General features: G+C 35.2%; 11 protein-coding genes, 1 non-coding gene and 3 pseudogenes across 18 annotated transcripts in view; 8 read left to right on the forward strand and 7 right to left on the reverse strand.

Annotated features, from left to right (window-relative positions):
* Positions 1–1,229: 1,229 nt before the first annotated feature.
* On the forward strand, positions 1,230–5,640 carry LOC132167114 (transthyretin-like protein). 2 transcript variants are annotated; one of them, XM_059578010.2, is made up of 5 exons: positions 1,230–1,598; positions 3,193–3,250; positions 3,593–3,694; positions 4,246–4,402; positions 5,015–5,640. In XM_059578010.2, the coding sequence occupies exons 1-5, from the start codon at positions 1,366–1,368 to the stop codon at positions 5,470–5,472; spliced, it is 1,008 nt and encodes a 335-aa protein (XP_059433993.2). In that variant the 5' UTR covers positions 1,230–1,365; the 3' UTR covers positions 5,473–5,640. The 2 variants fall into 2 exon arrangements, with proteins under 2 accessions (XP_059433993.2, XP_059433994.2); XM_059578011.2 differs by having other exon boundaries at positions 5,018–5,640.
* A 4,969-nt stretch (positions 5,641–10,609) lies between these two features.
* On the forward strand, positions 10,610–11,657 carry LOC132174703 (uncharacterized). The gene is made up of 2 exons (XM_059586349.2): positions 10,610–10,687; positions 11,424–11,657. The coding sequence occupies exons 1-2, from the start codon at positions 10,610–10,612 to the stop codon at positions 11,655–11,657; spliced, it is 312 nt and encodes a 103-aa protein (XP_059442332.2).
* A 2,170-nt stretch (positions 11,658–13,827) lies between these two features.
* On the forward strand, positions 13,828–14,595 carry LOC132172766 (agamous-like MADS-box protein AGL80 pseudogene; annotated as a pseudogene).
* Positions 14,596–15,882: 1,287 nt separating this feature from the next.
* LOC132168177 (putative F-box protein At4g22030) lies at positions 15,883–17,222 on the reverse strand. The gene is made up of 2 exons (XM_059579292.2): positions 16,705–17,222; positions 15,883–16,618 (listed from the first exon to the last, which is right to left on the reverse strand). Exons 1-2 carry the CDS (start codon positions 17,220–17,222, stop codon positions 15,883–15,885), a joined length of 1,254 nt encoding a protein of 417 aa, XP_059435275.2.
* Positions 17,223–19,791: 2,569 nt separating this feature from the next.
* LOC132167994 (Heavy metal transport/detoxification superfamily protein) lies at positions 19,792–21,728 on the forward strand. The gene is made up of 4 exons (XM_059579053.2): positions 19,792–19,918; positions 20,029–20,213; positions 21,113–21,200; positions 21,286–21,728. The coding sequence occupies exons 1-4, from the start codon at positions 19,792–19,794 to the stop codon at positions 21,711–21,713; spliced, it is 828 nt and encodes a 275-aa protein (XP_059435036.1). The 3' UTR covers positions 21,714–21,728.
* A 2,876-nt stretch (positions 21,729–24,604) lies between these two features.
* Positions 24,605–25,531, reverse strand: LOC132166800 (AT-hook motif nuclear-localized protein 23 pseudogene; annotated as a pseudogene).
* Positions 25,532–31,950: 6,419 nt separating this feature from the next.
* LOC132162550 (Phosphoribosyltransferase family protein) lies at positions 31,951–40,183 on the reverse strand. The gene is made up of 9 exons (XM_059572797.2): positions 39,997–40,183; positions 39,724–39,909; positions 38,899–39,147; positions 38,126–38,269; positions 37,422–37,589; positions 36,123–36,192; positions 34,239–34,320; positions 33,664–33,823; positions 31,951–32,292 (listed from the first exon to the last, which is right to left on the reverse strand). The coding sequence occupies exons 1-9, from the start codon at positions 40,108–40,110 to the stop codon at positions 32,254–32,256; spliced, it is 1,212 nt and encodes a 403-aa protein (XP_059428780.2). The 5' UTR covers positions 40,111–40,183; the 3' UTR covers positions 31,951–32,253.
* A 1,101-nt stretch (positions 40,184–41,284) lies between these two features.
* LOC132161686 (NADH dehydrogenase ubiquinone 1 alpha subcomplex assembly factor-like protein (DUF498/DUF598)) lies at positions 41,285–44,381 on the reverse strand. Its single transcript, XM_059571865.2, has 5 exons — positions 44,161–44,381; positions 43,886–44,002; positions 42,732–42,766; positions 42,094–42,194; positions 41,285–41,582 (listed from the first exon to the last, which is right to left on the reverse strand). The coding sequence occupies exons 1-5, from the start codon at positions 44,334–44,336 to the stop codon at positions 41,496–41,498; spliced, it is 516 nt and encodes a 171-aa protein (XP_059427848.2). The 5' UTR covers positions 44,337–44,381; the 3' UTR covers positions 41,285–41,495.
* Positions 44,382–44,849: 468 nt separating this feature from the next.
* COX10 (cytochrome c oxidase 10) lies at positions 44,850–54,257 on the reverse strand. Its single transcript, XM_059577910.2, has 7 exons — positions 53,860–54,257; positions 52,875–53,004; positions 51,411–51,548; positions 51,153–51,286; positions 46,746–46,871; positions 46,153–46,256; positions 44,850–45,466 (listed from the first exon to the last, which is right to left on the reverse strand). Exons 1-7 carry the CDS (start codon positions 54,132–54,134, stop codon positions 45,081–45,083), a joined length of 1,293 nt encoding a protein of 430 aa, XP_059433893.2. The 5' UTR covers positions 54,135–54,257; the 3' UTR covers positions 44,850–45,080.
* A 1,637-nt stretch (positions 54,258–55,894) lies between these two features.
* Positions 55,895–62,401, reverse strand: LOC132191089 (protein NRT1/ PTR FAMILY 7.3). Its single transcript, XM_059606105.2, has 6 exons — positions 62,314–62,401; positions 60,353–60,479; positions 59,213–59,430; positions 58,049–58,611; positions 57,178–57,606; positions 55,895–56,714 (listed from the first exon to the last, which is right to left on the reverse strand). Exons 1-6 carry the CDS (start codon positions 62,338–62,340, stop codon positions 56,288–56,290), a joined length of 1,791 nt encoding a protein of 596 aa, XP_059462088.2. The 5' UTR covers positions 62,341–62,401; the 3' UTR covers positions 55,895–56,287.
* Positions 62,402–75,912: 13,511 nt separating this feature from the next.
* Positions 75,913–80,743, forward strand: LOC132168005 (serine/threonine-protein kinase BSK2). Of its 2 annotated transcripts, XM_059579065.2 has the most exons (10): positions 75,914–76,372; positions 76,445–76,671; positions 76,827–76,962; positions 77,491–77,624; positions 77,919–78,024; positions 78,802–78,887; positions 79,104–79,292; positions 79,476–79,634; positions 79,912–80,025; positions 80,290–80,743. In XM_059579065.2, exons 1-10 carry the CDS (start codon positions 76,291–76,293, stop codon positions 80,539–80,541), a joined length of 1,485 nt encoding a protein of 494 aa, XP_059435048.1. In that variant the 5' UTR covers positions 75,914–76,290; the 3' UTR covers positions 80,542–80,743. The 2 variants fall into 2 exon arrangements, with proteins under 2 accessions (XP_059435047.1, XP_059435048.1); XM_059579064.2 differs by having other exon boundaries at positions 75,913–76,671.
* A 2,862-nt stretch (positions 80,744–83,605) lies between these two features.
* On the reverse strand, positions 83,606–84,157 carry LOC132172759 (uncharacterized). Its single transcript, XM_059584326.1, has one exon. The coding sequence runs from the start codon at positions 84,155–84,157 to the stop codon at positions 83,606–83,608; it is 552 nt and encodes a 183-aa protein (XP_059440309.1).
* Positions 84,158–86,915: 2,758 nt separating this feature from the next.
* On the forward strand, positions 86,916–89,155 carry LOC132168006 (uncharacterized). The gene is made up of 2 exons (XR_015911546.1): positions 86,916–87,023; positions 88,704–89,155. It is a non-coding gene; the product is annotated as an uncharacterized LOC132168006 (transcript).
* A 28,283-nt stretch (positions 89,156–117,438) lies between these two features.
* On the forward strand, positions 117,439–132,281 carry LOC132168004 (ent-kaurenoic acid oxidase 1). 4 transcript variants are annotated; one of them, XM_059579063.2, is made up of 9 exons: positions 117,447–117,760; positions 121,703–122,180; positions 122,277–122,540; positions 123,761–123,850; positions 123,964–124,042; positions 124,315–124,421; positions 124,576–124,697; positions 125,059–125,208; positions 132,194–132,281. In XM_059579063.2, the coding sequence occupies exons 1-8, from the start codon at positions 117,528–117,530 to the stop codon at positions 125,201–125,203; spliced, it is 1,518 nt and encodes a 505-aa protein (XP_059435046.1). In that variant the 5' UTR covers positions 117,447–117,527; the 3' UTR covers positions 125,204–125,208; positions 132,194–132,281. The 4 variants fall into 4 exon arrangements, with proteins under 4 accessions (XP_059435044.1, XP_059435046.1, XP_059435045.1 ...); XM_059579062.2 differs by lacking the exon at positions 132,194–132,281 and adding an exon at positions 125,335–125,496; XM_059579061.2 differs by lacking the exon at positions 132,194–132,281 and having other exon boundaries at positions 117,439–117,760; positions 125,059–125,496.
* Positions 132,282–138,386: 6,105 nt separating this feature from the next.
* The window catches only part of LOC132172744 (ent-kaurenoic acid oxidase 1-like), a 6,207-nt pseudogene continuing 871 nt past the window's right edge, over positions 138,387–143,722 (forward strand). The window contains exons 1-8 of the transcript XR_015911593.1: positions 138,387–138,782; positions 138,950–139,368; positions 139,508–141,272; positions 141,369–141,632; positions 142,642–142,645; positions 142,904–142,989; positions 143,107–143,185; positions 143,462–143,568. The product of XR_015911593.1 is annotated as an ent-kaurenoic acid oxidase 1-like (transcript). The remainder of the gene's footprint in view (positions 138,783–138,949; positions 139,369–139,507; positions 141,273–141,368; positions 141,633–142,641; positions 142,646–142,903; positions 142,990–143,106; positions 143,186–143,461; positions 143,569–143,722) is intronic.

Here is a 143,722-nt window from a genome sequence, read left to right on the forward strand (position 1 = left end):
CGTGATTCTCGTCTTTTCCATGTGGAGTTTTAGATGGCCGTCTTCCCCGAAATACCCCTCCTCCATGTTCTTCCCCACCGGCTGTCTTCTGTCTTCTTTTCCGGCCGTTGTAACCTCCTCTATCAAAGTGTTCATCATCTGGTTTCCATTCCTCTGGTGCAGGTTGAGCATATCTTGGGACATCTGAATGGCCTGCATGCTTTTCAAAGTATTTTTCTGGTCGTCGGGTTGGAGAACCGGCTCTCATCCATGGGCCGAACTGAAGATTCTCCTGATTTCTCTTGGTGCTTCTTTTTAGACAGCCTTCTACTCCATGACACACTACCCCACAGTGGAAGCAAAATTTAGGCATGCGCTCATACTTAAAGCCAATCAATTGCGATTTCCCATCAAACTTTAACATTCTTCCCCGTGAGAGAGGTTTGTAAAGATCGATCAAAATCTTTACTCGTAGAGACTCCCCCCATCCGATTCCATCCTTATCGGTGTCCACCTCCTCCACTGTCCCGATGGCGGTTCCCAGTTTAAAACCTACCTCCCGTCCCATACAAGCCAATGGTAGATTCGTCATCCGCACCCAGAAGGATGCTTTGTCAAAAGCATATTCCGACGGTGCAGTACGTCCATCAAAGTCTTCGATCAAGAACAGATTACTCTCAAACACCCATGGACGGCCCTCCAATACTTTGATCTTGTCCTTGGCTAATTCAAACTCAATGAGGAAAAGATTTTCACCCAAAATTTTAAAAGTGAAAGTTCCCTTCAATCTCCACCACCGTATGAGCGTGGCTTTGATTGTTTCCTTGCTTACGGTCCTCTCCGATAGCAATTTGCCAATCACGCAAGATTGCCCTCGCTTGACTGCTCCTTCCACTTCAATCGCCTGAATCTCCACCTCGTCACCTTCGTTTTCTGCTAAGGAGAAGGTCGCCCATAGGTTGGACAATTCATCCATCATTGTTGGAATCTCACTGTACTCTCAATAATCAATCGAAAGATTATGAGAAACTAAATACTTCTCATCTATGTCGCTAGAGCGAGTAGAGAGAAAACTAGGAATGCTTTCTATCTGATATTTTTCTTAAATGAATAAAGAAGTAGCGTTGTTAAAAATAAATAAATAAATAAATAAAGGGTAAAAAAAAAAAAAAAAAAAAAAAACTAGATCGATTTTAATATTTATTGAAGAAACTTTAAATAATCTTTTATCTACAAATCTCTTACTTTTTTGTCATTGTTTTTTTGGGGTGAGCACTCGAATCTCTCTCGGCACCATTACTCTGCAACTCAATCCAACAGAGTATAGTAAATCGCTCTCGGCGATCAACCCCTCCTTTCTTACATACACAGACGGATTAAAAAGCAATGGAATTTGGGTTTGAAGAGAAGGACTTCCTAGCGTGCTGCGGAAGCACCAAGTTCGCGAAAGAAATGGCGTTGGCCTCCCCTTTCGCTTCACTGGAAGAAGCCGTGTCTGCCGCCAGAGACTTATGGTTCAACAAGGTTGACGTCCACGCTTGGCTTCAAGCCTTCTCTGCTCATCCCCAGATCGGAGATTCCACCCCTTCTTCCCACCACGCAACTCCCACCAGTGCCCGGTTGAGTTCCTCATCATTTTTTTAGTCGAAATTCCCTTAATTCATTATTCTTTGAGTGAATGAAGACTAGTACGATTGGCTAATGTTATTACGAGATTACCCACAAAGTGAACCTTTCTCTTTGATGCATGAGCAATTTTATAGAAGATTATCAGTGGAAGTTTCAGATAATCTTAGCTAACATGGACCAAAAAGTGGGTTTATTTGTCTGAAATGAAAGTGATTTTGTTGATATTTGCTATAATATGTCCAATAAAGTTAGTGTAATACGTTTATGTGTAATACCCTTATTTTGTTACTCTTTGAAGTTTTGGTATTGTTGACTATTGTGTATTTCTAAGATCACTAGAAAGTGAACCTTATTAAAAGAAGATTATAATTGAGGCTTGCGATAATCGTAGGTAACAAGCACCCAAAAAGGGTTTTATTTGTTTGAAATGAACGTGAATTATTTGATAATTGCCACTGTATGTCTAAATAAACTTAATGGAATCTGTTTATTTATAATACCCAGACGAGCTTTGGCATTGAAATGGGTTTGGGTTTTTGAAATTTGGAGGAGGAATAAAGTGAAATAGCTTAAATTGATGCGTTTGTGAAGAGTATGCCTGGGCTTGATATTCTAAATAAGTTAAAAACCAATACTCACTTAAGTTGTGGAGGGAGAGAATCTTAATATCATTTTGTAAAATCAATACTGTCTGGAGATTATGGTGACTAAGAAGGTTTATATCCTGTAGCCTTGTTCTCTGCTCTACTTTTGAATTCCACTGGGTTTCTTCTTTCAACTTCTTCTTCTCTTCAGGGAGGGTTAGTAAATGCTTAATAAATGCTTGTTCTGTGTCTTACGGATGGGCTTTTTTCTGTTCAATAGGATATATGTCATGCACTGTAGATCTGATTATCAGTTTCAAGTTAATTGATCTTATACAAAATGACGGATCATAGTAACTTCTTTAATATTTCATTGTTAATTATGAGTGGGATATATGTTTCCTTGAACTTTTTGGTTGGGAGGTTATGTACTTCATTGATTTTATATGATATCATGTTATATTTCATCAATATAGGGTATATGGGTGACATTGTTTGCTCATTTATCTGACCTTTATCTGCAATCTGGATTTATATTTTAATTTTCATTGAGTCCTTACAATTTTGAAATACTATTAAACACTGGTTTCTTTTTTCTCTTATGTTATCATCAAATTCAGGGAGCACCAATTTCTTCTTTGTTTAGCATACATTTGGTTGTTTTAACCAAATAGGTGGCTGAGCTTCAGCTTTGACGTAGTTTAGCCAAGTTATGTTTGAATTCTTTTGTGCACAAAATTATTCCATGGGAAGGGTTCAGGTGAGGCATTAAAGTTCATTGTGTACCAGAAGGGGCATCATTGCCCAGCTGAACTGCTACCAGCTCAAACATTGGTGGGGGAAAAAAGGCAACAAGAGGGGCAACCTTGTTTTCTAGTTCTTGATTACATCGATGTCATATCAGCCCCTTAACCCTTTCCTCCTTTTTGTGGCATAGCCTTGATTGTTCTCTTTATATGCCTTTGCATTGTGAGTAACTTGTCAAGAAATCTTTTTGTAGGTGGAGTAAGGGAGAGCAGTCAACTGCTTTAGCAACTGCTACTGGTTCTACCTTACAGGTTAGTATACTGCTGCAACAAGTATAGTCTCTCACCTATTAAATTCAAAGCTACCAATGGTCCACCTCAGCTGACATGGTACTTTGGGGTTTGGGGGGAAGAGAAAAAGGTACTGGCAGAATAGTGTGTTCTAAAAGAATATATTGGCAACTTCACTTTCTACATTCTTGTAGCCTTGACCTCCTTCATGATAAAGTTTGTATAAACAAACCAATTTATTTAATTCTTTTATTGCTATATTCCAAGAGCCCACCATAAAGAAAAACGAAAAGATGTTTATGCTTAATTGACCTGTGTGTGCTCTAATGTCTTTGCATTAATATTCCCCCTTGGCCTGTGCAGGAACTGTCTGAATGGAATGCTCGGTATAGGCAAAAGTTTGGTTTTGTATTTCTTATATGTGCATCTGGGAGAAGTTCTGGTGAAATTCTTGCTGAATTGAAGGTAATGAAATTAGAGTTTGCTTTTCAAGCTGACATTAACATAAATAATTGTATTTCGTGGAAATACAATAACTTTTAAGAGGAGAAGTCTTTGTTAGATTACTTTGTTTTGTCAACATTTAGTGCCAGAATCTGTGCCTATCTCTAGAGTGTCTAAAACATTATCATCTGGTTTTATGAAATAAGTAAACTATTGTAGTTCCTTTTTGAACGGAACAAACTCCAATTTGCCTCTATTTTAATTGTCTTAACAGGAATAATAACCAATCAATGTAGAGCACTTCTAAGGCAGGTTGGCATGGCTAATTATACGTGATAAACTTTTGCTCCATAGTATAGATTTGATATCCTTGGGAGATATTTACCTTTCAACTATATTTTCGTTAGATAACCATGCAATGATGAAAGATACTGTTTGTTTAAGACCTATATTGTACCAACTTCGCATAATCATTTATCGTGTTATAGACTTCATGTTAAGTATCAGGTGACAATTTCATTATAATGGGGGCAGAAGTTTGATGTTGATATTTTTCATTTTGCTCATTGCAGAATCGGTACCCTAATAGGCCCATAGTCGAGCTTGATATTGCAGCTCAGGAACAAATGAAAGTAACGGAACTACGTCTTGCGAAACTCTTTTCAAGCAAAGCTAAAGTAGCATCGACAACTAACCAGTATCCTGCAGTTGTAGCAAAGAAAGTAGAAGGTATTTTTGTTTTTGGTTTTGCTTCTAGAACAAATTTTCCAGTGTCCGAAGTTATTAATACTCAGGTTTAGGTATATTTCTTTTTACCCAACATATCTTGCTTCCTCATAAGTCAATTTTTTGCTTGCCTGATGAGTTTATTCAATTTCTTCTGTTCCAGTTCCCTAGCATAAGGAAAATGTCCTAGTTAGAAATAGATTTAGTGGGGATAAAATAAATTTACAATCAGGTGATATTTCTACCAACTACAACTGGTTCTACACTCTAGCAAGTTCCCTAAAATTTCTGGTCCAGAACTGGACAGGGCTTCTTCCTAAATCTACACAGTTTGTGTTATATCTAGAAAAGAAAAATTAAACAGAGTTCTTGTCACTTGTTATCAAACATTTTCCTCATTGCTTTTCCCCTCTTGAAATTCATTCTTAACTTAGTTTTAGTTACGCCAAAAATTCTTGTGTATTAGTCTTTCTGAAGTTTCTGTGGTATGTTCTTTTGCCTCCAACTCTTTCCCAACCATTCCCTAAAATAGTTATTCCTGAGACAGGTCTCTTATCCTTGCATGTTTTGCTACTGTTCTAATTAATGTCAACTTGTTCCTTTTTTTATCTCTAGAAGATCGTGTGAGTATTATTGGAGGCCATTTAAGTGCCACTTCTGAAGCCACGGCTGGGAAAACATCTCAAATTTCAACCAGAACCCGTCCGCCCATTACAACCCATGTCTTGGATGTTTCCCGAGGATCTCCGGGTGCTGGCATCGAGGTACGTTTGGAAATTTGGAAGGGCACTCAACCCCGTCCATCATTTGGTGGGACGGAAATAGGTGGTTGGGTACTCCAAGGTTCTTCAACTACGGATAATGATGGACGAAGTGGTCAATTGATGAGCATAGTTGATGCAGTGGATGCAGGCATATACAGGATAAGTTTCAACACTGGTAAGTACTGCCCAGCTGGGTTCTTTCCCTATGTCTCTATTGTGTTCGAAATCAGAGAGTCACAGGATAGGGAACATTTTCATGTTCCTCTGCTGTTTTCACCATTCTCATTCACTACTTACCGTGGAAGCTAGAACTCTATGGTCGATCAGTTGAGTAATAAATCAGTTGTATTTCTGCTGCAAATCATCTAGAATGAATAAAGTAGTAAATATTTAAAGACTAATGCTTCCCATGTGAAACAAGTTCTAAAGAACGTGACAATGATATATATATAAAAATGCCATGTTTTGTTGCTGTAATATTGGTGCTCTGTATTGCAGTGCATGTGAAACATGTATAGGTTTTTTTTTGTATTTTTTTATTTTTTAATATAATGAAAAAGATTATAAAGGGAGATCTTTTCCACTTCTAAAACATAAAGAACATAAAATGAGAGAGTGATTGGGAATGCTACCAAACACTTGGTTTGAAGCGGCTCATTTAGGGATATAATGTGCACGAATTTGTACATCTAGATGACTTTAAGGCAGTCCAGCTGGGGAAGAGGAGGAGCTGTTGGTTGACGTCGGCAAGAGCTTGGGCAGAGGCCCATTCAATGGCAATGTGCGGCGAGTTTATTGTAAGGACAATGATCAGAGAATCCCCTTCAAGTATGAGAGGGGGGAAAGTAGTTAGTGTTACTATAATGTTGTTCTTATTTAAGAATATGTGACAAGTGAGACATGTAAAGAGGGGATATTTTTTTATTTTATAACTATTTCACAGTTCTTTGTTAAAAAATATATATATATATATCAAAAGTTGGTTAGACTACCACGATAGCATTGTGAGATAGTTCTAAGGGTAAAAATATAATTTCTAGTATTACTTATATACTAAAGCTCTCACAAAAAAGATAACAATTCTATTTTCATCAATTAATGGAAAGCTAAGCAAGCAATGCATTACCTCTTTTCAATTAAAAAGAGTTGGGTGGTTAAATTGCTAAGCAAGCTAAACTCCTTACCAAATTAAAAGTTGGAACTCAAGGATTCTGCGTGTAGATGCCGTCTCGGTGTTTCTTGACATGCGCAAAACATGCTAATAAACATTTCACATAATCGCCATTGAAATGTGAAGCGATCAGTTCTACAGCTTTTGGTCTTGAATAGCAATTGAGTCTGATGCAATTTCTAATGGGAGGGCCCATAGCTGGGTCATGAACAATATGATCATCCATGCAGTGAAGAAAACCAACACGAATACATGAAATATGTTCAAATTCGAAAAGTGTCCCTGTTTCTTTAATACTTTCACAAGCTTTCACTTTTTCTGCGAGGCAAGTTCTCATTGATCCTATAACTTCATCAAGTTCCGAGGAATAAGATAGCCGAATGGGAGATGAAGATAGACAAAATGAGATAGGAGAAAGGTTATTGGCTTGCACATCAAGGAGAATAAGGGTAAGCAATTTCATCATCACAAACGCAAGTTTTCTAACATATTTGGTAACCATTGTTTTTTTTTTTTTTTTTTTTTCACACTTAAGAAACTTTCTTATTTTGAGGTGTAATTCAAATGAGAATTAAGGCTTAAACACTTGCACTTATATGTAAGTGAAATAACTTTTAGTTAGAGCAAAAGGTTTAATAGTTCTTAATTGACTTATTCTTAAAGTAATTTTATTCAAAAAAGTGTTTTTTAACCTTTCGGATTTTTAGAAGTATAAATTTTGTATACAACAAAGTGACTTTCGGTTAGAGCATACAGGTTCTTTCCCTGTGCCTCTATTGTGTTCGAAATCAAAGTCACAAAAGAGAGAACATTTTCATATATATATATATATGAAAAGTTTCCATTCGTAAATGTCAATTCAAATAGAACCCTCTTTAGAAAATATTCATGAAAACAACTATTGACCCTTTTGAGTTTAGGAAAATTCTTATAAATCTTACTAATTTGGAAGCTTATAAACCTAACCATGAGACAGTATTTTCTTTCCTAATTAAGGGAAAAAAAAAAAAAAAAAAAAAAAAAAAAAAAAGGCCACCAAACTTATTTTTTATTTTTTGACATGTCCGCACAAGAGGGAGGAGGGGGATTCAAAGAAAGTACATGATTATCTTGACTCAAAGCCACTTCACATGAAAGTATAACTTCTATATACAATAAAGTGACTTTCGGTTAGAGCATACGGGCTCTTTCCCTATGCCTCTAATCGTACATGATTATTTTTTTATTTTGACATGTCCGCACAATGATATAAAAAAGCCACCTAACTTATAATTTATCATACTCATCAAAAGTTATTATTTTACAACTACTCTCCATTTAAATCAAACTTCCTTTAAGGCAATGTACATTGCTCAATAAAGCATTTTTTGTTGCTTAAGCATTGAATCAATACATTTTTTAACATCCCAAAGAACATACATCTTGCTATGATAAGACATCTATTCTATTTACCCCAATTGTCTCTCTTCATAGTTTGCAAAATTCCATTGACTTCTGTAATTTTTCTTTTCTATGAACTTAGGCTTTTGAGTAGTATCTCTATTATAAAATGTCTTTTCACATACCTCACATTTTATATATTCTCATATGACATGTGTCCCATGCTTTCTGATCTAATATTTCAAAACCTTTTAAATGGGTGCATTGATATAATATATCAAAATTATTTGAATATAATTTCACTCTTACAAGTATTCTTTAAGTTTGCTAAAAGTCACACGTTAACATAAATATTATATTGAAACCATATCCTCTAAGCAAAAGTCACTCTATTAATGTAGAAAGGTCATACTTCTAAAACTACTTTAAGAATAAGCCAATTAAGAAATATTAAGCATTTCACTTTAATCAAAAGCCACTTCACTTGCATGTAAGTGTAAGTGTTTAATTAAGTTTGAATTATCATTTGAATTACACTTCAAATAAGAAAATTAATGTGAAAAAACGATGGTTACCAAATTTGTTAGAAAACTTGCTTTTGTGATGATGGAATTGCTTACACTTATTATCCTTGATGTGCAAGCCAATGGCCTTGTCCCTACCTCATTATGTTCAAGTTTGTGAAAGTTATAAAGAACCATGGCCACATCGTGAAGTTGAATATGAATTGTGTATTTATCATGGTTATCTTGACTGTGTGCATCGTATTGTTGATCCAGTTATGGTTTCTCTCATTAGAAATTGCATCACAACCAAATGCATGCAAGTCAAGAGTAAAAATTACACCCCTTCATCTTATAAAACTCGATTATGTGAACTGTTTATTAGAATGTTTTGAAGAGAATATCTAGAAGCACACCCAATTCCAAACACCATCTACGTACCTTGAATTACAGCTTTTGATTTGGTAAGGAGTTCCTAACTACTCTGTGTCTCTGAGATTTTCTTAATCGAAGCATGCATATCAACATCCTCTAGAATTCTTGGGTTTTTTCTACCATTTAGATTTCCTCAATTTCAACTATTGTTTTCAAATTAAATGGTTTAGATTTGATCATATTAGCATTTGTTTTTAAAATATAATAAGTACTCATATGATAAATATTGAGTTGATAGAGATGATAAATATTGTTGATATGACAAATTCTAAACCATTTTATTTGAAAATAATTGTTGAAATTTGAAGAAAGTACATGATAGATTCCTAAGAATATCAAGCTAGATTATGAATTATATATTTTCATTCACCACCAAACATTGAAATAGTGATTCTTTTCCACAAATATTAAAGTGTATTAAAAATTGATATTCGTACATCTTTGCTAATTTATAGAATACTTATTTAGTAATTTCAAAACCTAATAAATTTGATAAATTTTTACCCTTAATCATAACACATGATTGTCACAATTTCTCTTTCACTTTTTTTTTTTTTTTTTTTGAAGGATTTTACGGTATTTGTATTTATCTAGTTTTCTATGATAACTATGTATAAATTGACAAATAATGGACCAAATATGGTGCTAAACAAAACCAGATAGAGCGATTCATTTGAATTGGAGCAATAATTACTTTTGAATTAATGCATGATAATGATTAATTTAAAAGAAATTACTTTTTTTTTTTTTTTTACATGTCTACACAAAGGAAGATAGAGGGGAGATTCGAACTAGTGATATCCGCTTCATGAGGCGTGGTTCACAGCCGATTGAGCTACCCTTTAGGGACTAAAAGAAATTACTTGTTTCTTCCTCCTAGGGAACTAAAACCCTAGCTTTAAAAACATCATATTTGACCGATGCCTCATATATATTTCTCTCACTTTTTCATTCGATCTCTCAAGATTTTCTAAGAACAAGAACCCTAAACCCCATATATATATATATATGACCACCCCTTTTCTCTTCAAATATCTTCATACTTTCCTTCAAGAATACTAATACTATCACATGGCCAAGTAGGAGTTTTAACAACCAAGGTTTTCACGTGGCATGTGTAACTAGCATTTCATTCTCTTTGTTGATTTCATGCAAAGTTCAATATGTTTTGAGGAGATGACCTGCGACAAGATGCTTTCAAATGATGATGACACTCTCACTATGATCAATCTTTTTGCCACACCGTTTTTTATGCTTTTTTTTTTTTTTTGTCGTATGGTCTCTTCTGGTTGTAACATTTGAAATAGATTCGTAGAAGAGAAATGCCAAGACTTTTTCCAAACGTACATTTGGTTCCAGATCGATTGACGTGTCACGATCCCATGGGATGTTTTGCCTAGGTAATATTAGATGTGTCATTTGCCAGCTTGGGTTTGGATGTTGAATATATATACTAGTATGTATAAAGTGATGGAAATCGAATAGCTATTTTTAATTTGTAAATAAATTTAATTAAGTAATGTTACCGTATCAATAATATATATATATAAAGATTAAAAAAAAAAAAATTGAAAGAAGGAAGAATCACAATTATCATAAGAAAAGGGCCGACAATTTCACAGATTTTGTAATGTTCCGAAAATCTTTGAAGTCATATGGGTGAGAAAACTTCTCATTTATTTAATCGTTATATTCGGCTTAGATGGAGTGCATGAGATTAGTTTCCTCAAGTCTCATCCACAATTTGGTACTAAACGCTGCATGTATGACACGTGTCAAGTATACCGCCATAACAGAGAGAAAGAGAGAGAGAGAGAAGAAGAAGAAGATGATGATGATGATGTGAATTAATGTATATATATGTGTGGCATATGTGTGGTGTTTTTTGGGCATTGTGTTTACTTGCAATTCATTGAGTTTTAGGTTTTGAAGAAGACTAGCTTGGACATTGGAAAAAATGCAGGCTGTGAGGGAGAAGCTACATGATATGAACGCCATGCGCAAGGCCAAGGCCGAAGCCAGGGCCGAAGAGCAGGTAAGAAGGATAGAGTCTGTCGGTTGGCGCTGGCAGGAGATAACTTCGATGCTTAATTAAGTCAATCTTGTGTCTAACAAGAAAAATTAAAAGCAATAAGTGTGAGTTTTGAGCTGAGGGCCAAAAAGTCTCTCTTGCCTGATCGGAGCTTCCTTTCTATGGCATGTCCCACTTAACCGTTTGAGCCATTATCTCAAGCCAATCATATCGTGGGATTACCTCCACGTTGGCCTAGCTAGGTATCAGGATTCTTCTTCCTCTAAATTTGGAGTGCATGTGATCTTGTCGGATTGGATTTAATTCGGTTGCCATCATAGTAGATTCTTTGCTATGCATGAATTATTAAGTTTTGAGTCTTTCGACCCACGTACTAATGGGCTTTGCATGTAGAACTCATTTTGGTTATTATTATTATTATTATTATTTGTACTAGTGATTATATAAGTTGTGTTAATTTGATTTATAATAATGTTTTGGGAATAAATTCACACACTGCACGACCATCTTGTCTAGGGTCATGGATTGAGTTTTTGAATCTCCAAGTGAAACATATTAATAATATATCACCTTAATTAATACAAATTTTAAATTTATAGGTATGTTTATATTAAATTATATTATATTAATCATTCACTTTTGAGACTATTATTTAATATAACATAGAGAGAGCTAGCTAGCTTAATCACTTAAACTCAAACGTTTAATTATATTATCTTATCAATTTTCACTTATGCAGACGGAGAAAGAGATGGCAAACACCAGGATGGAGGTTGCTCGTGAGGTTAGACTGGCAAAAGAGGCTGATGCCGCGGCGGATTTGCATGTGGCGAGGGCTCGCCAGAAGATAGAAAGAGAAGAAGCCAAGCATGCACCCAATTACCACCCAAATGCAATTGCCATCGTCGATCCGCCGGAGTCGGACCGTTGTCTTTTGGCTGCAGAAAAAACCAGCCCTGCCAACAAACCCTAGGGCTACAACGATCAATTAATATTGAAGAACAAGTTGAATATCGTGTTTTTTTTTTGTTTTTTTTTTTTAATTTTCATTTGCTAATGATATTTGAAAGATGGTTGTGTAACATGCCTTATTAATCAAACCTAAATGAGAAATATTCTTATAAAAATTAGATAAACCAACTTAATATGGTATCTATTAATTTAAGTGACAACATTGAAATATGATTATGTAATTATGTCTTAATTACGCGAACATAAATTTAGTGCTTAAAATATATTTATTTCATTACAGACGTACATGATCAAGTCATTTGTGAGAATATCTCCGTATATAGGACATAATTAAATCATTTCGATTTATTCATTAGTTCTACTTAATTAATTCCTAAATATCTTCTAGATATATAGTAAGTATATTATTTTATATAATTTCACCGTAAAATATCTTCTTTTTTTTTTTTTTCCTATCTCTTTTAATTAATTAATAGATTTTGAACTAATCTATGACACCCCTCCTTCTAGATTTGCCACACCTTCAATATTGTTGTCTTGAAATGTAAAATAAGAAGCCAATTATATATATGTGCAAATAATAAGGAAAGAAAGAGAAGAAAAGGGCACAGAAATTGATTGTCAAAAACTCAATATGGAATCAAATTGATTTGTACACTTAATTGGCCAAGTGGATATATATAGGGGGTGAGTTATAATCTATTTGTCAAGCTTTTAGCTGACAATTGTTTGGAAAATTCTCTCTCCCCAGTATTAATTTGTGATATATTTTGTGGTGACAAAAAAAAAACAAAAAAAAAAAACCACCAACCGTTATTTTTTGTCATTCAATCTTAGGATAATCCCTCATTTATATTAGAATAAGAACATGTGTTAGTTGATTAAATTCACCATATCATTAATTTAAGGTTTTAGATAAGCAATGATTTAACAAAATAAACATATTGAATTGTCCCACTTAAATAGTTCAAGTGAGCAGATGGAAAGAATTCATTTACGGTCAAGATTTTGTTTTGTTGCATCTAACTTTGCACAAGATGCAACGTCATTTAAATGGCATATATATATATATACACTATTAAATTTGTGATATTTAATCTGGATCATGAAATTGATGCTATGCACTTTAAGTAAAATGACATGTATTAATTCTTCAACATCAGCATGCATCTCCACTCCAGATTTCTTAGCTGTAGTATTAGTAAAGCATTAATTAAGGTTAATTCAATTCCTAATTTCTTGGCTGGCGCTAGCTCTATCTGCTCTACATGCTTTGCTCCTTGAATTTCATTGAAAGTTCAAGAGAGGACCTTTTTGACATTTCACAGACTATCATATATATGATCAATTGCACCATTGCTTGTGAGATTTATAGTCAATCTATATATCATGAGTAATGCTATATACTGCACTTTCATCATATTGGGCTGATGTGATAGTGTGCACCCATCAGTCTTTGATTTTTTTTTTTTTTTTTTTTTTTTTTTTTTTAAAAAAAAGGTTTATCCAAAGGCTAATGGACGATATTGCCATTGAAATGAAGGTGGGATAAGGTGGGATGAGGAAGTAGTATGTAGCATCACTCCATCTATCAACACAAATGCGCAAAATTAGTGCCACTTGGTATACCAAATATGGCCACTTTAGATTTTCTAATCTTGAAATTAAGCTAGTGAAATCTGACCTCCATAAATTAATTGTTGGGCTCAACTATTGCAGACAACTTAGGGTGCAAGGGCTCACTTGCCAATTAAGGCAATTAATGAGCCTCTTTTCAAATACTCTAATTGTAGGCGACCCCGATCTACATGTTGTATGGTGATAAGGTCAAGTTCGGTCGACATTACAACTTTGTAGGATTCACAACTCTCCAAATTCGACTTTAATTGGACCCGAATATTAGCCAGATCTAGTTATAATGTCTACAATAAATTCAGAAAACCCAAATACATGTCCATTATGAGAATCTTACAAAATAATCAATTCTCCAACCAGTCCATATCTCTAGCTATTCAAGTACACAATCTTCCACATTAACAAAGGCATCTCTTTAACCTATATATACATGCCTTTTTGGAGGCAAAAAAAATTACCAGAAGAGTCTCCCAAACAGCCATCTAAGCCCATATTTCCTTGTGAAATCATCTCTGTCTAGCTATAGCTAGCTAGCCATGACAAGAAAGAAAGTTAAGCTTGCATACATCACAAATGATAGTGCAAGGAAGGCCACCTTTAAGAAAAGGAAGAAAGGGCTGTTGAAGAAGGTGAGTGAGCTTAGCACCCTTTGTGGAATTGAAACATGTGCAATTATTTACAGTCCTTATGAAGCACAGCCTGAGGTTTGGCCTTCCCCCTTGGGAGCTCAACGTGCGATCGCGAGGTTGAAGACGATGCCGGAGGCGGATCAAAGCAAGAAAATGGTGAACCAGGAGAGTTTCCTGAGGCAAAGGATAACCAAAGCTCAAGAGCAGCTGAAGAAACAGCAGAAAGAGAACCGAGAGAAGGAAATGACACAAGTCATGTATAGGGGGTTGGTTGGTGAAGGGTTGGAAAATCTGAGTATTGTTGACTTGAATGACATGGGGTGGCTTATTGACAAAAACATAGCTGAAATTGACGAGAAGATTAAGTCACTCCAACAAAAGCCTCCTCCCCATGCAATGCCTTCAGTGGCAAGCCAAGCCATTAAGACTGAGAAGATTAATATCAATGATCATCATCATCATCAGGAAGCAAAGAATAACACGATTGATCATCAGCAATTGTTAATGGAGTTTCTGAAACCGAATGAAGACATGGGAATTACACAGAATCATGAATGGCTAATGGAGTTGCTGAAATCATCAAATGATCAGAATGTGGGGTTTGGCAGGAACGAAGATGTGCTGCAGCCATATGCATTTAATAGCAATAGTTTGTGGTACTCTAGTTTTCCTTAATTTCCCTTAAAATAGTGCATGCTTTCCTGTGAAAAAAATGCACGTTGTTGGAATAAAGGAGCAAGGCTACGCAATCTTTTGTTTTGTTTTGTTTTTGTTTTTTTTTCAATTTTCATTATTTTTCCACTCCATTAATATAGTTTTTTCTCTCGTTCTATATTTTTCCTGTTGTTTGGTGCGTTAGAATATCTCTCAAGTGTTATCCTATCCTTCATGTCCAGAATATAATATTCTTATTAATTTCACTGTACTAAGACTTGAGATATATTCTAGAAAATGAGGAAAGCTACATATAGTTTAATCCTGACATGAATGCTCATTTAAATTTACTTAGCAGTCATATGTCGAAAAGCATTATCTCCATTTCAAAAGAAATTGAGAAGAACCCGTTAGGCAAAATAAGAGGATAAAATAGTCTTAAAATTTTTGAAAAGACCATTTTACCCTCTATATTGCACTAACCGGTTCCTCTCGATTTCTTTGAAATGGAGAGAATCTCAATTCGTAATATGTAAAGGTATTAAAATCTTCTAGATTTTTTGTAGTAAAGGATGGAATTCAATCTTAAAACCCTAATTATTATTATTTTTAATTCAATATATAATTTCAATTTTTTTTTTCATTTATTATATATATCTCACTAAGTTGTATGGTAAGTAGACAAAATTTAAATTATTTAATAAAAAATAATAATGGTTAAGATTAATTTAAAAATTCTATCCTAGCCTTAATTTTTTTTTTTAAAAAAAAAAAAAAATCACTTGATTCAGATTTTATCACCTCAATCAGTAAATACTGTATTTACTAATTCAGTGTTTACCATATATCATGAATTCAAACTATTTTAAAATCCTTTGAATTCTTCTTGTGCAGGAAAATTCAAATTTTTAAATAATCTAAGCCGTACAATTGGACCACACTTTTTTGAATAGTCTGCTATATATATATATATAATCACTCAATAATTTTCTCGTGGACCGCAGAAATATTGTCTCAATCAGCCGGCCAGCGCGTAAAACTTTTATAATTGCAACTTGACTGCAACTTGTAATAGGAAATTCTAATTATGTGATTATGAAAATACATTAATTCATCTTTGATTATTACTTTAATTATTTAATTAATATTCTAACAAGCAACAACTAAGACATTTTTGTATTGTATGTTTTGGGGGTTATACAAAGAGTTTGTCGTAATTAAAAAGAATCATAGAGTATAAGTTAATATTTTTCTAATTAATTACATCCATGGTCTAAAAGAATCAATTAAAGAAATGAAATGAAATATTCAGAAAAGCTTGCTTGCAAACTCATCTACTTGAGTTCCATCGCAATGGGTAGAAGCAGATTTTTTGGCAAGTTCTCTGAGCTGTGACAAGCTTCTTCCCAGCTTCAAAGCCACCTTCATCTCAAACAACTCCCCATTTTCTCTTTTCTCTAAATCTCCTTCTTCAAGTTCACCTTCAATGGTCTCTTCCAATAGGTGAAAGAAGCCGGCACAATTTCTATACATCTCAAACACCATCCCAACTTGCCCGCCATGCTCAAAAGCAGTGACCGCGCTAGCTAAAGCGCCGGCAGCCACTGCTACTACCGCCGCTGCCGATCCATTCCCCACAAAAGCAGAGCCAATGGCTGCAATGCCGGTGAGCACCGGGCCAGAGATGGCCAAAATCTTGTTGATCTTCAATGCCAAGTTACCTAGCCTTACATAATCCTCAATGTCTTTTCTCTGCACAACTTCAATGATGTTTTTCATTTCCACTTCCAGCTCCTCACTCCATCCATTCTTCTCCATCTTCCCGTCGAGCCGTTTCCCTTCATTTGATTTGTTTTTCTTTTTCGGCCACCAAACGGCATGCGCAAAGGTTGCTGGGAACTTGTCAAGCATTGCTCCAAGCAAGGGAAGTGGGTAGGCTTTGTCAAGAGCCAACATCTTTTCCATAACATTTTCCACATCCTCCTCGGTCGGAGTACGAAGCGCGAGCATAGCTTGGATTTGGCTCCGAAGTTGCCTGAACAACCTGTCAGATAATAGATTAAATGATTAAATAATAATTTTTTTATAAACTAATTATCATTTTAATTAAATATTTTACGTGTTACCAACCTTGCAGCGTTGCGTTGCTCCTCAGCAAGCTGTGAAGGCTGAATCTTGTTCATTATAAGCAGCATCCCCGTGGCTGCAAAATACAAGAGTGTTGAAGATAATTTGAGAGCCAAAAGAGGCAATCCAACACCTCCAATGGCTGCAACACCAGCCATTGTTGCAGCACTAAGAGTTATCATGTTGATGGAGCTCAAAAGAAGGGTGTTCCAATTGTCACGCTGCTCTCCAACGTTGATGTGCATGCCTTCTCTGTCAGCTACAGCCTCTAGGATGGCATAGAGCTGCGTCTGCACAATACTATTACTGGAGTTGGTTGTAGAGATATTTTTCTCTATTGGCACGTCTCTCAAGATCAATTCCTCTACCATATTATTTCTTATTGGCTTTTTTGGAGCTGAGTAAAGGAATCTTGGAAGCTTTGGGCCATGGATAGCAGCATTAATGGCTTTCTTTGAAGAAGAAGAAGATGAAGAAGGTGGGGTGGAGAATAGGAGAAGTGAAGCTTGCAGGGAAGCCATTAATTGGTTGGTGCAGGAGGAAAAAGGTTGAGGATGGAGATAATTAATTAAGAGCGGTCTTATGATATATTTATAGTAAAGAACTCAAAAGTGGTCAGCTGTGGAAAATTTTGACTGGCTCAATGGTTGACCTGGCACAAAAGATGACCTTGAATTTTTTTAAAAAGAAATTTATCCCAGAAATGAAATAATTTTTAAACTATTTTACATTTTCAAAACTGTTTTTTTATATATATATATATATATATATATATATATATATATATATAATAAAGCCCCAAATAAAACACTTTTAATAATTTTATTTAAAAATATTGCCCAAGTCAAAGAACATATTTACCATTAGTAAAGTAGCTAGTACTACCCTTTCATTCAGACCAGAGATTCAGTCCTATATAAATTCAGCATTTTGAGAAGGAAAAAAATAATAATAATGTTTGTTACAATTAGGCCAGCCGTCAATTTTTCATAAGAACTCAACAAAAAATTAGTAGGTTATAGTATGTTAAAGGTCTGATCCATTTAATTAAATACGTCGAGTTATGATTGACCTATATAATCTTATATATATTCATACATTGACATGACCCGAATCTGACATGCAACATTTAAGATTGACAATTTCTTACACAATTTACGAATCTAACATAAACTAAAAACAAAATTAACAAATTAAGGTTAAGAAGTCTGACATATTTAATTAAATTTGCTGAATTATAATTGATTTATATAATTTAACTTTTATATATATATATACCCCGATACGGCTCAAATCGTACACGTACATAATTTGACGTATATGTCTTTAAAATTAGGCTAGTAAAATTTTGTTGGAAAAGGAGTAAGTTTCAATTTTGAACATTATTTAGATACTATATATATATTCTATCTCGGGGAGAATAATTATATATCGCTGTCATAACTAATCCACTCGATCAGGTGAAGTCGATTTGCGGATGTGAAACGCTGTCGCGAGGGAAGATGGCGGTAGTTGGTCAATTAAAAAACAAGGAAAACTTTGGGTTTTTAAAAAACGTTATCCTAGGAGTTGTTTGGCCCAGATTCAGCCTTGTCAACGTCCAATTCAACCAATTTGCCTACTTCACCATAGATTGTCTCAAACCTGACTTTTTCTTTCTTTTTCCATGTCGTTTTGTGCTTTTTATTTTCTTTCCTATTTTTTTACAATAATTTACCTCCAACCCAATTATTAAAAAACAAATAAAATGCTGTCGCTCAAGTTGGATCGTAACTTTTTCTAATTTAATCTATTAAACTAACATTTGTTTAAAATATATGTGATCAGAATCATATATATACCATATTTTTATCTTACTAATATATTAAACCCGTTGATTTTTTTTTTTTTTTTTAACGACGACATACTTAACAAAAGGTTTGTTGGGACTCACGGCATTATGGAATATAAATGTAATTTTAGTATTACTCTTAAAAGTATATGTGAGAATATTTAAAAATTTACGTTATTCTCATATGCATTTTAGATGCAAGTCGATTTAATATAAACTTTATTTATAATAAGTGGACCAAAAAAAAATGCAGAAAAATCAAAATTAATTATAAGAGAAGTTTGAATTAAACTCATTTCTTCAAGTTGATCACCACCATGAAACGTACGCAATGGAATCTGTCAAAAGAGGACTTAGTACTCCGAATGGAATTGAGGTTTAATATTTACGACAGGGACATTTGAACTTTGAACATTTTTCCTGAGAGACAAGATCAGCTCCCACGTCAAATTTTATTGGTAGACATTGTAATAATAGTCACAAGATTACCTTAGTTTTTGCCAAAAGGAAGAAAAAAATAATTACCTTAGTTTTCGCTAGAATGTAGCCTTTTTCAATCGTTTTTACTGTTTAAACTAAAGAAATTCGTGGGCCTAACTCATTTCATAAAACTAGTTCAATAAGAGAGGGTTGTCCATTCCTTATAAATATGCTCAAGATGCACCCCCCTCACGTGCATGCCAGAATTTTTCTAGGTCCTTATTACACGGTAAGTAGTGTGGATTCCATTCGTCCTGTGGTAGCTAGGCTCTGATACCATGAAAAATTTGTGGGCTTAACTCATCTTATAAAACCGATTTAATAAGAGAGGGTTATCCATTCCTTATAAATATGCTTAAAATCTTGTCCACAAGTAATGTGAGATTATTACTCAACACAAACGACTTTAATCCAAATTTCAGTCTATGCACTTGTTGTCATTTTGAAAAAAGTCACTATTTGAACGTCACGTTTTTTGGGCAAAAACCGTCATTATTTGTGAGTCATTAAATTTCAAAATTTTTGTAGTGTAATAATCATCTAATTCTACAAAGAACTTAATCAATCACCTACACATTCTTTTTCTTATCTTATACGTGCAAGTTTTCAAGTAGCCGGTGAAAGATAGCTATTACTGTTAATTTCTCCATATATTAGAGTTTCAAAAGCTGCTCAACTACCCTCAGCAAATCCCACACCAACATCTTGCCTTAATTTGAAGCAAACGAAAACTTCTACTTCGTTGCCCTTAATTTCTTGAGCTTTGAGTTGCAGCAAAAATGGCAGGAGAAGATGGAAAGAAAGAAAAGGAAAAGGTGGAGGAAGTGATCACTGCTGTTTACAAAGTTAACCTGCATTGCCCGCAATGTGCACGTGATATCAAGAAGCCTCTTACACGTACACAAGGTATATATATTAATGCATTCATTCTTAATCTCTTTTCCCTTGTGCTTGGCTTCAAAGAAAATGGAAGAAAAAGAGTTTCCCTTTTTGATTAATTCTTTCATTGTGAGCAGGGGTTCAAAGTGTGGATGCTGACTTCGACAAGAGTGAACTGAAGGTTAAAGGTGTTATCGACCCAATTAAGATTCATAAACGGATAGAGAAACTGAGCAAGAAAAAGGTTGAGTTGCTATCACCTAAACCCAAGATCAAGGAAAGTGTTGCGGCAGAGAAAATAGTGGTGAAAGAAATTAAACAGGTAAGTGTTCATTTCCACAGTAAATCTTAGTGGCAATTTATATAAATATATATTTTCCAAAGAAAATTTAATAATTATTATTTGGTTTGTTTGGATGTGCATGGATGGATGGTTGAAACTAGAACTGGAGCTCTTGCACATACACCTTAGTATTAATTATCATTATTAGATGAAATTAATTAATTAGCTCATGTTTTGAATCTTAGCCCATTTTGCATTAATTCCATAGCATTTCAACACAAAATCCCATCCTCCGGCCAGAATCAAGTAATTTCACCAGCAAATCCATTAATATTGTAGACATGCACCTAATAATTGCCAGGTTCATTTTTGAAACAAACATGCATATATATATATATGATACCCTCCATGGCTCCATTTTGATGGGCACTATTATAATTGTCCTTCATGCATTATATCCAACCAAATAGGATTATTCGAATCAATCTGAAGAAGGAAGCATAGCAATTTAAATCACTATTACATGTACATCAGAGAACCGACTGCTGCTAGATGTACTGTAGCTTTTACTACAAATCCCTTATAAATTGATATGACAATTCACACAACACTTGCTATTCTAACCACCAAACAATTGAATTTACCAGACAAATTTTGTTTCTTAGTTTTCTTCACCACATGTATTTGTAAAAGGTTGTACCAAAACCTGTAATACCTCAAACATTTTCCTAGGAGAACCATATCTAAATCCACTTTATAAGTACAAGCATTATAATCATCATCAAACCTGATCATGTTTCCGGCTAGTTGTCATAAACATTTCCAAGAAACCCTAGGTAAATGCATGCACCCACTAAAAGTACGTTTGTTTAGTTTGTACATATATACTTAAACAAATGCAAAAACTGACCTATAAATATTTATATGATAATTACAAGCCAATTTTGCGCACAACATCAGTGAAAGTTAACATGCACTGCGGCAAATGTGAGCAAGACCTGAAGAAGAGGCTACTAATGCACAAAGGTAATTAATTAAAAGCCAAAAAATTAATTAAAACCTATTAATCCATATATGTTCGCCTCACGAAGTTTCTCAACAACATGTGCAGGTGTTCACAGTGTTAAAACAGACATGAAAGCACAAACTCTGATAGTTGATGGAACCATTGAGCCTGACAAACTACTGTCCTACTTAAAGAAGAAGGTCCACAAACATGCAGAGATTATAACCTCAAAACCAGAGAAAAAGGAGGAGAAAAAGGAGGAGAAAAAAGAGGAGAAAAAAGAGGAGAAAAAGGAGGAGAAAAAAGAGGAGAAAAAAGAGAAGGAGAAAGGTGGTGAAGGAAAATCCACTGAGAAACCAGGAGGAGGTAAAACCATCGAGAAAACCATTGAATCCACCAAGGATATAGAAGTTAAGGAAGAGCTAAAGATTGTGGAGGTTAAAAGTAAAGAGAATGCTCCATATTTTATTCATTATGTGTATGCTCCCCAGATGTTTAGTGATGAAAATCCAAATGCTTGTTCTGTAATGTAGATGGGAGTCTTCCAAATTTTTATCATACAACTGAACTATATATATGAAACAATAACAATATATATATATAACCTTTACATTTATGAGCAGCCTTTTGTTACATTCCGAGCGGAAACCGATTCTCTCTATTTCAAATGAAATGCAGAAGATCATTTTTCATTCCGAACAACTTAATTTCATCAAGAGGTGCTGAAGCACGTACAAGGACCTAGTGACATATTTTCCCTCAAATAAAACAAAAAAAAATGTGGGCGAGCTATATTATGTATATGGAGAGTGTTAAAATAAGGCGTTAGAATATCACTCAACTCAAAATTTTAAACTTATGGGGTTTAATTCAATTACTCACTCTTCGACTACTTATTTGACATGGCATTTACAAGTATATATATAGTACTCCAGCAACATATTTAGGGTCAACTAATAAGGTTGCAGAAGTCATGCTTTTTAAAGATATATAAACAGAAAGAATAATGACACGTACACTTATTCCTATTTTTTTACACAATTTTTTCACATTCATAGATGGCTTTTAAAACTACTATTATAAATGAGATATATGAATCTTTATTGGATTTTGATCCAATAATAGTTTTAAAAGCTACTTATGAATGTAAAAAAATTGAAGTGTAGGCTGTGCGTGTAGCATTCCTCAAACAGAAATTATAGGTAATTAATAAATTTTTAGGAGAAAGTAAAGGGGTGAATTCTAGAAAAACCATCTTAATTAACATCTACCAAACTTTTCTTTCTTTTCAAAGCACTATCTTAATTAACATCTTAGAAAGTTTTCTTTCTTTTTGAGATATTGATCATTATAGCAAGGTTACACCCATTTTTAAAACTACCTAAAGTTATTTTTCGTGTATCACATAATAAAATGTCCCACTGGCAACAAAACCTACAAGCCGACTGAATGTTTATCGTTCTAGGCCAACCCAACATGACCTATATATTTTAGGCTGGCCAGGTCCAATTCAACTTAGATAAACAGGCAAACGGGGCATAAAGAAAAGTTGTATCTACAGTATCTTAGCCCTTGCCGGCCACCTAGACTATTCACATTCTATTACAATAGGGAAATATTAAGAGAGTGGGGCCATATAATCAAATTTCGTTAGCTCCTAATTAAACTTCTCCTCCCAACCAATTTTGCGCCGTACTTTAGAGGCACTTTCATTCTTCTAACCAAACACTTTTACTTTTTGCACTTACATTCCTTCTCGGACACATTTATTGACTTAGGCATCAAAATGATCACTCCCCGCTAGCTAGACCACCAACGGGTCACTTTGATCTTCCTTTCCTCCCAACAGGTGGACTTGGTGTACCATCAACTGACTTCTTCAATTTTGAACATATGGGGCTTCATAGAAGAGTGGAAACTTTAGATGTTGATCATCAAATCAGACAAATCTGAATTTTGTAGATCTCCTTGGGTAACTCTATGATAACGTTCTAAAAAATCTAACTATTATTTTTTAAAAAAATTGACCAGATTTTATAATCACATCATTTACCACCCTTAAAATATCATTAATTTTTCTTTGATTCAATATATCTCACTTAATTGTATGTCTATATGGTAAAATTCCAAACTTTTTAACCTAAAAAAAATAGTTTTTATCTGTAGAGGGTGAAGTGTATATATATATATATATATATAGAGAGAGAGAGAGAGAGAGAGAGAGAGGATATGCTGAGAGAAGATTAAGGTATAGATATCAAATTCATCAACCATCGCTCTCAAGGTTGAAAATGTCAAACAGATGGATGCCTTGTAGAACTGTTCATGTCTACCTCTATTCGTTCTTAATAATTAGCACTTATCCATTTTGGTAGGTTAAACAAATTTGAACTTAGCTTTGTCCACCCTCTAAGAAACTTGGACAACTTATCTCATAAGAGATTGAATACGATCAATCCAATCATCAAAGTTAGCTCATCCACTAAAGGCCATTAATTCTACACAACATTTCTTCTTAGCTTCCTATCATTTGAATCTGTCTAAGATCCAATTCTCACACACCATGCATAAGTCCTTATGATGGGTAAGCCATCATCATTAATATTAGATGAAAAATGGCATGACAGGCTGAGTAAAAACTCCTTTAAATAAGATTAAAGATAGCAAATAGTTCATCTTGTATGATTTGGTATCCCTTGAAAGGTAAAATGCCCTAAAAATAGCTCATCTTTTACTTAAGAAATTGAAGTAAAAAGATTAATTAATTAAACTGATTTTATCAAGAAATTTTTTCTTCTTTGGTTCATCCAACAGGTCTGATAGTTTTTCTTTTATTTTTGAGATTATTTCTTGTTCAATAACAGAAGAGAAAACTCTCAGATCTAAGTGAGTTTATCAAAGAAACCATCAATATAATCCAAATCATCACAAGAACTGTTCTAACAGCAAACCCTAGTCTATTTGTGGAATATATATATATAAACTTTGTGCGAAAAGTAAACAAATAAATAAGCTTCCTAAATATTAGTAACCTTCCTAGATTTGCTCTCTTGATCAGGGATTTAAGAGAGAGAGAGAGAGAGAGAGAGAGATAGATCAATTGGTCAGCTATGTGGTTTTATTATTATTATTATTATGACGTTTTCAATAATCTCGCTGGACCACCAAGATCACATGATAACATTTATCCTTCGATCAAATTGAAACCATAGTTTATTTACACACTCTTTATTAATTTAAGCACAAGTTTAAATCAACAGGACCCTTCAATATTCTATAGATATATACATAAATACTTCACTCATTTCAATAGATTATATATATAGATATATATGAAGACAACGATGATCATCTTTAGAGTTAATGTTCTTGAAAGCTGAATACTCAAACCACGTACTTGTAATGTTCAAATTAAAGGAGTTCCACAAACGATCAAATACATCAGAAATTAAGCAAAGTTACAACATTAACAAACACAAAGCAATTAGGAAGTAATTGTACAAAGATTGAGGTCTAAGGATACCCTAACCTTTCTGACCAAAAAAGGTCAATAAGGCGTTCGCCCACCTGAGTTCCCAGCCCAACCATCAACAGGTAACTGACCATTCAAGGGAAGACTAAAGAAAGGCAGCCCTGAAGACGGATCCGCCGGGAACGGTTTTCCGACTCCATCACCACCGCCACCACCAGATGACTGTGAAAGTTGTTGGTGAATCTGCAATGGTTCCTCCTCCTCCAAAGGCAGCCTCTCATACGCCACGTTAGTGAATGAAGAAGCTATAACAATCACTGGCCCTGAAGCAATCAAAGCTCCCATAACGTTCCCTCCAATGACCTGTCCTTGCCCACCTGCAAGGAATATGTTAAGGCTGGTCGCGCCGGGAGGTGCCGGCGGGGGAAGAAACGAGCCCGAAAGAGATAATATCTCGAAGCGGCCTTGTAGGGTGACGACGGAGCCGGCCGCCGAGGGCTGCCGCACGCTCACGTTGGTGACGGTGCCGGTGCCGCTCAACACGCAGATCCCGCGCTGACGCCTCCGCGCATACATGGCCACAGACTCAAACACGTCGCAGCCACTGCTGACCTCCAAGATATGTGCTCGAAGTGCGTTAGCGCTTTCTCTAGTGATGATCACCGGTGGTTTCGGCTTGTTCTTGGAGCCGGGCGGACGACCCCTTGGGCGACGAGCCACGGCATCACCGGAAACTAGTTCATGAGGGATGTCATCGTCGTCGTGATCCGGTGTGGTGTTGTCATGATAGTCGTCGGCATCGGGTGGCCTTTGGAGGTGAAGGTCAGGGCGCTGGAGGTGTTGAACAAAGCGAGATGAACCCAAATCTAAGCCAGCCATACACGGAGAGCTAAAGCAAACAGAAAACAAAGAGAAATATAGTAAAATAAGGGAAACTAATAATAGCTCATTATTTTATGATTCTTTAAGGAAATGAGAGACCATAATTCAAACCCTAGAACGAATAGAAAACAGATGGTGGAATCGAGTGCAGAGAAAGAGAAGGGAGGAAGGGAAGAGGAAAGAGACAAAGGTAGCAGATGCAGCCATTGTCTCAAATCAAAAAAAGTAAACTTGCGTATAAAATATTCAAAAGTTTACAAAGTATTTTAATGGGGTTTTAGTTTTCTAATGAACTTTTAAGAAAGTAAAACAAACATGGGGGGATAAAGTTTGATGTATAATATGTCATGTCCGAGGTCGATTCATGGATTCTTGGATGAGTCTTATTAAGGCTACTACAACTTTTACTACAAGTTCTTTCTTATAACTTGACCTATTAGTTCCGTTCAAAAAAAAAAAAAAAACTTGATGTATCAGTCTTTAAATGGTAAAATAATCAAACAAAACATATGACATCAATTTAATTAGTTAGTGACAAACTTATTGACTAATTATGAACTAACACACCAATTTTTTTTTTTTAAAAAAAAGAAATTATAGTAAAAGTTGTACTCAAAGCATTTTCTTCTATATATATATATATATATATATATATGATGGGGTAGAGATGTTCATGGCCCCCAAGAAAAAGAAAAGGAAAAGTTATCCTTTTAGATTTTTTTTTATAGGGCAATGAGAGTGAGAGAGAGAGAGAGAGAGAGAGAGAGAGGTTAATGTTGGTTTAATATATGATTCCGAGCTGATGAAGGACATTGAGGTGAAAGATGATTTACCTGGTTTTGATACACTACTAGTACTAGATCGAGGAATGAATTAGTAATTAATGAGTTGGCCTTGTCAATTATAAAACTAATTAATTAAACTAATAATTAATAAAGCCCAAACGTGCGCAAGCTTTGTGGCCCACCCAATGGGTCATTTTACAACAACTATAAAAGATAAGACTTTGAATTTATCAAAGAATATACTTGTGTTTCAAACTTTGTTGAGCTTCATCATTTCTACTGGGATAGGTGTTATTAGGGCTCTTCAAGAAGCTAAAATATATATTGTTTAATTATTAATTAACACAAATTAATATATCATAAAAATTAAAAAAATAAAATATAAAACAGTAGAATATTCATGGTCCCCATTCAGCAGCACTGTTTTTTTGTTTAAGTTGGACTATAGCCTTTCATAATACATTTGATGCCCCAACAGTTGGTTGGTTCAATGATATGTATAGGTTGGTGCTCGCATATATATATATATATATACCACAACCAGAGGAAAGTGACTAATTAATTGCTTTAATTTCTATTATTTGTTTGATAAATATATAGCTCGAAAGACACCCCAAAGGACAAGCATGGAACAAGGGCACTAATTAAGCGATCGACCAACATTTCCCAAATAAATAAATAGACAAAAGAATAAGAATCTTCCATCCAATTGGGATTTAAACCTCCCATGATTTCTTTCTTCCCCTTACTAAATGGAAGGATGCCACACGTATAAAAACCACACGATTAAATTTATTCATTCTTATAATTAGCTTAATCTTTTAAGACAAGTGATGATTTAATAGAACAAAGATTGTGGAACCTATGTTTCTTCTTATTCGGTTATCAGTACACCACTTTCCACTTCGGTTAATTTGCTCCTTTGCAAATCATCCTCTATCTCTTTACATACGGCAGTGATCAGACTCAGTCATTGAATCAACACTTGTAAAAAAAGAAAAAACTCATTTTCATTGCCACATCACCCAAATTATATGAGAATTATATAATAGTATACTAAATAGCTAGTATTACTCTTTGTAATCACATAATTACTATCCCTGCTGCCTGAAATGCTTATAATTGTAATATGAAGATTGCCTTACGTTAGTACATACCCAAAAATGGTTGAAAGAACCTAGACGATCGATATACCTTTTGATTATCAGCAACGGCATAATTAATGATAGAAAATCTGAATTCTGCGTTCCTATTGTGGCACTTGATGCTTCCTGAGTGCAACCAATAATGGATACATAAAATATTTGGTTGGCACATGAGTTGCCTGCTAACATTAGAATATAAGATATTATAATTAATAATTAAGGAATATTACAATAGATTAATTAGAATAAGGAACTTTGAGGTTTGTCAAACATTCCATGCATGTACATTTTGAAATAAATTGCATAAATTCAAGACTTCGTCGATTGCTATCAGATTATCCATTCATTTCACAAATGTTTACTAGAAGTTTTTTTTAAAACCCACCCCCCCCCAAAAAAAAAAAAAAAAAAAAAAAAAAAAAAAAAAGAAAGAAAGAAAGAAAATTAACATATTTCATCATTGGTGATTGTTGAGATGCAACAATTAATGTCGCTCTTCTTACGTTGACAGCTCTTAGAACAAGGTGCAATTTCAAATGCCATAAAAAGACTTTGGCTTCCCCATTGAACGCCAATTGATTTTCAAATTAGATAATCAAAGGCTTGATCTAACAGTGACGATAAATGGAGTCAATTAGAGTAAAGCATACAAATATTGGTGATTGTTGAGGTGCAACAATTAATGTCGCTCTTCTTATGTTGATAGCTATTAGAACATGATAGGTTGTGATTTCAAATGCCATAAAAAAGGTTTTGGCTTTCTCACTGAACACCAATTGATTTTCAGATTAGATGATCAAAGACTCGACGATAAACGAGGTTAATTAGAGTGGAGCATACAAATATTGAGTTCTTGGTTTGATCCTCATTAAACACCAAAAAGAAGTAATTAAATGAAAAATTATTTTTCATAAAAGTAAGATGGGGGTATCTCGTATTTTCTTTTTGGGACTAGATAGTGTGCAAGTGGGATTCATATCTTCTATCCCCATTATAAAGATTCATGGGTTAGATCACAACAATGATTATGTTTTAGACATGAGAGAGAGAGAGAGAGAGAGCGGTTGTAGTTAAGGATCATGTTTTGCGTACGATGTCATGTTTGGCAAATGATTGATGTTAAGACATTTTCTTATAAATTGATTTATGTAATATTTACTATGCTAGTTATTAAAATATAAATTATTATGTAATAGTTAAAATTATATTAATTTTATAAAATATAAACTATTACGTCAGTTTTTTTTTTTTTTAATAATAATTATAATGGAAATAGTAATATATCATACATTTTTCTTGGCAAATGGGTGGAAAGCTTTTTTAAATTAAGGCATGAAAAGCACTTTTTTTTTTTTAATTGGATTGATTATTTAGAATTAGAGTGCCAACTTGCTTTCTTCCATTCTTTTAGAGCTGGTCAAAACTTTTCATTGACGGGATAGCGTAAAGGCCGGGGGTTTGTGGGGTCCCCGCCACGTGGTCCAAGCTCCACACCCACGCGCTCTAAATTCAACTTGGTTCTATTTTTTTTTTTTTTCCTGAATGTGATTACCTCTTTCCTTACAAATGAATATGGACAAATGGATATATATATACATATATATATATATATATATATATATATATATAGGTGAAGTAAAACAGCACACTGGCGTGCCACGCACGCCAGCGTGCGCTGCATCACGATCCTATATATATATATATATATATATATATATAAATCATGAACCAAACATACTTTGAGTCTCCATCAATCTTTCATAGCACTTAGCACTAAATAAAGATGGAAGTGAATTTTGTGATTTCACGAAAGACAATAACATTCTAGTTACTATTTACATATATAAAAGAACAAAATTTGGAGGTCTCCTTAACTAGAAGTAAGGCATCTATTCATGCAAATAAAGAGTTCAATTGACAATATTTTTTTACGAGCGTCATTTACTTTTGAGAGAAGTAAAGTAAGGGCGAAACTTCTCCTTTTAAAGTTGAGGAGAAAACTCCTCTATATGCCAGTTGATTTGACTTCTCTTTTTTCTCCTCATTTCACTTACGAAGCTTCTTTTTTATTGTTTATCTAGAGTTTCCTCTAGTTCCTTTTACCTCTTAAGATGCCTTATTCATTACCTCTAACGATCTATCACTAATTCATTGATCCTCTCAAAATTGCAACCTCAGCCCTCCACCACCACCATGTCACCTCCTTAGACATGCTACTATGCCTCCTCTTCCTAGAACTACCTTGGTTTTCATATTTGGTTTCTTCAAAGCTCAATTTGTCATCTCTGCTAGCTCTACCCTTCAACACGCATCACCATTGTCTTCACCGGTTTGCCTACTCCCCGTTGTTGCCTCAAGCGCCTCTACTTGGCTTTCACGCGCTTGCGTGTGGATCTCAAACACCATCATTGTCTTTGTTGCTAGAGCTGTTGTTTTTTGGGTTTGGTGATTTTTTTGGTTATCTTCTATGTATTTTTGTTGTGTTTTGTTGTTTTCTTTGGTTTTTAGCATTCCTATCAGTGTTTGTTGCTATTTCCTTGTTGGGGTTCAGGGGAAAAGTTAAGGGATCATTTGAGGTTCGTGTCCCTTCCTGTGGCTCTTGCTTATGCCATCTCCAGTATGCCTTGTCAAATTGCCTTAACTGGCGGCTAATTTTCTTGGTGTTCGTACCAAGAATCCATAGGGCTGCTTCATTGAATGCATTCCTTTTTAATTTTTGTTTTCTCGCACCGGTCTAGTTCGTTTGAAACTTATTGTTAGTTTGCCAACTCTTTGTTATTGTTGTTGTTTCTAGGTTTTTTTTCAAGTGACATTAACCATCAAGACATTACTACAATCTTAGTTGTCTCGTAATACTTGGTAGAACTATCACATAATTGGCTGGTAACTTCATAAATAGAACCTTGGGGTTTTTTGAGTGCCTTCTTTTTTTCTTTTCCTTGTAAGTAAGGTGAGATGAGACAAAAGACAGCTACAAGGATAGCTCTTTTCTATTATCCAACCAAGAATAGAAGAGGGGGTTAAGATGAGGATGAATTGAGATTGGTTGCAATTTGTTGATTGAATTACAGCCTGCCTAAATAGCTATTGAGAAAGGGTCTCGATGAGACCTACTTATCTGAACAGCTCAAGATATGAAATTCTCTTTAAATTAGCTGCAATTCAGACAGTCAATTACAAAAAATTCCAAACCAATGAGAAATGCTTCTTAAAAATAGTGAGGAAGCGGCCATTTTATGAAATTATAAGTTAAAAAAAGCAAAGAAGCAGTCTATTTTGCAAAGTTGTAAGTGCAAGAGTTTGCATTTGGGGATGCTACATCAAAATTGACTTTCAAGAAATTAGGGAGAGCAGGTGACCAGGTTTGGGGCCCGTCAGGTGAAGCAAGCTTTTCCAAGCTGACGTTTCTGATCTGGTTGGCAAGCTGAAGGACACAAGGGGGTAAGTTTTCATGCAACACCTAGTTTCTGAGTAGGCCAAATTAAATCCAATGCTTTTTTTTTTTTTTTTTCTAATTAAATCCAATGCTTTCGGCTGCAAAATGTTGGAAATCAAGATGATTTTCAGGAGCAATGTTGAGGAATTAATGATGAGGGGAGAGAAAAAAACCCCAAGGTGCTGAAACCAATAAGGATGCTAAAACCCAAAGAAAACAATAACACACGATATAAATATGAAAAAAAAAAAAAAAACACCCTAAAAATTAGTAGCACTAGCGGCAGAGACGTGAGAGCATGTGAGATCCACACACGGGCGCATGACAGCATGAGGGCCAAGCGGAGTCGCGTGAGGCGGCGACGAGGAGCAAGGAGGCCGGTGAAGACAATGGTGAGTCACGTTGGCGAGCATAGCAAATGAAGAATAATACTTCGAGCTTTAGAAAAAATTGAATCTGATAACCAAGGCAGTTTGGAGAGGAGGCATCGAAGTTGATTGGAGGAGACGGCAAGACGGTGGTGGAGGGGTTGAGGCTGCAATTTTGGGAGGATTGAAAATAGATCGTCGGAGGCGACAGATAAAGCCTCATAAAATGTGGAAAGGTGTAAAGAAAACTCAAGACAAATAGAATTAGAAAGAAGCAGCTTCATGAAAGAATGGAGGGGAGAGGAGTCCTATAACCAAAAGTTTTCAGCAAAGGGTTTCATTTTTTTTATTTTTTTTTACTGCGCTCTTTTTCAACTTTAACTTGGTCTTAATCCTCTCATGTTCCCCAATCAAAATACAATATTATAATTGGAAAATCATATTACTTTATTTTCTTCCTTTTTTTAAAAAAAAAAAAAAAATTTCTTTTCATTATTTCTGAGTTTTTCTCAACTTAAGAGGAATAATGTTACGATGTCAACTTTGCTTACCATATGAATTTGAGCAGACAAGGTAAAATAGACATCATACATTTATTCAATATACTCTAAGCTCAAATGACACTTCCTCCTCTCACAAAATGGGATAGAATGTGAGATTTTGTATGTAATACCATCACTTGAATTATTATTATTATATGCATGTAATACACTATTCGCCACATTCTATCAAAAAAAACAAAAACAAAAACAAAAAACAAAAAACCTGAGGAATTGGGAATCAAAAAAGTTCAAGTCAAGCTATTGGAAAGAACCTATCAGTAAACCTTAACTGCACAAAGCTTTGGAAACAAGCTGAAAAGAAGAGATTCTCTCACTATTACATTTTGATTCTAATATTAAAAAAAAAGAATTCCTGTTTCCAACAAGGCAGAGCAAGCACCAGTAATGGAAGCTGGGAAGGGCACACAACCAATGCAAATCCCTCAGTCAATACCCAAGCTGGAATAGGGTTCAAAGCCACCCTGACAATCAGAAAATTTCAAAATCAAATTAATCTCAACACTATGGTTCTCAAACTAAATAGAAGCATTACCCTGACCATTAAAAACCCTTCCTTTTTGGGTACGAAGGATAGCACGAAGCAAATAACAGAGAGGGGTGTAAACGAGCCAAGCTTTAGTGAGCTTCCCTTGTTCAGGTTTGGCTCGTTTAAATTTTACTTGAGCTCGAGCTTAAGGACGAGCCAAAAAAATCGAGCTCAAAAATAATAAGTTGAGCCGAGCTAGCTCGCGAGTTAACTCTTATATTTAATTTTTTTTTTTCAAAAAAAAAAAAAAAAAAATTTAACTTCAAGTACTCTTAACGACTTAAGAAGCTAAATATAATCATTTGCTTAGCCTGACTAGTCGAATATGGAGCCTGAGTCAATACAGCAAGGCACTTAGTTTCAAAGAAAGATGATATGCATCATTTTATACATAAGCAAACTTGGGGTTTGATATTTTCTTAGCAATGTAGGACAAGTTAACAGGTTGTATTTAGACTGCATTGGAACAACGCCGCCTACAAAAAAATATTTTTTCAACGTCTCTCTCTCAATCTCTCTCACTAGTCATAGCGCATCTTCCACCTGAACTCTCATTTCTCACTCTCTCACTCTTGCTCACCATACAGGAAGTGATAGTATTTGGGTCTGTTTGATTCTTCAATAGTTTCTGCCTTCCGCAATCTCCCTCAATAGTTTCTGCTTGATTCTTCTTCCTTTCGTTTGGGTCTGCTCTAATTGAATCAGGGTCTTTTTAATAATTGCTCTCTATTTGATCACGAAGGGTCTAAAATTTTTCATTTTAATGCTTAAATATAAATGCAATTTTAAGATTTTAATAATTATGAGATTTATAATTAATTATGTGTTACTTAGTTTATATATATACACATACAATCTTATACAAGCTTGCTCACGAGCCTAACCGAATCGAGCCGAGCTTACTTCGTTTAATATTCGAGCCACGATTTGTGTTCACGAAATGTTTCGTTTAATAATCGAGTCAAACACGAGCCGAGCTGATCCCGAGCGAGCGGCTTGCTCCCTTAACACCCCTAATAACAGAGCACTTGACACATACAGGAAATCTATCAACAATATGGAAGGCATACAGGTTTCTTGCATTATTTTTAATTTTTGTGTTGGTAAACCTGTGTAACTCTAAAGCTTCAAACTTTTCAAACTTCTGATATGGTCTAGGGTACTATATTTCAGTATCGGCTTATATTTTCACTTGAATGTATCAATGACACTGGCAAAGAATATAGACTGCCATGTTTTGAGAAGGATGAACTTATTTTATTTCTATATTTCGGTTCGGCTAATTTTACTGAGATACGCTACTTACAGAGCAGTCATCATGAACACGCCATATGGTCTCCCCCAAGAGGTTTGCTACGGACAAGACTGTTAGCTGAGGAAAGTAGTGTCGCTCCAACACTGGAATGGTATTTGTAACGATCACTTCTTGAAACAAACCGCTCGACAGCCTCTCTATTGCAGGAGGACTGTAAACAGAATAATAATGCAATTAAATTGAATTATAACGAGATGCACAAATATTGATATTCATGACTGAATTGCAACACAAATATACCAGAATTTTATTATAACCCATAACAATGGTCAGAAAAAGAATTTACACAGAATTCAAATCTACTTGAAATGAAGCACTAGATTTTCAATTCAGCTACAAAACCACTAAAAAATGAACCCAAAATGCATGCATATGCTTTAAGGAGAAAGAAACTCTCTCCACCACCCCCTTTTTTACCCTAAATGAAGAAAGAAGCAATAGTCATTGGCTCCTGTTCTAACCTCCATTTATGTATATCAGGCAATTTGCAGCTTCTGCTAACAATTTTGTTTTTAAATATGCCAGATGAATGAAGAATATTCATGCGCTAGAAAGGATCCGGATACCTAAAAACAGCATGTGTACTGCATGCATAGACTTCCCTCGCCCCCTCTTGGTGTAAAAGAGCTGCACCTTTGGAAATAGTCCCTGTACCCACCAGACAAACAGTTAGCCGACAACAAAAAAGTAACATCAATTAAGAAATATGAAAACATGAGCAAACAAGTGAATTCCCTAGGATAGGAGAAATGTAACGACCCAGGGAAAAGCGCTAGCCATATTTGCGCTATCACCCCAAAAAGACTAGTCAATTTCAAGCTTTCCTAGAATTCATTATAAAGCCCATTTTTACCTAGTAACTAAGTAATACGGGACTTAGCACTCATGACTATGAGTATAAACCACCAACTCTATGTGGGCTTCTTCTCATCTTCTCAATATGGGACCAGGGTGTTACAAACTCCCCCTCTTAAACTTCTGATGTCCTCGTCAGGTCCACGTCATGCAGTGCTCCAGTACTACATGACCTGGCGTTACTAGGTGACTCTGATACCACTTGTAACAACTCAGGGAAAAGCGCTAGCCATATCTGCGCTATCATCCCAAAATGACTAGTCAATTTGGAACTTCTCTAGAATTCAATATAAAGCCCAGTTTCACCTAGTAACTAGGCAATGTGGGACTTAGCACTCATGACTATCTCTATAAACCATCCACTCTATATGGGCTTCTCATCTTCCCAATATGGGACCGGGGTGTTACAAGAAATACCATAACAATCTAGGCTTAAGGACTATTCCATCAACATACTTAAAATTTCACAAAATAGATAATAATATGATGGAGAATAAATATTTAGTCAACCTATGTATTTATTGAAGGAACATTCAAAAAGAGTGTGCGTGTGTGTGTGTGTAAGAGAGAGAGAGAGTAGAAGGAAAAAAAGTATAATTGCTAATGCAATAGTAATTGTGTATAACTGCTAATGCAATAGTAACTGTGTACATAGTAGTTTGGAAATGAAGTGAAAGATAATCATATAACCACCACATGCAGGCTTAGGCATGATTCAAGTTAGTCATACCCAAACAACTTCAGGCAATGGAATCAGTTAATACAGTAATACTGCATGCAAGAATCGGCAAAACCCATGCACATCACTAAAATGCGCAAACATAAAAAGTATAATGATATATCATAGATGTTCTCCATCGTAAGTTGCAGTTTCTTTTAACCTTTTCTTTTTTTTTTTAATTTTTTTTTTTTAAAAAAAAAAAAGGACACGTTTGGTAAACATTCTTCCATTTGTAACAAACATTTAAGGAAAAATATAAAACAAGAATCTTATGTTTCCCATCACAAGAAGCATTTCAAAAGTATTTCATCATAACAACAACCTCCCTCACAATTGCCACTGCTTCATCATTACAGTGAAACCACCATCATATTCTCATCACAAAACCACCACCGCTGCCGCCACCACCATACCACCAGCACAAGGACCATCGTCATCATAATTACTGCCATCTAACCACTAAATCCACCATGCTACACCACTAACGCCACCATCATGCCCACCACAATCATCACCACCACAATGCCACCGCTATCACCATTATTGCAGCCACAACCATAATCAGAACACTACCATTGTCGTCATAATAACCACCACTACCACAATTGTCCCCACCATCATCACCGTCACCGTCACATTGCCACCACTTCCATGTGATTGTTGTCTCCATTAGAATCATGCCTCTGTTGCCACAACCTTATTTTGACTACACAACATATTTCCCTTTTTCATAAAAATTGGCAATGAGATAAACATGATTAATGCCTCTATATATGCAAGAACTTTAAGACTGCTGCATCTATTTATTTACTAGATTCATATCAGCTTTCATTGTCCAGTCAATAAAGACAGAAGTGAGGATGTAAGAACCCACCAGCTGTGTCAATCATGTCATCCACCATAACGGCTACTTTTCCCTTCACATCACCTATCAGATTCATCACCTGCAAGATGACATTCATCATATGTTTGGTTATCCGTAGATAGCTGTTTCAATATTGAATCAAACAAGAGAATTACATAGCATATGTACGAATATATATATGATTGTTTCTATGTATGAAAACTTAGATGTAAAGATAGGCTTGAGGTATGATGCAAATCAACATTTTGCAGGAAAACACAACTATATGGCAATGAAACAATGAGCAACAAGCTAAGCATACCCTGATGCACCCCCCGCCACCCCCAAAATGAAAAATGAAATATTCTTGCATAATATAGGGGGCCAAATTACATTTGGGTGGTCATTTTGGTTCGTTAGGAAATGGAAATTTTCAAAACATATCGAGGATACTTCAGAGTGTAATTTTAGAGTTGTTACAAATACATTAAACGTAAGTCCTTTTCTATTCTCTAGAAATTTAAGGTTGGTCTGATTCCATATATATGGAGACACTCTCCAGGACACATTTGAAGACCAAAACTTTTGTGCATGTTGATGCTAACACCATAACATATTTATAGAACTGAACACATGTAAATAATAGATCAAGCTTTAAGAATATGTTTACCATTAAAATTAGTTATGTCATGACTTAATTATTTCTTGTTAAATGGATCTTGCACTATCTCTACTTCCATTTTTATTGACATTTGAATTTAAATTGTTAAAAATTATAAGTTTGAGGCATCACATTGAATAACATGTCGAAGCTGAAAATGGAAAACCTTTACAGTAAAAGCTACATTTAATTTGTTTAGTTACTAATTTTGATTTATAATAAAGATCAGAAAATAAGAGAAAGAAATATTTTGAGGTTCACTCGTAACAACATTCAAGGAATAAGGGTTTAGTAAACTGCACATAGGAAATTACTTTTGGCATCAAACTCTTAGATAGATGTAAGGTTTTCCATATTCCTGTGCAGCGTTATGAATGTGCACCTCGTTTTCTTTCTTGTTATCCTTCAGTGTTATAAAAATGTATCACCTTTTTTATTTTAACTACTAAGTTTTTTTTTTTTCAATTGATTTTGACCAGGAGGGAGAGGAGGCGCCCTACAAACAATAGGCATTTTACCAATTTCTCATCTCTTTTCCTAATGATCCTTCATATTTCATAGAGGCAAAACATATGAACTTTCAGAATTCTTGACAACAGATCACAAAGTGTAAAGTGATAAAAATCTAATTAGAGAACCAAAGTAAATTTAAATTTTAGTAGATCCACCTCTGCGACATTATGTCCATGACGCCTTTTATCAACAATCGCAAGAGGTGCATCAGACAACTTTTTGGCGAAAGCACGGGCTCTAGCAACACCACCAACATCTGGCGAGACCACCACCAGATCATCACAATATATAGACTTGCTGGCAAGGTAATCGAGGATCACAGGCTGGTGATGCACAAAGAAACAAACATACAAATGATCAAGGAACTTATAAGGAAGTGTTACTAAGAAAGGGTTTCTATAGATCATATGTGTAACACAAAGTGAGACTAATGCAGTTGAGAGTGACAAAAAACTTAAATATACTTCAAACTAACATTGAAGAAAGGCTCTCAAAGTGAAACAAAAGAGTCTCCCAACTTGGATGCTAAATCAAGTAGACTCTTAAGTTATTAAAAGAACTTGAAAAAGCCCAAGGCAATTTTCTCTGATAGGTGAATATCAACCATATTGAATGATTTCAGTCTTCTGATCAAACAAATCCTATGAGATTATTTTCTTGAGGATTTTTGGATACGTAGGCAGAATGTAAAGACATTAGTGCAGGAAGAAATATAAGGATTCTCTTTTAGCTTTTTTCAGCAAAGCCAAACTCTATCTCAATTTAACTCAACTTCAGGTAGCTGTGTTAGAGACAAACTCCAGCACTGTTGTACATGAGTAATAATATGGAAGAAATGAAAGTAGCAAGGGTTTCTTACCTGACCATATACATGATCTACTGGAATATCAAAATAGCCCATGGACTGCCCTGAATGGAGATCACAAGCAAGAACACGGTTTGCACCTGCTTCTGTAATCAAATTTGCAACAAGTTTGGCCGCAATTGATTCACGCCCATGAGTCTGACAGAAAAGTATTCAGAGATTACAAGTAAAACAAACATGAACTCAGAAAAAAGTTATCTTGGATATATTAAACATTGACTACAAGCACCAGCTCTGGCAGAATTTCTACAAAACGCATATGCAGAAGCTACTAATTATCTTAGGCTTCTAAAACCTATAACAATTTATGATTTTCAAAATCTCCTAAAGGGTAGTTTTCTCAGTCATTAACAAATTACACTTTTTTAAAATTTCCTACTTTGTAGCAAATATGTTTTTTCTTTAGACTTCACACTTTCACTCAAAATCATAATTTAGGAATAGATACTTCAAAGCAAAACATACACTAGCAACCAAGTAACGTATACCACAATGACTGACTACAAACTAGGAGTGGAAGACCAGTTTAAGTTAATCACACAATGTAATAAGGACCTAATTTTAAGGCCCTAGTCTACTATTGGAAGCAAATATGGTCAATTCCAGGGCCATGAAGAAGTGTACAGAAATAGTTTTTCATCAAGTTATCATGTGAACAATTTGAACTAGGAATTGATAGAAACAAAAAGAGTGTTTCCACATGTGACGCTCAAGCTAAAACAAGATGAGTTCATTTTCCATATTTTCTGCTAATTACATAAAGTTACCTTTCTATCAGCCCTGGCATATCCGAAATATGGAATCACTGCGGTAATATTTTTGGCTGATGCCCTCCGACAAGCATCAATCATTATCAGAAGCTCCATAAGATTCTCATTTGCAGGAGGACATGTGGGTTGCACAAGATAAACATCACACCCTCTGACACTCTCTTGCAACTGAACATATATCTCACCATCGGCAAAACGTTTTATCTTAATTTTTCCAAGCTCCAGACCCATGTAGCATGCAATTTCCTATTTAATACACGATAACACATCAGACATGTATATAGCAAACTTCTATGCACGACAGAGACAAAAGTTCCTGATATAAGAAAAAAAATAAAATGTCATAGTCTTAAGAAAAAAACCCAAAAGCATCATCCTGATATCTTTTATCTCAAACAATGGCCCATATATCTATATAGGGAGTCGGTATCCTCTCCACCTCCAGGTAGAGGACAGGTCTAGCTGTAATCAGATTTTCAGGTGTCAGTTCAACCCTAATTCAGTCCCAAACAAGAAACACATACACATAGAGAGGAGGAGTGAAGGGTCCAAGCATACTCTTCTCCAAATCACTCATCTAATATACTCAGATTTTCCGGTGTAACCCCAAATTCCATTCCCAAAACCCCATTTTGACAAATCCTTTATCAACCTAAACACTAAACCTTTCTAGATTAAACCGTAATGAAAAATCCAAAATGTAACATTGACAAACAGAAAAATAAATAAATAAAAAATAAAAAAAGAAAAAAAATAAAAAAGAAAAATCAAAGCAATTAACTTCAAGAATGAGAATTATGCTTCAAAAACCAAGAGCTCGACCTGAGAAAGAGCGGGATTGGCCGTGCCGGAGAATATCCGGAGCCGGGTGTCGTGCTTGTCGAGCGCATCGTCCAAATGCGCTGCGCTTGAAGGCGAACGACTCGGCGTCGTAGGCACGCCGGCGAGAATCGGAACGCACGGCTTGCCGTTCTCGCACTTGAGCGAAAAACTCACCACGCAGCATTTCTGGTAAAAAAAGAAATGAAATTCTCAGTTCTCCGACAACAAAGAATTAAGGCATTGAAAATGCAAGAAAGAGGAAGACGGCCTTACGACGCCGTGTTGGGAGGGCGGGATTCGAGAGCGGAGCTCGCTTGGGAAGAAGCTCAAGCCTGGACTCCCAGAGCGTAGAAGACATGGCGAGTGAGAGTGTAGCAGAGAAGACATTTTCTCTCTTTTTCTTTTTCTTTTTTTTTTTTTTTTTTTTTTCTTTCTGGGTTTTGATCGTGGAAGTTAGAGATGGCTTTCTCAACTAGATATTAACAGAGTTCATATATATATATATATATATATATAGTTGCTAGTTAGTTAAAATAAATAAGAAATGCTATTTCAATGGATTTGGTGAACTGTTTTTTTTTTTTTTTTTATATTACCAAAAAAAAATATCTGGAATTTTTTTCTAATCAGATAAATTGCACTGGAAATAATATATCCAGGGAAAAAAAATAATCCTATATAAATACATGAGATTAGTGGATAAGGTTTATGATGATGTAAGTTTTGCTTACGTGGCACTATTAATTAGCCCTTAAATTGATAATTATTTTTTTAAAAAAAAAAAGAAGAAGAAGAAATTAGCTTATATTTTTGTCAATTTATTTATTATTTTTGTCAATTCAATATTTAATTCCCATATTTCACTACATTATAAGAAGGTGAATATGCTAATCTCATCAAATCTTAACCATTTAGTTTGGAAACAAAGATAAAACATATTTATCGAAAAATTAATATGTAGTAAAATTAAACCATTTTAAATGGTTTAAAAGTTGACAAGTTTAATATTCTCTTTTTTTTTTTTTTAAGGAACAAGTTTAATATTCAATTACTCTTATTGGAGAAGAATGATAATATTTTAAGCAAATGATAAATCACAAGTACCAAGTAGAATCTTCCGAATTTTTACTAGAAATAAGTCTTCCTTTCAACCGAGTTGATCATTTGGACCTTCCAAAAGCTTCCCCTCCAATTTTTCCCTCCCACCAAACATGGTGTTAATACAGTCTTTCAAATTAGTTTATTAAATTGACATATGTTCAAAATATAAGTAATTCTCACTCGAAATTTTTTAATGAAGCATATGATTTCACATACATTGCGTGTGAGAATGAAGCATAATGAATCACAAGCTACATTAAAAATATGCGTAAAATTAGAAGTACATGTAAGAATTACGTATAGTTTGAACAAATGTCAATTTAACAAACTAAAACCATGAACCTCTGTCTTCATTTATTTAACTAAACAGAAAACAGAAAATTCAAGAGACGACATAGAAGATAATGCTTAAAAGCTCGACGCCAACTTGAGCAGACAAACATGAGAAATGCAGAAGTAGTGAGCAACACAAGAAATGCAGAAATGCATAAAGATGTACAATTATGGACTATCCAACTTCCACCTTATTATTTACACAAGACAAAACTTCATCTTCCTTACAAATCCAATAGTACTTGTTGAAAGGACAAGAGGGTTTGAATAGTTTAAACTGAAATGGGATCTTGTATAAGATGACAATGAAAAGGCTTATCACATGCTGGATCTTGGCATCAAGAAGAAACCCCATATGGAAGAAGCGCAGCAGCCACAACCCTACCCTCCTCATTCAGTATGTTGTAAGTTGACACAGCATTTCTCTGAAACCAATGAAGACAAAAATCATCAAGATTCGAATCTAAGTTAGCAGTTTTGTAAAATCCATTTTGGTTGGTGCCTAGGTTTTTCACTTAGAAAATGAACATAACAGTACCGCATCAGCTTCGGGCGTAACACTAAATTAAGAACAAATCTCTACACGAGGGCACATGCGCACACACACAAAGATCATACACGAGAAGAAGACACAGAAAGATAATACGCTCACTACCTGCTAACCTATGATAATACAACATTTTTGACTTGGTTTTACTCCTCTCATGTTCCCCAATCCACCAAATTGATTGGAATATCGTATTACTTTCTTTTCTTCCTCTTTTTTTTCCCTTGTTTTTTTTTTAGCTGAAGAGGAATTATGTCAGAATGTGGACTTTGCTCAGAAAACCTACATATATTACTCCATTTATTGGTGAATTAACAAACAATATAAAATAGCCATGTGAGACAGAATAAGGTCAAGCCCAGAAATAAGGGGAAAAACAGCTAAGTTACCGAGTCAAGGGCTTCTAATTTCATGCCAGTAGACCGAATGAAGCGCCGAAGTTCAGGATCTACTAGTTCAATGTTCCTCCCACAGCCAAGTATCAGAATCTCTGAAAAAGTTATTAAGTAAAAGGTCAATAAAAAAATAAGCAACAGATTGCTAGTTGCTAACAACAACCAATACGTTTAAACTACAGAGATTACTCTAGCTATATACAAATGAACATAAATATACATATATACAAAAACACAAGAAAATACGTACACATGCACAAGTTACAATGACATTATGGAGAGTTTTTCAGCACTTATACCAGGATGCATACCTATTAAGATTCAGGTCATTTTCAAACACTTAAGGACTAAAATTACAAATGCAAGTAGACAGACCATCTCTGGCTGCCTCCAAAAGTACATACGGATTTCCTTTTTCTTTTTTTAATGGAGTAGACCAAAGTTTATCATTTCCTTGATGTTTAATTATTTATGATGGTATATCTCAAAACCGTTTGATGCACACAATATGGATTATTGGCAGGGCATCCATGTTTCACATAACAATTGGGTTACAACACAGGCAAGGTGCATATGATAAGTAAAAACAAGGGGCCAACATGACAGGACAATACCACAATTTCAATTCTTACCTGGTATAGGTCGCACAATTTGAAAGATAGATAAGCTGCACCACAGAATAAGGAAGATGAAATGTCAGACACAGGTGTGTGGCAAACCCCATATTCTTCTTATAGCTAAAAGAATAATTGCAACAGGGAACTTGAAACTCTTAGAAACTCACAGGAACTGGAAGAAAATCGGAGACAATGAACCAGTATCTAAATACATACGATTACATATTTACATGCAGCCACAACCACACACATGACACGAGGCAATAATTCATATAAAACTAGAAATTGGAAAACTAATGCACAGTATACGAGGTGATAAATCATACAAAACTAGAAATTGGAAAATTCACGCAACAAAATGGCAATCATATTCAAGTTAGTATATTAAAGTTTTGATGATATAATGACTAAGAAATCATGTCCAAACCCTAAGGCTAAGAACATTAGTTATGCTCAATACAACAAATAGAATTCGATTACCCCCAAAATGGCAGATTGAATTTATTCCTTTATGTAAGGGTAGCCAGAGACGAAAGCAATCTTCTAATCATTCTTTTTCAATCTTCAATCGTGTTCCTGAAAAAAAACATGTTGTCTAGCCCAATCCACAACTAATTATCACCAACTTGAAACTCAATACTTTTTTTTTGATGAGTATTGAAACTCAATACTTACAATCATATATTCCACTTTACAACTTTCACAAATTCATAAAGTTTTCTACTTTAGTTCTAACTAGCCAAAAATCGATGGTACATGATAAATTATCTGTTTTCTCATAAGTTTAATAGGAAAAAGTAAATTTAACCACTTAACCATCATTTAGATTCAAACTTAGGATGGCATGCTTTAATACCATGTTAAATCACCAATTGTCCCAACACTTAAAACGTGGTAGAAAAAGAGGAAACTTAATCGCTTAACCATTATTCTAACAGGGCACAACAAAAGAATATCTTTTGTGTTCTACTGACTATAATCGAAATCTATAACAAAAAATAGCATGTCGCATACTAAGTCCAACAACTCATCCACCACTCAATAAGTCGAGATTATCAGGGGAGCAAAGACATCATTCCAACCATCCAAAACACATAAACAAACAAAAACAAAATTTATCACTTCAAAATAAGAAGGAAAAAAAAAAAAACAAAATTTACACCATATACCTATCTGGAGTGACCTCTTGGAATTTCTTTGGAGCCCAAGACATTAACATGTTTCCCACACAAAGCAAGCCACCTTCATACTCCACGCCATTTACAGTGAACCCCGTTTCCGTGTACCTAAGTTTAACAAAAGCAAACACAAATCGATCTACGTTATGCAAAGTATGCGAGATTGAAATGAGAACAGGAATTTGAAGGTTGTAGAAAGAAAGAGCGTGATAGCAGAGTGGTAATTGATGGTATTCTGAAAGGGCAAAAGCTGGACAGGAAGGTACCGTTGGAAGCGGAGCTGGTCTTCGGGGACGTTGTCGATGAGATTGATCTGATCGTAGAGGGAGAAAGCGCGTCGCAGCGACGGCAACGCCGTTGAGTTCGTGGGCTTCGGGGATTCCTTTCGGAGGCTCCGAATGAGGCTGGGCAGCGTTGCCGCCGCTCTCTGTCTCACTGCCATCTCTCTCTCTCTCTCTCTCGAATGGCCGGTTTGGTTTTATGTGAAAACTAATACGAAAAATGAAAGAAATATGAAAATAAAATTGTTTACAAAAATAATTCTATTTTTCTATTCCTTGTTTCTACTTACACCGTTTGCTAAAGACCCAAACAAATTAAAAAAAAAAAATACAATTCTTTCTCTTTTTGCCGGTTACTTATAGTCTATCATGTCAGTTTAAAAATTTTTCTAAGTTCATTTGTTTAACTCCCTAGCAATTCCCATTTCTATATAGCAAATATTTCCCATCAAATTAGTTTTAACAAGATTATGCTATAAATAATTTTCTATTAAGTATTAGCTTTGGCTCTCAAGTTTTTTTTTTTTTTTTTTCTTTAATACTAATTTTTAGACTTTGATTTATTTCATTTTTCTTGGTAACAACTTTTTTTTAAAGTAAAAATCGAGAGAAATTCTCGATCAATGTTTGAACTCTGAAATACTTGTGAGTTGTGAGAGAAAAAAGAAAAGATGAAAGCCACAACATCATCGTTCTAACCAAATCAAGAACAATGCTTCATTTTCACATTTTATTCCAAGTAAAAATACTTTGCTCAAATTTCAATGCTGAAGAGTATAACCAGTTAACCACCAAACAAAACCAATGGAATTTGGTGGGTTTACCCAAAAAAAATTGACAATTTTACAGGGTAACCTTTTATAACTTATTACGTATTGTAATACAAAATCTAGACGCACAATACATCAAGGAGCTGTGTACAATGGAGCAGGCAGAAAAGGAAATGGTGCGACGGAGGCATATGCTACGGGTGGGCGTGCTTGATTGCCGACTGTGGAACGCATCACCGTGTTCTGCCGGTCCTCGTTTTCACTCTCTTCTGCAAGAGTTACAAAGGACGATGAGGGCTCAATAATCCTCTCTGAATTGTCTTCTTGGACACATTGTTGGTTATCTGGGAGACGGTGAAGTAGAAGCCCAGACATGAATACAGGAAGATACAGAAGGCTAGCATGAAACATCCTCCTGGCTTTTTGTGAAGTACGGTCTCGATAGAATGAAAATGCGGCATAAGTTATTGCAAGAGTCAGGACAGATGATTCAAGACAAAACCACCCAGAAGTCACACCCCCTGCAGACAATTCAGCAAGGTAAATGAGAAATGAGACAAAGTCTGCAAAACCACTAAGTTGTATTCAAAGACATCAAAAAAAATGCTTGCAGCACTACTTCAATGGAGACCAGTTATTGGCCATTGCACTCATCTAGAACAGATTAGTTAAAAAGCAAGAAATGTCAATGAAACAAAAATCGGTAACATACAAGCATTCATGCTCTTCATGGTGACAATTTATTTCCAAATCCTTTTATTCAAGTTTGTTGATATAGATTTCATAAGATCATATTAGGGTGCAGAGTTTGGGAGAGAAGAGGTCATTAGATGTGATGTATCCAACAACCAGGCCACTTGTAAGAAAACCATGACACAAATAATTCAAAAAGATACTGTGGATGTTATACATAGAATCATCACCTAAAGAATATTATGAAAAGGCAACTAAAAATAAATGAGGAAAACCAACAAAACAAGCTGCGTCTCATATTCACTTTCAAATTGAAATACCATTGAAAGGCAGTGACACAATCTTCCATATAACGATGAAAAATTTGGGGGGGGAGGGGGTGGGTGTTATAAAGAGGAATAAGTTATGATTGGAAAAATAAATCAAGAGAACTTGCAGCAGAGAACCAATCATTGTTAGCAAGAATTCCCAGTTATCGAACCAAAAAAAAAGGCTTTTGGAGAATGGAACTCACAATCATAGGCTAAGTACCCCAAAGGGATCAGATAGAGGGAGTTCCTTAAAGCCACCAAGGCAGTCCTCCGACCAGAAGCATCAGCAAGGGAGAACATCCTAAACCTGAATATGCATCAAATGACGAATAATGAGTACAATAGAAAGGGCCACATGAAATGCATTGAAGACCCCAAGATGCATGCACGGGGGGTCCCACTTACCTCATACAACATGTAGACAATCGACTAGAAAGACACCTCCCAAACCCAAACTTAGTACGAAATTAGTAGATTAAAAACTGTATTCAAAATAAATTATATCGATTAGCACATGACTCTTGCTATAATGTCAACAAGCCAAATCTTCAGATATGTATCCAACCCAGCCCAATTATAAATAAATAATTCTACGCTCTGAAACAGGTGTAAGCCACCAATTAATTCAGCCAAATGACAAACAGGTAATCTCCCATCCCAGAACAATTTCCCTGGATTTATCTAGTTACCCAAAACCAGTGTTTGAGTTTGGCTTTTACTAGAAACTGGTTATGAACTGGGGAGTGACCAATTAATTTCAAACATTAATAGTTACAATGACAGCATATGCACATACCCTCCAGCAGCATAATCATTGCGGCACATGTAAGCAAGTGCCATGAAATGCGGTATCTGCCAGAAATAGAGAGCAGCTGGAAGAATCATCCCATTGAGTGAAATCTGGCCAGAAGCTGCAGCCCACCTGAAAACCCAATGCAGAAACACATAAGCCTGCATGCATCAATAATCTCTACTTCATCAAAAACCTTTAAGTATGCAGCCAGTTTAAGTATGATCAGCCTAAGATAACATTTAGTTTCAATCAAATTGACCTCTTTCAATTATTTAAAAGAGAATGCAATTTAATATCTCTATATATAGATATCTAAAATCAAGAGTTTGACATAATTCCTTGCCATTATGATTACCAACTTTGAGCGAATACATAATTTGTAAGCACTTTAATACGAAACTCCCCATACAAAGTTAAGAGTTCATTAATTCATCAGCACAAACAAGAAAAATTTACAAATCCTGCAATATTAATAGGTCAATATGTGAATACTGAACTATGGCCAGACCAAAAACAAGTATTCAACTCAAAACACACTCAGCATTATAGCAATTGTATAGAGTGAAATTGCACTTTAATCTAATATTTAGCACAAAGTTATGCTGCCAAGAATTCCCCTTCTCAAGAAGGAACACTTGACACATCACTTTCAGCAACAATAGTGCAGCTATGACTTCAGATGGAATCCAACTTCTTCCTTGGGCCGTTCGATCATCAAGATGTCAAAAATTATACAAGTCTTACAAGGGAAGATTGAGAAATCTATTAAATCACCAATTATCTCAAAGTTTAGGCTGATAGGAAAAGATAATTTTTTTTTTTTTTTTTTTTAATGTCGGGAAACCTCTCCAAGGTAGGGTCCCACCCTTGCAGAGTAAACCCCGGTTCCGTGCACCGCACCCTCGAAAGTTTTCCTATACGTAACTGGTTAAATCGCTGGCTTTTCACCAAGAGGTGTGGCCCCAAAAGATTGTTTGCACACATGAGGTGTTGAACCTTGGACCTTGAAGAGATGATACCTCAAGACCAAGGCCTCCACCACTTGGGCCAATAAATTTAATAGTTTGATTACTATTCTACCATTCTCCCTCATGTATAGGCTCAAGTTCATTTTTAACAAATGAGGCCCAATACGCGAAATGTTAAAGCAAAATGGATGGTGTAAACTGTAAAGTTAGGATTCGAATTTAAAACCTTTACTCTGATATCATATTAAATTTTTTTTTTTTTTTTTTTTTATAAGTAATAATGCATTAAGAGCGCAGAGGGGCGCAACCCTAGTACACAGGAAGTATACAAGAGAGCGACTAAGTAGGGGAGAAAGAAGAAGAGAACATAGAGAGAAAATCAGAAAAATCAATCACTAAAGGAGCAAGCCATCCTGTTGTCCATGTGAATAAAGTGTACAAAAAGAAGTGAATAAGATCCTCTAGGTTCCTCGACAGGTCCTCAAAACATCTCGCATTCCTTTCCTTCCAAAGACACCATAGGAGACACAAGGGAGCCATCTTCCAAACCACAGCACTACTAGTTCTACCTCCCGCCCACCAACGGGCAAACATCTCCATGACGCTTCTAGGCATAACCCAACTCAAGTTAAAGCGAGAGAAGATGACCTCCCACAACTTGCGCGCGACCCCACAATGAAGGAAGAGATGATCCACAGACTCCCCATCCACCTCACACATACAGCAACGATTAATCACAACAATACCTCTCTTCCGAACATTATCCAGTGTGAGAGATTTCCCAAGAGTGGCCGACCAAGCAAAAAACGCCACTCGCAAAGGAGCCTTAGTACGCCAAATCCTTTTCCATGGGAACTGATTAGGCTCCTTAAGGGCAAGCCTCCTGTAGAAAGTGCGGACCTCGAACTTCCCTTTACTTGAAGGAATCCACCACATTCGGTCAACCCCTTCCACCCGGATCGGAGACGAATACAAGAGCGAGAAGAAAGAGGCTAAAGCCATCTCCTCCCAATCATGGATACTACGGGTAAAAGTAACGTTCCAGTACACCATCCCATTTACACACTCCCGGATATCCGCAATGGAGGCATCCTTGTTACGGGCTATATTAAAAAGGCCCGGAAAAACATCTTTGAGAGGCGCCTCGCCGCACCAACAATCCTCCCAAAATTTGACCTTCCCCCCCAAACCGGGAACTAATCTGAAGTGGCACCGAAACAACCTCCAAACCCCACAAATGTGTTTCCATAACCCCACCCCATGCGTTCCACGAGGAACATTTGAACGCCAACCATCCCAAACCACCCCATACTTGGCCACCAAGATACTTCTCCACCAAGCTTCTTCTTCATTTGCAAATCTCCATAACCATTTCCCCAAGAGGGCTTGGTTGAAAAGGCGCAAGCTCCGAATCCCTAGACCTCCCTCAGCAATCGAAGAACAAACCTCGTGCCAACTGACCAAATGGAATTTGGGCTCATCCTTGAAACCTCCCCATAAAAAATCCCGTTGAATCTTCTCAATACGATTCGCCACGGAGATAGGGATGGGAAACAGGGACAGAAGATAGGTGGGAAGGTTGGATAAGGTGCTCTTGATGAGAGTGAGCCTCGCCCCCTGGGACAAATAAGAACGCTTCCAAGAGGCCAACCTTCTAGCAATTTTCTCCACCATATCATCCCCAACAGCCAACTGCTTGAAGGAAGCCCCTAGCGGAAGACCCAAATACTTCAAGGGAAGCGAACTAGTGCCACAACCCAAGACGCCGGCCAACTCATCCGTCTCAACTGAATCTCCGACTGGGACCAAAACAGACTTAGCCCGATTAATCTTTAGCCCGGAAACCGCCTCGAAGCCTATACTGAGGGCTTTAATAAATCTAACATGATCCGGTTCTGCCCCACAAAACACCAAAGTATCATCAGCAAAAAGAAGATGGGAGATCGAAACCCGCTCATGCTCCCTGGCACCCACATAGAACCCATTGATGAAGCCCCTACTGATGGAGGCATTAATCATCCTACTAAAAGCCTCCATGCCCAAAATGAACAAAAAAGGCGATAGAGGGTCACCTTGTCTAACCCCACGCGAGCTCACAAAGAAACCGGAGGGTGAACCATTGATCAACACCGAAAACCGCACGGACGAGATACAATGCTCAATCCAAGAGCACCATTTGTCGCCGAATCCACACCTTCTTAATAAATAAAGCAGAAACTTCCAGTTCATGTGATCGTAAGCCTTCTCCATATCCAACTTACACAAGAGGCCGGGGTCCCCGGATCTGAGACGGCTGTCCAGGCATTCATTGGCAATAAGCACCGAATCCAAAATATGTCTACCTTTGACAAAAGCATTTTGCGGATTGGATATGACCCGGTTCATGACTCCCCTCATTCTGTTGGCTAAGACCTTCGCAATGATCTTATAAATCCCTCCCACAAGACTAATAGGACGAAAGTCCTTTAGATCGGAAGCCCCATGCGACTTTGGAATGAGAGCAATGAATGTAGCATTGAGACTTTTTTCGAATTTACCTCGATCATAGAACTCCCCAAAAACAGCCATGACATCCATTTTGATCACCTCCCAACAATCCTGAAAGAAAGCCATAGAAAAACCATCCGGGCCTGGAGCCTTGTCCCTATCCATTTTTTTGACCACCTCCCACACCTCCCTTTCCTCAAAAGAAACTTCTAGGCTAGAAGACTCTTCCTCCTCCAACATATCGAATTGAAGATTGTCCAACCTCGGTCTCCAACTAAGGGTCTCTGTGAATAGAGACTCATAAAAGCGAGTAATATGATTACTAATAGCCTCTTGATTAGAGGTAGTAGTTCCATGAATGTTCAAAGACTCAATATCATATTAAATTATCATTTATCCCAAATGCTTAAGCTGATAAGAATTATGAATTTAATCATTTAATTAAAATTAATGTACTATATTTTTATCCTACAATTCCAAAAATGTTGACGTAACACTCCTTATTAACTATTGGATCTTTTTTGTATTTAACAAGGATTAATCCAAAGGTTAGTTAAGAGTGACACGCCAGAATGTTGGATAGAATTATAGTATCAAGCATTTCTCTTTAATTAATATTCTAACAAAATTCGCATCATATCTTGAACTAAATCACACCCTTCACTATCTCTTTTTTTTTTTTTTCTTTTTTGTTCAGCTTTAAGTCCAGTTTCAAAATCAATGAAATAAAGCAACATTGGAAAAAAGAAAAGGAAGAGTTACCTTTAGTAAGGGGGACTATTCCTTTTTAAATGAGAATCAGTATATTTACAAAAGTGTGTGTGACAGAGAGAGTTTTATCAACATACCATATTAATGAGAAAACTGTACACAGACAAATTCACTAATGAAAATCTTCCAATCAGAAAATGTGCCCAAAAAGAAAAGGCAAAAAGATATATGAAGGACGAATTACCCAAGAAGTGGTGGAATGGCACCAACTACAGCCCCAACCCATGTATTGACTGGGTGGATCTGCTTCAAGGGAGTATATACAAATGCATAAAGAAACAGATTGGAAGCTGCCAGCCCAGCCGCCAACATATTAGCCTGCAACAGCCTTGTCAGAGAAGCTGCAACATTAGTCTCTCGGCTCACAGGTTAATGAGAGGAATTCACAATTTAACTGTCAAACTAGATACGAAAAAAGGGGTGAGCGAATTTATCTGGTCACCTTGCTTGCCAATAAAGCAGTGCCAGCTACACCAGCGAAAGATGCCCAGGTGACTGCATGGGGTATAGTAATGCGCCCTGAAGGTAGTGGTCTTTGCCTCGTTCTCTTCATTTTGGCATCATTGCTTATCTCAAATACCTACGAGAATATGATTCATTCGAGAGAAATTTCAAGTCAAACTAGCCAGTTTGTCAAAAGAAAGTTGAAATTAAAATATGCTATCAGCAATCAACAACGGCAGCAAGATTAAGCAAATCCAGATCAACCACTTAAACAATACCTATCAACGCAAGGAAGCAACAAGTACATTCTCTACATTACTTAGATTTGAATGATTTTGATACTTCACTGTTATATTTTTTATTCATCCCTTCTGTTCTCACCTTTTAAATAAAAACGGTCGAAGTGGAAAAAAAATTTTAAAAAAAAATAAAGGACAAAGACAAAGCAAAGCAAGAGATAAAACAAGAAACTAATTTCATTTGATCACATGACAAATAAATAATGGTATCGGAAAATCTGTTTGATGTAGTGGAAAAAATATGCTCACTGAAAGATTCACCAACTTAAAACTTGAAAAGGAAAACTCACCTTTTTCCTAGAAAATAATAATAAGCCGCCTCCGTCTGACACTGTCTTAATGGACTAACTCTTTTCTTGTTTCTTTATTATTTTTCTGAGTTATTACACTATCCACCTCAAGTTTGACAACCAGGAATATTCCACTTTACCTGTGAAGCATGACCCAAATCCCTCAAAACAAAGACACGGCTACATGACCTTACAATTTTAATGAAATATATTCTTAATAACTTTATATTTTGGAAATTGTCTCAAAAGCCTCTAATTCCCCTTTGACAAATAAGACTCAAAAGTTTTTATTTAGATCACCAATCGTTTGAATTCAAGCTCTTTTTAGTCATTTGACAACGTTGCCTGTTTTTTGTTGTGTTAGTGTCACAATGTGATGTCATATATGTATATATATGTCCCATTTTTGTGTTTTTTTCAGGGGTTTCTACATCTTTGAGCTCTCAAAACTTGAGGGACAAAATTAATCTATGCAATATTTCATAGCAAAATGAATGATAACAAGCAAAGAAGGAACCAAGAAAAAAAAAAGGCTATGGTCCCTGAAAATTTGACACAATTTTGAATTTCATCCTTGTTCCAATTCTGACCATGAACAATTTATAAAGGCATAATATCATATTTCCATTCATCAGTAATAACAAAAACTGCAAGCCACATCAGCTTTGTAATGTGCCACACACCCTCCATGTGCCACATTTGCAATCTCTACAACAGCTGAGGATGCAAATATGAGATTGCTCCTTTTCAAATTGTTTAGGGAAAAAAAATTAGAATTTTTAATTCCAGAGATGAAATTCGAACACGTGTCTAAGTTTTATGGATCAAAAGTCTATTTTAACTAAATAATAATATACACATCTAAGACTGAACCTGATTTAAGGAGTTAGCAGATGCCGCAACCATCATGGTACCAGCACAAGTCCAACAAAGTCCAGTAAAATCAATTGCACTTCCACTCCCAAGAACAAATCCAGTCCCAGAAGTCGCAACTACTAGCATGCTGGAAAGGAGATAGAAGATAGTAAGACAAAAGTTCCTAAACATGAGTTGAAATGTCAACGCTTACATAAATCTCATCAAAATAAGAGCTGTTCAGCATGCAACATAATGTATTCAAATTTCACATGTATGCATGCATGCTTTATGAGTGTCTCTGTGCCAGAACTCTTTATACAACCCCAGCACCACAAGAGCTTAGTTAGGGGTGAATCTTCTCAGAAGCTAAGGTTCATAATAAATCTATGGAAATGAGTTTCCCAACCCATTGTGGCATGAGGCAGGGTCAGGCTATAGGAGCTGGTTTTTGAAGCCCAGCCTGAGTAGACAAAGGAAAGACTTTACTAGCCAGACAACACATCAATCCACAGTCATTTTCACTCTCAAGATTAAAACTCGATACATCTTTTAATTCGAATTAAACTCTACATTAACAATCATATCCCAGCTGACGGTGTTACTTCAGTGGTTTGAATATAATTACAAACCATAAGATGCACACTCAATTTCAAGCACAACTCCTAATAAAGGACCTCTCACTAAAGTTTCAATCCCTAATTCCCTCCAGGGGAAGGCAAAAAATATGAAATTTACCAAACTACCAAAAAAAAAATGAAATTTACAAAACTACGCCAAACAAGAACACTATCACACAAATAACCACCAAAGAAATACCACAATTCGGCTCCAATACTCATTCTACAACTCCATTTCCCTACTCGTAGATATGCACATCCATTACCACATCTAAGATGACAACAAGATTCACACAAAATCAACATATTTACCAATTTTCCAAAACTCAGACTCCGGAAAACCATTCGAAAAACAAAAATGGAAAACCTTGAGGAATCAGTACCTGAGCCGAGCCTTGGAGAGTTCCCAGTAGCAGCGACCGTAGTGGCGAGCGACGTCCGGGACTTGGCGAACCCTAGCCGCCGATCCGACTGCCATGGACGAGAGATCGACGGTCCCATCGGGCTTCGGAAACCCTAGATTGAACGATTCTGAAGACGCGGAGTAGAGGTGAGGGTTGGGGATCGGGGTCCTAACGACGCCGTACGAGGTGGAGAGGTTCCAAGGGTTTGACTGGAGGAGTTTGGACGAGAGACTCAGTGAGCTCCTCCTCCACATGGTGGTGAAGGGAAGCGGCAGCGTTGAAAATTTGCAGAGATTTCGATTGTGTTGCGGTGGTCTCTGACAACCAGCGAATGTTGGAAGAACGTAAAATAAGATAGACCGGCATGCCACGTTAATTAGCAAAATATATCATTTCTCTTTATCAAAATATAGGCTTAAGATGTGTTTGTTAAAATTTTTGGAAACTCCACATGGCCCTTAACTATCATATAATTTGCAATATTTTCTTAAATTTTGAGAAAAAAAAAAAAGTGATTGGTTTTGGTTTCTTCTACCAACACCGATGGTAATGACGGTAATCCTGATGGGTTTTGTTCTGTTTACGAAACTTTGCCATTTATTACAGCCTCTTTTGGCCGTTTAAATTCTCTTAATGGGCCGGATCTTCATTTGACCTGACTATTCTTCGGAAGGTTTTGTCGCCTTTGGTTTATGTGTTTCTTGTAAGTTCTCTTTTCTCTTCCCCCCACATTGAATAATAAAAAATAAAAAGCGCTCCAAAGAAATTTGATCGGATCCCAATTTATGCCCGTTCGAATGCCGCACGTCCAACCTGTGAAACCCTAGATTTGATTCGAATCAAATTGTAACATATCCTAAAAACCTAGGCGAGTCAGCTTAAAAATTCATGTTAGTCTCATTTTATATAAGTTTCACATACCACGACTTTCATTTACTCGGAAATGTAATATTTTATTATTGTGAGAGAAGTTTATCATAGTTTTTTTTTTTTTTTTTTTGGATCAAGAAGTTTATCATAGTTAATGAGCCTAAATAAATCCTAAACTTCTCATAATATCTTCTTTGCCAATCACTATAATTTTATGGTTTGAAGTGAACATGTTATCATGGTTATAAAATTGGGTTTTTAGAGTTACAAAAGGTTTTGTTAAGTAGAACATAAGGCTTTTATAACGGACGCATTTGGGGTTAGCTAGCTCTCAAAGTGGTTTTACTCTTGAAAAAAGTTTCAAGAGATTTCCATTTCATTACCAAAATTTTTATGTGACTTGGTTTATTACTCTCTTGGATTTTGGTTTTAATCACTGTGGAAATTGGTTTGGTAATTGAATGTTTAACAACTTGGGGTCTAAATTCGGAATTTTCATAGATACATAGAAAAAGAACAAAGAGAGAAAAGAAAGGAAGTATAAAATATTTATAGGACAAATTGAATTGAAGAAAATTTGCTCAACCCAAATGCATTTGCGAATCACATCGACTATTAACATACATTTTGAAGATATATTAATTTAATAAACTGAATTAAAAGAAATTCATCAAACCTAATTTAAAAGAAAACTATATCCATATTTATTAATTAAATCATATTTTGGTGGTGTTAATTCCTTTCTCCCTTTCTTTTTGTTTTTCTAATTTCTTAAACTTTTTCTCTTTTCCTATCCAATATAAACTTACGAAAATCTTTCTAATTCTCCTTGCTTGTTAAGACTTCCATAGTAAAATGCATGGGACCCAATACATTATACAAGGGACAATGTTTGGACTCAAAAACATGATTAAATTCCATCATACGCTTCAAATATTTTAAAACAAGTGTCGTTAGGAGTACTATATCTTTTATTACAAGTTTCTTACAAATTAAGATGGCGGTACACTTATCACGTTAATCATTAAAAAATTAAATTTACCTGTCAAATCTTTTTATTTAAATTTTTTTACGTATGTTCTATAACGCGGCATTCATATATACTGTCACATGAGTTTATAAGGAGATTGTGAGAAGCCTGAAATATTGCAATGCATCTTTTTATTACACATAGGAAGTTAATAGGTCACATAAAAAGTTTGCATGAGAATTTGCATATAGCAATCCCTCTACTACGTACTAAGAACATCCTGTGCTCAACTTACAGAAATGAAAAATCTAGGCATTTCTCTAGTTTCATCGCACAAATCTCCCTCTCCCTCGTCCAATTACTCTTTGGAAATATATATTACACATGATATCCAATTGACACGGAGACTTGTTATTCCTTCATCTCTCATTCATATATTCCTTTTTCATATTCATCATCGAATCTGTAGGACCGTTCTCAGACACGGTGATAAATTTGAAAAAAAGGAATATGAATGGAGATGAATAGGAGACAGGACGGAGAAATAGCATTTCTCATCACCACAGCTCATACTATGAGCTCATTGTGCTGCTTTCCTTCAAACTTGATGTACTTATACCACCTCGCACATAAGATGTAGACCATGAGATCAGCTGCTGTCAAAGCTGCTAAGAGGAAGAAGAACCTGTCTAGATGACCTTTGTTAAGGTTGCTGGGAATCCATCCTGGCAGATCATCTGATTTAGTAGAGATTTTCATCACAATTGTCACCAGCAAACTGCTCACAAAGTTTCCTAGTGATATGGATGTCATGCAAAGTGCACTTCCAAAGCTCTTTAGCCCGTCGGGAGCCTGCCCATTGAAGAATTCTAGCTGACCAACGTACATGAAAACCTCAGATGCTCCAATAAGCACATACTGGGGAATTTGCCAAAAGATGCTCAATGAACTAGAACCTTCACAGTTGGTGCACTCCAATGTTGCATGGCGTAATCTGTGTTAAAATATAAATTAAATGATTAAATTTATATCTTCTTATTAGTTTAAATTTGTGCTACTGATTTAACATGATATCAGAGCAGAAATAATCTTGAATTCGAACCGTATCTTCCCACACCTGAATGAGAGTGTTATAATGTAAATTAAAGAATAATGTTATTTAGTAGACTGCTATACGACTGTCATACAATTAAAATGATATGTCAATGAAAATCAAACCTAGTTTTTTTTTTTTTTTTTTTTACTTGCCAACATCATCAAGTCGTATGTTAATCATATAACAGTTATCCATTCAAACCCACTAAAGCTTTTGAAATAAGTTTTTTTTTTAGAAATGCTGATCCAAGAGCTGATTTTCACTGTTGTCGTCGTATGACACTGATATAGCATTTTACTAATAATATTATCTATTTCTACCGGCTTAAAATTTTAGGATGAATAAGTGGTGATTTAACAACCTAAAAGACTCTACAGTCCCGGCTGCAATCATTGCCAATATTGCTATAACAAGGCCAACTCCCATCCTCTGAAGCTCTGTGAATCCTTTAGCAGAGTTCTTTCTCATGGCAACAAGAGGGTCAATAACCCGTCTGTAAATGAAAATGAAAGCTGCTACACTGAGGATGTCAAAGCTGGACATGCTTGCAGGGGGAATGTGGAAGTTGGCAATGGTGGTTTTCATGGCAGCACCTTGTTCCACAAAGAGAGAAGCCATTTGAGTGAAAACTACTGAATAGAGAATTGTGCAGAGCCAGATTGGAAGAAGCCTTAAAACGCATTTGACTTCTTCAACTTGTGTGACAGTGCAAAGAAGCCAAGGATTATAAGTCTCCCTGTCCATCTGGTTGAAGTCCTCTGAAGTGACAACTGCTGCTCTATCCAAGAATCTGATATGGGTGAATGTAAATACAATATTTAGTATTTTATCAAGCAATAACAAAGGCAGGATTTTAATTCACAAGAAATAAGCTTAAAAGATAGGGTTAAAAAAAATTAAAAAAGATAAATATCCCAAACTTATTGTGTTGGAACACTAGTGGCTCATATTAGAACACCAATGGTTGGCCAAGTAGACGGAGTGGAGTGAACGGAGTGGGAGTATTTTAGGGATTTCTAAAATATGTTTGTACAATTAGGGTTTTTCTATATATATATATATATATATATATATATATATATATATATATTATGTTGTAACCCTAAACTAAATAGATAAACTCTAAGTGATCAAATCCCTCAACCTTAATTTACGAATTTCGTGTCAAGTCCAAATGTCATATTAAAAATTACCAACCCTAATTTGAATGTATAAAAAGGATGTGAACTTACTTGAAGCCCTGAGTGTGGAGTATCTTTCTGTCCCCATTCTTGCCACAATCCATTCGTTCAAACTCAAACAAATCTTCTCCACTTGGTGTCATCTCAGCCTTCCATTTTCTTGATGCAGCAACCAGCACTTGGCAAAACCTAGACAGTGGATTGCCTTGAGGCTTGAAATGCCTGTACCTTTTGGTGCCACAAAGAAACAAGACCAATGCCAGAGCAGCAGAGGCAGTTGATGCCCAAAACCCTATTGCCCACTTCCCTTCATCCTCAAAATAGCCCAAAATAGTGTTTGAAAAGAGAGATCCCAGGTTCAAAGCCAAGTAAAAGTAGCTGAAGAATGCTATTTTCGAGTACCCTTCTGTAGGATCCTCTTCATCAAACTGATCTGCCCCAAATGTAGCTATGTTTGGTTGGTACCCTCCATTTCCCAAGGCAACAAGGTATATTGAGAGGTAGAACAGTGCAAGATGAAAGCCTGAATGGGATCCACAATGAACCTGATCACTGCCACACCCACTAGGCTTGATTAAGAATATGTATGAACATAGGGAGAGTGATACCAGACCCTGCATTATCATAGATTCACATAAGCATACAAAATATTTACTCTGGTTGGTGATTTAACGTGGTATCATAATAAATATTGTGAGGTCAAATACTGACTTTACAGTCTACCTCTATTTCTGTTAAATATTTCATGTATACTTTAGGTTTCACTTGTTAAGGGAGAATGTTAAAACATTAATTAAATGATATAACGAGTTGAAATTGGACTAGTAGATAATTATCTTGCTAGCTTAAAGGGTTTGTTTGGTAAAACTTTTTAACCGGTACTTTATGCTTTTTTGTTATAATGTAACATAAAAGTAAAAGTAATTTTTAGTCTTTTATGATCATTTAAGTTGTTTATTACTGCTTTTGTTTGTTTCTTTTGCTAAATAATAAAAAAACTATCCTAAAAGGCATTTTCAAACAAATCAAAATGCATTTGTGTGCTTGTGGGTGCATATGCCTATGGGAGAAAAGGAGGCTTTGTTTGTTAAATTTTTTTTCTTTCTCGATTTATTTTGTTTTTTCTTTTCAAAACAAAAACATTAATAAGTAACCTAAAACATAAAACGCTCAAAATTATTTCCACGTTGAGTTTGTGAAATGGTGGCAACTTACAAGGACAAAGATTGCTTGGAAGACAGCACAAGTCTTGTATCTTCCCAAATAAGTCTCACTGAGGAAGGCACCGACGAGGGAGAAAAGGTAAACAGTTCCTGTCCATTTGCTAACGTTGTTGGCTGCCTCAGCGTTGTCTTGACCCAACACCCTCGTCAAAAACAATACCAAGTTCACTCCCACTCCGAAGAATGCCAACGTAGCTAGCCCTTGGTTCACTGAATAATTGATTTTATTCCAATTAAAAAAAAAAAAAAAGAGAAAAGATAAAGTGATCAGCTTAATTTATATATATAATCTATCCTCGATCGGTTGTATTTAGTTTGCAGTACTAACCGGTGATTTAACAAATAGAAAATTTATGTGACAAATTAATTAAGATCAATGGGCTGGCTAAATAGCATATATATATATATATATATATATAGAATGCCAACGTAGCTAGCCCTTGATTCACTGAATAATTGATTTTATTCCAATTAAAAAAAAAAAAAAAGAGAAAAGATAAAGTGATCAGCTTAATTTATATATATAATCTATCCTCGATCGGTTGTATTTAGTTTGCAGTACTAACCGGTGATTTAACAAATAGAAAATTTATGTGACAAATTAATTAAGATCAATGGGCTGGCTATATATATATATATATATATATATATATATATAATAATGAATTATATGTACTTGTTGATTTTAAAAAGGGAATTTTATATGACAAATAAGGGCCTATCTAGTGATCAATCACCTGTGCTTGCCCACAAAAAAAAGAAGAAGCAGAAAGTAATGATCAATTATATGTACTTGTTGATTCCTTGCAAGGCATGCATATATGATATCTTAAGAAATTATGAAACTGCAAAACTAAACTACGTAGTACTTATCAATATTAGTATTAAAGAATAAGAGAGTTGTCGTTGTAATTCATATATATGATACTTACTAACTCAACTACAAAACATTTAAATTTATCTGTTAAACTGTGTCGCTTAATTTTTTTCACCCATGTTGTGCCACATGTCACTCATGTAGACAGCTATTACGTACATGAATTTGTAACGTGTTTTAAATCACTTTTGTTCATGTTAATAATTACACTTATAAATAAGTGTAAAAAATAGAGTTACTGTAAAAAATAATTACCTAGGATCAAAGTAGCGGCTACCCAAGAACCAGTTTTCCGTCGGATTGCGGGGCGGCCATGCCAATCAAGAGTTCCATCAAGTGTGCAAACCTCTCGCCCATTTTTGACCTTCTCATCCACCCCACCCTGAAAGTTTCAACCGCAAAAAGATCTTTCAGTAAAATCACCGTCCAATCACAAAATAGAAATATCTCCAACAAAATGGAAACATATATAGAAACCATATTATAGAGCATTCAATATATATATATATATATATATAACTTCTATAAGGAAGTGGTGTAAACCACTTTGTGCCTACTAATAAAAAACTGCCACCTAAAATTATTGCACAAACCCAAATAAGAACAAAAGCACTAGATTATTTAAATTTATTCAAGTGGCCACACGGCCACCTCCAATAGATCTGGGGTGGTCGGCGAGCCACCCCTATGGGCTAGGGTGGCCCGCTCAGCCACCCAACCCATGTGGGTGGCTTGCCGGCCACCCCAAGTGGGCTAGGGGTGGCCGCATGGCCACCCCAGGTCCCTACATAATCTTTAAAAAAAAAACCATAATAATCTAATGTTTTGGTGCTTATTTCATTTGATGCAATAATTCTCCGTGAGCATTTTTTATTGGTGGGCACAAAGGAACTAGTTTACACCAGCTCCTTGTAGAAGTCGCTCTCTCTCTCTCTCTCTCTCTCTATATATATATATATAATCTTGTAAGGTTAGACAAATCTAGAGCCACACAAATCAAGACAACTATATATCACGACGATGTGTTTTAAGTGATTTGTTTTAAATTAATTAATTAACGTAACGCATTTTAAATGACTAAATAGGTGTGAAAAGGAGATAGAGTCTTGTCACCATCTCAATAGTACATAATCATTAATATGCATGTATTATATGGTGAACATATATCTGTATATATAAGTCAAACCAGGCCACCTTGGTCAAATGGTATGCAAAGTTCACATCAGACAGGCTGGAGTGTCACACATGAACTGTATAACGTACACAAACCATTCATGAATATGATGTACGTGTCACTCATATACAATGATTCTGAATGTTAATTTTAACAGTAAGAAAATTGTTTTGTCTGAAAATATATATAATTAAGTGCTGAAATTGTCTTAGTTCTGGTTTGTTGATTTTTGTGGGCCTCCTTGTATAAGTTTTTTCCCTAATGAATTCTTATTCATAAATTTTTATTTTATTTTTTTTAAAAAAAAAGTGGCAAAATATAACATAAAAGGATAAGGAAAAGAAAAATTGTCCTATACCCGTACTGTAATAAAAATTAAATGATTAGATTTTTTTCTTCTAAGCTTAAGTTTTATTAATAAACAATAATTTAACATAATATTATAGTAAGCATCCTCACTCATGGTTTCGAATCTTTTGTCTCTATAAATATTTACTTCTCATTTTAATTAAATATTTTAAGTATTATGCCGACTTATAAAAAAAGAGTTTGAGTCAACACGTAAGAAAAAATGTTAAAATATAAATTAAATGACAGCGTTGTTTTTCTTCTTAGGACCAAAACAAAACCGGGCCAAATGCAAGTATATTTCATTTTTAACACTTCTGATACCCTTTTTTTTATTTCCTTTTTTGTTATAGCTTTCTTTTTGAGTGATTTCTTGTTTTACCAAGTACGTCTACTCATGTACAGCATTCTAGCTTGTTAAAGAAAGGAAAAAAATATGAAGGAAACATCATATGTATATATATATATATATATGATTCATTCTAGAGGTAGGTCCAGCTCCATGCATGCAACACTTGCTATATATTTTCCCAGCAGTGCAACATGAGGAAACCATAGAATGAACTATGAAGCTGAAGAATAAAAACCTAATTAATTAGCTCAAACAATATATATATATATATATATATATATATATATATATATATAGAGAGAGAGAGAGAGAGAGAGAGAGAGAGAGAGATTCATGACTAACCTTGTTGCAAACGTTTAAGCAAGCCATTGGTGCATGCACTGATGGAGGTGATGAATGAAGGAGCGGAGAGAATAATTTGTGGAGGAAGAGAGAAAACTCTAAAGCTAGAGCTAGCCTAGAGGTATAATTTATGAAGGGCAAGTGAAGGAGTGGGATGGATATGTGTATATATAGAGAGTGGCAATGTGGATGGACGGCTGAGATTTCATGTGAAGGAGTAGACCAGAGATGCAGGAAAAAAATCAGGAAACGTGAGAGTGTTGAATACAGACATGCAGATATGATCATGGCCATGACTAGGATGTAATGATTCTCTCTCTCTCTCTCTTTCACTTGAACAGAGTGGCAGTGATTTTAGCTGTCTTTGATTTTGACATGTTTGAAACATGCCTGCCTGCCTTTCCATTGTTGGGCTGCTCTTCACTTTTCCCCATTTTTAAAAATTTTTTATTTTTTTTTTGTGGGACATTTTAGGTTTTGATTTTCGACTAAATGACCCCTTTAATGATGTTACGTGATTCTGTCTCTTTTCTTGCTTTTGGGCTTCATTTGGTGGAGTAATATCTGATCGCGCGTGCCTGTCAACCGCCTTGATTAGATGGCCTAATTAACGAAAGGGACCATTGGAATCACAATATTATTATTATGAGAACGATAAAGGCATAATTTTGACTAAATTTTTCTTTTAAGTAGTCATTTAAAAAAAAAAAAAAAAAAAATTCTTAAACAATAAGATTGTATGTGTTTCTTTTTTTGTTTAGTATTTTTTTAAAAAACAAAAATGTCTTTTTTTCATAATAATGACTATTTTTATGAAGAAAAATACCTTTTTTTTTTAAAAAAAAAAATACCAAATAAAAAAAGGACCACATATGATATATCTTATTGCTTCAATTTTTTTTTTTTTTAAAAATAAAAATTAAGAGAAAAATCGAGCCAAAGTTGTACCAAAAAGTTGTACTTTTATCCTGCTTCTAAACTATGGGCTTTCACCCATATATGGTAATTACTATATACTTTGTTACCAATTTATGTTAAGGATATCCTTTGAGGAGGAACTATAGAAACATTAATGTGATAAGTGGATCAAAAATAGAGAAGGAATTTCAGCTATAGATAATTATCTTTTCCATTTCTTTTAGTAAAATATGATTTCGGGTAATGTAATATTTACAGCAATATTCCCTTATAAACTTGGTATGACAATTCATAATTCGTACTCCTATATCTATATTAAAGTAAAGAACAAAAGTACTTAATTATTTCACTAATTATAGATCATTACAACGTTAAGCTTGTAAAAACTATATAATTAATAAAAGTTGTGATACCCCGATACTCCAACCCTAGCACCACTCTATATGTGACCACAATTTTTTTTGTTTTAATTGCCTACGACTACTCATAATATTATGCAAATTAATCATATATATACGTACAGATTCTTCATGAATTATTAATTATGCATTTTATATGAATGCAGCATGTACATTATCTAGAACATCTGCATCTGGACCAAAAGGGTACAAAACAAAGAAGATCCACTATCGATCGGGACTGAATAAAAGATACAAATTAAACAAGAAGATCCACTTTGGCTACCCCTCTCATATAATTTGTGTACAGAGGAAATCCACTACTACTTTCCCATGCACTAATTTTTTCTCTCTACTTGTTCACTTCCACGCCAAACATCTACCACTTCATCTATTTTTATATATCTTCTACCTATATTTGTTCCTTCCTGGTGCCTTCCTTAGTGCTCAGTGGGGAAGTCTCAAATATAAATATATTAATTCCTTATATGAGCTCAGGAAAAAGAAAAGAAAAGATATTTTCTTTATATGCTTAGTAATAATTCCATTTTCTTATCAACTGATAGTGCATTTGCTTTATTAATTATGTAAATTCCATTTTAAGCAAGTAATTACATATGATGTTTTAGATTCAAACTAGTTACAACACCCGGAAAACGCACATGCAAGTTTAGAGGGAAAACCATTATAATGTACGTTTGGTATAATGGAATGATGATTACTTAGGAATAGGAATAAATATTACTAGGAATACAAGGAGCTGGAATGGAATGACAATTCCTATTTATTTGTTTCGTGACAATATTGCAGAAAGGTCCTAATTTTCTAACCAGAATAGAATCAGATTTCAACCAAATTTCCTAAAATAATCTTATAAAAATAACATAGAAATAATACTCTTCCTTCTAGTCAACACCACCCCTAACCATTGCACGGGGGTGGTCAGACCACCTGATCGATGTGGTGGTCGCTGCCATTAGATCAAAGCTCACCACAAGTCACTACTTGACCCAACCCACCATCGGCTTCTTTCTAGCTGTCTCTGTCATCAAACTATTTGTTTCTCTTTTGAAAATTTTATAGCATTTTCTATTTTTCCTGCAATAAATACAAATTGTTAATTTATAAGGTTCTCTTTTCATTCATATTGAAGTTTATGAGTTTAAGAAATTAATGAGGAGAAGAATAGAAGAGTACTTCTTATTAATTATTGTTTAATAATTTACACGTATAATTATAAAAATATTTTGGTTCCATATATTATGTATTTATCAAATTAACCAGCTGCATCCTTTTATGCAAACCTTTCACGTGTATCCAATAAATTTATCTTACAATTGAGATACACGACTGATCATCATTAACTAATAAATTTCCTAATCAAACCTAACCTAAACCCAATCTCTTGGATTATGACAATAAAATCAAAGCACTTAGAATATTTAAACCTTCCCTAATCCAATAGGAAGCCATTAATTAGTTTACACAATCACTTGTGTTAGAAATATATTAATTATCTCTCTCCACAATGTCGAACATCGCAAATGGTGTATGTTATAATATCATGTCTCAAATGCCACAAAAAAAGGTGATGATTTTCTCCACTTAATTAAGGAAGACAATGACGAAACGACAAAGCTAAGGCTTGTGTCTACGAGGACTAAGAGATTGGCATCTCACTTTAAAAATAAATAAATAATATATATATATATATATATATATATTAGGAAATTGAGATGCTTTTTCTAGGTCCATGAGGCATGTATATAAAGACTAGGAAATTGAATTTTTAAAGGACAAAAGATTTTTACAGATTGCGTTGTTAAAAAATTCTACAGTTTTCCTTATGAAATTTTGAAGAGATGGCCATGCGAGAAGATCCTAATATTAGGTTTATGGTCATGACACCTTGAAAATATTTATCCTTTCAGCTTAATTTGTAACCCAGATACAAAGATGTAGGTGGAAATTTTGTTTAGGGAGACCATGTTAGACTAAAAGTATGTTTGGCCTTGCAATTTCGCAGGTCAAAAATGCATGTATGTTTAAATAAAATCACAGAAAGCATTCTAATATTTGAGAATGCCTTTAAAAAATGGCAGTTTGAAAATGCAAAATAAAAAATAACATTTTCAAATCACAGGTAATTAAGGGGATCGATGTGTTTTTAAAAGCGCATTATTTTAAAAGCTAAATTATGATTTTAAAGAACGTACCGTGATTTTATCAAACGCTTAATTTACTGGGCTTTTTAAAAATCGCGTTTTAAAATTGCTATTTGTCAAACAATGTATTTTGAAACTGCTAAATCATACGAACCTCTTAAGATTTCTTTTGGAGAACCATTAGTAAAATAATCAAAAAAAACCCATAAACCATTAATTAGTAAAAAAAAAAAATAATAATAATAATAATAATAATAATAATTTTTTTTTTTAAAAAAAAAACCTATAATTTTTTTTTTCCTTCCAAGGGGCCAGGATCACCGACCCTCCTTGGATTTGTCCTAATTTTCAAAACCAAGCTAGTGTTGAATCAATCAACTTCTTTTAATCAGCTAGTGTTAATTTTTTTCTTATGTATATATATATATATGGGGTACTGATTAGGTTGAGAGACAGCTTACATCCTCTACATGCCTTGTAATAAATGAATCATGTTTAAAAGTCAAATGAAATTTGCAAATATTATATATATATTGTTGAATTAAACTCATCCACGTACGTATATATTGAGTAGAAATCATGATCATAGGCTTCTTCCAATTCATAGCTAGCCTCAAGACATGAACGTACCACGAAGTTATGCAATTAACAGTCTTAATGTCAAACGCAAACAAAACTTCCAACTCATCACGTACGTATACAACAATTAATTACACGCCAAGCAAATTTGATAGAAACCATGCATATATGGAGTGTTTCTGCAACCTAAGCAACATATGTCCCCGTTTTGTGGAGGAAGGCAGAGACCCACCCAATGACCCTCCTCTAGCTTCTTCTTCTTCTTCTTTCTTTTTATTTTTTATTTTTTTTACGATTTAAAAATACGAATTGTTCAAAGTTTTTAAATCGCAATTATACTTCGAAACAAAACGTTTTCAGGGATTTGATTGAAAATCGCAACCGACACTTGAGCTATATATCTAGTGTATTGTCTTCTAGTTCTTGGAGGTGAGGTGAGTTGCTGTAAAGATGAGACGCAATGGTGCAAAATATTCAACCTAGCCAAGCTCTTTGAGGTGATATTCTATTGTTGCTTTCTGGAAAGTTTGTGGTCCAGAGCTTTATGTCATGATCATGCCAAGGTAAAAATGTAAATTAAAAGATGAGTCTGGAAGATCTTCTTTCTTTGTATTTCTAATGAAGTGATCATCTTTACAGCAAATTTCTTCCAACTCTCTTGCTTTGAATCGTAGCTCTAGGCCAGGCCAGTGTTGATATTGAGGCAAAGCCGGTGTTGATATTATTAAATTACCAGTTATCCTAAAAACTTAAGCTGATAGGAAGAGGTAAATTTAATCACTTAGTCATTACTTTAGGTGAGGCCCAACAAGTGAAATATTTAATTTAAATTGTAGGTGATTTGACGGAGTTAAGGTTTGAACCCATGGCCTTTGGCTTTGATACCATGTTAAATTACCACTTATCCCAAAAGCTTAAGCTTATAGGAAGAGGTATATTTAATCTTTTTTTTTTTTTTTTTTTTTGAAATTAGTATATTTAATCACTTAATTATTAGTTTAACACTCCCCCTCACGTGTAGGCTCAAACTCCCTATTAATAGGTGAGGTCCAACACGTGGAATATTTAATTTAAATGGAGGGTGAATTGATGGAGTCAAGATTCGATCTCATGACTTTTGGCTTTGATGCCATGTTAAACCACCTGTTATCCTAAAAACTTAACCTTATACGAAGAAGTAAATTGAATCACTTAATCATTAGTTTAACATATATATATATGTCCTCTATTTATCACGTTGTAAATTTTTATGTAGCAGGCGTTTACAAACGAATGTGTCGGCGGTTCACCTAAAAATACCCTTTAATTAAAGTCCTTGCCAAAACAAAAAAAAACACTCAAGTGGAAGCAAAGATTAATTAGTGTCGATCAATAGATCGAGGAGACAAATATTGGTGGATAGAGTCAATGTGACGATTAAAGTTGGAAATGTCTTTTTGTGTGTAATTTGTCAAATTTTGTTTTACTAAGTTCCAAGTGGGTAGGTGCGACTTTTTGACTACAAATTTCCTTTTCCAAAAGAGAAAGAATCAAACGTGAAAAGCAAGAGCTCGTATTCAATTCACCCACGGCTTTATGTCTTAAGTGCTTATCACTTTCTCTGTCAGTAATCTGTAAACCAATAAGCAGACCCAAATATCTTATTCAAAAGCTTTCTTATCATCTTCAGCTTCTGCTGTCTCAGCAAGTTGCAGAATTCTTTGTATATCTTCAACACACAAAGATAAGCATTGCATGTGTAAAGCATTTGCACGATAACCCTTAAATGGTTAATCAAATTGCAGAGTTTGTCAATCTTGTTTAAAAGGAAATATAAAAAGAAGAGAAAATCAGCATAAAGAATGAAATAGGAAAAAGAGATATATATATATATATATATATATATATATATATATATATATATATATTTGTTGATGATATTTATAATATCAACTATCCCTATTATATGGAAATTAATGTATTCTAATATGCAGAAGCAAATATATTTTCAAAAAGCTTTCTTATCATAATCTTCAGACTGCAGCTGTCTCAGCAAGTTGCAGAATTTTTTGAAACATGCTTAATGTATTCAATACACAAAGATAAGCACTTCTTGACTTTGAATTAGAAAAAGAATAGCGGAAATAAAAGAAAATAAACACAAAGGATGAGAGAGACACAAGAATTACGTACGTGATTTAGTTTATCACCTATATTCATACCGTAAAGGCTTAAAAACTGTGTTTTACTCTTATTTCTTGATTATGTTTACAATACCAACGATTCATGTCAAATCGAAATGTATTCTAACAAACCCACACACCAAAATGCAGAAGCAAATATATTATCAAAAAGGTTTCTTATCATCATGATCTTCAGCCTGCTGCAGTCTCAGCAAGTTGCAAAATTTTTTGAAACATGTTTAATATTCAAAACACAAAGATAAGCACTTGATGACTTTGAACTGGAACTGGGTTTTAGTCTTTGTGGGTTATGATCACAACCACGGCTGATGATCTGGCTAATTTAATATTCAAAGATGACTATGATCTTGAATTGGATTAGTCTTTTTAGATTATCATTAATTAGCTGTTCAACATGTCATATTTAATCCAGAAGATCAAAGCCGTCAAGTTTGAAAACTCTTACAGAGATATTGCTTTAAAGTTTAAAGTCAACAATTTTTTGCAACTACAAGTAACTGTTTTCCAAACATCTAAAATTAATATATATATTGAACTACAACTCTACAAGCTAGGTTGCCAATAAAAAGTTTTATTTATTTATTTATTTTGTATTTTTTTTTTCTAATTAAAAAGGATAGGAGGAGACGTAGTAGCACTTACTCATTAAGACATAATGACGGAAGGGGCCTAGACGGTAGTAAACCATAGACGCTCTCTCATGCTCAGTTAAATCATAGCAAGACCTAGCCACGCGAGGACATCTATAGTTAATTAATACTAATTAATATGACTAGTGTGGAGATTCCTATTGCGGGATAACCAATAAAAAAGTTTTAGTTGTTGAAAAATAGGGTTCTAATATCTTTGATCTAAATCGATTGATGCAGTGCATCGAATGACGGATCGTTAAATTTGTTTTGTCCTTGTTCTTAAAGAGAAAGATTATTGATGAAAATTCAAACCATTTTATGATAAGAGTTTTGGTGGCTTAGATAGATAGGTGTATATTTTTGGAGGTTGGTTTATGTTCCATCACTCATTTTTCATATTCTTGTCATACAAATTTTGCTCCTGTCCTTGTCCTTGGAGTGAAAAATGGCGTTTAAAGAGGGGTGGCCGGTCTCATACTTTTCATGAAGATTACCTTGACTCCTTGAAAATATATATGTTTTTTTCTTCTTTTTTTTCTTTTCTGATTTAGATGAATCTCGTCCCTATTTGTTGACACATTTGGGGTCTATTAAAAAAAAAAAAAAAAAAAAAAAAAAAACCTAACCTCCTATAATAGATACCCTAGACAAAAGTCTAGGATCAAGAAAGTCAAGCCACTCATGCCACTGGCTACAGTCGGTCTATATATGTAATCCTAGGTCATGGAATTGTATGTCTTAATTTCAAATGGTTTTGGGGTAATCCTATAGTCTACATTCGGGGTCTATTAAGGAAACCAAAAAAAAAAAACTAACCTCCTATAATAAACACCCTAGGCAAAAGTCTAGGATCAAGAAAGTCATGCAACTCATGGCATTGGCTACAGACGGTCTATATATGTAATCCTAGGTCATGGAATTGTATGTCTTAGTTTCAAATGGTTTTGGGGTGATCCTATAGTCTACATTTGGGGTCTATTAAGGAACAAAAAAAAAAAAAAAAACCTAACCTCCTATAATACCCTAGACAAAATTCTAGGATCAAGAAAATCATGCGACATGCCATTGGCTACAGACTATCTATATTTGTGATCCTAGGTCATGAAATTGTAATGTCTTAATTTCAAATGGTTTTGGGGTGATCCTATAGTCTACATTTGGGGTCCAATAAGGAAAAAATAACCTCCTATAATAGACAAAAGTTTAGGATCAAGAAAGTCATGATGCGACAAATGCAATTGGCTACAGAAGGTCTATATATGTAATCCTTGGTCATGGAATTGTATGTCTTAATTTCAAATGGTTTTGGGGTGATCCTATAGTCTACATTTGGGGTCTATTAAGGAACAAAAAAAAAAAAACCTAACCTCCTATAATACCATAGACAAAATTCTAGGATCAAGAAAGTCATGCGACTCATGCCATTAGCTACAGACGGTCTATATATGTAATCCTGGGTCATGGAATTGTATGTCTTAATTTCAAATGGTTTTGGGGTGATCCTATAGTTTGGCACAAAAAATCTAAGGAAAGTGATCATAGGAGAAACAAGAATTTCGGGTACAATGTTTTGAATATATATATGTTTTTTTTTGTTAGATCCAAAGCCAACTTTTTAAAGGGTGTCCGTGATCCTTTCATTAATTGCACTACAAAAATACCTTGATTTTGTGATGCGTGAATAGCATGTCATTAAAAAAAAAAGACCAATTAGTGTCATTTTTTTCGCAAAAAACAACACCTCTTGAAGATGTGTCGTTTAAACAGTTGAATGGCACCCTAGAGGGCGTCGTTCTACTGTTGTAACGACATCCCCGAGGGGCACGTTGTTTGAACAATGACGTGAACATCACTGGCCTGCATGTAGGCTGCACCCTACATGCAGGCCTATGTCTGGATCACCCCCCCGCCCCCTCCCCCACATCGTTAACAGTGACGTGAACATCACTGCACCCTACATACAGGCGTACGTCTCGATCACAACCCCCCCCCCCCCCCCCCCACATCGTTTTAACGGTGACGTGAGCATCATTGCACCCTACATGCAGGCCTACGTCTCGATCACCCACTCGCCCCGCCCCCGCCTCCCCCCCCCCCCCCCCCCCCCACATCGTTTTAGACATGAACATCATTACACCCTACATGCATGCCTACGTCTCGATCACCCACCCCCCTCCCCCCATTTTTTCAACCCCCCCAATTTTTTCTTCTGGTCTCCATATCAAATGTTTGGACAATATTTATTGGTTTGAATTTAGACAAAATTTATAGGTTTAAATTTATAATTTATACAAATTACCTAGGTTTAATTAGGTTAAAAATAGGGGGCCTATAAATTAATTTATAGGTGGAAAATTAATTTATATGAATATATGAATATAGCTTGATGTTAGATTTAATTTTTTTTTTTAATTAGATTTTAGAATTCTGTAAGTTTTTTGTAAATTATTTTTTGGATTTTAATTTTGTTTAGGTTTTTAAAATTTAGATTATGTATATGTTGCTAAAAAATAAAAAATAAAAACTAACCTAGGTTTTTTCGATTTAGGGTCCCCATTACAAATGCATTTAAATCTAGACAATATTTATTGGTTTAAATTTATACAAAATTTATAGGTTTAAATTTTCACAAAATTTCTTCTAGGTTTAAATTTATACAAATTTCCTAGGTTTAAATTTAGAAAAATTTTCTAAGTTACAATAGGGGGGGGGGGGGGGGGGCATTTCTTCTACATTACTATTTAGAATGGAGTTTTTGAATTATATGTTATGTTTGGTTTAGTTACTTGTTATGATATTGATAGTGTAATGGAGTAAAAATTAACTTAACACTTTTTAATGTGTAGATAGGTTGTTGTTTAGCCGTTTATGAACCTGAAGTTGTTGATTACGAGGACATTTTCATACTTTAATGTTGCTCATTGCTTAATGATTTAGACTTGAAAATATGTTATGTTTACTCTCTTTATTTTGTATTTAAAGAAAAAACATTTGCACATATGTTGAGACTATGTTGTTTTCTTATGGAATGTGATTTTTGTTATTTTAAAGCTTGATTCATTGTAATTTATCTATTTTCTTTTAAGCTTGGTTAAACATATATTATGCATGTTGAGATTATTTTTTGTCTAATTGATTTGCTCCCTCCATAGTATCCAGTATGCAATCCAATGTGAATACATGTTTAATATTTACATTTACACAAATTTTATAGGAGATGTATTTGATTCATGCCATTGTTTACATGAATTGTTTCTTGCTTCCCATGTGTGTATTCGAACTCTTGATAGATTATGTAATATTAATGACATTTTTCATGTTAAATGTTCATTTATGTAATCTTGAAATATTTAAATGTTCACTTCACTCAAAATTTTGAGTACATATCGTAGGGACTTATCCATATGTTATAAAAGGTATGATTGTTGGTTTTATCATTTGCAGTTAACGGTTAAGTGAAGTAGTTACTAGGGGTGGGCAAAAACCCGTCTAACCTGCCCCGCCTCAAACCGCCCTACCCTGCGCGGTTTTTATGTTTATTTTTGCGGATTCGAGTAGGATTTACCCAACCCGTGCGGGGCAGGGCGGGTTGCGGATATATGGATTTATTTCTTGCGGGTACCCGCCCCGCCCCAATCCTACCCGCAGGAGTATAAAACCAAAAAACCCTAACCCTAAGTTCCTAACTCTCTCACTCTCTATTATGTTTTCTGCCGCCGCTCTCCCTCCTTCCTCTCTCTCGTCTCTATTGCTCTCTCTCCGACTCTCTTGCAGCCTTGCTCTCTCTCTCTCTCGCTCTCTCACTCTCTCTGGTCTCTATGGTCTGCTCTCTCTTCGTCTCTCGTCTACGCCGCCGCTCCATATCCTCAGACCACGAGCTGCTGCGCTGCTCCCTCTTCCACAGACCATGATCTAGGTTTTTTTCTCTCTCTAGACCTCTTTCATAAATGGATCTGATGTTGGGTTGTGTAACTTGTGTTTGTTCAACAAATAAATTTCTTTTCCATTGTTTATAGGTTTGTTTTTTGGAGTTCTGTAACTTCTGTTGTTGGGTTGTGAGAAGAAAGAAACAAAGGAGAAGAAAATGGAGAAGAAAGAAACAGAGGAGAAGAAAGAAACCCGCATAACCCGCAACGACCCACCCCGCCCTGAACCACCTGAACCCGCGAGGATATTGTTCATTTTCTCTGGTGACGGGTTGGAATTTTCAGAACCCATAGTGTGTGGGGCGGGTGAGAAAAATGCTGATACCCGCACCGACCCGTGCCCACCCCTAGTAGTTGTGGATAAGTCAAACAGATTGCACCATGGCAGGAATGTGTATGCTGCTCTTGCGTATTGGAAAGATTGTGTATACTGCTTTTGTGTGTTGATGGACTCATGTTGTATATTTTGTATAATTGCGTATGTTTTGAATTGAGCTGTATGTATATGTAAATTACTGTTAAATTTCTTTGGTATCGCACTTATATTTTTTGTTAAGGCTATGAGATTGTTAAATATCCTTGTGATTATGGCATTTTGAAATATTTTTGTTATTTAGGTATGCCATTTGATTTTAAAGTTGCAATTGATAATGGATATATTTGAAGTAGTAATGTAGTTGATAATGGATGTATGAATAGATGTAATTAATTATCAGGTGTTGCAACTCCAGAATTTTGGTAAAATTCCCCAAAAAATTTTAAAAATAAATATGGGAAGGGAAATTTTTTTCAAAATTACCCTATTTCGTGCCCCTTTTTTTACTGTTCACGCGTCACCAAAGAGTGATGTTTAATAGTGGCACGTCACCTTGTAAAATGTGACGTGTCAAGTAGCACATGTCACCCTTTGGTGATGTGTAAACAATGCAAAACGGCACTTTCTATAAAGGTACCGTTTTGCATTGTTCAAACGGCACTATTTGGTTTTCAAATGTCACTAACCAATTAATGACATTTTTTTTTCGCCCAAAAAGGTCATTATATGACGGTCACAAAACATTTAAATTTTTGTAGTGTTAGAAATTTTTTTGATGTAATTTTTTAGTTTTGCTTGTCCATATTTGTTTTCTTGTAGGGGCTTGCTTGTATAGGTCCATGCCCTCTTGTTTTTTAGGGGGTGTGGATATTTTTTGTTATTTTTGATTTTCTTAATAAATTCTTCATTATGCAAAGAAAAAGTATTACGTGGTTAATACCAAAAAGTAATTTTAGTCGGATAAAAAACCATTTCGCTTATTCAGTTATAAGAAAAACCTATTATTTTTTGGATGACATTATTTTTGGAGAGGGAGCCCATTTTATTTCTAAAAGAAGTGTTAAAAATGTGTAATACCTCTCTATCACCTTTATGGTTCAAATCCCCATAAATGCAAACCATTTTTTCGGGTCTCGCCCGTGTAAAGCTGAATCTATCCCAATCCGTGTGGAGAGAAGTGTCTTGCATGAGTTCGGGATTTGTCCTTTGGGGGGTGAGTACACAAAAATGGTCCTATTTTGGAAGTCACTAAACACCGTAATTTATAATTATAATAAATATATGTGACATAAGGGATATACCTTAAAAAAATAAAAAATAATAAATAAAAAAACCAAAGGATTTGTTGGTATTAGCCGATTAGAGATGGATGGTGCCAACGATAATTGATGATTAATTGCTTAAACATGGCCTAAAGCAAATCATAGGTGGGCATAAGCCTCACTCATCATGCTGGTCCTATGGTCCTTCAAGTGAACTCCACAATCATTGGCCCACATGTAATTTATGTTTGCTGGGCCAAGTGTTCACCTCCAACCTTTTCAATTATCCTTTCGTTTAAGATGCTTAATATTTATGTCTCCTTTTTTTTTTTTTTTTTTTGTATTGATTCAATAATAAATCCTAGAAGGCTATTACTCGAGATAATTAAAATAAAAATCGATTTATTAGCCAAAATCAGGTTATAAAAAAATTACCTTTACTTTAACCGATATGATAAAATAATGTATATTGTAAAATTGCAATTATGCTGGCTATAAGGTAACAATTACATATACTGGCTTTGCATGTTCAAAATTAAAGTAACCATGAATAATACTTTCTAACTTTGTCAATCTAGCTAATAAAACCTACAAAGAGCACCGCACAACTTTGAATTTTCTTGGACTTAATTGAGGTATTGGTGGGATATGAGATTTAGATTCGGTGCAATATCATTTATTATGCAATTTATTTTTTAAGTAAATAGTAAAAATGCAACAACATATAAAATAAATAAAAATAAATAAAAAATGAGAAAAAAAGAGTGGTTTGTACCCCTTCAAACCATAGAGGTGATCATTAGAGGTGATTCGAACCACCACCCCTTTAACCATTACGATCGTTTGGCCACCTCAACCCAATCTTTGGGGCAATTGCATTAATTTTTTTATTATAGGGGTGATTCGTCCACCCCTAACTAGTTATTGAAGGTGATTGAATCATTCCTTTCGACCCAGTGATTTGGGTAACCCTATAACTTACACACTGTATAAGCTACTAATTCGTTTTCATATGTGTTGTCTAGTTTTGAGTTGTTTATATAAACCCAAATTATTACAAGCTATCTCGACCGAGATATGATATTTTTTTATATTTTATTATTAGAATTTAAAATTAATACATTTAATTGTATAAAAAATGATAATATTGATATATTTTTTAAAATAATGTAAAACTTTAAAAATCAGTCATCTTTTGGGCTTGAGAGTGTCTTGCTCGGGACTCTGTAATCTGTATCTATTTTAGCCCATCACCATTGTTGCTCACCAAGTACAAGTATATGCCATGAAAAGCTGCTAAAATGCCGGCCAGCGATGTCTGTCTTTCTCTGTCTCTCCACGTGCTGCTCGTCAGCAAATCATGTGCTCTGCTCCCCCCATTTCTCATCAGAGACTCAAAAGTCGACCCACTTTCCACCTCCTCTTGATTTGAACACTTTTTTCTTTTCTCCTCCACTTCCCTTTCACACTCACACTCACACTCCAATCACTCCATATTCATTGCAATCTTACAAAAAGCTCCAACATGTACACCAGAATCTATTTCTCTTCTCTTTCCACCTGAATCTTTATATATATTCTACATGTAGCACTCGCTCATGGGCTGCTTTCAGTCCAAAACCGCCCACCTCACCTCCCCAGATCAAGACCCTCCTCTCCCTCTCTCCACTGCAGATCCAGGTAACTTTTTCCCATTTCCCATTTTGCTCACTTTTTGGCTACTTCTTCATTTTTGGGTGTTTCTTGTGGAAGCTAATAATGGGGAGGAGTTGGAGCAAAGCGACGCCGTTCCGGGCTTCAAGGAGTTCGGGCTGGCGGAGCTCCGAGCGGCGACCAATGGGTTCAGCAGCGAACTCATAGTTTCGGAGAGCGGAGAGAGGGCGCCCAATGTGGTGTACAAAGGGAAGCTTCGCAACAATCGCTTGGTGGCCATCAAGCGCTTCTCCAAGCTGTCCTGGCCAGACCCACGCCAGTTTGTCGTATGTAATTGTTTGTGTGTCTGTCTGTGTTTTCTCACTAATATTCATGTTCTAGTTTGTATTAAAATATTACATTAATTATTAGAATTACTAAAATTTTGAGATAATTGGTGATATGTTAGTTTCCAACTTTTGTTTGAAATTTTTGGTTGCAGACGGAAGCTTCTGGGGTTGGCAAGATTCGGCATAGGAGACTGGTGAATTTAATTGGGTGTTGCGCTGAGGGAGATGAGCGGCTATTGTTGGCGGAGTTCATGCCTAATGATACACTCTCCAAGCATCTCTTTCACTGTATGCTTTGTCCTTCACTTGAATGTGTTTTCTGGGTTTGAGGCTCCTGCTTTTTGTTTAGTTTGTGTCTATATTTTTAGCTTTTTCAGACATTATTTTAGGTACATATTAATCGAATTGTTCAAACAAAAGTGGATGAAACCGGGGCTAGAGTTGGTACTCTGCATTACATTTATAAGTGTACATCTTAGATGGGAAGCACATAAATCAAATATTTAGAGTTCAAAGAAAGAATGTTCGTTCTAGAACAACATAATGTTCAGAAAACCATAAAGGATCCTCCAATATCATCCTGTATGTAGTAGTGTGAGGGTTGTGAAGTTCATCATTTGCTTTGTGCATATTCTATAATCCCTGAGCATGCAGAATTTGTTTGTTTCTTTTCCATGTTTGAATTTCGAAACTGCTATCCTGGTCGCAGGTTCGAGTTCTCTTTTCTTGATGATTATTGATTGTTCGAGGGCTTAATGTGTTCTTTTTTGCCCATTTTTTTATTCTGCTTTTGTAAACATTGATTATTTATTGCAGGGGAGAAACAGCCTTTGCCTTGGGAAATGCGTGTGAGAGTTGCATACTATATTGCTCAAGCACTTGATCATTGCAATACAGAAAACCGAAAAATCTATCATGATCTAAATGCATATAGAGTTCTCTTTGATGAGGTAAGCATTTGAATTGTAGTAAGTAATTCGACATGAAGATTGATCTTAGATGCAATACAATGATGTTTCATTAACCTCAAAATTTGTGATATACAGGCATGAGTTTGTTGGATACTAATCCACTTTGATAGATTATACATTATATCGATTTATACCTAGGTTTAGATGAATACATCTGAACTTGTGTCATACCTCATTATTGTTTGCCTCTTCCATCTTGAGGCAGACAGATCTGTTGTTTCTCATCTGGTTGCTGGGATATTAGTCTTAGACTTAATATTGTTCTTATGTCAGGATGGTGACCCTCGATTATCTAGTTTTGGTCTTATGAAGAATAGCCGAGATGGAAAAAGCTATAGCACTAACTTGGCTTATACTCCACCAGAGTTTTTGCGGACAGGTACATCAATATGATTTTACGTACATTTCTATGGATATTGGAAGTCCACTTGTGGCCTTTTTTAATTTTATGTACTTTTTTGGGACAAAGATTTCGTGAAGTAACTAGGCTACTTATTTTTTTGAATTAGGATAGATTTTCTAGAGCAGAAAATTATAAAAATAGGAGAAGGATATAAAATTCTTCTAAAGTAAAGAGAACGTGATATCAAGCAGTCAATGCGATCCAAAACAAGGCTGCACGGAACAAATTTGGAAACCTCTCTTAGGCTCTATGTTGTAGCCCTGTGCTTGGCTAAGAAAGGATTAACTATTACAGTATAGTGGTGTGTGATGTAAACTTCGGAAACTTTTTTTTCTTACAAAGTCTGTCTAGTTTCGGCATTTGTCTTTGTTGGTTAATTGTGTTACAAATGGAAATTTTATTGTACTGATGCTTAAATGAATTTCATTGTTCAATGAGACAATGTGAAAAGTTAAGTAAAAAGTTCACTATATTCCTCGTTAGCACATTGGACACTCATGATTTTCAGGTTTAATTTTGTGTAGTTCTAGACTTGGTAAACAAGCTCAGTAAAAAAAAGACTTAATCAACAAATTAGGATGTTTTGCTCAATAGTCTTGATATCATGGATGCATTAATTACTCTCCCTTGACCATTGTGTTTGGTTAGTATTTGGAGTCATCACTTTGCGGTTGTAATATGTAAAATGTTCTTGATGGTGGTTGAAAGTTAAGTACTCCACTCTATTTGATATTTGTGTTTGACCATTTGCAGGCAGGGTCATCCCAGAGAGTGTGGTCTACAGTTATGGAACTGTTTTGCTGGATCTTTTGAGTGGAAAGCATATCCCTCCAAGCCATGTATGAGTATTCTATCGTGTGCAACATCTTGATTGTTCTCTGCTATTTCATACCTCCTGGTAGTCTGCACATAGTTCAATTATCTGCTCTCCATATCTCTGTTGTAAAATGATCTTCGTTAAGTGTCATTCTGATTGTATCATTAGCTTATAGTTAAGAACTAATAAAGATATGGTTAAACAATATTTTCCTCACCACTTTGTTTTTGATTCCCAGGCATTGGATTTGATAAGGGGAAAAAATTTGTTGTTATTGCTGGATTCATCCTTGGAAGGACAATATACCCAAGAAGATGCGACAGAGTTGGTTGAGCTGGCCTCAAAGTGTCTTCAATATGAGGCTAAAGATCGACCTGATGTCAAGTTTCTTCTTTCGGCAGTAGCACCCCTCCAAAAGCAGAAAGAGGTGAGATTTTTGTCTGTCTTAAAAAAAATTTTTCCCCTCCAAAAGCAGAAAGAGGTGAGATTTTTGTCTGTCTTAAAAATTAACTTAAGAGTTCATTGGTGTGCTATGTCATTCTGAGATGGCTTGATCTTTACATATGTTTTTGCCTGACTGGGGCGATTTTGGTCACATTGGTAATCCCAGGTTGCATCACATGTTCTAATGGGTCTAGCAAAAACGCCAGTGGCATTGCCAACCATACTTTCCCCTCTGGGAAAGGCTTGTGCAAGGATGGATCTTACTGCAGTGCATGATATATTGCTTAAAACAGGTTATAGAGATGAAGAGGGTGCAGAAAATGAGGTGAGCTTCTTTCCTTTCCTTACTGCTAGTCATTTCCTTACTGTTACTCCAAAATCTGTACACAGAGCAGACAGAATTGAATAAGATATCATGGAAAATAATTAAAAGCAGCTAGCCTTCCATAATCAACATTTGGGTTTTTTTTAACGAAGGATAAAAAGAATGTTGATGTTTGTGACATTTTTTAGTCATCTTTGTGCCAATTACTTTACGTAATTATGAAACTAGTGATCATATATAATGATCTGTTTTGTTTTTAAATCTATTGTTTCTGAAGCTGTCATTCCAAGAGTGGACACAACAAGTGCAAGATATGTTGAACACAAAGAAATTCGGGGATATTTCATTTAGAGACAAGGATTTCAAAAATGCTATCGAATATTACTCAAAGGTATGTTCTTATATTTCTTCTGGCGGGCTTATTATTATCAATATGTATGAGTGGGGTTGATGACAGAATGTTAAGTCAAGATGTTAAGTAGTGTACATATCAAAATGACAGCCATGGAAGCTAAACTTCAGCATCCTTTGTCATTCTTGCTTATGTGAAAACTAACTTCTCTGTAATTGCATGTTTTCTGTTATTGATTTCTCTGCTAAACAACTACTAATCTCATAATTGCATATCTGAGAATGTGATAATTTGTATATACAGTTAGTTTCTATGATGTCGGTTCCATCGGGTACCGTCGTTGTGAGGCGAGCCCTCGCGTACTTGATGATTGGCGAACCGGAGCTTGCCCTGAGAGATGCCATGCAAGCTCAGGTGTGCTTGCCGGAGTGGTCCACTGCCTTCTACATGCAAGCTCTTGCCCTCTCAAAGCTTGGAATGGAAACTGATGCCCAGGACATGCTTAATGATGGAGCCTCCTTTGAAGCCAAGAAGCAAAACAGCTGGCGCAGTTGAGGTTCTCAGCTAATTATGGTGGAAATCCATTTCTCTCAACATTTCTTTCAACTTTTACCCTGGTTTTTTCATGGGAACTAATTTGCTCTTTGGTGAGAGGGTTATTTTGAGTTGGCACCCACCATTCTCCACTTGATTAGTTTCACACAGAAATGTACAAAACATTCCTAGTTTCAATAATCTAAGCTGATATTTAGATTTAGTTGTAAACTTATATCCAATTGTGAAAAAATAGTTGTGTTACTGACTTACCTTGACAATATCATTGCTATGCACATCATAAATTCATTATTTTGGTAAATAATGTGTTGTCAATTCAAAATGATATTTGGTTGAAATGAAATGCATTAAATTGTAGCTTATTTTAATACTCACGTGTAGGGTTAAATTCTCTCAATAAGTGAGGTTTAACACATAAAATATTTAATTGAAATAAGAGATGAATTAGAGAGACATGGTTCGTATTCAAAATCTCTACCATGATGCCATGTTATAGGTAATTGTGAATTTATCCTATAATATGTATATATCACGTTTCTTAATGAACAATGACATACATATTTCATTTGAATTAGTCCATTAACTTCAATATCTTCGATTCTGAAACTACATTGCCATTTACTTGAGCACCCTTCATAGCATCTGGTATCTTCTCTTCTTTATTCTCCATGCTCTCTTTGTGCTTTCCCCATATAACTGAGTAAAGCCCCACAACAATCAACACATTAGCACATCAACCTGAAAAAAATAAAATAAAAAAATAGTCGCACATCAACCTTGTTCTCTTGGCATCTCTTTGGAAAGTTAAATTGATCGCCATGTTCTATTAATTTTTATTGAACATATTCCATGATAAAACATTGAAAACTATAATGCAATCCAGTAATTCAGAGACTATGGATTCAAAAGTCCTTGACAATTTTTTTTTTTTTTTTTTTTGGCCATGAGCAATCTCAGCTTTTAACATAAAAATACGAGCCCTAATTCATTTGGTGAATTGCAGCAAGAGACACAAATCCAACTATCTTGCTATTTTGACCAGCTAAAAATACACAAATTATAAACATTGAAACACCACTTTCTGTCAAAAGCAACATAGAAACATTGCAACGATGAGAATCTTACAGATATATAAACAGCATACCAACAGGTAGAGTTGGTATTACAACTGTGAGAATCATATAAACATATAAACAAACATACAAATATATACACTCCAAAATGTGAAAAATTGCAACTCTGAGAATCCTACAAATATATAAGCAACATACCAAATGCATAATATACTCTCATTCAAAGATGCATGGGACTCTCTTGTTTTAGAGAGAGAAGCTCTGAAAAAACCCTAGGTTTTTTTCTTCCCAGCCGCCTCCTTAGTGGGGTTTTTTCTGCCGCCTCGTGCGGTCTTTCCGGGGAGGAGGGAAAGGCTTTGCCTTTTCCTTTCTCTCCTCCCTTTTTCCGTTTCCTCCTTGTTTCTCCTTCCTCTTCTCCTGGTTTTCTCTTGTTTTTTACTTTTCTCTCTTTCTTTTCCACTGTTCCTCTGCCTTCTCCGTTAAGCGCCGCCTTCACCGGCCCATTTTGTTGATCTGCCTTCGCCCTCCCTCCTCTGCCACAGATCAGCCACAGATCGGTCGAGCTTTCCACAGATCCGCCATCGTTGTCCCATCTCCACCACAGATCCGTCCATCTTCTCCTCCTCGTGTGGCTCCTCCGATCTACCCTCCGCCCGCCTACCTCCGTCCCTGCTGGTGTTGTGTGCTGCTGATTTGTGTTTTTATTGTTGTGTTGTAATCTTTTTGTTTATTTGTTGTAATCTTGCTGTTATTTCCCTGTATTTTTTCTGTTTGGTTGTGCTGTTTTTCTTATTTTCTGTGGGTTACTATCTCCCTGATCTGATCTGGTTTGACCTTGTGAGGGAGTTTTTTGATGCCGGTGGTTGTCCTTCAGCGGCTCCTTTTCAGTTTTATGCAGCGCCATCCCTGCAACTTTAATTTCACAGTGATTGTTGCATTTACCGCATAAGTCTCTTCACCGAGATATTATGCACTTTAGAACCGCCTTGTGCGGCCCAGGAACAGGCCCGGCTTGTTTATGGTTTCTCTGAGGCCATAGATGAAACCATTGCCTATTGTTTGATCCTTTCGGATCATTCCCTGTATTTGGTCCTTTTGGACTTTTCCATGTATCCCTACTGCTTTAACTGTTTGGGCTTTGTTGTTAGGGTGCTTACCCTTTTGTTGTTGTTCGATCACATGTAACCCTTTTTTCCTTATTTGATTAAAAAAAAAAAAAAAAAAAACATACCAAATGCATATATCTATCGTATAGATGACAAAACAGAGCAGAAGAAGAGAAATAGACGACAAATAGACAATTGTATATAAGCAAAATAAGATGTATAGCAGTCTCTATTTAATTCGGTCAATTCGGGAAATATTGTTATGTTTTATACTTGGAGGTAGTCATTTTGGTTGCTTTCATGATCACTTCGTGTTCAAGCCAACACGTCCAATAAACTATATAGAATGTCCGCTAATAGATGACAAAACAGACAAACGCAAATTGACGAAAACATACCCAGAAATTGCATGCCCACAATTGGTAATCTATCACATACCCAGAAATTGCGTACCCACAATCGGTAATCAATCACATATCTATCTAAGTGACCAAGTCTTCAAATCTATCACATACCTAGAAAATGCATACCCACAAACCGTAATCTATCCACTCTTGGCCTCACTCATCCTCACCCATATCTATTTCTCAATTCTCTCTGAAAAATATGGGGTTTGTGGATACCCATCTCGCCTACAAGAAGGGGTAACAGGGGAGGGGGATGGGTTAAACATTATATCAACTTAGCAAGTCGGTGAGCTGTCATATTTCCTGTGCGTTTCACATGACAAACACTCCATTGATGAGTACTTTGTAGAAGCAGCTTCGCATCATTAATCAAAGGACCATAACAACCCCATGTACATTCCTCCATACCCAAAGCTTGAACAATTTCCATAGAATCACCTTCTAGAATGACATCATAGAACTCCATAAACACACATAATTAAGCCATTTTCCAAGCTGCCAGTGCTTCCGCCGTTGTAGGATCGGTAATATACTGTCTTGACGCCACCTGTGCGGCAAGAATCAGCCCATTATGATCACGGGCTATGATTCCTATCCCCATTTTTTCCCCGTCTTTGTCTACAGCCGCATCCCAATTAATCTTTACAACACCAACAGGAGGAGTATGCCACCTCTGCACCACTGGATTCGATTGCTGAGGACGTTGCACCCACCGTCCCTCCTCTGTTTTCATAAACAAGTCCACCTGTTCGTGAGCCAACTTATGCAGTGTTGAAGGGGATTGAAAATCACCACCAAAAATAACTTTATTCTTTCGCAGCCAGAGAAGTCTTGCAATTACTGCCACCAACTGCATCCCATCTTCCTCCAAACGCCCATGTAACATTTCCAGCACATGGACAAACGAAACTTCAGTTGAAGAGCATTTTTGTATCAATTTCATACATTCCGCCCAAACATCCACAGCAGCTGGACACGTCCACAATACATGCCCAACAGTTTCACCAACCAAATCACAAATTGGGCACATGAGATCAGATATAATACCTTTTTTTATAGAGATTAACCCTTGTCGGCAAAATATCTTTACAAGCTTGTCAAAGAAAAGTCTAATGAAGAGGGGTAGTTGACTTTTTATTTTGTTTCTAAAATGTTAATGCCTATTGTTTTTGAAAAGTGTTAGACTTAAACAAATGAGAAGTGTTAGACTTAAAAAACCAATTGCCTCCCCTGCAGACGCAGGAATATTCTTCCACGCTAGCTTTTCCATCCACTAACTGTAACTTTCACTTGAGCCAATGACCTGCAACCGGCTATATCTATAGATCGATACCTCCATATATATATATATATATATATATATATATACTAGACTCCTTGGGAGAGATCAGCAGATCAAGTGCTCATGATCATCTGCTATTCATCAAATAATTAAGTGAGTGAATTGTAAGTAAACACAAAGGAAAGAATGTCAGCTGAAATAAACAATATTGAAGAAGTGAGAGAGCCTGGAAACTCTAGAGCTCCAAGTCGCAGGACTTTCAGAATGATCCGTAAAGTTAAACTGCCCGTTACAAAATGGGTGAAGAGAAAGAAAAGGTACGTTGGTCTCTACATCTCCCTTACTTTCTTTGTCTTTAGAATTCTCTTTAAATTTGATATTCTCAAATTCATAAATTTTAGCGGTCTAAAATAAGTCATATTTCAACATTTAATGAGGAAACTAGCTACCCTCAACAAAACGGAACAGGATTATGGACCGGAGAGGATTCGGTTCCCAAAGAAATGTAGGTTTAGTACATAACTTCTTCATTAAATTCTAAATCATAGATTATCTTAGTGGCTTAATTAAATGAAATGAACGACTTAGATTTATAAATTTGAGAATTTCAATCCGTCATTCATTCCCTAATATCCTCTCGCTCGCTCTCATTAGTAATACAAAGAAAATGGGACTTTTGACTCTAATAGATACAATTGAATTAATTAAGGAGCATGAGTATGAGAATGCTTCCAAATGGTTTTGTTATGTTTTTGGTTGATTGGTGCAGTGAGCAAAGAGGGAGTAATTCTTCCACATCAAGCTATATCCCATTCATATTTTTGATTTCATCAGTGATTGGCCTACTCCAAGTGGCGTATCTATTTGAAACTCACCCTGCAAACATGTGGATCTCCGTAGCTGCCCTGCTCATCTTTTGCTTCTCACATGCAACCAAGAAGAAGAAGATTAATCAGGCCCATTGGACAACATCATGCTCTCAAATCATTCACACTTTTCATGTCCTCTCTGGTGCACTTGTAGTGGTCTCACTGTTATCAACCTTTTTGCCACACCGTTTGTGGTGGTTGGTTGCTTTTCGTCATATGGGCTACTCTTGTGGTTTTTACAGTTATGTACCAGGGGGAGTTATCAAGCCCATTACGTACGGAAATGGATCCTCTCCATTTCTGATCCTCTCCATTGAGGAGGAGAGCCATTTAGACAAAATGGTAGGATTAAATTGTCCAAACTTTTAAAGTTGAGGACAATTTTATCTTAATTTTTTTTCACATTTTTCACTAAATAGATACTTTTTATTTCAAATGAAATAGAGATGATCATATTCCACGTACTACAACGTAGCAACATGTTTTGTATATATCATTAATGGGTGTTTTGTATTATAGTAAGTTGGGAAAAACTTGATTGAATCTCTCTAAACTTTCATCACTATTGCAATTATCTTTTCATAGTTTAAAGATCATCAATTTAATTTATTAAACTTCCAAATGTTTACAATATTACTCCTCTCCTCTGTTAGATTTTTCCGTTAAATCCTAATGGATAGTGTGTCAAAATTACTAAAATACTCCTCATAATTAAAAAGAAAAAAAAAAAACAGAAATGGAAAATTAAAAATTTTCAAATATCGGTTAGAATTTAACAGAATTTACAAAATACCCATGCATGAACACGTGAGAAACATGGACTTTTTTTTAATTCAATTTGAGAATCCAATTATGTACAATCATTGGATGGGCCTAAACTTGGGCCGTATTTGACAGCAAAGCATGCCTTCTATTTTAACTTTGTTTATTTATTTATGTCAATACGTATAAATAGAAAAAATAAAAAATAAATGATGATGCCAGCTTAAATTTAGGCCTGAATTTTTCAACACTCTCAGAAAGACTACTCATTCCAAGTCTTGCTTGTAGAAATATTTTTTGGCTAACTTTTACAAAAATGCTATTTTTTTAATTTCCTATTTATCTCTTTTTTAAATTTACTATTGAATTTGTAAGACTTACATGTTTTTATGCTGCATTCAATTGGGCATGCCAGAGAATACGAAATTGAGAAGTGCTAGGGAGCTAAACAAAGGAATCCAATTTTTTTTTTTAAATTGACGTGACAATAATTTTTAAATTAAAAAAAAAATATAATCCTATAAGATTTAGCAAAATATAATCCTAACATTAATTATTAGCTCAGTATTTACCATATTTTAAAAATGAATAATGTTGATCTAGCAAAATCTCAACCATTTAAATTGAAATCAGCGGTTCAAATTTAAGGAATTCTCTATGGTATAATATTCTAAAAAAATCTAAATCCGGAGATTGGATTATAAAAGAACAATCGTCATGCGATTTTCCTTGTAGTGTCGTGTATTGCACGCGTTGTCCCGGGACCACGATGTCACGTGGGCCGCACCTGCCATGCCGACTTTTAAATATTTTGAAAACTCTCTCGCTCACTTTCTAAGAAAACCAACCAATAAAAAAATTCAAGAGCCGAAGAATGGAAGAAATCGGAGAGGCTCGAACAGTGGGAGAGCCAAAGCCTCGATTTCAGGGACCACTGTTGGTTGTTGACTTAGATTTGCTCGCTCTCACAATCATCTTTCTGGGTAATCTGGAATTTCTTGTCTTTTTTTTTTTTTTTTTTTTTTTTTTATGGTATTGTTTTCTGAGGATTTCTGTGTGATAATTCGTGAAACTTGAACTTGGGTTTGGGATGAATTACTAATCGTAATGATTGTTTCATAAGTGGGAATTTGGTTTTATTCGAGAATAGGCACGAAGCTATGATATTTTACTTCTGGGTTTTTGTTTTTGTTTTTTTTTTTTTTTAATATATTTTTGTTTTTTGTATCGTCTTTCTATGTGATAGTTCGTGAAGCTTGAACATGCGTTGGTGAAGAATTGTTCCTGATGATTGTTTCATTAGTGGGCGTTTGTTTTTATTCGCAAATATGCACGAAGCTGTGATCTTTTTCTTCTGGGTTTTTGTTTTTGAATAAATTCGAACGCGTTATGTTCCTAAGAATTCAAGCTTTGTGCTTAATTGTCTCGTTTAGTTTGAATCTTGAGATATATCATACACTGAGGCCTGAAAATTTGCAGGGATTTTTTTTTTAAAAAAGTTGGAACAAGAACAGATTTTTGATACAATTGATGCGAAGTAGATAGAAAAGAGAGGGGAAGACTCTTTGATTTTGGAGAAGTTGTAGACTCTTGAGAGCACTTCGAGAAACCAATCAATTTTTTTGATATTTCCCTTAGGGGGTTTTGGCCTGTGCTGGGCACTGGCTGCGGTAGAGATGAAATGGTGGACCAGGGGCATATATGCGTTTACCAGGGTTTGGGCACAGATCTTGGATAAAATGGTAGACCAGGGGTGGTTTTGGTGATCATGTGGGAAAATTATCTTATGCTTCTCTTTGAAGCTAAGCGGTTAATTTTGTTGGACTAGATGTGGAGGGACTGCTAATCCTATGAGGCATTGAGCCTCATATTTGTGTTGGTTTTGGCTATCATATGGGAGTTTGAGGAGTGTTAATGGAGAATGGAGAATATATCTTATGCTTCTTTTTGAAGCTAAACAGTTACTTAATTTTGTAGGACTAGAAGTGGAGGCACTACAAACCTGTGAGGGATGTAGCCTCATATTTGTGTTAATTTTTGGATTGGCTTGGTCCCATGGTTTATGGTGTCTCATACCCTACAAGATTTAATAGGGTGGATGCGGTCATTGGACATGAACCCGTTCCATGGAGTATGAGTTGCTTACCAATCTGAAAGAAAATAAAAATAAAATGAAGGTGTATGGTACTTATTTAGAAATGACAGTTTAACAAAGGAAGATTAAAGAAAAATTTTATTGAAAAAAATAAAAATAATAAAAAGAAAGAAAAATATGTGTGCAAGTGAAGGTAGTGAGAAATCATATGCTGAAGGATATCTTGTCAGAAAGTTTCGGTTAAAGCTGAACGGTGAACTGGTATAACTTAATCTTAAAAAAAGGGACAAAGGCTTTGTATATTTGCAATAAATGCTGAAGTAGTCATTGGGTGCTAGTAAATTTTTGGAGGGAACTTCTTAGTGGTTTAGGAATGGAGGAGTGCAGAGATCTTCCATCTCATTATCCTAAAGAAGAAATTGCATGTTTTCTGTTGTTGCTTTCTCTGCTAAAGCTTACTTTTCAAGTTTGGTATCTTGTTCGGATTCTGAAATTCTGGTCCTTCTTTGGTCAACAACTACTAATCTCATAATTGCATATCTGAGAATGTAATCATTTGTATATGCAGTTAGTATCAATGATGTTGGTTCCATCGGGTACCGTCGTTGTGAGGCGAGCCCTCTCGTACTTGATGATTGGTGAACCAGAACTTGCCCTGAGAGATGCCATGCAAGCTCAGGTGTGCTTGCCCGAGTGGTCCACTGCCTTCTACATGCAAGCTCTTGCCCTCTCTAAGCTTGGAATGGAAACTGATGCCCATGACATGCTTAACGATGGAGCCTCCTTTGAAGCCAAGAAGCAAAACAGCTGGCGCAGTTGAGGTTCTCAGCTAATGGTGGAAATCCATGTCTCTCAACATTTCTTTCAACTTGTACCCTGATTTTTTTCATGGGAACTAATTTGCTTTGTGGTGAGAGGGTTATTTTGAGTTGACACCCACCATTCTCCACTTGATTAGTTTCACACAGAAATGTACAAAACATTCCTAGTTTCAATAATCTAAGCTGATATTTAGATTTAGTTGTAAACTTATATCCAATTGTGAAAAAATAGTTATGTTCCTGACTTACCCTAGCAATATCATAGCGATGCACATCATAAATTCGTTATTTTGATAAATAATGTGTTGTCAATTCAAAATGATACTTGGTTGAAATGAAATACATTAAATTGTAGCGTATTTTAATAGCTTAAATTGATGGAAATTGTAAATTTAATCATTTAATCAATATTTTAACACTCACGTGTAGGGTTAAATTCTCTCAATAAGTTAGGTTTAGTACATGAAATATTTAATTGGAATAAGAGATAAACTAGAGAGACATGGTTTATATTCAAAATCTCTACTATGATGTCATGTTATAGGTAATTGTGAATTTATCCTATAATATGTACGTATCACGTACATGAGAATAAACTGCTTAGCCCGTCAGGGGTGAAAGCTCCTGAATTACTTGGTAACTGATTCTGGCAGATGGGGTCAGTTACCCGTAGGAGTTTGATCAATGGTGAGGATTGTTGTACAGTATGCGTTTGCGACGAGCAATTAATCTGAGTAAAGTTCTCTTACGTTATTAAAAAAAAAAAAAAAAAAAAAATGTACATGTCATGTATCTTAATGAACAATGACATATTTTATTTGAACAAGTCGAGCACACTTTATAGCATCCAGTATCAAAAAAAAAAAGAAAATGTACATGTCACGTATCTTAATGAACAATAACTTATTTTATTTGAACATCCGGTATTTTCTCTTCTTTCTCTTCTTTATTCTTTATGCTCTCTATGTACTTTTTCCATGGCACTGAGTAAAGCCCTACAACCTGAAAAAAATAAAATAAAATAATAGTAGCACATCAACCTTGTTCTCTTGGCATCTCTTTGGAAAGGTAAATTGATCGCCATGTTCTATTAATTTTTATTGAACATATTTCATGATAAAACATTGAAAACTATAATGCAATCCAGTAATTCAAAGACTACAGATTCAAAAGTCCTTGACAATTTTTTTTTTTTTGCCATGAGCAATCTCAGCTTTTAACATAAAATTACGAGCCCTAATGCATTTGGTGAATTGCAGCAAGAGACAAATCCAACTATCTCACTATTTTGACCAGCTAAAAATACACAAATTATAAACATTGAAACACCACTTTCTGTCAAAAGCAACATAGAAACATAGAAACATTGCAACTGTGAGAATCTTACATATATATAAACAACATACCAACAAGTAGAGTTGGTATTACAACTGTGAGAATCATACAAACATATAAACAAGCATTCAAATATATACACTCCAAAATGTGAAAAATTGCAACTCTGAGAATCCTACAAATATATAAGCAACATACCAAATGCATATATCTATTGTATAGATGACAAAACAGAGCAGAAGAAGAGAAATAGACAATTGTATATAAGCAAAATAAGATGTATAGCAGTCTCTATTTAATTCGGTCAATTAGGGAAATATTTTTATGTTTTATACTTGGAGGCAGTCATTTTGGTTGCTTTCATGATCACTTCGTGTTCAAGCCAACACGTCCAATAAACTATATAGAATGTCTGCTAATAGATGACAAAACAGACCAATGCAAATTGACGAAAACATACCCAGAAATTGCATGCCCACAATTGGTAATCTATCACATACCCAGAAATTGCGTACCCACAATCGGTAATCAATAACATATCTATCTAAGTGACCAAGTCTTCAAATCTATCACATACCTAGAAAATGCATACCCACAAACCGTAATCTATCCACTCTTGGCCTCACTCATCCTCACCCATATCTATTTCTCAATTCTCTCTGAAAAATATGGGGTTTGTGGATACCCATCTCGCCTACAAGAAGGGGTAACAGGGGAGGGAGATGGGTTAAACATTATATCAACAATGTTTATCATTCTTTTGATTGAGACGATCAAAGTTACTACGTGTGGCTGACCATAAGAACTTGGAGCTAGGTAAGTTAAATAAATCACTTACATAATTTGAAATTAATTTTTCATTGTAGTTTCAGTCTTCATTTGTGAACCAAAAAATCAAAACATATATAGTTGTTTTGGTTTTCTGTTCTTAAAATAAAACTGAAACCAAAAAATAAAAACATATTTAGTAGCAATCGCAACAAACTCGTTAGAAATTTTCAAGTTAGGAAGGAGAGGCAGAGGCCTAAATCACAGCACAAAGCAATTTTTATTTATCACAAACAAAATCCAATGCAAACCTTTAATTTTCCATCTTGGTAATTCAACGCCCAGAACAGCATATATCACAATGAATTGTTCCACAAAAACCCAAATTCCATTCTCTCTCTAATGCTCCCTCCATCATTTGGAAAATTTTGGATCAAAATGCTTCCAAATTTCCTTTTCTTTCCCACTTGTTTGCTCTATATCTGGTTAAATTAACATATCATCCAGCAACATGGTTTCTATAAATCTTGATCCTAATCTCTTCATTACAAAGGATTTTATAAAATATTCATAACTAATTTCTTCACTGCCTAGATTTGTCAATTTCTTGATAATCAAACAGAACCAGAAAACTCACCAAAAAAACAGCAATAATGACCAAAGCAACCAAATACACATCTTATATGCATACAAGAAATACCTATGGAGAAGAGAAGCAGATTGGTCTTGTGCAAATAAAACCAAAACCAAAACAGTTCCTATAGTCTACAGAAAAATGAGTAGCTTGTAGCTAAACACGTGTTACGAATAAATGTTATATCAAAATTCAACAAGTACCAACAATAATAACCGAAGAAAGCTTCTCCCTCCATTCGGCTTAAACAGACAAATTCCCAAAAAAAAAATTCAACACGTCGACCGAGGGAATTTGGACTAAACAAAAATCAACCTTCCATCCGAAAATCAGTCATCCAAATTCCATCAAAATGGTAAAGAAATCACAAAATTAGGACCAAACCCATAATGGGTTAATTAATTACCCAATGAAAAACAAAATACACCCAAACATTCTTACCCATTTTCAAAGATGCTATGTGCTCGGTCATTTCACGGATCTACCTGGTGCCACAGTGGGTGGGCGGAGGCGGATGGTGTGGCTGTTGTTCGGTGGGCGGAGGCGACCAAACCGCGTGAGGTTGAGAGAGATTAGCTGGATGGTTGGCGTTCGGCCTTCGTGGTGGGCGGCGAAAATTGGTGGTGGCCGGTTGTGCTGGTGGGTGGGAGGTGGCGGGGAATTTGGGTTGGCACGGGTCGGGGCGAGTATCGGGTCGGGGCGGTGCGGGTATCGGGGTTTTTTCCCACCCGCCCCGCACCTTGCGGGTTTTGAATTTTCCAACCCGTCACCCAAGCCCGATGACCAAGACCCGCGTGGTTCGGGTATTGTGGTGCGGGTTTGCTGTGCGGGTCGGGTCGGGTGGGAAAAAAATCGAACCCAACAACCATAAATTATTAACAACTAACGAGAATCTTAACAAAAATTACTAACCAAAATAAAACCCAAACAAGAAAATCAAAGGAGAGGCGACAGAGAGAGGAGCGGAGACAATGAGCCGTGAGGACTGAGGCGAGAGGAGAGGCGAGTCGGCGACAGTGAGAGGTATGAGAGTGGAGAGTGAGATGACAGATGAAAGATCGAGAGGCGAGAGTAGAGAGGCGAAGATCGTGAGAAACTCAGAGAGTGAGAGAGTGAGATGAGAGATCGAGAGGGAGGCTGGCGGCTGTGTGGAGTGCTGGATCTCTAGGGTTTTTGGTGTTTTAGGTTAAGTGCGGGTAGGAGAGGGTCGGGTCGGGTACCCGCATAGGAAAAATTGGTAAACCCAAAACCCGCCCCGCCCCGCACTGGTTAAAGATTTCCAACCCGAACCCGCGAAAATAACTACAAAACCCACAAGGAGTGGTCGGGTCAGGTCGGGTGAAAAAAATGAAGAGAAACCTAAAATTAAAGCCCACGCGTTTTTTATTTGGTTTTTTTTTTTTTTTATATATATATTTTTTTAAGGCTTGGGTGAACAAAATAAGTAATAATTAGAAAGTTAAAAAGTATATTTGTACCTGAAACAAAAATATTCAACGAAACTCCAATATTTACCGAGGCAAAACTTCTGGCTTCCCTGTGATACGTTGTCCCACTCTTTTTGAAATGTTAAGCAGTGAGTGAAATGCCTTGATAACTCCGGCTAGGTACACAACGATAAAAGCCAGAAGAAGCCACATCAGTAAAGGTAAGTAGCAAAGGCGATCCGGCAGAAGCACTGAGAAGAGTGGGGCGACCACAAGTGCAGCTGAAAGGACACGAACAGCGTCAATGAGTTGAGCCCAATCAGCACGATTAATCTTCGTCTTCGCTGCGTGTGAGAAGCAAAAGATGATCAGGGCCACTAAGGAGGTCCACATGTTTGCAGGGTGAGTCTGAAACAGATCCCTCACTTGGAGTAGACCAATCACCGATCCAATCAAGAATAGGAAGGGGATATAGCTTGATATCCAATCACTGCATCATGCGCAATCACCAAGAACACATCAAAAACCACTTTTACAGAGAGAGAGAGAGAGAGAGAGAGAGAGAGATAGAGAGTAAGAAAGTAGTAAGAGAGATGTAGTGTAGAGACAACAAACCTTTTCTTTCTCTTGAGAACCCATGTTTTTGCCGCGGGCACTCTGAATCTGCAACCTCTGGGGTTTCCATTTACAAGCTTTCCCACTCCACCGTTTCTTGCAGCTGACATTGGTCCCTTTCCTTCTGTGTAATTCGTTAGCCTATAGTGGCCCCTGAATATATAGTACGGACACTGAACTAAATTAAATGGTAATGGCAAGCAACCTCCACCGCCATTTGGCCCATTTTGAACAAGTTAGTTGGTGAACACGTTTATAATTGTTCAATATTCTTTTAAAGATAATTTTGAACAAGTCTTCTATAAAAATTTGAAAACTTTAACATTTATTTTAAAGTTGAAAATAGAGTATTTGTTGTAATTGGAAAAAGTACCCAAGATTTATGACAAAAACATGCAGATACGGTTGGGAAAGCTTTAAGATGGCCTTTAATTTTAGTCGTCTTACTTATTATTGCCTAATTTTATCTTTATTTATGTTAATATTAATGTTTCGATTCTATTTTTAGTTCGTTGTTGGTTGGAAAGGGTTGCTTGAGCAACTGATAAGACTTGAGAGTGAACCCACCCCACACAAGTACAGTTCAGCCCTATTAGTCAACCCGTTTGTTTCGATTTTGAAATAAATTTAGAATTTTTTTTTTATATATATTTTATTGTGTATGGGCGGTCACCACGGGTGAGGATAGGCCTGGGTATCGGTCAAAACGGTCCGGTTAAGGACCTTATCGGTTATTAACCGATAATTTTCGGTTAAACGGTTTATTAACCGATACCGAACCAATAAGAATTTTAACCGATAATTTCGGTTAAAACGGTACACGGTTAAACGGTCCGGTTAAACCGGTTAACCGATTTAACCGAGAGCTTTATATTGATTTATTTTGTTGGGCCAAAAACCAAAAATTAGTTTTTTTGACTTTTGAGAGCCCAAATACTTTTTGTTGGGCAAAATAATTTATTAAAAATGAGTTGTTTTAGGGACCAAATACTTTTTGTTGGGACCCAAATATTTGTTTTTTGGGCTAAAAATTGAAGCTTTTTTATATTGATCCACTTCAACTTTTTTTTTTTTTTTAAATATTATAAAATACATTTTTCCAAAGCAAATGGACTAATTAACATAATGAATGCTAATTAGACTAGCAAAACTAGTTAATGAAAAATGCTTTTACCAAAGGCAAAGAAATCTCATCAAATGCCATCACTTAAAAAAAAACATCAAACCTACCCAAACCCAAATTAAAATAAAATTCATTAATGAATAATAAATAAAGTATTAACTAATTAAAGTCACTTAGCAAAAGGAAAATAAGTCATGGGCAACACCATTACACAAATTCGGAAACCTGTGTCACTTGTGGGAATTTGGAAACCTCTCTAAAAGACTAAACGGCGCCGTTTTGGGACTAGGACTTAAAAAAAATAAAAAAATAAAAAAATAAAAAAATAATCCGGTTTCTTATCGGTTAACCGGTTAACCGATAAGAACCGCTTAACCGGACCGGACCGAATTCCGGTATACTTTTTTTAACCGATAAGGATATCGGCATATCGGCTACGGTTTATATCAGTTCGGTCGAAGCCGGTAGACGGCCGGTTAAACGGTAACGGTTAATTTGCCCACCCCTAGGTGAGGATATCAATACTCTAGACTTAAAAATTGAAGTGAATTGAAATTATAGTAAATTTGATTGATATGATAAAAAAAGTAAAAATATTTTGTATAAAAAAAATGAAAAATAAGATTTATTTTGTAGTAATTTTTTTATTTAAATAGTAATAAAAAATAATTGATATAATTTAAAAATAAAAATATTAGAGTTAATTTTGAGAAGAAATAATATGTTTTTTTTTTTTTTTTTTTTCCGAGTAAACACAACGGCCCGAGTGTTCCTTCTCGAAGAGAAACATAATGTGGGACCCACGTGTTACACAACGGCCCGAGTGTTCCTTCTCGAAGAGAAACATAATGTGGGACCCACGTGTTACACAATGGCCCGAGTGTTCCTTCTGGAGAGGGACACCCCCTACTTGTACCATGCCCATTTTGAACAGGCAGCTAGTGAACTCTTCACCTTTATAATTTTTCAATATTCTTTTAAAGATGATTCTATAATGGGTTAAATACTCCAAAACCCCCTAGGGTTTCCCAACTTTATTTTTTTCTCCCTAGGGTTTCATTTTTATCACAGGAGGTCCCTGTGGTTTTGATAAGTGACCAAATTAGTCCATCCGTTAGTTGACCGTTAGTTGACCGTTAGACTGACACGTGGACCAATCAGACGTTGACACGTGGCACATATATTAATTTTTTTTTAATTAAAAAAAATGTTTTTTTTTTTTAAATTTTTTTTTTTTTTTTTTTTTTAAAAAAAAAAAAAAAAAAAAACAGAAAAATCGGACGAAACAGGGGGTGGCTCGGCAATTTGAGGGTGGCTCCGGTACCCATTGGGGGTGGCTCGGCTCCAAGGGGGTGGCCCCGGTACCCACTGGGGGTGGCCGAGCCACCCCCAATGGGTACCGGGGGTGGTTTCGGCCACCCCCTTGGGCTCCAAGGGGGTGGCCGAGCCACCCCCTGGTGCCTAGGGGGTGGCTCGGCCACCCCCATGGCCAAAGGCCACCCCCAAATTGCCAAGGGGGTGGCTCGGCCACCCCCTGTTTCGTCCGATTTTTCTTCTTCTTCTTTTTTTTTTTTTTTTTTTTTTTTAATTTTTAAAAAAAAAAACATTTTTTTTAATTTTTTAAAAAATTAATATATGTGCCACGTGTCGACGTCTGATTGGTCCACGTGTCAGTCCGTACAGTCAACTAACGGTCAACTAACGGATGGACTAATTTGGTCACTTATCAAAACCACAGGGACCTCCTGTGATAAAAATGAAACCCCAAGGGAGAAAAAATAAAGTTGTTAAACCCCAGGGACTAATTTAGTATTTAACCCTTCTATAATTCTAACTATTATTTATATTTTACATGTTTTCTTTCCTTCATTGAATAGATTAAAAAAAAAAAAAAAAAGGACTGTGAACAAGTTGTACGGACACAAACTATTCATCAAATTTTTTGCAATTGGCAAGTAAGTGTCTGTTTAAGATTGCGTTTAAAAGGTTTAAAAGTGTTTTTAATACTCAAAAAGTCTATTTGTAAAAATAAGTATTTGTTTGGTAAAAAAAAATTAAAAGCACTTTTAAAGATTAAAAAAACTTAAAAATAACCAAAAATAAAAAATAAAAATTTTTTTTTGACAAAAGCTTAAAAATGAAGCTTTTGCCTAAAACATCTTTTTAACTTAAAAGCTCTATTTTTTAAATACAATCCCAAATAGGCTTGGCAAACGCCTTTAGGATCCCAAACTATTCATCAAATTTTTTTATTTTCTCAACATTCTTACTTTTTACATCACATCAATTATTATTTTTTTATTATCATCCAAATAAAAAAAACATTATAAAATAAATTAGACAATTATGCTCCTGATAATACAAAGACTAGATTCCCTCCGGTCCGTTTGGATTGGAGATGATCCTTCTTTCAGGAAATCACCGTCGAGACTTTGGGCAACCAAAATTCAAAATTGCATGCTTACTTGGGAAAATAGTAATGGCAATCACCTCCACTGCCTACAGCCTACCCATTTTGAAGAGGCAGTTGGTGAATCACTGAATCTCTTCACCTTTTATAATTGTTCAATATTCTTTCAAAGATAATTCTATAATTCTAATTATTATTTATATTTTACATGTTTTCTTTCTTTCATTGAATAGATATGGAAGATTGAAATTTATGAATTTAAGAATCTTATATTTAAGAGAAAATCTTTTTATGGGATCTCAATCTGAAAAAGAGAGAAATGCCAACGGAGAAGTTGTATTGAAGGAACTCAAAAGACTTTGACCACAAAAAACAAATGAGACTTTTTGACAAACCTTGTATTATACGATTGCTTAAATGTTTTTAAGAAGCAGTTGGTGAATCTCTTTCACCACTTTATTAGCCCAAATTGAATACCCTGTCATTGAATGCACCTACCAAATGCCTAACAATATATAATTCATTCTAACAATAAATTTATAGAATATGTTATTTATAGAATATGTTGAAGATATTATCCTAAAAATTAATTTCAAATTAAATAGTTGAAATTTTGCTACATCAGCTCACCATATACCACTTTATTAACTCAATTTTTTCTTTTCTTGGCATTATTAACCCAGTATTTACCATATATATATTCTATCATATTTAAAAAAAATGATAAATGTTGATCTAGCAAAATCTCAACCATTTAAAATTGAGATCAATGGTTGAAATTGAAGCATATATCTATATGTTATAATAATATTCCAAGAATTCTAAAAAATCTTAATCCTGAGATTGGATTATAATAAGAACAATCGATTTTCCTTGGACTGCCGTGTATTGCACGCGTTGTCCCGGGGCGTGGTCCCGCAGGGATGTCACGTGGGCCGCACCTGGCACGCCAACTTTTAAATGTTTTTTTTTTTTGAAAACTCTCTAGCTCACTTTCAAATTAAGCAGACCAACCAATAGAAAATTCAAGAGCCGAAGAAAGAAAGCAATAGGAGAGTCTAGAACAGTGGGATAGCCAAAGCATTGATTAAAAATATCAATGCAGGTCGGCATATAGTTTTGTGTATGGCTGAAATTGACGTGTGGAATAGGTGTGAACCAGTGTTCGCTATCACAAAGAATTAATGTCAGTCGTTTAGTTAAATACGAAATAAAGTCACCTTAATATATAATTAGTGTAAAAATATATGGAAAAATGTGCAATTAGATAAAATGACAAAATTGTATATACATTACAAAATGTCATAATCTAATGCCGATTTGTAAATTAAACAGATGGGAGTTGACATGAATAAAATTATATTTGGTACCAAGGTGATAATGTTCAACTAGATTACATAATGTTAAAGTGTGATCAAGTGGGAGATGATGGTTTAAGGGGTGATCACACTATAACTAATGTGGTCATTCCCATAGCCAATCACAAACGTCCTCCATGGCGGTTATAATAAAGTGACAAGTTGTGACTCTTGATGAAGAGTCATATTCTAACTCTCTAAATAGAGTTTGATAATGAGAAGAACGAATGTCAATCTTCATTCTCTCATTATCACGTTGCTTTTGTCCTCCATTAGATATCCACTCTAACGGGAGATTCCTACAAACAAGATTATACGTTCATATTATTCTAACAATAATTTGAATATACAATTAGTATCAATGACATCGGGTACTGTCGTTGTGAGGCGAGCCCTCGCGTACTTGATGATTGGCGAACCAGAGCTTGCCCTGAGAGATGCCATGCAAGCTCAGGTGTGCTTGCCGGAGTGGTCCACTGCCTTGAAGTGGTCCATAACAATTTCATTGCTATGCACATCATAAATTCGTCATGTTGATAAATAATGTGTTGCATGCCAATTCAAAATGATATTTAATTTGGTTGAAATGAAATGCATTGGATAAGAATCGGGTCCAAAGGAGTAAACATGTGTTTAACAGAGAATCTATGCGTAGTTCTTGTTAAATTGTCAGTTATCCCAATAGCTTAAATTAATAAAAATAATAAATTTAATCATTTAATTATTATTTTGATATTTTCTCATGTGTGGGCTCAAATTCGATCTCCTTAGTATGAACTTAAACTTTAATTAATTCCCATGTTTGCATTACGTTCACAACTCACAAGCTATACAACCCATGTCCTATCCCTTGTTGAACTGAACTCATGAGGTGAATGATGGAAAAAATGTTTGAACTTAAACATTTTCTTTAATATCATGTTAAGTCACTATGTAATCCAAAATTTTAAATTAATAGAAAATGATAAATATAAGGACATAATTTTCCTTCAAACTGAGTTAAAAAAACTTCTTCCAATCTAATCTATTATGTTGTCACGTATCCTTTGAGCATGTGAGAATCACATACTTTTTTATTAGCCTAATTTATATAATTGTCATGTGTCTCTTGAGCACGTGAGAATCATATGTTTTTGTTTATAGGTACCATTAAAAAGCACGTGCTTCTTACGTGCTCAAAAAACACATGAGAATTTTATAGATTGACCATGTTGGAAAAACTTCTTTCAACTGTTAAGAATATAAATTAAATGATTGAATTTTTTTTTATTTTCCTAATATTAGCTTAAGATTTTGAAATAAATGGTTATGTAGCATCGCATTAGAACAAATTCAACAGAAATCTTGAGTTTGCACCATTCTCCGTCATTTACTTCTTATTTCAATTAAATAATTATCAAAAATATTCGTAACTAAATGCAATCATGGAAATGCTTAAACAAAAAACAAAAAACAAAAGAACAACTTCTATCAGCTTTCGTGTAGACCCACTTTTACAGCCTCCTAATTAATTTGATGTGTCGGCTTAAAATTAAGACTTACACCGGAACCTGTTGACGATTGTGAACCCCGTTTGAGGAAGGAACCTTCCATGCATTTTCTTCCACTACATCAAGCAATAGCGGTCTCACTCTTATCAATCTTTTTGCCACCACGTTTTTGGTGGTTGCTTTTCTTTCATATGGGCTACTCTAGTGACTTTTAGAGCTTATTTGGATTACGTTTGAAATAAAGGGCTTTTCCATTTTTTTTTTATCAAACAAGTATTTTTTTTTTCTTTAAACGAATTTTTTAAGTATTAAAAGTACTTTTAGACCACTCAAACGTAATCTCAAACTGACCCTTACAGTTATTTACTTGGGGGGAGTTATCAAGGCATTTCACTCATCAATATGTAACATTTCAAATTGATTTATCAAACGCATCAAGTACGGAAAGAGATCCTCTCCATTTTATTTGAAAGGAAGATGAGCCATTTAGGAAAAATGGTAGGATTAAATTGTTCAAACTTTTAAAGTTGAGGACGATTTTGTCTTAATTTTATCACCTTTTTGCCTAAATAGATACTCTCCATGGAGAGAATCTTATTCCATGTACTACAGTCTACAGCGTATCAACGTGTTTTGCTTCGGTAAATATATATATATATATCGTGGGTGTTTTGTATTATAGTAAGGTGGGAAAAATTTGACTAAATCTCTCTAAACTTTTATCGCTATTGCAATTATCTTTTCAAAGTTTAAAGATTCTCAATTTAATTTATCGAACTTTTAAATTTTTACAATATTACCCATGTTAGGTTTTTCAATTAAATCCTAATGGATAGTGTGTCAAAATTACCAAAATACCCTTCATTTTTTTTTTTTTTTTTTAAAAGGAAGAAGAATAATTTTTTTTAAAAAAATCAAGTATTGGTTAGAATTTAACGGAATTTACAAAATACCTATACATCAAACTCGTGAGAAACACGGGTTTTTTTAATTCAATTTGAGAATACAATTAAGTATGTACAATCATTGGTTGGGCCTAAACTTGGGCCGTAATTGACAGCACGCACGGATGCCTGGTATTGGGCCATGCCTTCAGGGTTTCACCAATAAATTAACCAAACCAGTTTTTCACTGAAAAGTATGTAAATTTTCTATTATATCCTTCTTTTTTTTTTTTCTTCTTTTTTAATGAAATCTCTTAGAATTTTTTTAAAATTTGAGATTCTTAAATTCACAAATCTCAGTCCCGTCTAAAATAAGTCATATTTCAGCATTTAATGAGAAAATTTAATGAGGAATCTACTCTCAAAGAATTTAATGAGAATCTCAAATTTAAAGAAAATTTTACGGGATCTCAATCCTTTATTTTTTAACTTGTTTATTTGTGTCAATACTTATAAATAGAAAAATAAATAAATAAATTTAGGCCTGATTTTTTATTTTATTTTATTTTTAAGTAGGCCTGAGTTTTTCAACACTCTAAGAAAGACTAGTACTCATCCCATGCAAGTCTTTGCTTGTAGAAAGTTTTTGGGCTAATTTTACAAAAGTGCTATTTTTAAAATTTTTATTTTATCTCTTTTTTTTTTTAAAAAAAATAATAATAATTTACTATTGAATTTGTATACGAAATTAGAGATGAGAATTTTCTTAAACTTTTAGAAGGAAAATTTTATTTATAGGAATTTGTTTTAAATATGTTGGGGATATATATAATTCATTCTAACAATAAATTTATAGAATATGTTATTTATAGAATATGTCGAAGATATTATCCTAAAAATTAATTTCAAATTAAATAGTTGAAATTTTGCTACATCAGCTCAGCATCTACCACTTTATTAACTCTTTTTTTTTTTTTCTTTTCTTGGCATTATTAACCCAGTATTTACTATATATATTCTATCATATTTTTTTTAAAAAATGATAAATGTTGATCTAGCAAAATCTCAACCATTTAAAATTGAAATCAATGGTTGAAATTGAAGGATATATCTATATGATATAATTAATATTCCAAGAATTCTAAAAAATCTTAATCCTGAGATTGGATTATAATAAGAACAATCGATTTTCCTTGTACTGCCGTGTATTGCACGCGTTGTCCCGGGGCGTGGTCCCGCAGGGATGTCACGTGGGCCGCACCTGGCACGCCAACTTAAAATTTTTTTTTTTTTGAAAACTCTCTCGCTCACTTTCAAATTAAGCAAACCAACCAATAGAAAATTCAAGAGCCGAAGAAAGAAAGAAATAGGAGAGTCCCAAAGCCTCGATTTCACAGGTCACCGTTGGTTGTTGACTTAGATTTGCTACCTCGCTTGCTCTCACAATCATCTTTCTGGGTAATCTCGAATTTCTTGTTTTCTCTTTTTTGTTTTTGTATTGTTTTCTGGGGATTTCTGTGTGATAATTCGTGAAACTTGAACTTGGGTTTGGGATGAATTACTTCTAATGGTGGTTTCATAAGTGGGAATTTGGTTTTATTCGAGAGTATGCACGAAGCTATGATCTTTTACTTCTGGGTTTTTGTTTTTGTTTATTTTTTTGAATATATTTTTGTTTTTTGTATCGTCTTTCTATGTGATAGTTCGTGAAGCTTGAACATGCGTTGGTAAAGAATTGTTCCTGATGATTGTTTCATTAGTGGGAGTTTGTTTTTATTCGCGAATATGCACGAAGCTGTGATCTTTTTCTTCTGGGTTTTTGTTTTTGAATAAATTCGAACGCGTTATGTTCCTAAGAATTCAAGCTTTATGCTTAATTGTCTCGTTTAGTTTGAATCTTGAGATATATTGTACATTAAGGTACGAAAAATTGGATGCTTGGTATCTTATTGGTAGTAAATAGCACCTGAAAAGTTGCAGGGAATTTTTTTGAAGTTGGAACAAGAACAGATTTTTGATACAATTGATGCGAAGTAGATAGGAAAGAGAGGGGTTTGTGCCAATTGATGAGATAAAGAATTTTGATTTTGGGGAAGTTGTAGACTCTTGAGAGCACTTCGAGAAACCAATCAATTTTTTTGATATTTCCCTTTGGGGGTTTTGGCTTGTGCTGGCCACTGGGCCACTGGCTGCGGTAGAGATGATTGAGATTGGATTTGAAGGGGCATATATGTGTTAACCATGGTTTGGGCACAGATATTGGATAAAATGGTGGACCAGGGGTGGTTTTGGTGATCACACGGGAAAATTATCTTATGCTTCTCTTTGAAGCTAAGCAGTTAATTTTGTAGGACTAGAAGTGGAAGGACTTCTAATCCTATGAGGCATTTAGCCTCATATTTGTGTTGGTTTTGGCAATCATATGGGAGTTTGAGGAGTTTTAATGGAGAATGGAGAATATATCTTATGCTTCTTTTTTAAGCTAAACAGTTGCTTAATTTTGTAGGACTAGAAGTGGAGGCACTTCGAACCTATGAGGGGATGTAGCCTTATATTTGTGTTAATTTTTGGATTGGCTTGGTCCCATGGTTTATGGTGTCTCAAACCCTTAAGATTTAATAGGGTGGGTGAGGTCATTGGACTTGAACCACGGAGTATGAGTTGCTTACCAATCTGGAAAAAAAAAAAAAAAAGGTCTATATATGGTACTTATTTAGACATGATAGTTTAACAAAGGAATATTAAGGCCCCGTTTGGTTTGCAGAATAGACCCTTGGATTGGACTAGCTAACACTAGGTATAACTAGTCCTTTGTTTGGTAACACTCTATTCCTGGGAATAGTCTATTCCCATGGGACTACTAATCTCATACACACAGGATTAGCTAAGCCACTCAAAAATGAGTGGCTTAGCTAATCATTTCCTTTGGAATTAAATTAATTGTGTAAATTGCCAAAAAAAAACTCCACTTGTGGGATGAAATTTCGATCTCTCTCTGATTCTTCTATATTTCTCTCTCTCTCTCTCTCTCTCTCTCTCTCTCTCTCTATATATATATATATATATATATATATATATATCTTCGTGTCTCTTTTCTTCTTCTCTATATTTCGTTCTCTCTCTTTTTTATCTCTCTTTCTATTTTCTCTCTAATTCTTCTGGTACAATTTTTTTGCAAGTGCAACCGAATTTTTTTTTTTTTTCTATATGCCGTCTCCCTTCTCTGTACGTTTTGCAGTTTTTTTTTTTATTTTTTTTTTTTTATTTCTTTTGATTCTCTTTACATTCTTCAACTATATTTTTTTTGATTTTAAGATTGAGTTTGATTCTATTTTCTCCAACTATATTTTTTTTATATAAATAATTTTGTAGCGTAATTGCAAAAAAAAAAAAAAAAAAGGCCACATACCTGATATAATTAAAAACAAAAAAGAAAAAGAAATTATAGTGAAGTTGTTTATGTTTAAAAAAAAAAAAAAAAAAATGAAAGTCCTTAATAATATAAATAAAATTGTATTTGTATTATAAGGGTATTTTAGGAAATTTGATCACAATATGATTTCATTCACCAACATATTGCATTGTACCAAACGAAAGAATATGATTAGTTAGTTTATTCTAGCGTTACAATCAAACAAAGGAATATGAATAGCTAATCTATTCCACACTCTTCTATTCCCAGTAGCAGCTAATCTTTTTCTAATTGACTAGATCTTCCGCGAACCAAACGAGGCCTAAAGAAAACTTTTATTGAAAAAATAAAAATAATAAAAAGAAAGAAAAATATGTGCAACTGAAGGTGGTGAGAAATCATATGCTGAAAGATGTCTTGTCAGAAAGTTTAGGTTGAAGCTGAATAGTGAACTGGTATAACTTAATCTTAAAAAAAGTGACAAAGGCTTTGTATATTTACAATAAATGCTGAAGTAGTCATTGGGTGCTAGTAAATTTTTGGAGGGAACTTCTTAGTGATTTAGGAATGGAGGAGTGCAGAGATCTTCCATCTCATTATCCTAAAGAAATGGCTGATTCCTATGGATATGAGGGATTTCGTCCCACTAGCTTTCTGGAAATGTTTGTAATATCTGTGCTTTTTTTGGAGAGATTGGTTGAGTCTGTTTCCTTGGGATGGTTCTGCTCTTTCAAATTTAAATTTAACGTATTAAGGTAGAATTTAGAGCGTGTTTGCAGTTAATGGTAGCTCTGATTAGCAAACTGCAGTCAGGAGTAGTTTGCAAAATGGATTGTTATGAAGCTAGGCGGAGAACATGCTTTTATCTTTTTCTTTTGTGAGTTAGTTGATGGGGTGTTTCGATTCTTTAAAAGTTAAAAGGAGTTTGAGGCATCAAGGGTTCTCTTATTTTTAGTTGATGGGGTGTTATTCAAATTAGTTGCTAGGTCAGTGCCAGTCTAAATTGAATATCTATTTGACTGGTACGAGGATGTAAGTCAACTTTATCAAGTTTGAACAATTCTAAATTAAATTTTTTTTGAGGTCAAATTATGATTACTTATAACTTATGTGTGAATGAATAGTTTTACTTTTTGCTCTATGCATTTTAGTAATCGACTCCCTTGTTATTGTTTTGGGTATCTTTTCCTTTGAGATCACTAATTTTCCAAATTGTGTCTAAATACTTGCTGAACAAGCAGATTGTTGGTTTATGGATAACTCAGTTTCTGGAAACGAGACTTCTGAGGAGGTGACTCGAGAGTCACTTATTGCCATTTCTTATTCTCTACCAGATAAGGACCCCACTTCAGAACTCTTGTCTGAAAAGGTGAATGGTGAGCTTGTTGGAGGGACTGATTGCACTGGAGAAGAAAAGCACAGGTCTAACCTGATTTCTATTTCCTACACGCAGTCACCAGATACTGGGGTTCTACCTGTTACACCAGAAGGGCTACCTGCTACGCCAGCAGAACGCAAGGGTTAGCCTGGACAGCATGTCCTGTCTAATGAATACTGTGGTATGTTGTGCTGTAGAACTGTACTAACAATATTAAGCGCATGGATACGGTCAATGGGTGATACCCTATATGTTTTTCTGAAAGTTGATGTTGTTGTAAAATAAAACTCATACAGAATTGTGCACTGTTTTGAGGGGAAGCTTTGTTTGGGCCAAAAATAGCATCTTCCTTGCTATTTCCTTCTTTCATTTTACCACTTTCTTCTTCAAATTGTAAATGCTTGTTTTTTGTTTTTTGTTAGATATTTGATCTTTCCTGCTCTTGGGGTGTGTGTTCGTGTGTGTCAAAATTTAAATTAAGTGCCTTGGCTTTATAGACTGTTGTGATTGGTATTTCTTTTTAACACCCACACACACTTGCACACGTTTAAATTGATATTTTGTTGAGCCCTTTATTGAATTATGTCTTTTATATTCTTATCATGCATGCTAAATTTCACGCCAATATGATGTTATTTAATCCAATTTAAAATTCATTTTGTTAGTATATTTATAAAATGTGAAGAAATTGAACATCTCTTAGTTGTGGTAGTTTTTAATCCCCAATTATTTTGATATTTGTCAAGCAATGACAACCTTATAAAATCATACAATTTAATGGTGGGTTTGCTGAATAATGATCCCTATGAGAAGCTGTTTAAGTGGTTTCATAGAGTAAAACAGTTACATCAGGTGTAACTTGAATCTAACCCCATATATATCATTGACTCATTAAATGTTGTAATTTGATTTATAGGTATGTGACAAAGACCATTGCAAATGCAATGAATATTTCTTGGACTCTTTACTATTTCTTCTTGTCAGTTTTCATACGGGAGAGAAGAAAGAATTGTATATTGCTCTCTCAAGAGGTGGTGCACTATAGTAGAGAAAATTACTTGTAAATTTTTTGGTTTTTTATGCTTTGCAAGAGTTTGGAGGCTTGTACTTGTTTTGTTGTGGGCTATAATCAAGAAATCAAGATGTACTTATTAGTAGAAGCATTGTTCCTGGTGCAGATTTTGTTTTCAACTAAACTTGTGTTTAGAATTTCAACTTTCTCTGTTTTAGTTTTTTTTTTTTTTTTTTTAATAAAGTTTCATTTGGAGATGGAATATGCAATAATTGTGGATAACTTGTACAGTTTAATATCTGCCAAAATGCCTTTGCTTGGACTGATACCTTGGCAAATCTTTGAAGTTTTGTACTGCTATATGGGTTTTCTGTACACTTTGCTGCCTGAATGACTGCTCTTCGATCTCTGTCAGTATAAATGTTTGTAAATGAATGACTTCTTAATTTCCTTCAGCAGGGCATTGTTGTACACTTTTTTGTTTGGTAATGTGAAAATTTATTTGTTTCAAAAGATAAATACAAATTTTTTCCAAGCAAGTACAAGAAAACTTCAAAAGTATTAAAAGTGGAGTCTCTTAGAGTTAGCTCAGGCTAACCTTTAAAATGCCTGTGAAGGGTTGGACATGGGCCAAAGCTTGATCGAAAATGTTATTTTGCTCACCGGCCAAGAAAATGGCCACCGTGATACTGGAGGGTGGCACTGGTACTAGTTGGGCTAAGATAGTTAGAGAAGATGTCCATGGCGGTGTTCGGAGATGATGGTGCTTCACGGTTAATGCATAAAGGGCATCGTTGTTTAAAGTCTACATTAGCCATAGATTTGTCTCTCGAGTTGGAGATAGGGGTGAAAATGTGGTTACAGTTAGTGGTTATTGGCTAAAACTGCTAACTGTAACTAGGCAGTTTGTAACTCTAATAACCGCTAACAGCTTTTTTTTAAAAAAAAAATTTAAGAACAAACATTTATATATATATATATATATATATATATGCGGTTAACGGTTAGCAGTTAGATTTTTTTTCTAACTGCTTTCAAAAGTGGTTAGCAATTAGAGCACGCACGAAAAAATTTAATAACAAACGTCAAGAAAGCATGATAAAAGACTGTGAAAATAAAAAATTTAAAAACAAATGTCAAGAAAGCATGATAAAAGATTGTGAAAATCAAAAATTTAAAAACAAACGTCAAGAAAGCATGATAAAAGATTGTGAAAATAAAAAATTTGCATAAGCATAAGAGCCATACCTAAAATTGGGTACCTTTTGGTGAATGGAGCTACTAAAACTTTTTCCTTCTCCTTTTTGTTTTTTCTTATCAAAATAAAAACATTATGCACATAAAATTGTAATATTTTGGGGTAACTTTATTGAAGACCCATAAACTTCCACCTGATTTGATAAACTTCAACTAAACTTTAAAATCTTTCAATTTTGACTCCTAAACTTTCAATTGCTCTCAATGTGAACCACTCCGTCAATTTTAGCCGTTAAAAAATACAAAAAAGCCCAAAATATTCAAGATTTTCGTTTTTTTTTTTAAATAATAAAAAAAAAAACGTTTTGAAAGTTGAAATTTTATAAAAAAGTCATGGGTTTAAACATTATTTAACGTTTAAAATATGATGGAGGGGTCCAAATTGAAAGCAATTGAAAGTTCAGGAGACTAAATTGAGAGATTTTAAAGTTTAGGAAGAGTTTATCAAATCGAATTAAAGTTCAGGGGTCATAAATAAAGTTACTCCTAATATTTTTGAAAGCACCAATTCATATTGTGATAATTGTAGTCTACCGATCCAAATATTGCCATCATTGCAAATCTTGGTTGAAAGATTTTTCTTCAGTGGGTGAAGACTCTATATATGAAAAACTTGCTGTTATTTTTTCTTCTTCTTTTTATCTTTGTAAAAAGTTATTATTACGAGGTTGACAATGTAGATTCGATCAATGTAGAAGCTACTATTTTTTTTTTTTTTTTTATTTTTGTCCTTTATTCTCGACTTAAAGAGGAGGCAGTGGCAAAGGTGATAATCGGAGAATTGTGAGAGGTTCTCCTACTTGATTAAGAGAGCTCTTACTTGCTAGGCCGTATCAGTAGATCACAATGGCTACCTAACTGTAAGGGAGCTCAATAGCTACCTTATTGTAGACTTAAGGTTTGTTATTATAGTTAAGTAGTGTCAAGGATATTGACATTTTTTAGGAGTCTTCTACTGAAAACATAATATGATATATTAATATATCATATATTGGGAAATATTTAACACGGTCTAAGTCCAATTATGCTTTATTAATCACTCACATTTGTTACATATTTCCAATTTTAGACTTAAAACTTTTTTATATTCATACGAATATATTCAACAATCTCAACTTCGTGTCTTAGTCTACCATCATATGTACATTCCCCCTTGAACAAAAGCGTTATTAATCTTGTGGGTTGTGATCACTAGAATCACTTATGTGGATTATCTAGGTTTATCCTTGTCATGCATCATACATGTTTGTCCGACTCTAATTGTGAAAGAGACCCATATTCATGCATATTCATGGTCCAACTTCAATTGTAAAAAAAAACCCCACTATTATCCACCGCATTGCACGCTATTATTGTCTTTAGAACAACTTGAGTGGATTATGTGGACTTCACTTTCTAACTACGAAAAGGACCTTTATCATTGACCATATTGCTATACTCTCATTGGAACAAAAGTTCTACCAATCTTTTAGGTTGTCTCTAGGATCATTTGTGTGGGTTATTTAATTTCCTAGGTTTTATTTATGTATTGCACTTCCCAAGTGTAAAAGGGATCCATTATCTATGCATGTGCACGGTCTCCGCTCCCAACTAAAACGTAGACTGCATCGACCATACCGCACACAACTATTGGCTAATTTGGCTCTATAATTACCATTTGATAGAGTGATTGTGTAACACGTCTAGTGAAATAAAAATATAAGATAAAAGGCAGGCTAGAGATTGAGATCGTTTGTCTCCTCTCGCTCTTCTTTGACTCCACTTTTGCATAATGCATATTGAGACCACTATACATTGTAAAACACTAAAATACCAAAGAAATTGACCTCATCCAATAATCCAATTGACCTTATCCAATGAGATTTTAAAATGGCAAAGGTCCCAGATTATTGGAAAAGCTCTCATAATTGACCTCATCCATTATTTTTTTTATTGTTAAAAGTTTTTTAAAATAATCAGAAATACTTGATGCAAGGCCTAGAAGTTCTACACATGTCAGTAGGAGAAATTCCCCAAATATATATATTATGAAAAAATAAAAATGTATGAAAATTGGAAATGGGTCATGGGTCATGGGAACGTACAAAAGTCGTTCATGGCGATAATATATTTGCAGAAGAGCTTTGGCATTGGTTCCTCAATCACATGGTGTCGTTTACAATCTTCTGAGACAGCATTGGGTTCCTCCCACCGTCGTCCAACAAAAATCAACCTTAATTTGACCGATTGATTAATTAGTCAGTATTAGATTTGTCGTTTAGCATATACAATATGCTAAGCTACACAAAATGGAAACCGTTTAACATGATAAATTAAATCACCATGCCTCCTCGTCAAAGGGAGAGATCAGGTATACCGGCCGGCCGCTTAGCTGTAAAGGCCGGCGATCGAATATACTTAATTTTAGCTCGCCGGAGTTCTATTTTCCTTAATTTGTTGCGGATGGTACGTTGCTGCCGGCCTTCATGATCAACCCATAATTAATGAGGCTGAATTAAAGGATTCTTTTTTTGTATTTTTAGATCCTGATTCTTTTTCCTTTACTACAACTTTTCCATCAAGATTATTATCTCAAGAGTTGACTTTATATTTAATGTTAGCATCGATTTCAAATTAAATGAATATTATTTATTTATTTATAGTCACAATTTAAAGTCAGCACGATACTGTGTTATTTAAATTTGTTTAAAGACATGCCAACATTTTATTTTATATACACGGTTAGATACATAAACATTAAATCATGATCATGAATTGGGCGGATCCTTATTCCAGGGATTTAGGATTTAACAGAGTATTAATTAATGTGTTTTTTTTTAAAATGGAAAGTATTAATAACATGTTAGTATATTAACGTATATATATATATTTCCTAACCTATGTCTTATATTTAGATAAAAGGAAAAAAAAAAAAAAAATTCCCCCGACCCAGTTTAAAGGAAAATTATGTCCTTTATATTATCACTTTTTAACTGTGATGAGTGACACATGGCCATTAGACCATGTACCAAGATGATCCAGTCACACTATATTGGATACACCATGTCATTGACACATCAGCTAGAACTAAAAATGAAAAAAACCAACCCCTCTATTGTAGGAGGAGGGTGGCCTTGCGGCCGTCCTATCTATTGTGTGAGGGGTGATTGTGCATCAACTCTATCCATTGTACGTATCATGGGACTAATTGCCGCCCTCACCTCTATTTGTCGTGAGAGAAGGTCGCCGCGGCGACCCCCCATCCTACAATAGATTTTGTGCAATATGCTGCACTTTGATAAAGTTTTCCATTTGTGGGATATATCTCCCAATAATTCTAAGCATTATTGTTCGTAATCAAGGAAAAAAAAGGTGAGCATTATTCCTTCTGTCTCTACACTTTATGGGGGGGCTGGTGGAAAATGGTGACAGACCAAACTAGATGTTGATCAACATCTAATCACATATGTTTGAGTAGGAATTCCACTAATTTTGTCACATATTTACAGATTCTAGAGGATCTGAAGACCATGATACGTAATTGAGTTTGGTTGATGAACTTCGATCTTTCTCTTCATTTTCTTTTCAAAGATTTATTGTATGTGGACGGCCTAGCTAATCTAACTTTGATTTAATAGGCATTGCGTCATTGCTTTTTTAGTGGATGCTCAAATCTTCATTATTTATATAAGACTAGAACGATTTCCCCTTCAAAAACATTATTTATGATCACTAAATTTCCGTTGACTATTTATGATCACTAAATTTCCATTGACTATTAAGTTATATATATATATATATATATATTGTAGCTGTGTTGCTTTATGTGTATACAAATATATACTAGCTGCTTTATGTGTATACAAATATATACTAGCCTTTTATTGTGATACATGCAAGTTCAGATTTAAAAAAAAAAAAAAAAAAAAAGAATATTTCTATGCTCCGATGCCCAATTCAATATACTATGAATAATGCTGATTTTTTTTTTTAATTAAAAGGATAAGAGAGGGTGACAAACTATGATTATTATATCTGAGTGTGATCATAATAACACTTACCCGTTGAAAACTGTTCAGGAGAAACATAGACGACGGGAACCGCATGCACTCTTTCAAGACCAATTAAACTGTAATTTGACTTAGCTCCACTAGGACTTGTGTTATATCTCTCGATACTTAATACTAGTATCTCAAATTATCTTGTTTTAGCCCACACTCAGTACATAAGAGCATTCCACATCCATTTCTTTTAAATTTTCTTCTAATTTTGAAGAATAATCTAACTTTTATCTATTTTGAAGAATCACTTTTGAAAAATGGTACCCTACATTCCATTCCTTACTTTTTCTCTACTTTACCCCACTTTTTGAAGCTTTTGTAGGAAGAGTTTTTTATTAAGCTTAAGAAAGAGAAATGAATAAAATAAAAGAATAAGGATCACTGAAGTATTTTCTTTAAAATAAAGAATGAGTAAGAAAGTGTTTGATGGATTTTAAGGTGTGGTTCTTCAATTTTATTATTATTATTATTATTATTATTTATCAATTTGGTTCGAACTTAGTTTTTAAAATAATTTTAAAAAATTATCAGTGTAACGCAAGGTCTGGTAAGGGTGTTAGAAATTTGAATAAAGACGGTTGTAGTACTCCAGATTAACCAAATTGAATTGTTGAGACATTATGTGGACAAATGTTATAAGTCCAATTGTGCCTAATCTTTTTGAGGTTTAGCGTAGATGCAGCTAATGCATTCTTGGATTATAGTAAATAGTATCTGAGTTAACATATTAACACTGCGCAATGCTAAGGCACTGCAACACAATGCAATCTTAATGAGGATGTTAGTAATTTTAGTGAAGGAGAATGTAATGTCTTAGATTGGATTAAACTAAATTAGTTCTACATTGGTTATATATTAGGTGAAACTAGACTATATACCCAATTCTAAGAGAGCCTCACTAATTAAGAACTAGTTCTTTTGGAATATATATCACATAAATGTAATAATCAAGCATATGTTCTTTTTTATTTCTCTCTTGCTAATATCTATAAGCATTGCAATGATGAAATCGATAATCATAGACGATATATAAATGATATTAGGTTTGTTTGGTAACAGCTTATAAGGATTTTTTTTTTAGCAAAAAAATAAAGGTATTAACAAACAATTGAAAATACAGAACACTCGAAACTGCTTTTACTTTCATGTCACATTACAACCAAAAAAAACAAAAAACGCACTCTAAAAATTTTACTTTTGAAAAGATAAAACAATCTTGATGCATTAACGGGGGACGAAAATACCTTTACAAATTAACTTTTGGCCCCCCAATTTTTTTTTTTTTTTATCCCAAAACTAAATATTCTAGTTCCGCCCTTGAGCACTAGCTAGATATTTCTTGCTGAAAAATAATAGAGTTATCTCGTAGGTATATACAAATAGCACCTTAAAATGAATGATTAATTACAAGGAATGGCAACACTATTATAGTCAGTATACTTCTGTTCCATGTACATGCATGAGATAATGGACATTTTCTAAAAGACTAAAACTAGTGGTTGCAAGTCATAACACACAAGACCTTGCAAAAGGCATATATTATATGTTCCCCAAAGTGACAACATAAACAAGGTTTCATGGTTATTTCAAATCCTTCTTTTGGATCATGCTTTTCCTATTCTGGTGATTTTGATTGCCATTTTATTCAACCGCACACACATTTATGGAATAGTTCATCCGTTAAAGATGCATGCATTTGTGGTGTAGCAGATAGCGTGAAAGATAAAGAACATAATCAACAACGTCACGTACAAGCCAAAGCAATCTTAATGCCTAATTAGTGTAAACCACTTTGGTTTTCATTAATGCCCTGATGGTTAAAAGAATGCACGTGAGAATTATATGTATTTTGAACGCTTTCAATTTAATAGACAAGAAATTTCTCCGGGAAGAAAAATTTATTTATTTATTATTATTATTATTATTATTATTATTTTTGGCGGGTTCGAAAAAAGTTTATGTCAAGTTGTATTGCTGCAATTAAGCACAGATTGATTGAAAGAAATTTTAGGCCCAACATGGACGGCAAGTATATGCCAATGGAAAAATAATGAAGGAAGTAATTAGAGCAAGGCAGGTCCACCCTGAGCTTGATTTCCAAGACATAGTGCCCCCACAAGACAGGAAAATTAGCTTAAATCTTTTCGAAAAAAAAAAAAAAAGGAAAATACATTTTAGCCCGGAATTATCCACTCTCATTTGCACTTTTAACCCTAATATTTAAAAAGTGATACTTTACTTTCCTAAAAAAAAAAACTTTCAAATTGTTGCAATTCGACCCTTCTTTTTTTTTTTTTTTTTTTTTTTTTTTTTTTTTTTCAAAATGCCTCCATCCCAAATTTAAAAAATTTAAAAATTAAGGAGTGGCCGGAGAAAAAAAAAAAGTCAGAATTGTCTAATTGCAACAATTTGGAAGTTTGGGGGGGGGGGGTAAAGTGTCACTTTTTAAAAATTGATGTTAAAAGTGCAAATGAATGGATAGTTCAGTGGGATAAAATGTATTTTCTCTCCCCAAAAAAAGCTTAAAGCTTTAAAATTAATTTAATTTAAAAAAGTTAAATAAACTTGTCTATATACTGATTTTATTTGGAAGCTGAAATACATTATTTTCTTTTCTTGAAATTAAAAGTTCAATATTTATTTGGGTAGCTTGTTTAAATCCTTAGAGAGAAATATAATTTTGTTTAAATATTGTGACAAAAATAATTAATTTTTCGAATAACTAAGAAGCAAAAAAGAAAAGAAAAACATGTTGATTAGTTTGTACTAATCAATATATTCTGAATTTTCTTTTTCGTGATAATTTTACATTACCACTAACCAAAAACGCCAGTATTTGATATTTATACTCAAACTAAGCCTTCCATGCTACTTCTATTTTATTACTAGACCTTTGATAATTCTTAATATGGGTAAGAACAAATTTTATTCACTAAAAAATAATATTCTTCATTTATATTTAGAGCATGTTTAAGAAACAAATATTGATTCTACTATGTTATTATTATTATCTTTTAGGAGAAACTTTACTTACTCACTTGAATTGTCACCCATTTTGCAATGTCCCACCTACAATTCAAAACCTTTCAACTTAGTGTATTTAACTTTTAATTTTTTTCAATGTCCCTTTTCTATTAGGATTTTTCGTTAAATCCCAACAAAATTTCCAAAATACCCCACCTCATTTATAGAAAAAATACATAATATTTTTTTTTTGCAGAGACTTAGGCATGGGTATTTTTGTAAATACTGTTAAATTCGGACCAACGCCTTAATCTTTGCAATTTTTTTTTCTTTTTTTTTTCCCTAAAATAAATGGGAGTATTTTGGAAAAAGTTAATGGAGGGGTGAGATTGCAAACAATTGAAAGATAAATACACTAAATTGAGAGAAATTGAACTTTATGGGGGACATTACAAAAGTGACGATAATTCCGCGGGGGGGGGGGGGGGGGGGGGGGGGGTGGGGTGAGTAAAGTGAAGTTTCTCCTTAAAACCATTTTCAAGGCTTTATATCCCCTTCACGCGGCTAATGTTTTGAGCTAAGGTGAAGGCATTTTGAAAAGCGAGGGAAAGATTTGAAATAACTTTTAGTTAGTGGAAGGCAATGGATGGATTTACTTCATTGCCATATGGGACATCATTTTCATACCTCTTTAAGTAATATATCATCCATTCATATCCTTTTTGGGTGACATCTTTCATAGGAAATTGTAGCTCATCCTAAAGTGGTAACATGGCACATTGCCAGGTGGCACGTGCTACCACTAAATCTAAATTTTTCTTACAATTTTTTTATTTGAATAGCTAACGATGCAGATAAAAAATATGTGAGAATCTCTATAAGATTCATTTGTTTTAACCGTTCAAACAAGTAGGTTTTATAACTGTTATTTCTAATAATTCAGACAACAAAATTGTCAGAATTTATGTCCATTGTTACGTATGCAAACATGGTTTATTTACTTTTTTTTCTTTTATTTTTTTTGAAAGAAAATCGTGCTTATGTACAAGATTGAATGCATAGTAGTAAATATATTTCTTCTAAAGTATGAAATGAAAGACAAAGTATTAATATTTAGTAATGTTCTTGTTACTAGCTTGCCATATGTCAGTTGTACAGACAACTTAGAGGATTCATAGGTGATTTTTCAAGGGTTTTCACCTTTAAATCATATCATAATATTTTTTCAAACAAAAAACAAAAATATCCCTAAAGAGTTTGGCCTCACAACCACTATTTTTTTTTTTTTGTGTGTAAAAAAATCTATTTTCTCAAAATAAAAAGGTATATACTCCAAAAAAGAAAGCATTTTTTTTTTCATATACACTTGTTGTCTGCCAAATTAAAACACTTAAAAAAAAAAAATCAGAAAACACTTATTCAAATAAATAATTAACAAACATAAGGATATTCGAGGACCTACTTTTGTCTGCAATGAAAAGATGGAACAGTGAAAAAATTGTCGGAGAAATACTAATTTCTCAAAAAAAAAAAAAAAAAAATCATAAATGATGTGTCATTATTTCATTAGCCGGTAACACATTTTTTAAAATAATAAATTAAAAAATGATTGGGGTTAAAAATTTGCTTATATTTTTTTTTCATGTTCTTTTATAAATTCAATACATTAACCATTAGATTTGTGTAATTTACTATTAACTTATGTGATATTCATAATTAATTTATAAAATGAGATGCAAAAAAATGAATAAAATATTGATACCGATAATTTTTCATACGACGACGGGACACAAAAAAACAAAAAAAAAAAGAAACTTTAAGAAAGTGTAGGATTCGTGGAAATAGTAGAGACGTGGGTGTTTAGAAAATGTACTGTGTCCTTACCGAATGTGAAAAAAAAGCAGTTTGGTCAGCGTGCGTGTAAGGATAATATGGGCTTTGGGAAAAACGACAAGCAAGAACACATCAAATTGTGAGCACTGAGCGAGCAGAGAGATAGGGTGAAGTGCATATTGTGTTGAAGAGAATCACAACAATTTACAAGACGACAAAGCGATATATATATATATAGATTATATGCCGTCCAGCTCTCTCAATCCCCCCCCGCGCCCCACCCCCCCCTCCCCCCCCCCCATTGAAACCCAATAAAAAATGCCACAAAATCCATTTTCACTACTCCCCTGTTCGTCCTCCACACAGGACTTGGCTACGTCAAAGAGACAGAGTTGCCTATAAATTAAAGTGGGCATCGTAGTACATACAGAAAGAGACTGAGCGGGATGCGTGTTGTTTTGAGTCCTTTCGCACTCTGAGAGACTTTCGGATATAGTGGTGGCGGTGGTGGTGGTGGTGGTGGCCCTCACACACACACAGCAACAAAAAAAAAAAAAACCAAGAATCAAAAATCAAAAATCAAAAATCACAAAGTCCAGCAGGTTATTTTATTTTATTTTGCAAAGTTTTCATGGAGTTGGGTTCCATCTGGGTCGTCCTGTTTTGCAGCTTTGGTGCTCTGGTGGCCCTCAAATGGCTCCTCAAGAATGCAAATTGGTGGCTCCACGAAACCCAATTGGGTGATAGACAGTACTCTCTTCCTCCTGGTGATTTGGGTTGGCCTTTCATAGGGAACATGTGGTCCTTTCTCCGAGCCTTCAAGTCCCACGATCCTGATTCCTTCATCTCCTCCTTTGTTTCCAGGTCACCCCCCTCTCTCTCTCTCTTTACATATCTTTGTTTTTTTCTTTTTTCTTTTCTTTTCTTTTTTACACAATACAAAGAAGATTGGGCACGGGTAGAAATGACATTATTAGAGCGGAATAGGAGAGAATGGTTTATAAACGAAACCCGTATCAAGAAATTGAATCCCGGGAGAAATGGCATTATTCGAGCTGAATAAGAGAGAATGGTTTATAAATGAAACCGGGCAATTGCTAACCGAAAGGGCACCCGCGGTGTTTTTTAAGTCCACATCTTTGGTTAAGTTAGCCTAAATTGTTCTCTTTTCTGTCTCTATTCCTCTCCCTCCCCCAACTCAAGGAGTTCCCTATGCTACAGTTCAACTATTACAGTTAAAGGGCATTTTGGTAATTTTGGCATGTTACGTTCTTGTCTGAATTACCAAAGTAGCCACATGGAGACATTGGGGTTCTCCTTTGGAAATGTCTTCTGTCTCTGCTCTCGGACGTACCTTGGTGCGCACGGAATCACCAAAATGATTCGTCCCATAGGAGAAAACACAGGCCTAGTTTTTGTCATTTTGACTGTCCTAAGCTACTCAAATGGAGCCACCACTTTGAGCTGTCCGACTACTTACTTATCTGCCATAATAAATTTTGAATTGTTCAACTACCTAATTAGACAGTTAAGTTCTATATAAACTTCATTTTCATCCGATAGAATAAATTTTAAGTTACCCGACTACCTACTCAAATAGCTAAGTTTTATAAAAACTCATTTTCTGTCTTTCAGATTAAATTCCGAGCTGTTCAACTATATACTCAGACAGATAAATTCTATATAGACTTCATTTCCATTTGTTATAGTAAATTTTGAACTACCCGACTATCTACGCAGACAACTAAATTTCATAAAAACTCATTTTCTATCTTTCAAAATAAATTTTGGGCTGTTGAACTACATGCTCAGACAAATAAGTTTTATATAAACCTCATTTTCATGTGTTAATATAAATTTTAAGTTACCCGACTACCCACTCAGACAGCTAAGTTCAAGAAAAAAAAAACAAAAACTCATTTTCATTCTTTCAAATAAATTTTGAATAAACAAGTTTCATATATATAATAATATAAACTATCTTACAATGCTCCGAAAACATAGGCCTATTTTTGTCATTTCCACTGTCTCCTAGTATCACTTGTTTATCATTTCCAAATCCATTAAAATAAGTAAAAAGGTTCTTGGACAGTCTCTGCTGCGGCGCAGCGGCATCATTCATGATGGAATGCTCCAAATTTCACCGTTCGTTTTTTTTTGTAGCCGGAGTTGGGATAGGACAAACTTTTATTTTTCGGCCCTCTCATCATAATTCAGCTTTTAAGATGTCAACGTCATCTTGTGGCTATCTGTCACTATGGCCCAATTGGGCTTTGGGGGTCCTTATCTCCACAAACTTTGTTCAAGTCAAAGTACACTACCACATTTAAGAAGGAAAAATAGTGTAATTTTAAATATTCTAGAGTTTTTAGCTTAATATATTTTTTTATAGAGTTCTTAAAATACTGGGGCTTTTTTTTTTTTTTTTTTTTTTTTTTTTTTTAAGTTAGTGTCTACAACTGCAAAAATTTAAGCAATTGTATTGTCCAAATGTTATGGTGATGTGACAGTAAAAATCAGCCATCGACTTTTTATTGTTTTGAGCTCCTGTTAATCTAAACGTTGATTTTCACTGTCACGTCATTATAGTTGTATAGGAATAGTATGAGAGTTTAGTAAATAGCTTAATTCTTTTAGTTTTGAAAACAAAAAGTGTTTTCAACCACGTTACCAAACGACGCCTCAATTATTATATTTAAATTAAATGGTTTAGATTTTTCCACATCGACGTGTCCTTACGAGGTAGAAGGTGACAAAATATTAACATTTATTTTTTTTTATAAAAAAAAAAATAAATAAGAACCTATAACATCGATAATCTCTAAGATCTTTATCCAATGTAAATGCTATACACACCATCTACATTGTTGGACTTGATGTCTTTATTGATGAGTTCAATAGAACAGGGTGGTGTCAAGACAAAATAAATAAAAAAATAAATAAAAAGAATAAAAGAGGGTGTAAGAAACAAAATTAATCTTTTTAAACTCTAGGGTTCATCCAAGATACACATTAAATCCAACATGGTATTATATTATAGCATATAAAAGTTTGGACTTACATAATAATAGAGACGTAAGTGGGTTAATTAGATTAATTAATTTTTAAGTACAACCAATAAACACAAATATACAATTAAAAATTCAAGATAGAGCCTTTAGAAAAAGATCCCCTTCTAGGGAATTGTTTTAGGTTGTGTGGATTACATATAGTGGCCAACACGTTACAATCAAATATTGCATGCAATTCATTGGATGATTTGCATTTTACCTTTAAAAAAATCCAAGATATTTTCTAATTCTTTTTATAAGACATAAAGCAAATTTGATGAGATATTTTTAATTATTATTATTTCCCTAGGAATTGGTAAAATGGGGCCGGCAGTTTTTGTTTTTTACTTAACTTTATATAATAGTTCCACATTGCAAGGGGTGGTGGTAGCCTTTTTGGTGAATAAAAAAGTGATAGACTTTACCAACAATGGCAGCAAGAACTGATCGTCAGGGCTCCCACATCCTTTCAGAAATTTGGCCTATTCTGTTAGAAAAGAAAAATCATATATATATATATATATATATATATATATATATATATATAGTTACCAAAAGTTGCACTTATCATGTTCACAAACGGTTGTAACAATTCGCGTCACACTTATCACGTCAGCCGCTAAAATGTGGATTGTCATCTGGCAGTCATTTCCATAAATATACGGATTACTACGCGAGTTTATAAAAGAGTTGTAATAAAAGTTAAAGTACCCTAAATATTTTCCTATTTCTGAAGTGGACACAATTTTTTTACAAACAAGTATCTAAAAGTGACACGTGTCACAGCTTAAAAGACACATGTCGCTTTTAAATGATGGCTTTGTATGAGTTTCTTAGGAATCAGTTCGTAAGAAATTTGCCTTTAAGAGTCGAAAAACATATAATATGCTTTACACACAATCAAATGTCTTTTTTATAACTTGAGTGTATCCTTTTTCTTTTTTTTTTTTTTTATCCTTATGAAGAGTGTTTGTCAATTTAAGAAGATATGTGGAAAGTATAATACAAAAGAAGAACCCTAGCATAAAAAGAATATACATCCAATAGTGTCAAGAGTGGGTGCCCATTATTTGTGTCAAATGGAACTATGGTCCATACCAAGAACTAAGACTTGTTAGAAGTTAAAAGTTCTTAAAGTATGCTTGAATTGGAATGATATGCTCACTTTTTATTTATCCAATTGCAATCTTGTTATGCTTATGTTGTGGTGGAATGGTATCTAACTCTATATGGTCAATTCTTTATTATTCTTTTCAGTGGTATTTTCTGATATGTGTGCCACTATAGACAGAGATTTCTTGTAATTGGGGATCTCTCCTCTTATCTCATGTCCCTCTTTAGACAGGAGTATGTGAGAGATGCTCCCTACCCGAGCAGGGTTCCTCTCACTATTTCCTGTTTATTATCTTTCCTCTCTTTTCTTTGAGCAGAGAATAACAAGGGATCCGGATTCATGCCACCATCCCCTCCCGCTTTTTTTTTTAAATAAAGTTAGTTATGGACTGATGGTGTATTCGGTCCTTATAATTTTGTAACATTATAATCATGGTACTGTTGGAATTATTTGTTGATATTTTCTAAGGGTTTCCAATGGATGGGATTAGAAGGATTTCTTTATAATTATACACCACCTTTTAGCAGCGTGCTTTTGGAACCTTTTTGCTCCAAGAAATGAATCTTCATAAGCAATGCCTGTAACAATTTCTGTAGAAGTGATTTTCAGTCAAAATGACATAATCTATCAACAATATTGCAGATTTGGACGTACTGGAATTTACAAGGCTTTCATGTTTGGGAGCCCAAGTGTGATAGTTACAACACCTGAAACATGCAGAAGAGTTTTGACAGATGATGAATGCTTTAAGCCTGGTTGGCCTAAATCCACCATTGAACTGATTGGAAAGAAGTCATTCATTGGCATTTCTTTTGAAGAACATAAGCGTCTCAGAAGGTTAACAGCTGCTCCAGTCAATGGAAATGAGGCATTGTCCATGTACACTAAATATATAGAAGAAAATGTAATAGCTTCCTTGAACAAATGGACAACAATGGGAGAAATCGAGTTTTTAACCGAGCTTCGGAAGCTTACTTTTAGGATAATTATGTACATTTTTCTTAGCTCAGAAAGTGAGCCGGTAATGGAGGCTTTGGAGAGGGAATACACAGCACTTAATTATGGGGTTAGAGCCATGGCAATTAATCTTCCTGGATTTGCTTACCATAAGGCACTCAAGGTGAGTTCTAGTTACGTTCTTCAGTTTTGTTTGAGTTACTTGTGAAGTCAATTATTGTTTTTGTGTGATAACTCAAGCTGAAAATTGTCATTTCAGGCTCGAAAGAATCTCGTGGCTACATTTAAATCTATTGTGAATGAGAGAAGAAATCAAAGACAGAGTTGTGTCTCACTAAAGAAGAAAGATATGATGGATGCTTTGCTTGAAGTTGAGGATGAAAATGGTAGAAAATTGACTGACGAGGAAATCATAGATGTTCTGGTGATGTACTTGAATGCAGGCCATGAGTCATCAGGCCATACTGCAATGTGGGCTGCCATTTTACTAGAACAGCACCCAGAATTTCTTCAAAAAGCTAAGGTACTGGAAATAGATAGAGCTCAATAGCATCAACATCTAGTTCTTGAAATCATATATGCATTCAACTTCACATCTTGTCAACATTGAGAACTTGTGTCGGATACTTGTTTATTGTTGGGAGATAAAGCGGTTATGGAGTTTTACCCAAAGTACGTTAATATACATATTTGAATACCACAATAGCCAAAAAGCCTAAGTTAAAGCGTTTTGGGTTCACCTAGGTATATTAATTACTCTTTTTCTTTTATATTTTCTCAATGTTGGATTCAACACTCACAAATGCATTCACAACAATCTCCACCTCAATCTCTTCACATTGACCCAACTCCCCCTCGCTTGTGAGTCTTTTTACATTTTCAAGAATGTCACGAGTCGAAAGTTGCGGAAGCAGACGCAACTCCAAACCTTGACGCATCCAGATATCTGGACAACCGTTCCAAGAAGCTAACCATGGCTCTGATACTATTTGTTGGAAGATAAAGTAGTTATTGAGTTTTACTCATAGTACATTAATATACATATTTAAACACTATAATAGCCCAAAAGCTTAAGCTAATGGGCTTTGGGTCTACTTAGGTATATTAACTACTATTTTTCTTAATGTGGAGCTCAATATTTACAAGTGCACTCACAACATTTATCGCATATGGCACATATCAGTTTAATTTACAAGCAGGGGAAAATGCACTGCAATTCATGCACGATTATGTGAGAAAATAGAAGGATGAATGCCATAAAGATTGTTTTCATAAGTCACTGAGGTTCGCAGAAGGTATGAAATTGAGTGTTAATGGAGCACCAGTGAAAGCTTTTCATGAATGTGCTTGCCTTCCACACAATATATTGCTTCTTTGTTGAACCAAGCAAGTAATTCAACACCCTTTTGGAATAGGTTCATCATTCTAGTGCCTTTGGGTGGCTCGCTTTCATGCGACTTAAAACAAAAAAAAAAAAAAAAAAAAGGCTGGTTATTAAAATTGTGTGCCCATGATATCTCCAAGTGCTATTTTTTGAAGTAGTGTGAGTTTGTGGGGGGATATTTTTTGCGACTGTTGGTGGGCTCTCTAGGCTGCAGGCATTTTACATATTTCTCTAGCACAATTAATCTTGTTTTACTCATTTTTTCCCCACCCTTTCTTCTTTGGACAGAGTTTCACTCATTGTGGTTTCAATTTTGATTTTGATTTTTCTTTCTGGCTCCTGTTTTCACACAACTGCAGGCAGAGCAAGAGGAAATCGTAAGTAAGAGGCCACTGACACAGACGAGTTTGACACTGAAAGAAATTCGAGAAATGGAGTATCTTTCTAAGGTACCACATCCAAGTGCTAAAATTCATTTTCACTTGCCTGAACTAAGTCAGTTTGGCATAACTTTTTTTTTTTTTTGTTACTCTTATCATCTTTTGATTTTTACTTTTGGTAGGTGATCGATGAAGCACTTCGTGTGATAACATTTTCACTAACAGTTTTCCGAGAGGCGAAAACAGATGTCAATATAGGCGGTCAGTTTCTGTCGTGGATTTTCATTCTTTTTAGTTTTCTGATATGGCTATGAGGCTTGGTAATTCTGGTACTCAAGAGTGCATTAAATTTAGCTAATGTGTTGGTATATAACCTGTAAATAGAGAAAGATGAATGTGTATCTAGATGTTTCTCTGGAAGACACATGTTTAACAGGAACTACCATTTGTCATACAGCAATGGATGGTGCAGCACCTATAATACACCATATGATTTACTGATGAGGAGTTAGATTTTTTTTTTTTTTTTGCAGGTTATACCATTCCTAAAGGTTGGAAAGTCCTAGTCTGGTTTAGAAGTGTTCACCTGGATCCTGAAACTTTTCCAAATCCAAAGGAATTTAATCCTTCCAGATGGGATGTAAGTAATCCAGCACCTTTATCTTTCTTCAAACCAATGTAAGATGCCTGTCTTTGATATATGCATGAGTGCTTACGCAGCTATGCCTCATGCTTGATATATATTTAGCTGTGTGCTATGGATAGAGTTTGCTGATCTGCTTTACATTTTGCAGGATTATACACCAAAAGCAGGAACCTTCCTTCCCTTTGGAGCAGGAAGCAGGTTGTGCCCTGGAAATGATCTTGCTAAGCTGGAAATCTCTATTTTCCTTCACTATTTTCTCCTTCATTATCGGTGAGTTTATCTTGCAACCTTTTCTTCTTCTTTTGTGCTAACTCATAGATTCCTATGCAAATAACATTCCCAATTGCTGTTCTTTAACTTGTCAGAAACAGAAAGGCTGATTTATCTCCTTACAAGCTTGAGTAAAAACAAATGATGTTTGGTGCCTGATATGATAGTGGAAACACAATCTATTTAAAAACAAATGATGTTTGCAATCTATTTAATACCAATCTAACCTCAAATAGTTGCAGAACAGAACAGTACAGGACAACTAAAGTTTTAGTGTAGTATAGTAGTATACGTATACAAGTATTTGCCAATGTATATCTTATTCTTCTATCTTTTTCTCTTTTTCTATTTATTTTTTCAGGCTGGAGCGACTCAACCCTGGATGCCCAGTGAGGTACTTACCACATACAAGGCCAACTGACAATTGCTTGGCAAGAGTCAAAAAGTGTCACTCTCCATCTATATATGAAGGGAAAGAAAGTGGAAGCGAAAATAAGCTTGACTAAGATAGGTATACTTCTTTTCTTTTTTTTCTCTTTTTTTGGAGTTTGCCTTCATCCTCATGTGCCTTGGTGCTCATGAAATAAGAGTTGTAGTATTTCCCATACCTGATCTTAGGTCCCATTTGTTTTGATAGAAGTTGAATCAAGAAAAACCCTTCCATGCTGTATTTCATGGCTACATAGCATACTGATGGAAATACTATTAGGCTACAGCAAATGATTCTTGTAAGCTGAGATAATATCATTATTATACATGTGGAAGCATTTGCAATTATCTAAATCTTAAGCAAGCAAGGGTTTTCTGCAATCTTTCTGCTGAGTATGAAAGCTGTCTGAGATGAACTAATGAGATCATTCAAACATATGCAGCATACGCACAACATAAGTTGTAACGACCCAGGTAAGGAGCTATCCACATTGGAGCTATCATTGTAAAATGATTAGTCAATTTGGAGCTTACTCTAATTTCTTATAAAAGCTAGTCTCACTTAGTAAAGAACAAATGTGTGATTTAACACTCATGAGTGTCTTGGGTCTTTTTTATGGAGGAGACCTTCTCCTCTACCATTAACACCCAACACACAAACCCATTAACCAAATACATACCCACACCACATAAATTTCGAAATAGTAAATCCATATACCATAAATCATTTTGAGACTTCAATAAACTTAAAGAAAAGTGTTAAGATCTTCCCCTTGAAACTTGATTCATGCCTTTTTGCTCCAAGGACACTAACTTCTCCTTTTCTCCTTTCAAATTTCTCAACTTCACTTTCTCTCTTTCTCTATCTAGTTTCTCTCTCCTAGGGCTATTGATTCGTGGTTTGAAGTTTGGGGTGTGAAAAATGAAACCCTAACCCAAAATTCCCCTTTTTATAGCTCAAAACGTGTCCTTGTTACATTCTAGTTCATCACTGTTCGATCATTGCTCTAGACAACATTGCATAATGCTTGGTAAAACAGGCCTAGCTTTCGCTACGACTCCTAGGGCTATTGGTTTGTGGTTTGAAGTTTGGGGGCGCACAAAATGAAACACTAACCCAAAAGCCCCAATTTTATAGCTCAAAACGCGTCATTTTCACATTCTAGGTTGTCACCGTTCAATCGTTGCACCAAAATGTTTGATCACTGCTCTAGACAACATTGTGTAGTGCCCGATAAAACAGGCATAACTATCGCCATGAGTCTTAGAATTGTGCATGTGACCTTATTTCGAAAAGCTCTTTTTGAAATGCACATCATGGTCGCTATTCCAAGCTTGGTGAGTATCGTTTTACGATTCAAAATACAATATTTTTCCTTTTAAGGGAGTGTTTTCAGCTTCTCACGCCCTTTAGGAAACTTACCTTAACTTTCGCACCATAATTGCTTTCATAATTATTATTTTAATCATTCTCCTTTAGTTACCATGTATTTTCATTAGACTTATCAACATTAAACTCGGTTTCACATTTTCAATCTATGATAGGGGTGTCAACTTGGTCCCGATTACCGATTATTGGCTAAAACTGGTAACCGTAACTGGGGTACCAGGTTATTAAATTTAGAAAACTGGAATCGGTAATCGGCTACCGGTTACCCTGGTTATGTAATAATCGGCTGGTTACCGGTTATCCCAACCGGTAACTGGGTTTTCAAAAAATTGTGCATTTTGGGCCTATTTTGGATATTGGGCTTAATTTAGGCATTTTTAGCCCTTTAAAAAAATAATTATGATTTTTTTAGCCCAATAAGCTAGGCTTAGTTACAGTTGTTCTTTGCTTTCATAATACATTTTAAAAGTGCCCTAAAAACCCAAATAAAAAAAATAAAAACAAGTATGTATACAAACCAACAACCAAAAGAAATAACCCTTTACAATAAAAATAACCCATTAACACTATATAATATATATTAATATACATATAGAATATATATTTATTATATTTATATATATACACCCGGTTATTAGTTATAACTGGGTGTGTGAAAATACAAAAACCGATAACCGGACCGGGGTACCCGGTTACCGGTTGGTGGCCAGTTATTACCGATCGGATTGACATCCCTAATCTACGATTTTGAAGTGGTGTGTTACATTGGGAGGGCTCCTCATCGTGTCCTGCCTAGTAGGACGACCCTAGTCACCAAACATCTCCTTCACATTAAGCATGATATCTGAAGTTAGTGACATGTCCCGAACTCATGCCAGAGTAAATTTGATAAAGATGCCAAAATGTAAGACTTTTCCATCTCATTGGAATTTCCCTTACCGCCCCTTAATCTTTTCACACATAATGTAAATTTTCCCAATAGCAACAATCAAGTTTTTAGGGGAGTTACTGTCAATAAAGTGACAAAATTTAACCCTTTTTTTTTGTTCACATTGATGATGTACATTGATTATATTCTTCTTTTTCTTTTTCCTAAGCTTACACTTATGATGTTGACTATAAGGAAGTGATGGTTGTCCTTATAGCCTTCTTAAACCCCAAGGGTCATTCTTAATTGTTAACCTAAATAACTTTGTTGCCTCCAAATCCTCAAGAGGCACTCTTAGCTTGTTCTTAAGGCTGGCAAAATAGGTACTTGGCAGGTATCCGCTTATCCTATACATGTTTTTTTATAATAAGATTTTAGATAATTTATGCATCTAATCTAAAATCTTATTATAAAAAAGTATGCGTAGAATAAACAGGTATGTGCTAGGTACCTATTTTGCCAACCCTACTTGTTCTCTATCTCTCCCTACATCCAATCTGCCTCAAGTTTGAGGAGGGATCTAACCAAAAAATGGTTTTTTTTTTTTAAAAAAAAAAAAAAAAAAAAAAAAATCACCTTTGAGTTGTGTTGGCTGCTACCAATGGTTCACTAGATTAACTTTGTTATCACATCACCAGTTTACAATTTTCCTTAATGTAGTTTCACTATTTGTATGTTTGGAAAATATTTCTCAGTCATCAATTTTATTAAGAACAAGTTGTCACTACAAAGATTATGATGTTTAGTGACGTGGCAACTGTTCACAACTTTTTGCCACGTCACCATATTGTGATGTGTTAGTTTCCAACACGTTACTATAATCTTTAGTAACGTGTCAGTTTCAAACGATGACGCGTTGAAACTGCCACGTTACAAAAAGATGACGTTTGAAATTGACACGTAATCTTTTGGTAATGTGTCAGTTACGCAAGTTACCATTCTGTAACGTGTCATCTTGACACATTATAATGTGTTAACGTGTCAACTTGACATGTTAACATTTTGGTAACGTGTTAAGTTAATATTTTGGTTACGTGTTAAGTTAACACGTTACAATTTTGTAACGCGTCAAGATAACACACTACCACATGGTAATGTGTTAATTTGACATGTTACCAAAAATTTTATCCACAGCGCTTGCGCTCAATCGCAGTAACAGAGACTCGGCTTGCGCTCGATTGCAATACCAGAGATTCGATCTCAATACCACCAATATAGTAACGTGCCATTGTGGCACGTTACCAAATTAATAACTTGCCATTGTGGCACATTACAAAATTAGTAATGTGCCACTGCCACTGTGGCATGTTACAAAATTAGTAACGTGCCACTGTGGCACGTTACCAAATTAATAACGTGCCACATGTGGCATGTTACTAAGTGGCCTTGGGAAGGCGCGTTGCACGCGTGCCCTTCCCCCCTTCTTCTTCCTCCTTTCTCTTTTTTTTTTCCCCCTTCTTCTCTTCTTCTTCCTCCTTTCTCCCGCACAAGCAGCTTTCCATCTCTCATTTTTCTCTCTTCCGGCGATCTCTCCCTCCCAGCGGTCTCTCTCCCTCTTGGCGATCTCATTCACACTCTCCAACACTTTCTCCCTCTTCGTCGAGTACTAACTAACTATATATATATATATATATATATATATATATATATATATATATATATATATATATATATATATATAATGTTTTTAATTTTTTTATTGTTTAAATTATATTTATATTTACAATTTATTTATTTTATTATATATTAATTCATATATATTGTGTAAATGTTATAAAAAAACAAGAAAAAAAAAAATATAACCTAGATTTATTTTGTTTAGGGTCCCCTAGCTACCAATTGTGCATTTAAATTTGGATTAGTCTTAATTTAGGTTAGGTTTTGTAAATTTAGCTTATGTAAGTGTTAGAAAAATTAAATGTAACTTATAAAAAAAAATAATAGTAACAAGTAACATAGTTAAATTTTTAAAATTTAAGGTCTCCTATTAACCAAGTGCATTTAATTTGGACCAGCTAGTCATGATTTAGTTTATTAGGTTTTGCAAGTTTAGCTTATGTAATTGTTAGACAAATTTTAACAACTTAAAAAAAAAAAAAAAAACAAGTGACATAGCTATATGTTTTCAATTTAGGGTTCCCTAACAACCAAGTGCATTTAATTTGGACTAGCTAGTCTTAATTTAGTTTATTAGCTAGGTTTTGCAATTTTAGCTTATGTAATTGTTAGATTTTTTTTTTTTTTTTTCAAAAAAAAGAACAAGTGACAAAGCTATATGTTTTCAATTTAGGGTCCCCTAGCAACCAAATGCATTTAATTTGGACTAGCTAGTCTTAATTTAGTTTGTTAGGTAGGTTTTGCAAATTTAGCTTATGTAATTGTTAGAAAAAAAAAAAAAAAAAAAAAAAAAAAGGGGAAACTTCAGAAAGCCTCCCTGAACTTCTAGCCGTTTTGAAAAACCTCCCCTGAATTTCTAAAACTCTCATTTAGGCCCCTTGAACTTTGATTTTCTCCCACTTTGGACCCTTTTAACATTAAAGTTAAACAATTTGACTTTTTATACCCATTTTACCCTTCCCTAAAACTACGTCGTTTTGTGTCCTAAAACTACAACACATACCCAGCCCAAAACGACGTCGTTTTAGGCATTAATTTTTTTTTTATTATTATTTTTTTAAAAAAAGCAAAAAAAAAAAAAGGAGGGGGGGGGGTGGGGAAATCGGGGGTGGCTTCAGCCACCCCCTTGGCCAAAATGCGGTGGCCGGACCACCCCATTTTTGGCCAAGGAGGTGGATTTGTTTAGGGTAGGTGTTTAATTTTAGGACACAAAACGACGTAATTTAATGTTAAAAGGGTCCAAAGTGAGAGAAAACCAAAGTTCAGGAGGCCTAAATGAGAGTTTTGGAAATTCAGGGGGGGTTTTTCAAATTGGCTGAAAGTTCAGGGGGGTTTTTTGAAATTTCCCCATAAAATTTCTTTAAAAAAAAAAAAAAAAACAAGTGACATAACTATATGTCACTTAAATTTAGGGTCCCCTAGCGACCAAGTGCATTTAATTTGGACTAACTAGTCTTAATTTAGTTTATTAGCTAGGTTTTGCAAATTTATCTTATGTAATTGTTAGAAAAATTTTAAAACTTGTAAGAAAAAAAAAAAAAAACACCACGTAACCTATATATATTTTTTTAATTTATGGTTCCCTATCTACCAAGTGCATTTAAGTTTATGATAATTAATTTAGGGTCCCTTTGGGCCCAACCATTAATGCAGGACGTGTATGTGTTTAGAATAATTCTTATATGTTATTTGTTTCTACTTACGTAGTAACACTATGAACAAGAGTTGGATGAAGAACTCTAGGGGTATGAAAGAATACAGAGACGGATATAGATCGTTTGTGGACTTCGCAGTTAGGAACTATGACACTCCAAACAAACTTATTGTGTGCATCTGTAAAACATGTCGCTGTAACAGGAGACACCCCCCATGTTTGGTATACGACCACTTGACAAGGGGGAAAGGAATGTGGCCCCAATACAAAGACAGGATTTATCATAGCAAGAGGCTTGTATGAGCTCCCATTGAAGGCTCGAATTCAACACGTCCTGCCACAGCTGCTGGTGCAAGCGCTGAACATGGTGGAAATATGCACGCCATGTTGCATGAGGCATTCAGCATGCACGAAATCAAGGATGATAACAATGAGCCTCGGGTTGAGGTGTATGGTGAGGAAGAACACATTGTGCATGATGAAGCCGATGGAGGTGACGTACAAAAGTACAAGGAATTGCTTAAAAAGACAGACAAACCGCTTCATAATAAAGTCAAACATAATAAACTAAGTGCTACTGTACATCTGTACAATTTGAAGTGTATGGGTGGAGTTAGTAACACGATATTCTCGTATTTCCTCGAGTTCATCAATCAGTTGTTGACTGCAGATGATGGAGCTTTACCAATTAATACATATGAAGCCAAACTGTTTCTAAGGGATATGAGACTCGGGAATAAGAAGATTTCGGCTTGTCGCAATGATTGTATGTTGTTCTAAAATGGCAATAAGGAGTTAGATTCATGTGTTAAATGTGAAAAATCTAAGTGGAATGACGAAATTCATTTAGACAAGGATGGCCACCCCATATCGTCATGTAAGAGATAATCGGTCAAGGTGTTGTGGTGGTTTCCAATTATACCACGACTACAAAAGCTGTTTATATCACAGTATACTGCACCCTATATGAGGTGGCATGCTGAAGTCCGCACTAAGGACGGCGTATTGAGGCATCCGGCTGACGGCAAAGCATGAAAGTCATTCGACAATTTATATCCGGAGTTTTCAGCGGATAGCAGGAACATAAGACTTGGCTTAACCTTGAATGGATTTAATCCTTTTGGGAACATGAGCACATCTCACAGTATTTGGCCTATAATGCTTATACCGTACAACCTGCCGCCTTGGATGTGCATGAAACAAGCGTCCTTTATATTATCCCTGATTATGCTAGGCCCAAGTTCACCTGAAATGAATATAGATGTCAACATGCAACCCTTAATTGAGAAATTACAAGAACTATGGAATGTGGGGGTACGAACATTTCATGTCTCCCTGAAAAAGAATTTCATGTTCCGAGCACAGTGTTAAGTGCTAAAATATTCATATTTTTAGCCCTTAACTTACATGTTTTAATCCTTTAGTTTTAGTTAATTATGTCATTTTAGCTCTTTATTGTGTTTTCCTTGATTTTGTAGGTCATTGGGAGAAAAAGAAGCAATCTCAGAAGTTTTGGACTTAAAAATAGCTATTTTGGAAATTAAAAGGCTTTAGTAGTGCGATCAATCGCAAGGGAGCTGTGATCGAGCGCACTACAGGCGAGGACCACAAGGCAAAAGGCACCCATGATCGAGCGCAAGCATAAGGAGGTTCGATCGTAAACCTGCGATCGATCGCACACGGGCTGCGATCAAGAGCACCCATGCGTGATAGCCAAGTCAGCCGCCAGCCTTAATAAGGAAATAACAACTTTTAGGGTTTTGTAGCTTAGTGCGAATTAGGGCTCAAAACCTACGATTTTTATGGTTTTTAGAGTATTCCTAAAGGTGTATAAATAGACTCTTAAGCCTCTAGAATAGAGATCTTTTTTCAAGGAGAAGAATTCGAGCTCTTCAAGTTCAAGTTTCGGGTTTATTCTTTTCCTTTCTTTTCTCTTATTTTATTTTATAAAGATGTTTAACATCAAACTTATGTGTAACTAATTTATTTAGTAGGGCTAGATTGAAGCCCTAGTTATGTTTAATTGATATTCAATATTGGTACCCTTGTGATGATCTTGTTGTGATATCTAAATTGATTAATTCTTGTTTTCATGAATTCCTATTATGTGTGTGCATGATCAACATATGCATGTGATATGTACTAGTTCATTAAATCAATTTGGATGACCGAGTCCTAAGTTTAATAAAAGTAACGAAAGAAATTCACACCGGATTCTTGGGTTAATAAGCATGGGGAACTGGAAGTAGACACCCATGCCCTAAGCCTTATGTGTTTGTCAATTTCTACAGTTTTATGATTTCTTAAAGAACAACTTAGTAAACACCCATGCTAAATCCTTTAAGAAAGAAAAGAATTAGAGTAAACACCAATGCCTAATTCGTTGCTTAGGAAAATTAATAGCTTAAGGGGTAGACACCAATGCCCTTAGGTTGACAAACATTAGATATTCATAACATGATCAAAACATTGGCATATTGATATATTAGCTAAATATAATTAGTGGTGGATATCAAAGCCCTACCTTTTTATCATTATCAACTCATAAATCCAATCTTTGTTTTATTTTACTTTTGGAATTAATTTTAACCAAAATCCAGCAATTTTCGTGGGAATGACCCCGTACTTGCATCCTAAACTACTGTGTTGACTTCGTGTACTTGCGGGTAAAACATCCAATTATTTGCCTATTAATTTAGGTAGATAATTGTGACAACACGTAGTTGATGTGGACAATTAATGACTTCTCGGCATATGCGGACTTGTCTAGGTGGCCTACCAGGGGTGGAAAGGCATGCCCTTGTTGTATGTATGCAACAAGGTCTAGACGATTAAAACACGCAAATAAATTTTGCTTTATGGGGCATAGGCAATACTTGTTCATGGATAATCCGTGGAGGTGAAATAAAAGAATATTTGACGGTAACTAAGAACTAGAATGTGCCCCCAATGTGCCAGATGGAGATGAAATCTTGAAACAGTTAGATGAGATTGGTAGTTGGGGATGAGAGCGCTGGTAAGTCAAAGTCCGTTGATAAATCACATGCAAAGAGGAAGATGACTGATAATGTATTGTGGAAGAAAAAAAGTATTTTCTTTGAGTTGCCGTACTGGAAGGATAATTTATTGCGGCATAATCTTGATGTTATGTACATAGTGAAAAATGTGATGGACAATATAATTAGCACAATAGTTGACATTAAGGGGAAAACGAAGGACAACCTTCAAGCCCGTAAAGATTTGCAATAAATGGGTTTGAGACATACACTTCATCTTTTCATGAGAGATGATGGGAAAATCTATATCCCCCATGCTTGCCACACGATGTCGAATGAGGATAAAACTAGCTTCCTGAAAGTGTTTCGAAATGTAAGGGTGCCAGACGGATATGCCTTGAACATTTTTCGATGTGTAAAACTTTAGGAACAGACGATATTGGGTTTGAAGAGTCATAATAGTCACGTATTGATGCAACAACTTCTCCCGATTGCATTTGCGTGAATCAGTGCCAGGTAATGTGGTTAGACTTCTGGTTGAGATATCTACATTCTTTAGGGGCATATGTTCAATGGCTTTGACACAAGAGGATATGACTCGACTTGAGGTTGACATCTATATTACTTTGTGCAAGATGGAACAAGTATTCTCCCCCGGTTTTTTCACCAGCATGGTTTACATTGTCGTGCATCTTGTCCGTGAATGTCGATTAGGCAAGCTGTAAACAAGGGGCGAACGACGGACGATCAGTTGAAAACCCAACATTTTGAACATTTTTGCGATTGGTACCGTGACTATGCAAGACTAATGTCATGCATACGTAGTAAATTCCAAAACATTTCCTTGTAATTCATATTCCCTCACCGCACTAACTACACTTCATCATTGTATATGACTCGTAGGTCGATTGTTTGGATGATCGACGCAGGAAGGAAATGAGTGACAAACTAGTAATGTACTGTAGAGGGCCGATGATCTCAACAATAAAATATAACAGATATGTGGTCAACGACAAGTTCTTTCGCACTGTCGCACATGATGTAAGAAAGAGGTCTCAGAACAGTGTCGTATGCGTGCCGAATGTTGATAGCGAAACAAACTCAAATACTTGAGGCGGAGTATTACGACAGGACGAAATATGTTATATACAAGTGTGATTGGGCGGACAACACAAGGGACATGGGATTCAAGGTGGACGAGAATGGCCTAATGCTTGTCAACTTTAAAAACCTTGTCCATAGGGAGGAGATGATTAGTGATGAACCGTATGTACTAATTTCCCAAGTAGAACAAGTTTTTTACGTTGACGATGAAAGGAACCCAGATTGGGCTTGCGTTGTGAGGACTAAACCTAGAAACGTTTACGACGTTGGTTAGGGTCAAGGGCCTCATGATGATCATGCCAACTATCACGAAAGTGAGCCACTCTTATTAAACAATAATCATCAGTACGATCCGCATGATGACATCCAATACATCCGACTCGGCTTAGCACCAATTGAAGCGTATGTCATTCTATACGAATTAAATATTGTACATTGATTGGTTTCTTGTTATTTATTTGTACATTGATCGTCAATTGTTCAATATATAAGCGGTGAATATTTCTTACATTCTACACGTAATTAATTGGGTGCATGATGTATTTCGCACGTTGATATGAGTATTCGGGAAAAGACAAGAGGACGGAGGGCACAATCTTTTGGGCGGCAAACTACGGGTGACCATGGGTCGAGATCGCATCATGACCTTACTGACAGTCAATCGCAGGAAGCTGCTATGCTTCTGAGGCAGGAATCAGGGTATCGACCAATACTTCCAGAACATGTGGAAGGGTAGACACTTGCGAGAGACGATTATGTCTTCGACATTTCCGGCTCTTCGATTGATCTAGGCCCGGATTTCCTTGATCCATCTCGTCCGACAGACCTTATTCAGCTAGGGTATCAATATGAGCCTACTCCTCGTGACTCAGACGAATCCCCGCGTGTGCTATCCCCACCACCCACATTGACCCAACTGGGTTTATTGTTGCACGACTATTTCGATCGGCTGCTACACAGCAGTGCACGTGTGGATGATAGTGAGACACTGGCTCACAATGACTTGAATGATGGGACAGGTGACGCTCACAGTCAGCAACACAATGATCCTACTTGGCCAGTATTGGCTGTCGACTAGGTTCGTATGATTAGTATGTATGTATGATATTCAGAACCATAAATATGTACATATTTATGCATGATGGTAAATATTTAGTACATAAATTCAAATAATATATGTTTCACAATTTGTGTGTTAATTAAGCATCAATGCAGATCGCGAGGATCAATTTGAAGTGTTGATCGCAAATGACTCACACAAGTTGTGGGACATTCCCGATGGCAAAAGGATCGTTATGGAGTATAATGGTGCGTAGCAACCCGTAAGACAAAGCGGGAGAAAATTTAGACGGATGACAGGCAAGATTGTCAAGAGCGAGTCCTTTGTCAAGATATCCGACGACTGAAAGGAGGTACCATAAAATACAAAAGAGGATTTATTTGAGTCATTGATAGTAAGTGTAGATTAAATGTTCTTAATTTATGATATGTAGCATTTGTATATTAAATTTTGTAGAACAACCAGCTCTTTAATACCTTAGATTTTAACTGATGCAGAATCACTCCTACATCATGCTTGGGTCGGATATGGCGACAATAAAAAAGGACGCGTTCAGAGACATGGGCGAGAAGCTGAAGCTTTGGAGGCACAAGTTAAAGAATAAGCTTAACATTCAGCGCCGCGATACTCCTGCGACAGTGGCGGCAAGGATAGGGCATACCATTGCAAAGTACCACCCCGTAGACGTGAAAAAATTGTTGGTGGAATTGTTTGATCCCGCTTATCAAGTAGGTCATAATTTCAAACTATTTTTGTTTCGTTAATTGTAATTGTTCGATGGCTCAGTTATTAATAACGTCTACATGTTGTGTTCGTAGGAATATGCTCAGCCCATGAGAGACATACGAGCACTGAATCGAACACCACACTACACCCGCTTGAACAGCTTCACAAAGGTGTTACATGAGGACGTACCACTCTAATTTACCATATGTATATGTATATGCCATATATTGCATAATATATATACGAACGTTTCATTGATGGTTTGAACTTATTGTAGGTAATTACTTTGGGCAAGGCTCGTACACGAGCGAGGAATTACATCAACACTCATACACTTTGTCCTGAATTTTTATTTATGTATTAACTTATCGAGGATTAACACTTATATATATAACGATGATCATGTGTAATGTAACGTACAAGCACGGATGAAGGAGCTATTGGAAACTGACCTTGCAGAATTGGTAGATGGGCCCTAGGGGACAATTCGGTGGACACCGAACGACGCGTACGCCCAGGCGCACAGCAATAAGCCGGAGGAAGACATTATAATTCCTTTTTTAGTGTAGCAGTTAAGATTGTCTCAGCTAATAAAAGACCTCCAATAATTGGTTTATGCCAATTTATGTTCAAATGGATGCTTCAAAAAATGTGTAAACAATGTGCATGCTGATTCCAAAACGTAACAAAATCTTGATCATAGTCGAAGAACATTACGGCTTTTTCAATAACAGAAAAAACTGGTTTCATGCATAAAACATGTTTGTCAACTTTGTATTGATCCTTCAAGAATAATTTCTTCATGACTTGACAAAACAAAACATATCCATTTTCTTTCTTTTTCATCAACTTTTCCTGGCAACCAATCAAATTGCAGAAGAAACATCCTCACAACACAAGTGATCACTACACTGTCATTGAGGGAAAGGAATCCCCCACTGCCCGTATTTAAGACAAACCAAAATTCCCAAATATTTGTTAATTATGATAAAACGTAGAGATCGGTAAATCAAATTACAGACAATTACTTATATATATTGACAATTGAAGTGAGAACCTGAAGAATGACGTCACCTGCTCTTCTCCTCCTTTCCTTCAAGTGCACTGCACAAAAAGTACGAAGAAATCATGAGATGGAAAAAGAAATAGCAGAATCTGCTCATTTACACTAGAATCCTATTTGGCTTTTGTCTCAGCAGCGCTACGACAGCCCGTCTAAGACATCGCTTAAACGACTTCGTCGTTTAAGGACCTGCATGTAACCAACACACAGTCCATAGCTGCTGTGCTTCGGAGTCGGCATTTGATAGAATGGCAGTGAGAACGATGAGCTTATCAACAGCTGTCCGATTAGAGGCCGCAAAATCCAACGGTGGACCCGCTCCGCGGAATCCAAGCCCCTTGCCCCACCTCTCCTTCACCAAGCCATCTTGGGTAGTCAAAACCGAGGCAAGTTCAGTTCCTCTCTCTTATCCCCCCCTTGTTTGGTTGCCTAGAATAGTGGTGGGAAAGGAAAGGAAAAGAAAGAAAATTTGTTTCTATGCTTTAAGGTTTCATTTTTTTTTTGCTTTTGAAGTATTGGGTTCAGTGAAAGGGAAGTTTTTGTTGGGCAAATTTACTTGGAATTCAAGTTTCAATTTTTTTTTTTTTTTTTTTTTCCCTTTCCCTACTTTTTCAGGAGCCAAACAGTAGTTTAATTTTCTCTATTATCTAGTTACTGTACGCAAAGCTAGTATTTTTTAAGATTAGGGTCAAAAGTTAGATAGCTTGAGTTTGTCCCGCAAGTAGTTTTGTTGTGATTGCCATTGTGGGTATAGTTGTAACACTTGAGTCAATGGAAGTGCGTTTTTCTTTTTTCTTTTTCTAAATTCCGATACAAAATACAATTACTCATCATCATAGCTCATTGTCTGTTATAAATTGTTATGATAAATTCAATGTCTTAACTTTCAAGGCATTTCAATATATATTACTCGAAAAGTTTCTAAATTTTTTTTCCATGATTCATCCTTAGGTATTGAATGTCTCTTGGTTATTGCTATTAGTTTCTGGTACAAAATTTAGATGCCTCTTGGTTGTTGCAGTCAAATACTCATAGAGAAGAAAGAAAGAAGCCAGATCCACCTTGTGTAGTCTGCAAAGGGAGTGGAAGGGTTGATTGCCACCGTTGTCATGGACGAGGTCTCTCTCTCTCTCTCTCTCTCAAACACACACACACACACAATACAGGCAGAGGCATAGACATGTACATTGGTTCCATTATAGGGCTGTCTATGTCAAACATCAATTAATCTTCTTTCCTTTCAATGATGATAATTTTCCAATAATATTTGTTTTAAACATATCAGTTGGAGACAAAAATCTAGGATCCGATGGCTCAAGGAGGGTGATAAGTGCACTAAGTTCTTTCATCGGATTGCCAATTCTAATAGAAGGTGCAATTCCATTGAGTCCCTACATATCAATGGTTATCCTTCTAATCAAGACATCATTAGGGATCATGCAGTGCAATTCTATAAGTCTTTGTTCTCTGAACAATGCAATTGGAGGCCTAGTTTGGACAACCTTGATTTTGAATGTTTGGAAGTGGGTGAGGCTGATCGGCTAGAAATTCCTTTTATGGAAAGGCAGGTGTTGGAGGTGGTGAAAGGTATGGATAGAGACAAGGCTCCTGGGCCGGATGGTTTCTCAATGGCTTTCTTCCAAGATTGTTGGGAAGTGATCAAGGAAGACATTATGACGGTTTTTTCAGACTTTCATGCCCGTGGTAAGTTTCAAAAAAGCCTTAATGCTACTTTTATTTCCCTTATTCCAAAGATTCTTGGGGCGTCCAAGCTTAAGGAGTTTTGTCCCATTAATCTCATAAGTGGTATTTATAAGATTATTGCCAAATTTCTTGCTACTAGGATGAGGTGGGTGATGGATAGGGTGATTTCGAAGCCTCAGAATGCTTTCGTTAAAAGAAGGCAAATCACAGACTCGTTTCTTATAGCGAGTGAATGTTTGGATAGTCGTATCAGTTCTGGGGAACCAGGGTTGCTTTGTAAAATGGATATAGAGAAGGCCTATGATCACATTGATTGGAACTTTCTCTTGTATTTGTTGAGGAGGTGTGGTTTTGGTGAGAAATGGCGTTCTTTGATAGAGAAATACATTTCGACTGCTCGCTTTTCTGTGTTGATCAATGGCACTCCTGCTGGCTTCTTTAGAAGCTCCCGAGGGGTGAGGCAGGGGGATCTGTTGTCGCCGTTTCTGTTTGTCATTGTTATGGAGGCGTTTAGTAGGATGATTACTGCTGCCATCGAAAGTGATCTTATTTCGGGTTTTTCAGTGGGAGCCAGTTTATCTGAGAGGGTTAACATTTCTCACCTTCTTTTTGCAGATGATACATTGGTTTTATGTGGGGCAAATATTGATCAAATCAGATCCATTAAAGCCTTACTTGTCTATTTTGAGGCTGTTTCAGGTTTAAAGGTGAACATGGCTAAATCAACATTGGTCCCGGTAGGTGATGTGGAAAGTATAATACAAAAGAAGAACCCTAGCATAAAAAGAATATACATCCAATAGTGTCAAGAGTGGGTGCCCATTATTTGTGTCAAATGGCACTATGGTCCATACCAAGAACTAAGACTTGTTAGAAGTTAAAAATTCTTAAAGTATGCTTGAATTGGAATGAGATGCTCACTTTTCAGTGGTATTTTCTGATATGTGTGCCACTATAGACAGAGATTTCTTGTAATTGGGGATCTCTCCTCTTATCTCATGTCCCTCTTTAGCAAAGAGTATGTGATAGACGCTCCCTACCCGAGCAGGGTTCCTCTCACTATTTCCTGTTATTATCTTTGCTCTCTTCTCTTTGAGCGGAGAATAACAAGGGATCCGGATTCATGCCACCATCCCATCCTGCTTTTTTTTTTTAAAAAAAGCTAGTTATGGATGGATGGTGTATTCGGTCCTTATAATTTTGTAACATTATAATCATGGTACTGTTGGAATTATTTGTTGATATTTTCTAAGGGTTTCCAATGGATGGGATTAGAAGATTTCTTTATAATTATACCCCGCCTTTTAGCAGCATGCTTTTGGAACCTTTTTGCTCCAAGAAATGAATCTTCATAAGCAATGCTTGTAACAATTTCTGTAGTAGTGATTTTCAGTCAAAATGACATAATCTATCAGCAATATTGCAGATTTGGCCGTACTGGAATTTACAAGGCTTTCATGTTTGGGAGCCCAAGTGTGATAGTTACAACACCTGAAACATGCAGAAGAGTTTTGACAGATGATGAATGCTTTAAGCCTGGTTGGCCTAAATCCACCATTGAACTGATTGCAAAGAATTCATTCATTGGCATTTCTTTTGAAGAACAAAAGCATCTCAGAAGGTTGACAGCTGCTCCAGTCAATGGAATTGAGGCATTGTCCATGTACACTAAATATATAGAAGAAAATGTAATAGCTTCCTTGAACAAATGGACAACAATGGGAGAAATCGAGTTTTTAACCGAGCTTTGGAAGCTTACTTTTAGGATAATTATGTACATTTTTCTTAGCTCAAAAAGTGAGCCGGTAATGGAGGCTTTGGAGAGGGAATACACAACACTTAATTATGGGGTTAGAGCCATGGCAATTAATCTTCCTGGATTTGCTTACCATAAGGCACTCAAGGTGAGTTCTAGTTACGTACTTCAGTTTTGTTTGAGTTACTTGTGAAGTCAATTATTGTTTTTGTGTGATAACTCAAGCTGAAAATTGTCATTGCAGGCTCGAAAGAATCTCGTGGCTACATTTAAATCTATTGTGAATGAGAGAAGAAATCAAAGACAGAGTTGTGTCTCACAAAAGAAGAAAGATATGATGGATGCTTTGCTTGAAGTTGAGGATGAAAATGGTTGAAAATTGACTGACGAGGAAATCATAGATGTTCTAGTGATGTACTTGAATGCAGGCCATGAGTCATCAGGCCATACTGCAATGTGGGCTGCCATTTTACTAGAAGAGCACCCAGAATTTCTTCAAAAAGCTAAGGTACTGGAAATAGATATAGCTCAATAGCATCAACATCTAGTTCTTGAAATCATATATGCATTCAAGTTCACATCTTGTCAACATTGAGGACTTGTGTAGGATACTTTTTTATTGTTGGGAGATAAAGCGGTTATGGAGTTTTACCCAGAGTACGTTAATATACATATTTGAACACCACAATAGCGAAAAAGCTAAGCTAATGGGTTTTGGGTTCACCTAGGTATATTAACTACTCTTTTTCTTTTATATTTTCTCAATGTTGGATTCGACACTCACAAATGCATTGAAAACAATCTCCCCCTCACTTGTTAGTCTTTTCACATTGACCTAACTCCCCCTCGCTTGTTGACCTAACTCCCCCTCGCTTGTGAGTCTTTTTACATTTCCAAGAATGTCACGAGTCAAGAGTTGCGTAAGCAGACGCAACTCCAAACCCTGATGTGTCCAGATACCTGGACAACCGTTCCAAGAAGCTAACCATGGCTCTGATACTATTTGTTGGGAGATAAAACAGTTATTGCATTTTACCCATAATACATTAATATACATATTTAAACACCACAATAGCCCAAAAGCCTAAGCTAATGGGCTTTGGGTCTACTTAGGTATATTAACTATTCTTTTTCTTAAATATTTTCTTGATGTGGGGCTCAATATTTACAAGTGCACTCACAACATTTATCGCATAGGGCACATATCAGTTTAATCTACCAGCAGGGGAAAATTCACTGCAATTCATGCTCGATTATGTGAGAAAATAGAAGGATGAATGCCATAAAGATTGTTTTCATGAGTCATTGAGGTTGGTGGAAGGTATGAAATTGAGTATTAATGGCGCACCAGTGAAAGCTCTTCGTGAATATGCTTGCCTGCCACACAATATATTGCTTCTTTGTTGAACCAAGAAAGTTATTCAACACTGTTTTGGAATAGGTTCATCAATCTAGTGCCTTTGGATGGCTTGCTTTCATGCGACTTAAAACAAGAAAAAAAAAAAAAAAAAAAATAGGCTGGTTATTAAAATTGTGTGCCCATGATATCTCCAAGTGCTATTTTTTGAAGTAGTGTGAGTTTGTGGGGTGATATTTTTTGCGACTGTTGGTGGGCTCTCTAGGCTGCAGGCATTTTACATATTTCTCTAGCACAATTAATCTTGTTTTACTCATTTTTTTCCCTACCCTTTCTTCTTTGGACAGAGTTTCCCTCATTGTGGTTTCAATTTTGATTTTGATTTTTCTTTCTGGCTTCTGTTTTCACACAACTCTTGGCAGAGCAAGAGGAAATCGTAAGTAAGAGGCCACTGACACAGACGAGTTTGACACTGAAAGAAATTCGAGAAATGGAGTATTTTTCTAAGGTACCACATCCAAGTGCTAAAATTCATTTTCACTTGGCTGAACTAAGTCAGTTTGGCATAACTTTTTTTTTTTTTTTTTTGTTACTCTTTTCATCTTTTGATTTTTACTTTTGGTAGGTGATCGATGAAGCACTTCGTGTGATAACATTTTCACTAACAGTTTTCCAAGAGGCGAAAACTGATGTCAATATAGGCGGTCAGTTTCTGTCGTGGATTTTCATTCTTTTTAGTTTTCTGATATGGCTATGAGGCTTGGTAATTCTGGTACTCAAGAGTGCATTAAATTTAGCTAATGTGTTGGTATATAACCTGTAAATAGAGAAAGATGAATGTGTATCTAGATGTTTCTCTGGAAGACACATGTTTAACAGGAACTATCATTTGTCATACAGCAATGGATGGTGCAGCAACTATAATACACCATGTGATTTACTGATGAGGAGTTAGTTTTTTTTTTTTTTTTTTTTTTCAGGTTATACTATTCCTAAAGGTTGGAAAGTCCTAGGCTGGTTTAGAAGTGTTCACCTGGATCCTGAAACTTTTCCAAATCCAAAGGAATTTAATCCTTTCAGATGGGATGTAAGTAATCCAGCACCTTTATCTTTCTTCAAACCAATGTAAGATGCCTGTCTTTGATATATGCATGAGTGCTTACGCAGCTATGTCTCATGCTTGATATATATTTAGCTGTGTGCTATGGATAGAGTTTGCTGATCTGCTTTACATTTTGCAG

This window comes from Corylus avellana, chromosome 2, assembly GCF_965113065.1.
Source record: "Corylus avellana chromosome 2, dhCorAvel1.hap1.2, whole genome shotgun sequence".
NCBI lineage: Eukaryota > Viridiplantae > Streptophyta > Magnoliopsida > Fagales > Betulaceae > Corylus > Corylus avellana.

Coding starts and splice junctions, on each gene's coding strand:
- LOC132167114 (XM_059578010.2), top strand. CDS start 1,366: ATGGAATTTGGGTTTGAAGAGAAGGACTTCCTAGCGTGCTGCGGAAGC. Junction 1,599..3,192: donor GCAACTCCCACCAGTGCCCG/GTTGAGTTCCTC, acceptor ATCTTTTTGTAG/GTGGAGTAAGGGAGAGCAGT. Junction 4,403..5,014: donor TGTAGCAAAGAAAGTAGAAG/GTATTTTTGTTT, acceptor TTTTATCTCTAG/AAGATCGTGTGAGTATTATT.
- LOC132174703 (XM_059586349.2), top strand. CDS start 10,610: ATGCAGGCTGTGAGGGAGAAGCTACATGATATGAACGCCATGCGCAAG. Junction 10,688..11,423: donor AAGCCAGGGCCGAAGAGCAG/GTAAGAAGGATA, acceptor TCACTTATGCAG/ACGGAGAAAGAGATGGCAAA.
- LOC132168177 (XM_059579292.2), bottom strand. CDS start 17,222: ATGGCTTCCCTGCAAGCTTCACTTCTCCTATTCTCCACCCCACCTTCT. Junction 16,619..16,704: donor GAGCAACGCAACGCTGCAAG/GTTGGTAACACG, acceptor ATTATCTGACAG/GTTGTTCAGGCAACTTCGGA.
- LOC132167994 (XM_059579053.2), top strand. CDS start 19,792: ATGGCAGGAGAAGATGGAAAGAAAGAAAAGGAAAAGGTGGAGGAAGTG. Junction 19,919..20,028: donor GCCTCTTACACGTACACAAG/GTATATATATTA, acceptor CATTGTGAGCAG/GGGTTCAAAGTGTGGATGCT. Junction 21,201..21,285: donor GAGGCTACTAATGCACAAAG/GTAATTAATTAA, acceptor CAACATGTGCAG/GTGTTCACAGTGTTAAAACA.
- LOC132162550 (XM_059572797.2), bottom strand. CDS start 40,110: ATGTCTTCTCTGCTACACTCTCACTCGCCATGTCTTCTACGCTCTGGG. Junction 39,910..39,996: donor CGCCCTCCCAACACGGCGTC/GTAAGGCCGTCT, acceptor TTTTTTTACCAG/AAATGCTGCGTGGTGAGTTT. Junction 39,148..39,723: donor CCAATCCCGCTCTTTCTCAG/GTCGAGCTCTTG, acceptor TGTATTAAATAG/GAAATTGCATGCTACATGGG.
- LOC132161686 (XM_059571865.2), bottom strand. CDS start 44,336: ATGGCAGTGAGACAGAGAGCGGCGGCAACGCTGCCCAGCCTCATTCGG. Junction 42,195..42,731: donor AATTGTGCGACCTATACCAG/GTAAGAATTGAA, acceptor TAACTTTTTCAG/AGATTCTGATACTTGGCTGT. Junction 41,583..42,093: donor AATTAGAAGCCCTTGACTCG/GTAACTTAGCTG, acceptor CATTGGTTTCAG/AGAAATGCTGTGTCAACTTA.
- COX10 (XM_059577910.2), bottom strand. CDS start 54,134: ATGTGGAGGAGGAGCTCACTGAGTCTCTCGTCCAAACTCCTCCAGTCA. Junction 46,872..51,152: donor GCCATTCCACCACTTCTTGG/GTAATTCGTCCT, acceptor TTGGGTTTTCAG/GTGGGCTGCAGCTTCTGGCC. Junction 45,467..46,152: donor GGGGTACTTAGCCTATGATT/GTGAGTTCCATT, acceptor AATTGTCTGCAG/GGGGTGTGACTTCTGGGTGG.
- LOC132191089 (XM_059606105.2), bottom strand. CDS start 62,340: ATGGCTTGCTTAAACGTTTGCAACAAG. Junction 59,431..60,352: donor AGCCGCTACTTTGATCCTAG/GTAATTATTTTT, acceptor TCAATTATTCAG/TGAACCAAGGGCTAGCTACG. Junction 56,715..57,177: donor GGGACTGTAGAGTCTTTTAG/GTTGTTAAATCA, acceptor ATTTTAACACAG/ATTACGCCATGCAACATTGG.
- LOC132168005 (XM_059579064.2), top strand. CDS start 76,291: ATGGGCTGCTTTCAGTCCAAAACCGCCCACCTCACCTCCCCAGATCAA. Junction 76,963..77,490: donor CTCCAAGCATCTCTTTCACT/GTATGCTTTGTC, acceptor TATTTATTGCAG/GGGAGAAACAGCCTTTGCCT. Junction 80,026..80,289: donor CTATCGAATATTACTCAAAG/GTATGTTCTTAT, acceptor TTGTATATACAG/TTAGTTTCTATGATGTCGGT.
- LOC132172759 (XM_059584326.1), bottom strand. CDS start 84,157: ATGTGCCCAATTTGTGATTTGGTTGGTGAAACTGTTGGGCATGTATTG.
- LOC132168004 (XM_059579061.2), top strand. CDS start 117,528: ATGGAGTTGGGTTCCATCTGGGTCGTCCTGTTTTGCAGCTTTGGTGCT. Junction 123,851..123,963: donor AAATGGAGTATCTTTCTAAG/GTACCACATCCA, acceptor TACTTTTGGTAG/GTGATCGATGAAGCACTTCG. Junction 124,422..124,575: donor TTAATCCTTCCAGATGGGAT/GTAAGTAATCCA, acceptor TACATTTTGCAG/GATTATACACCAAAAGCAGG.